The sequence below is a fragment of the Heliconius melpomene genome, chromosome 15, assembly GCF_056956725.1.
Source record: "Heliconius melpomene rosina isolate 202511_hmr_F chromosome 15, ASM5695672v1, whole genome shotgun sequence".
Lineage (NCBI taxonomy): Eukaryota > Metazoa > Arthropoda > Insecta > Lepidoptera > Nymphalidae > Heliconius > Heliconius melpomene.
Window position 1 is genome coordinate 2,434,236 of NC_140403.1, and position 104,399 is coordinate 2,538,634.

Here is a 104,399-nt window from a genome sequence, read left to right on the forward strand (position 1 = left end):
CTGGGAATCGAACCCACAGTCTGTTTACACGCTTGTGCCACTGCGCCACGACTGGCCTCTAGTTTATATTATTGTGGTTACTTTTAAAAAATAAATATGAGAAACAATCCTAAAATTCTGATATATAAATAAAAATAAGAATTCAAATCATGTAAATTGGGTTGAATAATAACATGAGTTATGCAAACTCAGACATAAATAAAAAACACATTCACAAAATACAAGGAGATACGCGAATTCTACGAAATTCTAACTCCTGGAAACCTTTTAAAACTGTTTACTGTAAACAGTAGATCCACAGTAATATTTAAAATATCTTCGTAATGTATAATATTTTATAGCAGCGCAACGCGACGGTTGTGAGTTCGATCCCCACTCGAGGAAGTGAAATATTAATTTACGTTTATATTTCCATTTCTTCGCTCTGGTGTCGAGGCAAGCGCGGCGTTGAGTTCTCCCACTCAACACGCAATGCGTCCAGAATTCGGCAGAAAGCGGGGAACGGAGTGTCTTAACACTGGGTTCCCTCTGCCTATCCTGCTGTGTGCTGCATTTTTCCTCATTGATTCATATATTATACGGATAAATGAGGGAGAAATCAACGGACAAACGGACAACATATAAAAAAAATATATAGTTGACAAATATAGAATGGGGAGGTTTTGAAAAAAGGAAGTCAGTAAAAAACCTCCTTAAAAGACCTACAACTTGACATTAAATAGTGTATTTATCATTGTTTTAAAATATATTTGTTAGGGTTCCTTATTGAAAGGGTAAAACGGGACCCTATTACTAAGACACCTCTGTCTGTCTGTTCGTCTATCACCAGGCTGTTTCTCAAGAATCGTAATAGTCAGACAGTTGAAATTTTCACAGATGATGTATTTCTTTTGCCATTATAAAAAATAATCGAAAAATAGAATTTAATAAATATTTAGGGCTTCCTTACAAGAAACGTGGTTTTGTTGCCGTTATCAATTATCGTACGAAACCCTTCGTGCGCGAGTCCAACTCGCACTCGGCCGATTTTTTTGTCATATAAAAAATGCTACATATGTCGGCTTCGGTTGAACAAAATATTTTAGATACGCGTTGTAATGTTAAAGTACGGACTGACAGCTGGCCCTAAGATAATGCAATTTAATATATATAATTATAGCTATTGGGGGCAGGTTGCAGGAAAAGCGTTAACCAGTACGTAGAAATGATACGAGGCAGTCGTGGCGTAAGAGCACAAAGTGTGACTATAAGCATGACGGTTCTGGGATCGATTCCCACTCGGGGGAATTAATTATAATTTATTAATATTTTCATTTTTTCGCTCTGGTGTGGTGTAGAGGCAAGACGCGGCGTTAAGTTCTGCTATTTTACACGCAATGCATCCAGAATTAAGAAATATTATTATAATTTTAACTGAATTCTCAAACGAACAGAAATAATCAATACTATGTATAAACAAAAACGGTTTTAGGAGTTAACAAAAAAAAAATCAGCTTCAAATTTAAAATTTAGAAATCTTAATTTCATCTGAAAGTTATTATGGTAGTTAACTATATCCATTCCTCCATACCTATATTATAAATTCGAAAGTAACTCTGTCTGTCTGTTTGTCTTTGTCAAACCGCTAATTTAATTGTGATAAAATTCTCATATAGAGATACTTAAGGGTCTCGGGATGAACATAGGATACTTTTTTTTCTCATATTTGTAATATTTTCGATATATATCAATATATTAAAATACTTATTAATTTGACATGGAATTTATTCCGCCATGTGTATAACAACCGCCGTCGCTAAGCAACGATTTGCAAAGTTTGTTGTTAGAAAACGTCACCCAAAATGAGCTTGCTTAACGCATCTCTCTGTTGAAAACTGTTAATAATTTCATAAATATATTTAATTAATATTCGTATAGTTCAAGCGGGCGTAGCCGCGGTCGGGTCCACTAGTACTAAAATATAGATACAACTAAGTAAGTCTTACATATATTAATAACAAAGATATTATCATTTATTTACATAACAAAATAAAAATGGAAAGTGCTTTGGTGAGTTTTTAGTTTTATTTAAATGCTACAGGCATCCTAGATTTTTGATGAAGATAAGATTATATTTTTATTCAATTAAAGAATTCTTTTTTAATGCTAAATAAACGTGTTTCTAAGAAGTGCAGGTTTATTTTATTAAGCAAGAACCAGATGTCAATCTATGAAAATTAAATTATAATTCATTTAGCGGTAGACCTTATATAAACGTGTTTGTGTAATTATAGCGACATTAAAAAAATTCTAAGTAAATTATAATTGGAAAACGCTACCTAACGTCGATTCATTATAAATGATAATTAATTATCTATTGCGTAATATATCTCAATGTTCGTTTTATTTGATGGATTTCTGTTACGCAGTAGTGCCTTGCCTTGCCTAGTCTTCTTCTTCCTGGCATTAATCCCGGCTATTGCCAGGGTCTGCCTTCCTACTCAACCTACTCTACTTTGCACGGTCTTTTACGTCCTCGGTGGTTAGACCATTGGCTCTCATGTCCTGATTCATGACATCCAACCAGCCCTTCTTTGGGCGTCCGGGAGGTCGCGCTCCAGGTATAAATGTTATAACAAGGCATTTGCATTCGACATAGTTCTTAGGCCGGCGCGTAACGTGGCCAAACCATCTCAGGCGACGCTCTTGGAGCTTATCCGCTACGTCACGGACCATAAGACTGCCTCGAATTTCCGTGACGTGCCTTGCCTAGTGTAGATTCAAATTCCATTGTTCTTCTTCTTTGGGTGGCCCCTTCAATCCTGAAAGTTAGCCGCTAGCTTCCCAAACTGTCTGTCCAGTGCTAGATAAAATAGTTGGTCAACGGTTTTGATGGCGGTCCATTATCTAAGGCTACTCATCATCACCACCACCATCATAATGAACTGAAGCATATCGTCTATTCCATTGTTACTGATTATTAATACATATGATATTAAATAGCGGAAATTCAATATATTTTTTTAAGATAAACGCTTTTCCCTAAATATAGTAAAGAATTAAAAATGGCGCGTCTGTACATTGAATATATGTCGTAATAAAATATTAAAATAAAATAAATAAATAAATAATAAATATATTTACAAAATAATAAGCGAAGGGGGTTTAGGAACAGTAATACCCAAAGACCCCAATATAAAATAAATCAATTGAAAATACTATTAGTTTTAGTATATAAAAAAATATTTGAAATCAGAAAATTTACAGCTTTATTTCAGTTCTTATCACCAAAGCTTATCGAAATAAACAATTATTGAATATCGAAATTCATAAATCGACTCATTATAGAAAAAATAATTACACGAGGCATTGTGGCGCCGAGGGCCGAGGGGCACAAGTGTGTGACTGTAACACGATCGTTGTGGGTTCGATGCCCATTTGGAGGAATAAATTATTATCTATTAATATTTTCATTTCTGTGCTCTAGTACCATAGAAAAAGCTCGACGTTAAGTTCCGCAACCCAACACGCAATGCCTCCAGAATTCGGCGGAAAGTGGAGAATGGATTATCATAACACTAGGTTCCCTCTGCCTTCCCTGCCACATGCGGGATACAGCGTGAAACTAAAAAAAAGTCATATAACAATACCTAAATGCCGACACGTGTATTCTAACACAGCCGGTAGCAAAGTGTTGAAGCAATTTGGGTCAAGAGCATATCATGTAATCCTAAAGGGATTGGATTCGTGTTCAGTGGGTATTTTCAATTAAGGAGAATGTATTAAGCGCACGATCACGTGTTTTTAGGGTTCCGCACCTTAAAAGAAAAGGGGAACCCTCATAGGATCGCTTTGTTGTCCTTCTATCTTTTATTTGTCCGTCTTTTGGGGTCGTGACTCCAGAAATTCAAACTCTCGAAACAATTTTGCGTAATGAAAACCTATAAAGTATTTTCCATGGACGAATTATGAAATTTGGCATGAAATGAAAACTTGCAACACCAGTAAAAGAAGAAAATAAGTTAAAAATATAGACTGACACAAACATGCGACTGTAAACGTGACGGTGGGCTCGATTCCCCCAAATGGGGAGTTTAATTATTTAATATTTTCATTTGGGTTCGGTTTGGTAATAAGGCAAATGAGAGGCGGTCCGACTTTTACTTATAATATAATTAGATAAAATTTGAAAAAAAAACTAAAGAAAATATTTAACATTTCTAATATTTTCATTATCTACACGCAAATTCTATATATATATCAGACAGAGAGAAGAGTTAATATAAACAACTTTAATCATTATTTCTTTAATATTAAAGGTAAAATTAACATTTTGATACTATAGATAAAAAGACAAATGTGATAAAAAAATATTTCTTTGGAAAACTTCTATAAAGATTCTAAAACACGAATCTTTTTTATAAAAAAAACTAAAAGTAAGTAAATAACTAAAAGAAATTGCTGCGAAAACTAAAAGTAGAATGAAGTCGCAAATTCAAAGAAACAGTTTGAAAGCCATCCATTGCTGCAATACTAGATAATTTATTATAACAGTATACTATTCTGCGAAACACACTCGTCTAATTTTCATGTCGGAATTTATAAGTTTTATCAAATAGGTATTAATAACGCTATTTCTAATGAAATATTTTTTTTATTTTAATCAGTGTGAAGGGAATTTCTGAAACGTGTTCCGCATGTAGCTGGGTACGCAAAGGGAGATTAGTGTTGAGACTCTCCTTTCCCCACGTTCCGCCGAATTCTGTCAACATTGTATGTAATATAGGACGTCCTCCAGCTAGATAGGGTGACGATATTCACAAAGTGGCTGGCAACGACTGGATGTGAAGAGCGGAAGATCGAGCTCAGTGGCGTGCCATTGGAGAGGCTTATGTCCAACAGTAGACGAGGACAAGCTGATGATAATGATGTGTGTTAAATGGAAAAACTCAACACCGCGCTTTACCTCATTACCAGAGTAAGGAAACGGTGGAACTGGTGGAAACGGTTGGAAACTTTCGCATTAAAATGATTTAAATAAAATTTTAAAAAAATACTTTAAAAAAAATATTGAAAGCTAATCGTTACACTAAAACATCAAAATAACTGTAAATTATACAAATATTTCACAATAAATAACGTTTAAATTCCCATAGAAAGAAACAGGGCAAACAAACAACGATGGGTTTTTCTCCTAAACTATAACGCAACTCAAACATTCAATTGGGCACTTGTAAACAAATGTTACTTTTCTCCGAAGAATCCGATTTATCTTTAGACTTTCGCGCGTCGGACGAATTCCTCTCAGGAACTGCGAAACGTTGATCTCGTAATTAATGTTCTTGTAAAACGTACAAAGCTTCTTTTAATTTATTATCGGACTTTTAAAGAAATAAAGAGCAGTTATTTAATAGTTTTCCACATTTAGCAAAGATAAATATTTATTTAGGCAACGTATAAAATTTGGACGTAGCGGGATTTGAACCCGCTTCTTGGACGGTCTTGGATGGTTTCAAGGCGCGGGTTCTAATCCCGCTATGTGAAACTTTTTATACGTTTCATAAATGAGTAAAAGCTTATTTAAGTTTCACCGATTATTAATAGTTGTTTAATTACAGGTTAAACCGGATATGTTGTTTGTTGAATATTTTATATTAGAAATTAATTTTAAACAAGCTGGATATATTTTGTTGTAATTTTTTTCTTCACTTTATATATTATTTTAATTGTAGATATATGTATATTATGTTATGTCTAGTGTTAGAACATTTCTTCCCCATTAAGACACTTCCGTTGCCCACTTTCTACCGAATTCTGAAGGCAATGTGTGTTGAGTGGCAGAAATAAACGTATTCTTTTTAATATAGCTATATATAAATTTTGATATTTCCATTTTATTTTTCTTTACTTAAATGCACTCAGTTTATTTTTGAACTATACGTCCTTTTTTTATTCGAACTAGCAACACAAAACAGTTACCTACAACTGTATTATAATTAGTAAATCATGGATTTATTTCAAATAAAAACAAACTACAAAAACCAATTTTCTAAAACACGTGCCGATGTCCACCAGGCACATGGACGATGTCACGAACAGAAACTAGCTAATTGAAAAAATAAATAATTCAAGGAAACTATAGTAATATCATGTAACATTTCTAGTAAACCGATTGTGAGCCGTACCTGGAAATTTATAGAAACAATAGTAATTTTCCGAGCGCAATACAATGTGATTCAGCGTGTCAAGCTCTCTTCATGTGTGTATTTATGTTTTTTTTAGTTAATTTTTAAATAACGTTTTGTTTTATTATCTGTATAATTAAACTGTAAGTCATTGGTTGTCTGTACGTGGAAGGTGTATGAAAAAAACTTTTATTAGATACTAAATGCCCCAATGTTTTTGTTTTTATTTCAGAAACGGCTGACTTATTTTAGAATTAGCTAATTTTAGAAATAGCTTTGCCGATTTAAACGCAATTTTCATTGCTTCTCAACTCTTATTAGTTTGTTTCTTTGTTGGAGGTTTTGTTTTTTTTGTTGTGTATGGAGATTGTCTTTAAAATGATAATATCATACATACACCAAAGTAATTGAGATGAGAAAATAAATCGTTGTTATAGTACATGCGGGCGAAACCGCAAATTAATTTTAAAATGGACACCTAAATAAACTTTTTCATGATATTTTTTATTGTAATATAATACGTTTAATCATGTCGAAAATGTAATCAGTAATATTATGAATTATTTTATTACGTAATCACCCTTAAATGTAGCAAAAATATAATAAAAAAAATCAGATTTTTTTTATCAATAATAGACATAAAACACATAAACTTTATACACATAAGTCTTTGCTTTATTTTTTTTTTATAAGTGAAAGGAACTAAAATTATGTAATATGGCGCCAAATACTCGAGTGTTAAGTAACCACAACACAGCTCTCTATTTTACGGCTGTCGAAATATGGCGGCCGTACACGTGGAGGCCAGCTGCCGTTGCGGATCATTGGTGTCAAAAGTGATTGCGGGAAAGTAAAAGTTAGTGTTAGTCCCCTCTTTTTAGTGTTAAATAATATAAATTTAAAGTTAAACGTTATTAATAAAAAGAAATCGGTCTCGTGCTTTGTGGATTTTATTATAATAAGATGTTGCATTTTTTTATCGTTATTTTTACTATGGTGGGATTTTTGGAAATCCATTATAGCTTTTTAAGACTGCTTTTTGAACTTGTATTGGTGGATTTAATTAAATTCAATTGTTGTTACAGGTTGTTTTGGATGAAATCCGTCTAAAAGTTTTAATGAAAACACGTTTTGAGGTGAATTGAATCAAAAAAATATATGTTGTTAGTTCACTCGACGAACCAAAAGTAATAGATCGATAGAATCCTGAAATATTGGTCTGAAAATATAACGAGCATTTTTATGAAATTCTCTTTTTTATTCTGTACTCGTATTTCATATATTTTATGTTGTATTTGGTTTTTTCATTGTTTTTTATAGTTGCAGCTTATAAAAAGAGAAGTGAATTGATTAGACTAATGATGATGAATTGGTTGGACCTTTTCGTGTTTCGGATAAATATATAAGTATAGATATAATATACATTGGCAATATTGATATAATTTAAATTAGTCCTTCTAAGAACAACAGACCTTTATCATCATTATTCTTCTACCATTTTTTTTGTTACAACTTGTATATCGATTATAGCACGTTAGACTGAAGGAACTTAATATTAAAAAACACCTTCCAAGTTTTCGAGATATTTTGTATTGACTGGCAGAATGCAAAACCACGCTTTTACCAGAAGGAGGGAATGATAATAACTCATTAAGCCCAATAAGAGTCGAACCTACCACCGAGTATGCCACGATGGCCTCAAGATAGAAATTGGAAAATAAAAATTGATTTTAAAAAACTTTCATCGAAATATCGATACCTAAAGCGGCTACGTATATATAGGTTAACAGCCAAGGACAAAGGAATACCTCACTAGATTCTCTTTTATACACATACACTACTCACATATGTAGTGTATAAAAAAAATCTTTTTTTTTAAGAAAGCATTGAAAGCTTTGCTGAAGTGCTACAAAGGAATTCTGAATATTTTTATGTTTTGTACTTTTCTGCTCATCCGTACACAGATATAAAGAAACTCGGGCCGGCGCGGCGCGGTGGCGCACGTCACACGCGTCGTTCGCGGAATATCATTCTACTTTTATTGTCCTTATATAATTATTACATTTAATAAATTAACTATTATATATAGAAAATCAAGCATTTATGGTAAAAAGTAATTAAAAAAATTAAACAAAATAGAATATGTTTAAAAATGTTTTTCATTTAATTTCACTCTGTATGCCACACATACCTGCTATGTATAATATGTGTGTAGGCAGACGGAACCTGGGAAACTAGTGTTAACACACTTCCATCCGCCATTTTCCGCCGAATTCTGGAGGAGTGTCAGAACTCAACTCCGCGCTTTGCCTCAACACCAGAGCGAAGAAATGAAAATATTAAATATTTAATTTCTACGAGTGGGAATCGAATCCACAACCAGATGCGTTTGTAATCATACGATTGTCACGTCACGATTGCCCTCTATTAATAGTTTATTACTTTTTTATTAAATAATATATACGTACAATTGAAAGTACCTATTCATTTATATTGTAGAAATATAACATTTTATATTTTATAATATTTTCACATTTCCCAGAAAAACTGTTAATGTGCAAGGATATATGTTCATTTTATTTTTTTATTTTATTCTTTAAAAATTATCGTTCAATATTGATAAATATTGAAGATTAAATTGAGGTAGTTGTAGCGAAGTGAGAAGCGTTCAATTAAAATGTTCGAGTTTCATTCAGGAGAAGGATTATATTAATTTATTTTCATTTGCAAGCTCTGGTAGATGAAGCTGCTTCAATGAGTTCTCTCACTCAACGCGCAATGCCTCGAAAAATTTGCGGGTTGTGGGCAACAGTGTTTTAACACTAAGTTTACTTTGCCTACTCTACTATATGTCGGATACAACGTGCAGCTGAAAAAAAGACATTTAATTAAATATATTTATTTATAGCTACTTAAGACCGCTGGCATCTATACAGGGTGGAATTGTCAGCGCCACTTTAAATGAAACCACAGTTTTAACTACTCTATAAAAGCCTAATATAATTCGGAAAAAAAAAATCTCAAAAATGAAAAAGTTTTTTTTTCAAACAAAATAAATAATAAAATTATCGTTTTAAAATAAAACGCCATTTGTAAAGTATAACATAGGCACGCACACACTTACCTGTCAAAGCGGCAACGTCGCATACGTATGTGTACGTGACACGAAATACAGGTATGGATAAAAATCGTGAAATGAAAAAAAAATCCTACGTCCAAACCATTGAGGTACCTTGATTATTTTTTTTAATTCTGGGTTTGAAATATTTTACCCTATATGCAGTTTCAGTAAAAGAAGCGCTGCCTCTTCCACCCTGTATAGCTTTAAACGGTAAAAAAACTATAGTATTAGTTCAACGGTTACAATCGTTTATCAACGAACACCGTGTTCAAATAAAAGTGTTTTTTTTAATCTTTGACATACTTCAATGGAATTTAGGGGGAACAAGGTAACAGCTCAATTGGCAGATGTTCGGAAGTGTGGACTCGAGGGGTGGATAGTTTTTTCTACTTTCATATTATTATTTCCTGTCGTTACTAGATAAACTATTGAAGGGTACAATACGCGTTGCCATAGCAACGTGTGTGTCTCTATACAAAAGTGGATATTTTCAAATATGGTAGTGAGTGCTGTATTTATTTTATTAATTTAATACATTATTTAAAATTTCTTGCTTCCTTCACTATACATACAAACTATCCTACTAATATCATAAATTACTGAACGAGTTTAGATGAAACTTCACAATAATATAGTACATACATTAGAATAACAGATAGGCTATTATATATATAGTACTATAAATATATAAGCGGGTAAAGCCGCGTTTGGGACGCTAGCTAGCTATAATTTGTTTAAATTTTATATTCCTAAAGACAGACAAATTTTTGATTCACATTTTAATCTTTACATGCATATATATATAGTATTCCTACGTACGAGTATATTCCAGTGATGCAGTCTCGTGATATAACAAGTAAACAACACAGACGGCAGCTGATTTTTTGAGTATGTTTGGATTATGAAATCTATAATATTTGTCAGGCCAGTCGTGGCGCAGGGGCACAAAGTGTGGCTGTAAACGTGAGTGGTTGTGGGTTCGATCCCGATCGAGGAAATTAATGAATATTTCCATTTTCATCGCTCTGTTGTCGAGATAAAGTGCGGTGAGTTTTTAAAAATTTAACGGAAAGGGGAGGACGAAGTGTCTTACAATTAGGTTCCTTCTGCCTATATGCCAGCTATAATATGCGTGATATAGCGTGAAGCTGATAAGAAAAACGTTACTGATTATTAAACTTTATTAATATTTTTTTTCTTTATGAATGCATGTAGGTATATAATTTCCAAATCCTTAATTATCGTACTTTGTGGTGCATTTAACAAAACGGTATAGTACGTAATGCACATAGTAAATAAAAATACCACCAAGCAATCGTGCTACTAAAGTACCAGACGAAAACTCGTTAAAATAACTTTCTCTATATATCTAACAAAAGGGCGCCTCGGTGAGCTTAATCCATTAACGTGTCTGTACTCTGTAGTTGTGTAGGTATAGTAGGGTCGGCAAGTCGTGGCCACCTTGAATTTAACTATAGAAAGGATACGTAGATTTCATTTTAGACCTTTTAGTACTTTTTATTATTTTCTTACCAATTGTACAATGAGCAAAAGTTCAAAAATCTAATTTTCAACGGCCACAACTCGTCAACTGTACTGTAGGTACCTACTAAGTTGTGGGCGATCTACGCTGGGCGCATCAGTACAAAATAGACCACGAAGTGAATGAACCCCCGTTTATGGCGGCAGGTCGGATAGAAATAGGGACCGAAATGATTGATAGCCCCAAATGAGAGTTAACTAACTAATCTGGATCTCTGTGTGTGACTGTGGATAGCGTAAGCCGCAAGCCGCTGATAGCTGGCTGTAAAGAATATATTTTATATAAATTAACGACAATGCCTTGAGTTACTTCTCAGAAGCACCAAGGTTGGCTGTTCTGGGAAGTGCGGGCGAGTGTCGAGCGAGCGTTGAGCGGTGAGCGTGAAGCGGAGCGGGCCTCGCTACCTCAGCCGCTCGCCAGCGCCACCAGTCGACTATCACCCACGACGGAGGCACTACGGCTCTCCGGCCCTCTCGAACTTTCACCTCCCGCGATATCTCCCTCTGTGATAAACATCAAGTGAAATTGAATGTGCGTTCCTAGAAGAGGTTTCTGCGACGGCACGCGGACCGGCCGCCGGCGAAGTCGATTTCTGCAAATTAATTTCTCCCGTGCATTCGTATTCGTATTCGCTTCCACGAAACAGCTTGTAAAGAGTTTTACCGAGAAGCGAAGCGATAAAGTGGATTTGATGATTTAATAGTAATTATAAGTGAACTGTGTTTCCGTGTTCAGTTGTTATTTAAGGCGTTTACATTGGATCCCAACCAGATAGCACCTCCAATGGTGGTTAAACTACCAGGTAAGAACTAAGAATAATAAATAAATAATATATGTGGGGAAAAAAGGTTCCCTCTGCCTACCCTGCTGTGAGCGGAATACTATTTATAAATAAATAAATATTTTAAATTGTGTCATATAAAAGTCATCTTGTTTAAATAAGAACGCGAATACTGTATCCACTTAAATGTGGCGCCAAATGATATCGGAAAGGTCTTTAGGTCATCTACATTATGCCTCGTTTGTTGGTTTTACAGACGGACAGTTCAATCATTATTATTATATGATTTTACCATACGCAAAAATACAATATTTTCAATTTTTTTTAATCATGCTGTATCCCGAATACAGGCATTGCGTGTTGAGTGGCGGAATTCAACGCCGCCCTTTGCTTCGACACCAGAGCGAAAATGGAAATATAAATTTAAATAAATATTACTGGCCTCAAAGTAAACTTTCATTTAGAAATTCTCATTTTTAGTATCTGAGATATCTTAAAAAGGTTAACGACTGGCTCACCTTGGCGCGAATCTTTTTAAAAAGTAGGCAAGCAACATGTTTTTCTTGTTTACAGAAATTATTAATAATAACATATGGAGGTACTTGAGTATGTATTATAATAATAATAGCCGTTTAAAACAAATTATGCACGTTTCTATGGAATTATAATAATTATTATCAGATAATAACGATAATTACGAGTATTTTTACAGAATAAACAAATTTTATTTTTACATTCATTTTTATTATTTAGTTCTTAAGTTTTTTATGTTTTCTAACAAGAATAAATATAAATGCGTACGAATAAATTTAACTACCTATCTAATTTTAAATAATAATAGTAGGCATAAGTTCGATTCCCATTCGGAGGAATAAATCATTACTTTTTCATATTTTCATTTTTTTCCTCTCGTATTAAAACAAAGTACGACATTACGTTCCACCACTCAACAATGGAGAACGGAGTGTCTCAACTCTCAACATTAAATTCCCTCTGCCTACCCTGTTATATGCGAAATGCAACGTAAACTTAAAAAGAAACTAGACATATCATATCTACATTTAAAAAAAAAAAGTAGAGGAAATATATTTAAAACACTATTTTTTATACAAATTGCCTCCATTAATATGAGTTGGGCGTAAGTACGAGTAACTTACAGTTATTTCACTTAATCGCTTCTTAGTATTATAGAGGCGGAAGTATTATTATCTTTTCCTAGTAGTTACTGTGCTATCCGTTGCAAATGGCTACCAACCTGTGTTTTCCTATTAAAGTTACACTATAATTTTATATAAGTATTTGATATCAGTTGAGGCCACGTGGCGTAGAGCCACAAGTGTCTGAGACTGGTTGTAGGTTCGATATCCACTTGAGGAAATAATATATTTATTTAAATTTTCAACTCAGGTGTAGAGGCAACGCGCGGCGTTAAGTTGCGCCACTCAACACGCAATACGACGAATTCCGGGGAAAGTAGGATACGGAGTGTCTTAACACTAAATTTCCTTCTGCCTAACCTGCTCCGCTCGAAATGCAGCGTGAAGCTGAATTCATTTATTTAATATCACAATGTATATTTTTTCTTTGTATTGATAAGGAATTAATATAAGAGATGGGTGATAAGGTATGTTATCGCAAATACTGACGTCATTTATGCTGTGCTAATTCAAAAGCAAATAAATTAAATTCTGTAAACGTTGGTATTTGCAGAAGAAAGTATAACGACACAAGGCTGATAAGCAATGAACGTAAACACGCAATGTTATTTTTAGTTCCATTATTATTATTATTTCTCATTTATTATTATTATTATTTCTCCGTTTCACGCTGTGTCCCATCTCTATTATTTTTACAGAAGTTGTGTCGGCATAGTCTAGAGCTAAACAAAACTTATATAATGTTTTGATTAGTTTTAGTTTGAATAGGACTTAAATATATTATAGTGTTTATCTTTCGTGTTTAGATGAAAATCAATAAGTAGACCACGTTTTCAAAATAGATAAAGATAGGCATTATTGCACAAAAAATGAAAAATATGTAATTTAAAAAAAGAGTATAGAAAAGGCGGCCATTGCCAATAGCGATCTCTTACAGACAACCGTTGAGAAATTTAGTCTTAACAGATACGGCTTACTGCAAAGAACATTTAAAGATTAAAATATATATATACCTAATAAGTTGATCTTGTTTAGAAATGTTATCTACTGGAAACTCAAACGCGGCTTCGCTCGCTTACACTTATTTTTTATATTACAACCAAAGAATAATAATCATTAAAAAAAAGGTTTTTTTTATAAACAACATATTCGATGTCATTTTTAATACTTCTTAAAACATGTGTACAAAGTTTCATGATAATTAGCTAAGCAGTTTTGGCGTGAAAGCGTAACAGACAAACTTACATTCACATTTCTAAAGTAACATAATATTAAAGTATCAACTTTGGCGTACTGTAAAACGATATTATATTGCATTTGTAGGCACCTCCGTATCCAGACAGCTTGTTTTGCCAACTTTGTCTGTCTGTCGTACACAAATCGATATGTTATCGACAATAATTTTATATCTGCAAATATTTTATTGAACTTGAAGCTAGCTTCTAAGAATTTTATAGTATATTGAACATGTGAATGAAATAAATTTGTCAATGTTGCTATTTATATTGTATTATAAATAAATAATGTTATTTCTGATACAAATATTTCGTCTACCTGTGTCTATGAAATAGTAGCGATCAGCTCTACTTCTTGCTGAAGATATATTGGAGTAATAAAAAATGAAGATCAACGGAGTGTAGATTCTCTTTGCATATCCTGTTATGTGCAGGAGAGTCGAATGTTCGAGACATTGCGTGTTGAATGGCGGAACTGAACGCCGCCTTTTGTCTATCACAGCGAAGAAATAAAAATAAATAAAAATTGCCGTTACTAGGGATCGAACCTACTACCGTCGAGTTTACAGTTAGCTGTCAAAAATGTCACGGCGGCCTCAAGGAGAAAGTGTAAAGCTATAAAAAGCTACTTGAGATAATTAAACAAATAAAAAATATTCAATGCTTTTAATAAAATTTATATTTAAATTTTCTTTTACTTTATTTAAATTTTCTCACGGTTACTCGCAAGTGGAGAGAAAAAAGAGTGTTTGATACACTTTCACTATAATTTTAAAAAATGACATCAACCTTCATAATATTTATTTAATTATACGTAGAAGGTAAACTGTTACGTAAATTGTTTTATGAAGCAATATTTAACTTTATTTATTCTTTTATCTGTCTGCATTCTTATTGATTGCCAATAATTATGAATGTACAATAGCTGTTGTTTTTCTTTTGCGAAATTGAATAATACAAACATAAACATGTTTTAGTTATTATGTAATGCAGTTGATTAATTTCCTTAAAAACCTGATATGGATTCCCTTTAGGAAAATATATCTACGAGTATATTAAATTTTTATTTGTTTCTGCTCTGTCAATGATTGATTTTTTTTTCTATTGCATACATGGCAGGGTAAGCAGAGGGTCTAATGGTAAGACACTATTGACAATATAAAATAATATGCTATATCTACGTAAGTATAACTACGTTTTCTGGTTTTAATATACAAATAAATAGTTTCCTCATTGAAAATCCTATATTTAACTATTCTGTTCATATTCGATTATAATTAGAATAGCAATTCAATACAATAGCACTTGATTAACATACAAACAAACGTTTACATTCCTCTATATATTAAACATTTGATAGCCTTTGTTTTGATCGAGTATTTGTTTAATGCATATCATATATCTAATTAAATTAACTTAAATAAATACTAATAACCTAATTTTACTTTTTATTGTTCGCGAATAAGCACTTTTTATTATCATATTTATTATATGTGTATAGTTTCACGTTCCGCATTCAGCAAAGAAGACAGAGAGAACCTATTGTTAATACATTTTTTTCTTTTCGTTGTTTTTTGAATCAATGTTGAAATAAACATCCACCTCGTCTACCAGAACCAAGAAATAAAAAAACAATTCCCTCGAGTGGAGATCGAACCTCAAACCACTGCTAGATAATTGCGAAAATACGTCGTATTTCTGATAAGCTGCGCCAAATTATAATATTAACTGACGGACTACCGATCTTTATATTAAGCAGATTACTTATAATTTCTATATATTTTTTCAATCTGGGTTATAATAAACAAAGATAATATAATTTATTGACAAAATACTCGTATTATTCTTTCACGTTGTATAAAGAGAAGAGCTTTAACCAAAAATATTTTGTTAAAGCTGATAGGAAAATTGAAAAGGGAAGCGTGAACCGATCGTTATATTATCCAGGCCAATTGAGGCCAACCGTGGCACGCAGGGACACAAGCGTGCAACTGTAAACACGACAGTTTGTGGGTTCGATTCTAACCCAAGAAAATGAAATGTTTAATATTTTCAAATTAATTTTCCTCGCTTTGGTAGCGACGCAAAGCGCTTCCAGAACTTGGAAAATGGAAAACGGTAGTATAATAACGTAACTAACTAACACTAGGTTTCCAAGTACCCTCAGCCAAGCCTATAATATGCTAGATATAACGTATAGCTAAAAAAATATATAATACAATTAGAAAATTATCCTTGTAAATTTTGGACATTCTCTAATCGATTTATTCCATGACAAGAATTGGAACTGGCTTCACTAGCTGTCGATATTCAAATCGGCGACCACCGCCCCACCCGACCGGCCTCGAACAATCGCACATTGTTCTTTACCGGGAACAGGTAAACCGAATACCGGGAACCATGCATTTATATCATCAGAGACAATGGCGTTTTTTACCAGCTATTTTTAAGCGTCTAAGTGCCTCTCGATCCATTCTATTGTTAGGCATCGTTATTCTACGTCTTGTTTATTGTAGTCGCTTCATAGAAAATCTGACAATTTTAATCTTATGATTGTGTCAAGGAAGTTGATTCGCGTTGGTTGTGTTCCAGGTGGCACAGGTGTGTATGTAAACACGATAGGTTGTGGGTTCGATTGCTGTTTGAGGAAATAAAATATTTAAAATTTTAATGTTTTGGTTCTGCTGCTGCCAAAATGCTGAGTTGAGTTCTCCCACTTAAGACACATTACGAAAAGAACAAGAAACGAATAGAAAATTATTAACAGATTGTCTTGGCACTATGTTCCTCTCTACCCAGTTATATGCGGAATACAGAGGAAAGCTGAAAAAAATAAATTAAAAGTCATATTATGTGGAAAATCCATTCAGATAAATAACTCGATTTCCGTAAAAGATAATTTCATTTATTCCAAAAACTTTATGAGTAAATGTCATTGTCACTTTATCAAAATGACGTTGTTTTTTTTTTTTAAATTAAAACGCGGTTATAAAAAGCAAAAATAATTGCAGCAATAAACACGATAAGACAGACTGTAATATATTCTGTGTGATATATTAATGGATTCTACGTATCTACGTTATTTGAGGCCAGTGACTGTAAATGCGATAGATGGTGGGTTCGATCCCCACTCTTGCAAATGAAATATTTATTAAAATTTATACCTATTTCAATTTCTTTCTCTGGTGTCGCCATTCAACACGAATGCCTCCAGATTTCAACGGAAAGTAAAGAACGGAGTGATTTAACACTACTTTCCCTCTGCCTACCCTGCTGTGAGCGGGATACAGTGTGATGTAGATTGTATATTTATTTATTTTTCGCATTAAATATAAATACGATAAGACAGACTGTAATATATTCTGTGTGATATATTAATGGATTCTACGTATCTACGTTATTTGAGGCCAGTGACTGTAAATGCGACAGATGGTGGGTTCGATCCCCACTCGAGCAAATGAAATATTTATTAAAATTTATACCTATTTCAATTTCTTTCTCTGGTGTCGCCATTCAACACGAATGCCTCCAGATTTCAACGGAAAGTAAAGAACGGAGTGATTTAACACTACTTTCCCTCTGCCTACCCTGCTGTGAGCGGGATACAGTGTGATGTATATTGTATATTTATTTATTTTTCGCATTAAATATAAATACGATAAGACATACTGTAATAATATATCCTTTGATATATTTTAATGAATTCTACGTATCGCACGATTACGAGACACGTTTAAATAGCTCAATGGGTGACTTTATTGCAAAACTTTTGTGACTTCCGCCCATTTGGACTGCATTTATTTATTATCTGTGCTCGTGATATGTATGTAAACATGTAATTATTATTATTGCGTAAATTAAAAATATATTTTTGAAGGTTCACGTTAGTCTAGTGTTAAGACACTCTGTTCTTCATTCTCCGCTTGTACAAAAATTATTTCGTCGAATGTAAATATATACTTTACTATAGATTTGGTTACCCAAAATGCTGGTTCTAAATAAGCAGAAAGTTAAGTTCCGTTTTTAACTTTTAAGGTACAGAACCCTAAAAATAGTATTTAAATGAGGGTTTCAATGAAAACCTTGTATTTTTGGTTTAAGTTCCTATAATATATTTTAAAATACGCCGCCTTGAATGTTGTCCACAGCTGCAAAGGACACCTTGACATTATAAATTGATCTGTAGAAAGCTGTTTAATCGCCAGAAAAATGGATGGGTTTATTCTTAAATATTAACAACAAGAGCATAGAAGGCGGTTGGTGGTTCGATTCCCACTCGGAGAAATGAATTATGATTTATTAATATATTTATTTCTTCACTCTGGCACTAATGCAAAAGCGCGGATTTAAGTTTTGCCACTTAACAGAAGAGAAACGGAGTGTCTTAACTCTAGGCTCCCTCTGCCTTTTACATGCAGGATACAGCGTGAAGCTGAAAACAAAAAGAAAACATAGAGAGGATAAAGATGTCGGTAAATATAAAAAGATAAAAATACATACATTTACGGGCTTAAATTCTAATAAAAAACGTATTTATCCTTCATAACTCCACGCCGCCATGCTTTTATAGCAAGAGCGCTTGCATAATGTAGGTATATTCCTAGAAGCTGTTATCGGCATTGTGCCTAGCTATGCTATGCTAAGTTTATCTCGTACTTGCTTTACTGCGAATAGCTTGCAATTATTTTAATTGTAAGGTTTTTTCGAAATATTTATGAGGCAATGCCTCCAGAAGTCGGCGGAAATGGGAGAACGGAGTGTTTTAACATTATGTTCCTTCTGCCTAACCTGCTGTGTGCGGGATTCAGTGTGAAGCTAGAAAAAAAACGGGCGAAGCCGTGAGCGGGTCGCCAGTAAAAACCAATATTACACAATATTACCAACATTACAAATACAAATATTAGAGTACCCACCCCATATGTAAAGAATTCCAAAGTCTAAGATAACAAATACTGGTCGAGGCAAGATTGATACGTTCCATCGTCAGCTCTTTGAAGTCTGAGGCAAGAGGACTAATGAGGGCAAAATATTACCACAATTTCCTCTTACTGAGTCTCTGGCTCAGTGAAGTGTTTGGAAGTTGTCTTAGCAACTAGCTGAATAGAATGCTTAATCCAAGATATGCTAAGCTAAAAAATGTAGAAAATGCCTTTATAAGATATGTAAAAAATATAAATGAGTAGATCAAGAGCTAGTATAAAATATATATATATATATTTAATTTCTCTTTCATCCTGCATATAGCATGGAACCTAGTGTTTAAACCCTCCGTTCGTCACTTTCTGCCGAGTTTTTGAGTTTGCGTGTTGAGTAACAGTACTCGACACCGCGCTTTATCTGCACGAATAAATGAAAATATTAATAAATAATAATTAATTCTCCCGAGTGTGGATCTAACCCTCAGTTGAACTGAATAAAATTTGCTGTGTGTGACTAACAATAATTAAAATTAGCTTTTTATAACATAATCTAAGAAATATTAATAATAATTATCTCTACATTCTAGACCTATAAATTTTAATGACTATATAATTTAAGTTATAATTAAATTATATATAAAAAAATAAATATAAAAACATAAATTTCTTTCACGTTTAACGAGTCAGCTATCAAAACATTTTTTGTGACTTCTATTTCTATCAAATCGATTGAAGTTTTGGTTGGTTGATTGATATGGCTTACAGAGCTTGGGGGTCAGGTCGGTCAATACTTAAAATAGAATAAAATATCCTTAACGTAACGGACACCTCATCGATTTAACGTTATGGTACTGATATGACATCTAATGGAATATATAAATATATCTAAGTTACAATATATCGGATATTTTCCTACCGATTCCGCAAATTTCGCAAAAAAACCATTCAAATTATCATTAGGTACTTTTGTAAGCTATTAAAGTATTTCCACAACAAATAATAATATATATTAAACATTCGCAGAAATCATATGTAATTATGTCAACACAACCTACATTCCAGTAAATTGCTATTTTGTTACGCAAAATTAATTGACTGTCAGTCAAACACAGATAACTACTAAACTACTACATAAAATAATAAAAGCAATGAAATTAATATTCAATCTCGTTTGCCTGAGAGATAATCGAAATGGTTAATTAGTTTTAATATAGTTTTTTAGATTTACTATATAGCAGGGAAGGTAGAGGGAACCCAAGGAACCTTTTAATGTACAATGGTGCAATATATTGTGCACGTTTCGAAATAAAAGCTTTATTGCGTAATTGGACGAGGTTTGCAATCAACTATAAAGATTATTCACAAAGGCTTAACTTTGTAAGAAAATAGAAAATTTACTTTGTAAGAATAGAATACTTATAAACTATAGATTCTTTTAGTTCTATATTTTAACCTTTTGGCTCTGTTATTTTCAGTTTTAATTGAAGGTGATCCAGTAATAAAATTAATTCATTGAGATCTAGTATGGCTTAAACATTCTATCTACGTTTTTGAAATAAAAATAAATTAAATATATAGTTTTTTTCTGAGGCCATTGGCACAGTATCAATGAATGACTGTAATGGTTGTGTGTTCATACTCACATCGTCCAATGGATTATTTTGATTTCTCGAGTCAAGAATTCGGAAAAAAATGGAGAACAGCCTCGATACAAATTTTCCATTGCATACTTGCGATATGCGAGAGTAAGCTGAAAATAATACTAGGTGTAACTTACCTTCCTTTATATAATAAGTTTAAATTTTCCTTTTTGACAAATTATAATTTATTTTCTATTGTATTTGTAAAAATCCACTAAAAACACGATTTATATTTCTATTTACTGATATGGTTGCTGTAAGGGATATTGTTGCGTGACCGCTGACTTACTGGGTCAATGAACCAGGCGAGGCAAGTTGCAAGATGCGTGGGAAACTTATTTTAATATATAATTTATAATTTCCTGTGTTGTTTTTGGCATTTTCAAGTAATTCTTTATGTGCAGTAAATGGTTTAAATATTTTTAAAAAATATGATGTTTACAAAACACTCATAAATTCATAATATAATCTTTTTTATGCCGCCTTTTGAATGGTTGAATTGTTATAATATTTTGTTTTTTTTTCTTAATTTATTATTGACATAGACACCCGAATTACCTGTCAAATATATTTTTTATATTATTTGACAGATTTTTTTTTAAATTACAAATCGTATGACTATTATGTCAAATATTAGCCATAAAAAACGAATATAAATTAAATGACATTTATTTATCTGATATTTTAAATGAAATTTATTTATCTCATATTTTATTCCTTAATTATTTTTTATTTAAAAAAAAGAATTAAACACGACATAAAACCGTATTATACTTTATTTTGTTCAATCATAATAGAAATCAAAACGCTATACCAGGAAAATGGTGGATCGAGCTGCAAACCGGGATGGGCGTGCGCAGGTACACCCGTTCCCGGAACGACGTTTTTGCTCCTTTTTCGATACAAGCTTACCAAGAACAGCCCGGCCCGGTGGCGGGTCTACCGGGAACCCGTAATTAATCCTCGGAAGCCTTCACAACCCTGTGAATGTTATGGGAAATCGTATTCTTACCCCCTTTTTGATATTCAGAATGAAATTTTTACTTTGAATCGTGATATGGCGTGATGCAAAACAATGTGTGATTCATTAAATATTGTATATTGTTAAAGGTTTTATCAAGTTAATTTGGTTTATAGTTTATGGAATGAAAGCAGTATTTACATTTTTCTAGCATCACGTTGCCTCTTACAGATAGCAGGGTAGAGGGAACCTGGGCACCTAGTGATCTGTCGCATTTACACACCTACGCCACTACTGGCCATAGGTCTGCATGCATTTAGTATATGCTAATAACAATTCTTATAGTTTATATCTCACATATGTTGTGGCCACATAAAGGATAGGTGAATAGCGATCTACTTGACTGTTACGTTACGTTTCAAATGACTAAGCTTCGTATGTGGTCTTAAATTAATACAAAAAAACTGCATGTGTATGTGTATTTTAATCAAATTTGCTATGAAGTCAATAGAAAAGATTGGGGCCAGTCGTGGCGCAGGGCACAACTGTAGAAACGTAAATATCTGTTATGAGTTCGATTCTCAGTCGAGAAGATGAAATATTTATGATTTTCATATCTGTGTCTTAATGGAATCGGAGTGTCGGCTATGGACAGCGTAAAACTAGAAAAATAATAAGAAAATGTTGTAAACAACTATGAAGTTCTTTGTTTCGTTATTTTGCTTATAACAACGCAAGTCATAAAACAAGCAATATATAATAATAATTAATAGTAAAGTAAGTAAATATTGAAGGATTTATTTTGTAGGTATCTAATAATTTTAATTTCAAGTAGGATATCTTTTCAATTTTTTTATGTTTACCTCTACTTGTGATGTATTTATATTCAACATATATCAGGGTAGGCAGAGGGAATCCGGGAACCTAGTGATATGACACTCCGTCCTCATTAATAGATTTCCATTTCTGGCTTTCTGCCGAAATCTGGAGGCATTTCGTGTTGAGTGACGGAACTCAAAGGCGCGCTTCGTTACCGTTGATTATATTTTAGAAATAGGCAGAAAATAATATAAGTTAAATAATAAGTACACTAGTAAAGCTTGAGCACGAGAGAGAGAAAAAATTGAAAATAGAAAGTTGTTAAATAAACAACTATTAGTTAAATAAATAACCGACATTGAAACGACAATAGTCTACAAAGTCTAACATAATCTGCGATACAATTGCATAAGAAACCATACAAATATGACTTTACTCTATTAACTGAAACATAAGTCGGTCTCGAGTTAAGTGGAAGTTCTAATCCTGTTACGTATAAACAATTTATATGGGGAAATGTATCAACGCTCTAAATAAAGACTTTAGATTATAAATTTTTATTTTTAAAAGGAAAAACAGAAGAGCCATACCACGATAATTTAAATAATTAAAAAATCTATATTTTTCAATTACATTTAAAATTAAGAAATTTCAAAACTAATTAGACCGTCATATCGCAGAACATCGGGAACAAGCGTGAGATTGCAAACGTATTGTGGGATCTATTCTCATTCGGAGGAATGAACTATTCAATATTTTCATTTCTTAATTCTGCCTCGAAAAAGCAGTGGCGCCAGTCTCGGTGGAAAGTGTTGAATTGAAATGTTGTAATGAGAACATAGTGTTCCTACACAAGGTTCCCAAGTTCCTAACTAACTCGCTGCGTGTGGGAATTAAAAAAAATAAATGAATCTACCTATCATTAGAAACACTTAATCAGTTTTGCATCATTTCGTCACGGCACGCGTATACCTCCAGTCGGCAGCCATTACAAAATTATCTCCAATTCTATGAACAGCTACGCAGCATGCAAATTCATTTGACTCAAACAGCATTGTGTAGGCGTTTTTGTCTCGCTTTTTTTCTCTCGCCGGTGTAGAGAATAGAAAAAATATAGAAAAAGTAATTCTATCTAAACGTAAACTGGCCGATTATCTCCGCAGTTGGACGCTACAAATATCATTGGCCTAGGCCGGGAGCGGAAAGCAAAAAGATATCTCGTTTCCCAGAAACCAGACTAGTTTAAATTTCAATGGCGGCGTACTGCGAAGTCGGTCGGCGGTTTCGCCTAATGAACTGATTGAAATACTGCTTTGATGTGGTTTTATTTGCAAATAAGACTCTGTTTTGGGGTAATAAGGTTCAGTTTTGGTTGTTTGTGTACAGATTTTCCTCCCCGAACTCGTTCGCCTGTCTGATATTTCAAAACTAGGTATAATCCTTTCGCTATATTAAATGTAAACTATAGTTGTCGTTCTGTTGAATAAGAACTTCGTGGGTGGATCTTATTTGGTTGTGTTTTTATTATACCTCATATACATAAATATAAATAATAATGGTAAATGTTCATATAAATATACATATAAAGTGAAGATGAAAAAAAATTTAGGAAGGTTGGCAGAGGGGGCCTAGCGTTATGACACTTTCTTTCGAAAGTTTCTGAAAGCATTGCGTGTTGAGAGGCGGAATTCTTTACGGCCATTTTGCCTCAACACCAGAGCAGAAATTAAAATATTAAATATTCATTTCGAATGGGAACCGAACCCACAACCTATCGAGTACAGTTACAGTCGGTTGTTCCCCTGAGCCACGACTGGTCACCTTATATAAAGATTATTATATAAGATTTACTAGCAAAACTGTAATAGCGAAATTATAATTAATTATATGGTTGTTTGATATTAAAATTACCGTACAGATATATTAACACGCGACGAAGGCCATTAGATCACCTATACCAGCCAATCCGTCTGCATATTTCGTACTCGACGGTGACGTCACCACTACGTAGACGGTGTAATCATACGTGCCGTATATTGACTGATAAAATAACACAAGTAAATGCCATCGCAACTAAATCGCTTACGTACAACGATAACAAATATTTAACAAGAAGAAAAAAAAACGTAAATGGATCAAATTTGTACTGCAATAACCTGTATAACCAGTTTTAGTAGGAAACCCCTTTCCCTCGGAAGCTGGAGCGGGATAAAAATAGTCATTCTCATTTACAGATTGCGATATCTAATTGACCAATAAATCGAACCTGTAACCAGTAAAAGTGTAACGGGGTGTTTTATTTAAAACCGAATGGGTATCGGGACGGGGTTCTCGGAAACTCGGCGCAACGTTCAACGCCAACCGGTCGGCAGTTCTTGGAACACGCGAAGGTTGCTCGGCTTAGCTCTTACATTTGAACAGAATGTGTATTGCCGAAGTCTTTATGCACTGTACTGGTACTGCACTGTACTGGAATTGCACTATACTGGTACTATACTATACTGGTACTACACTGTAATGTGTTTATTGCCAAATAGTGGGTTGTAAGACAGGTAGGGGGAGATCGCGATTGACTTTCGAAAATACAGTATCAAATATACTGGAGGAAGGTCATGTAAAAGCATTAGGACCCCCCGGAGAGCATGTATGAAGAAGTTGATGACAGTGAAGAGGTGAAAGAGGTATAAAGAGACCGTAGCTTGTTTCGCTCCGTTCTCTCTGACTACTCCGCTAGGAATACAGCGTGATGCTAAGTTAAGCTAAGCTAGTGATTTGTGGATTCAGGTCAGTCTTTATTTCAACACACATTCGCTTCTTCTTAGTCGGTTAATTAACCTGATATAAAAAATGAGATAGCAATTAAATATGATCGAAAACGGTAACATCGAACACGTATTGCGTGGCAAAAAATGTTAAGAAAATTACTTCGGTGTTTTGTACACTTGTATGTTTATACAAGTACCTACTTCAGTTTTGAGATACATTTCTGCGAAAATTATTAAACGGCGGTCGTTATATTAGCAATTAGGTAGCTTGGATGTCTGAAACATGTTTGTGTTATATTATTCTTTTTTAACTTCACCCTGTATCCAGTTTATAGCAGGGTAGGCAGAGTGAACCTAGTGTTAAAACACTCCGTTTCCATAAGGACACTTCCGATCGCTATTTTCCATCGAATTGTAAATACATTGCAGTACGAAAAAATTAAAATATGAAATATTTCATTTCTTTGAATGGGAATCGAACCCATAACGTGTCGGGTTTGCAATCACATTATCATTTATATTAATAATGTTGATATTCTCGAATATAAGTCATATTTGAAAATGTATAAGTATATCATAATATAAATACCGACCTACAATCTAGGTACCTAAGGTAACTTTATAGCAAAGAGATTCACAAAGATCTAAAGTTTTGTAATGGAATCTTTAGCCGCGTTAGTGGTGTCAAAGGCCATGGAGGAATGATGCCAAATGAGATTCTATGTAATATAATACATTAAACAGTTATAAGCCTTATATCACATAAAATAAGGACTATATTCTTATTATAGAGGCCAGTGGCCACTCGAGGAAAATAAATATTTATTTAAATTTAAATTTTCATTTCTTCGCTCTGGTGTCGAGGCAAAGCGAGTTCAGGCACTCAACACGCAATGTCTCCAGAATTCGGCGGAAAATGGAAAACGGAGTATCTTAACACTAAATATCCTCTGCCTGCTGTATGCGGATAAAACGTGAAGCATATATTCTGTATATTCAACTTTGAATTAAGTCGAGGAACCTTATAGGGGTTTCGTACTCCATTATGTTGGAAAGCCAAGGATTTCCGTACCTTGTGCGTAGGCTTAGTGAATAATTTCTTAGAAACTTCATCTTAAGCAATATAATTTTAAATTCAATGAAATTAGCTGTATATATCAATTAATATATCCTGTTTTATTTCTTAAAATTACTTTTAATTAATAAATGTTTCTCAGAAAGCGCTACGAACTATTTTCTTATTAGATAAAATGTCAAACCTATTAAGTTATTTAATTATACTTGTAGTTGTATTAAACTGGTATCTGTGGAAATAAATAACGATATTGTAATATAAAAACTAAAAAAAACTTAAATATATTTTTGATATGTAATGCTTTTGAATTTTCATATAATAAGTATCTATAATGTTTTTTTTATAAATTAATATCAATAAATTAAATTATATGGACGCTAATTCACAATTTCAATTAGTTTCAACAAATAATCAGATTATGTAAGAAAAGTGAAAGTCATAACACAGTGGCAACAGCGTGTGACGGTAAACGCGATGGTTGTAGGTTCGATTCGCATTCGGGGGAATAAATTATTATTTATTAGTATTTTCATTGCTTCATTGAGTTTCGCCACTTAACACGCAATTCTTCAAATATTCGGCAGAAAACGGGGGCTGGAGCGTGTTAACAGGTTCCTAGTTTCCCTCTGCCCATAGCGTGAAGCTAAAAAAAAATCGGGAGTAATCACTGGCCAATGTCACGCTGACGTTTGTTTGTACGAGCGGCCAACACCCACTATATAGGGTGTTTCTAAAATTAGATACTATTATTGTTGCTTTCCATTAACGTTATTTAATTAGTCATCTCTATAAATTCGTGCGTCATTTTCCGTGGTTCACAGGAAGGAGAAATGTGAGAATTAAATAATATTTTTGACGTCAAATTTTAAAGTATCACGTTTACTAAATTTTACAAGTATTTTACTAAATTTTGCCTTAATATATTATGTAGGATTTGATATCAGAATAATTGCCTTTAGTTATTTATATCATAACTACGTCACTACATCGTCGATGATCAGCCCAAACTTTATTGTTTAGGAAGATTTTTTTGTTAGTTTCATGCACATATTATTACATATTGCGTTAGCTGAGTACGCTGAGGAGTTACCTGGGAACCTAGAGTTAAGTCACTCCGTTCTCCACTTTGCTTCAGTTTCGCACAGAATTTTGAGAGCATTGGGTATTACATAGTGGGATTTAAAGCGAGCTAGGGAATGAAATTATCAAATGTAACATTTCCTCAAGTAATCGAACACAATCTGTCGCTTTAACAATTATGTATTATCATTTTCTTTTCTTTAAAGTATATAATTATATGTTTTCATAGTATAAAATAGATATAAGATTATAAACATTAAAATGAAAGTTGTTATTTAGAAAACATACAACTTTCTACGAGAAGCAATCTAACTTTAAATATTACTGAGTCCGAACTCTCATTCGTTTTAGAGTGGTGAATGTATATGTTGGTAACAGCAATTACGACGTTTCTAGGAAACTTCGGCCTGTTAATGTATAGTGTTTTCAATGAATGTATTTCATTATTCCTTTTATGCTTAATTAATATTTATATATTTATTTATTTCACAGTTTATGGTAGATATTGTGACCGTTAAATTACCTGTAATTATTGGAATATTCAGTCTCACATTCTTTAGGATTTCGTTAGAATTAGGTTGTTAAGCTTAGATTATTATAATAAATTAGATTATTATAGTAGGTTTAGATTATTTTAAAAAAAAATCTATAATAGGATTTCGTTAAGATTAGCTAGTTAAGCTTAGATTATATTAATAATTTGTGGCGCAAGGTTACAAGCGTGTGGCTTTCAACGTAACAGATCGTGGGTTCGATTCCCACTCGAGGAAATTACATATTTAATACATTTTTTGTACCGCGGTGTTGAGATCCGCCGTATAGTGCGATATGCCTCCAGAATTCGGCATTACGAAAAATTGACATGACAACTGACGACGATTGTTTCTAATATCATGTTGTTTCAAATATTTTTTTATTTTGTCTTTAACCTAACATTTATAGACAAAGAGGTTATCGCGCAGAGATATTAATAAACTTGTAATACATTAGTACGAAAATTATTCCGCCATGAAAATTCAATTTATCTGTTCCAAGAAAATTAAATGTTCATACAATTTACAAATTGGTACTGAATAAACGATTTTGCATATACGAGCAACAGCTCTACAATTTTTTTTATGTAAAAATAGTAATTAAACGAAGTGTAATATTTTAGATGAGGAGGATGGGAAGTTTATATTATGCTTTTGTATTTTTCTACATATTTCCTAAAATTAAAATTACAAAATTGACCTTTATTTTAAATCATATAGCAGAGATTACAAATCAAATTTGGAAATTGTAAAAACCTCTGATGATACAAATATATTATAAAAAACACTACGTATAGTAGTGTTTTTTAATGTTTTTTCTCTCTTAATAATATGTTTAATAATCTGTGAGCAGATTTACACTCTAAGCCGAAAAATGGACGTAAAATGGTTTTGATATTTATTCGAATAAAACTTGAATCGGCAATCATCGAATCACATATCGATTTTCAAAACAACTAGAGAAAAGTCAGGTTTACGAATATGTATGGTATGATAACAATAAAATACGTAGGTATATATTATACTTAATGTTTTTCTTATAAAAGCGACGATCAACCTTGCGACGTCTTAAGGTCAGCTAGTACTATTTTGTCAGAATATTGACATTAATTTATATAACTGGTAGGAATATTTTTATCGATGACCAAACAAAACAAGAACTCAAAACTACAAAAGATATTAATGGAAAACATGTGGAATGTGTCTGGTGGAACGTAGTCACAACTTCAAATTAAAAATATTATACCATTTTATACTATAGACGTTTCATCTGGGTACCGTAATCTGCCTCAAATCGTCTTTAAAAGAACAGAGTAGGTATGGTTAATATGTATATGGAGGAAATGCAATATTTATTTAAATTTATATTTTCGTTTCTTCGCTCTGGTGTCGAGACAAAACGCGGCGTTGAGTTTCGCTTCCCAACACGCAATGCCTCCAGATTTCAACGGAAAGTGGGTAAGGTAGTGTCTTAGCACTAGGTTCCCTTTGTCTACGATGCCGTGTGCGGGATTCAGCGTGAAACTTATTTAATTTGATTTATTTTTTTAATTTATACATGCTTTATAACACTACCATTCCATTTTTATTCCCCGTGGCAAAACGGCATCCATTTCTCATATTACTTCCGGCAAGAGTATTTTTGTCGCTTTGTCATGTTTATCTGTGAAAATGTTTTGCTTTGTATAGTATTATACGAGTAAATACAACGTTTTAAATTTTATTTTTACTTGCTATTCTAAGAATTCTGTAATATGGAGAAGAATGTCTGAAATTAATAATAAAAACAAAATTATCAAGGATCGCTTATTGTGGCTCCATAGAAGAGATTTTAACTGTGGAAGCAATGGTTGTGGGTTCTATTCTTAAAGAAGACAATAATTAAAGAAAAAAATAATTTAAAGATCCATTTTCTATTTTTTTCCTCCTTAGAATATCATCAAAATGTACGAACGAGTACGTTACGACAAAAACTGATCTAGCAGGTTTACACTAATGTAAGCTGACGATATGACAATTTTAATTTCCTAAAGAAAATTACATACCTAATTCTATTGTTAAAACACTAATAAATAACAACCAAACTTTATACTTTGAAATATCTCTGTAATTGGCGTGAACACGACAGTTCCGCTTCCTTAGTTGGTTCAATTTGTCATAAAATCCAGCTCTTAATTACTTTTTGGTTAATAAATGCAAACGGGTTTTAATATTACTTAAAATGTATCTGTTTTTATTTTATTAGCTTCACGCTGTTTCCTGGGCGAAGGGAACCTAGTGTTAAGACATTCTGTTCCCCATTTTCTGCCAAATTCAAGAAGCTTTCCTTATTACCAGAGCGTAGAAAATAATAATAAATAATAATTAATTCCCTTGACTGAGAATCGAACCCTCAACCGTCGCGTTTACACTGCCACTGCGCCACGACGGCCTCATTATTTAAAATTATCATTAATCAATCTAAATTATAAGTAAAATACACTTCAAGCATGTTCAACTCGGTGATTGCAAACATGGCGACTTCAAATTATATCGGCCACGGCCTTGCGCATATTGCATATATATATATATATATATATATATATATATGCAATTATTATGCAAATTATTGAAATAATCAGTAATTTTTGTATTCATTTTTGTAGATACTTGGATTAAATTCATAATGTAATAGGTATATCGTTAGTTTTATTCCTTGTTCATTAACAAAAAAATTTATATGATTTTTATTATTTTTATTTTTTACTTCATTATAGAATAGAAAAAAAAGGAACAAAAAATATTTTCTACATCAAAATTATAATACAATTAACATGTACTTCTTAAGAAAATTATTTATTACTTTATACATTTTCTTGGTATTTGCACCAGCGCAAAAACAATAGACCATGTTTTTTTTAGGTTTTCAATATACAAGAGTAATCTTTCTTTCGAGAATTTTGTTCGAGTAAACATAAAAATAAAATTTTGATATAATATATAAATTATATATGTAGTAGGTACTAAAACGAAACATGCAAGTCTCGCGTGCACTTAGGAGGTACCTACTTTTAGAGTCAATCAACTTCGAAAGTAGAGTCCTAAGAACTTTAAAAATAATATATTTTAAAACAACAATACAATAAAAAGCTATTTGGCAATATTATCTACTAGCGACCCCCTTGCGGCTTCGCCCGCTTTTACTACTGGATTATTCATATAATGTATGTTTGCAAAGCACTTAAGATAATGTGAAAATTAATTAAACCCTAATGCAACCCGCATTTTCGTAGTTTCATTAAGGTTTTTCCAATTGTTTTACACAGAAAGGATTTTTTAGTAGGTACCGTAATTTTAAATCTGTGCTACTAATCTTTTCAAGTACTTATTAAAATATATTTAAATGACTATTTTTAAACGGAAGAAATTATAAACAAAAGCCTACCTACTAATAACTACTACAAAAAATATATCGCGCTGAAATAATACATTCTACTCTAATTATCCAATACGTGCAAACGCATCTAAATCTTCGTTGCTATAAAGGCAGGCGGGTTTTTTTTTTGCTTGTGGTTAATGCTGAAGAGGGTATTCTGTCCCTGATGAAAAGCAAGCACTACGTGGCTGCCTGTGAGGAAAATTAAATAGAATGCATCGGCCGGGAATCAAACACGGGCCGCCCGCGTGGCAGGCGAGCATTCTACCACTGAACCACCGATGCGTGTAAGGCAGGCGGGCGCGGCGGACGCATGGCGAGTGGCGAGCCGTTTCGCAGCAAGGATTTTTTGATATTGTAACAACTTCTAAAGTACTTATTAAAATGAAAAACAGTAAAGACAGTTTTGATCTACATTAAATGGCCAACGTAACTAATATACTTATTTATATGCTGAGAGTAAGGGATAAGTAAAACTTGAGTCGATACTGCTGAAGTGTCAACGACGTGATGTGTCAACAATTAAATGCGTTTTTCTCTTAAACTATTCGCAATTTCGAAATTGTGTAAAAAGCAAATTTTATCTTCGTTTAACGTAGAAAATTAATAAAGTATTTTAAAGGATAAGGATTAATACCATTATGGAAAAATATCCCTCACAATAAAAAATATATTGAAATTATTATTTTTAGACAGAAATATGATCACTACACGTTATCCTTAAAAGATAAAAATATGCTCTCGCGGACTTTTTTGTAGATCTCATTGAGAGGAACAATACTCCAGTACATTTTTTTCATGTAGTACTTACCATTAAAGCAGCGCATGCGCGAAAGTGTCTCAGCGGGTAGGACTTTATTCATATTTTTCGTATTTATGTTAATTTACATAAGAATGTACAAATAATAAACTATATATAAACCTTCTACGAAAAATACTCGACCTAATGGTGAAAACCGCAATAAAATCCGTTGGGTGGTTTAGAAGAAGAAGAGTTAGAAACAACAGACAGACACGAAAAGCGACTTTGTTTTATAAGATATAGGATATATATAAAAGGACTTGTCCTCACTGACTGAGGTAAGACGCACGCACAGCCGTAACCGCTGTGCGTAGAAACGTTAAATTTGGACAGATGTTTACTTTCGTAATCTGGACATCCACTAAGAAGGTATTTTGAAAAATTTTAACCCTAAAGGGGTGAAATAAGGGTTGAAAGTTTGTATGAGAAAAAAATTAAATCGGCACCGATTTTTACAAATTTTGAAATTTAAATTTTTAAAAGTATTTAATTGAACACGTGTTTCATCGTTTTCTAGAATTCTCCCCCTAAGGGTGCAAATAAGGGGTTGAAAGTTTGTATAGGTTTTTTTTAAATCGTCACCAATTTTTATAAAATTTGAAATTCAGACCGTCCCATGATAGACAGTCCCATGGTTTTTTAGAATTCACCCCCTAAGGGCGCAAATAAGGGGTTGAAACTTTGTATGGGAAAATTCTTAAATCGCCACCGATTTTTATAAAATTTGATATTTAGACTCTTAAAAATATTTAATTGAACATATGTTTCATGGTTTTCTAGAATTTACCCCCTAAGGGTGCAAAAAAGGGATTGAAAGTTTGTATGGAAAAATCTTTAAATCGCCACCGATTTTTATAAAATTTGAAATTTAGACTCTTAAAAATATTTCATTGAACACATGTTTTATGGGTTATTAGAATTCACCCTTAAATACGCAAGCGAAGCTGCGCGCGTCCGCTAGTTATTATATATTTCTCGTTTTATTGAAATTGGAAACATAAAATTTTATTTTTATTAAAAATTTTCCTGTTTTTGTATTAAAACTGTAAACTTTCAAAGCATATAAAATTTACATTAAAGTATTTTATTGTTGTACGAGTAAATAAAAGAACTAAAATCGATATCGATTTAAAATATTACATAATTACAATTTTCATCTTATTCCCAAGAGGCTAACAAATAACAGCAATTATAATAATATAGTCTAATAATAACAACGAAAACCGAAATAATTACATCAAATATGTCGATGGTTTCCGATAACTAATTACAATTTTATTAAAAGATGATCAAATTTTTATTAGGCGTCCTTCCACGAAATCCTTTCGCAGCGGTCATAAAAACGTTGATTTTTTATAGCCCCAACGTAGCTTTTATATCGACATGATTATTCGCGGAACATCTGAATTTACTTCTACGAACGATCGATTGGCAACCTTAGTTTCTCAAAAGAAACTTGTTTATATTTATAGTAATCCTTATTCAATGTGTGGTTGAGATGTCGTGAGGTACAAGCGTGTTAGTGTAACGGTTGTGGGTTCGATTCTCACTCGGGGGATGAATTATTATTTTATTTATATTTTCATTTCTTTGCTCTGCTACCAAGGGAAAGCGTTGACTTCTGCCACTCAGCTCACAATGTCTCGATAATACGGAGGAAGGTGGCGAACAGAGTGTTTTAGCACTAGGTTCCCTTTATCTACCCTGCTATATGCGGGATACAGCGTGAATCTGAAAAAAAATGTAGTTTGCTTTGTATTTGCTTTGGATTTACGTATGCCTAGCTATTATTTCATTATAATTGAAAGAAAAGAAATATAATATTGTTAATTATTATTCATTAATACGAATAATTTATATTAACAAGCTATTCTACAGCGTTAATTTGCCTTAAAATTGTTATATGATGGTAAAAAGTTATCATTTAAATTTTTTCATCCGCCTTAATTACTTGTAAACTAAAGTAATTAATGGAATCAACTAGCCTGGCGTTATTTAAATTTTATACTACGAACTGAGTATGAATTAACCTAGTATCTAGATAATTAACGAATTTAAAACGGTAACCCGACAGAAAAACTAATACTTAAACTTGATTGTCGTTTTCTCTAAAAATGTATAATTTACTTTACAAATTCAAATATTATTATAGCTAATTTTTATTTTTATCCCATATCCATGTGTCTAGGTCGTTTAAAAAACCAGATGTTTATCTATAGCGATTATTTATCTGTGGACGATTTGGGAAGACATTAGGTTTGTTCTTATTAAATTTAAATAATAAAAAAATCGATTTTATAAATGGCAATTTTAATTAAAATGTTTATTTGCGTATTCTATCAACACTATAAATGGCAAAAGCATTTAAATATTCTATCATAAAACAGCTGTGTGTAAAGTAAATTCTTTTTCACGCTCTGGCTGTTTAATACTTATACCGCAGGGTCGTCTTCTTAGAAATATAAATGGAATATAGACCGACTTTGTACCCTTTAAGTAAAGAATTTTATACTTTAAATATAAAATGAAAAATTATTTTTACTTTCATGGTGTGTACACATTTTTTAAATAATGTTTAGTTTTCGTTTTCCCTAGTGAAAAATTATATAACAAGAAACCAAATTTAGGCCCATATTTATCAATTGCAGTCCATATCAATCTATCTTGAGATGCTGTTGTATTAAACTACTGAGTAAGAACGACATCTCAAGATCGGTCTTAAAGTGCCAGAGACAGGATAAACATCTCCACATATATCATTTATTCACAAAAAAAACACAATATCCAATTTTTTCTCGAAATTACCTGAAATAAACCTAAAAATGTTCACAGTTAACCTTCCTTTCATATGTGAAAGTATTTGTGTTAACTGATAATCGTATAAAACCACCATAAGCTGGCGCCGTCGACTGGCTATCGAAGAAACGATAAAATAATTAATTAAGATCAAATAAGATATAATCACGTTAGCGATAAACTTTTTTTTGTGTAGATTACAGAGAAATGGAAGTGTATAAATTGAAAACAGGGTTGCCAGGTTTTGGGGAAAAGTTAGATTTTTAAACTTTTTAAATAAAGTGGGATTCTTTCGTCAAAAGCGTTACATCAAAAAAATACAATTAACAGTAATAACAATTTCAATAATATAATTTACAAATTCAAAATAACACACTTTTTTTCTACGTATCACTAAATTTAGAAAACTAATTTAACTTTTAAAACTAATTTATAACTCGCGATCACCGCACTAGTATACGGTACAGGTAGACAGACCGATTGACATAAACAGTTTCATATCATCGCAATCGTAATTTTATATTGAAAGTGACTTAAGTATTTTTAAACGTAAGTTGTTGTCGCTGTTATTAGAAATGCTAATAATAAATTGAACAAAGGCGACCTTAGCCCTACAATGTGACTCAGATACACATATAGGCACTCTACGAGAGTCGTGCTCGTGCTGCATGAGCATGACGCGAGCGTTCCTGGTACTGCGGCCCGTTTGTTGCATTTCTTTTCAATTCAATATACTTCGCAACTAGAATATATTTTAATATTTAATTTTTACTGTGTTATAATTGCTGCTCTTTTAATACTTATTATATATTTATTTTTGTTGAAGTAATCCTTTCCAATTTTATTTGAATGAATGTTAAAACTAAAACTTTTTAGACAAAAATATAATAACAATTATTATTATATATACATTATTATTTATTTAACATATCAATTGCTATCTGAATATCGATACAAATCAAAAATACTAGGAAAGTCACGTAAACAGCATAACGACGATCCCTTCCATACAACTCTTGTTACTAAAAGATCAAAGAACGCATGACTTTATTACATACAACTAATATTTAAAAAAAAACAACTTCCAAAAAAAACAACAATTAAAATTGCTTACAACTGTAATCATAAAAAAATATTTAATTGATTAAGCAACTCTTATTTTTAAGGCTGCGTTCGGCGAAATGAGCTGAAGATCTTTTCCTGACTTGACATTATTTTTTAGTAGTAGTAGTAGGCAGAGGGAATCTAGTGTTAAAACAATCAGTTCTCCATTTTCCGCCGAATTCTAAAAACATTACACGTGGAGCTCGATATCAGGGCGAAGAAATGAAAATATTAAAAATACATTTCCTCAAGTGGAAATTGAACCCACAACCTGTCGCGATTACAGTCACGGATTCGTGCCCTCCCACGATTGAGTCTCCCCTTTTACTTGAGATATTTATAATTATTACATAAATATAATTATTAAATACATATACTATATGTATAAAAATAATGATAATATATTCTAGTAACAACATTACTATACGGCAGTTGATGCATATAAATCACGATTAGGATATATGCATATGTATGTTACTGTGATGAAATCACCTCGCCTCGTGACCGTCTAGTTTTGTTTTTTATTATTCTTATTGGAATGCAAAAGTTATTGTTGGTTATCTAATACTATTTTTTATAATTATTGCCCTGGTTCTTACATAAGTCAAGTAGCTAATTTAGGTCATTATTGTTTTTTTTTATATCTTTATTTTTCCCATTTTTACTATTAATAGTATGTGTTATAACACCACTTATATATTAATTAGACTTTTTTGTAATTACCAATAAGCACTTACTTATTTACTTTACTTGAGCTTCATTAAGCTCTGTCGCTCTACGCAATGTCTCGAATTCGAGTGAAAAGTGAAGAACGGAGTGTTTTAACACTAAGACATTACAAACTATGCGAAATAAAGCGTTAAGCTGAAAAAAAAAACAGCTCATTCGTGATACGAATTCCCACTGATTGCCTATATAAGGCAACTATAAACGTCTCTATGCTGGAATAGAGTTAAATGTAAATTTAATTATAACTCCATAGCCGTGTTATCGCTTGAGTCTAGAGAAATTAATCATAACTGAAACGTAAACACTCGCCATCGTCATAAGATTAATCGAATTGACACTGTGGTCAGCGTAATGTGATACGTACATTGTTTACTTTACTTCCCTTTTAGTCTGATGTAAGGCTAGCAAATAACAAGAGTATATACATTTTCAGTATAAAATAACTTGTATGGGTTTTGTGGTTGGGTTTTTGAATAGCAATTTAAAGTTTAAATTTATCGGAAAACTGAACAAATTATAATAAAAAAAAATTTCGTGTTTATTTAATTGAATTCTGGCAAACGTATTTTTATTTGAAAAAGACAGTATTAAGTTGCTTTACACTCTACTTTTACTACGATCTACATTAGATATTAAATAAAAATATTTATTTAAATTACGTAAAATAGATTCAAATCTAGCACTCAGAGATATGTCTGTCTAAATATTGAGCAAATCTGTGGACGTCTAAATACAAAAATAAAATCGTAATATACTTATATAAAAGTATTTCCCCACATCAAATACAATTGATAAAAAAATAATGTTTTATTAAGCTTACCACAAATACCTACACTTAACGTCATTTGGTGACTAATTAAAAGTCAGTTATGAAATTTCATAGAATTATTTTAATATATATAAAGGCACTCGCGACACTTAAGTCGTTCTTATCGATTCCTGGTGCCATTTGTCATAGCCGAAGTTCATTATTAATCATTTTTCCGAGTACTAAAATTAACACCTTTATTTTAGCCATTTTTAAAACAGAAAATAGCAACAAAAGTTATTCTTAGAAAGATACCGTCATTCGAGAGAGAATTTCAAGAAAACGTCTTAGTAACAATACAAAGAGACGGACAGTGTGGGCGTATCCTTTTATATGCGTGTAAAATGTGGCCTTTGTTGTGACGTTTTATATTTTTTTTCTTCTTATTGTACAGATTATACTGATGTGTTAATAGAACGCTTCTAAGCAAAAAAATAATTTATTCAGCCTTTACAATGTTTTATAAGCTATATCATAAAAAAAAGTTATGCAAGAATTGATAGTGACGTAAAAAGCTACTTACTACGATTCTTTATCATGGAACAGATAATTAAAAGAGATTATTTTAAATGTTCTCTACGTTGTAAGTAACCATTAAATATTTAAATATAGGCTTATCAATACGGCGAATTTTAATAATTGTGATATTTTTTAGATCTATTTGTAGTATGTTATATTTTATTTTTTAATTTTAAGAAGGTATCTACCACAACATACACATATATTTATTTCCATAACTTAATGAACGATCAACATATAATTTCGGATGAAAATGACTCTAAGCACTAGTCAATATAATAATCCAAAGTCTCAGTCTATAAGAAATACAATTCGACTAGCGTTTATAACGTTAATTTATTTTGCAAAATATTTTAAATGAAATAAACAATGTCGTCGTGTAGTATAGTATCTATACGTTAAATTTACATAAATAAATAGGTTTAGATGTATATTTAATGTGTGAAATAATAGTTTGATACGCCACGCCATTCAATAATATCTAAGAATGAGTATTACGTAGGTCAAAATTTCGACGACGACGCGACGCCGAATACCTGCTTTTTATAGATCATAAACGCTATTGGTATTTAGAAATAAAATATAATGTATTAAACACAAATATATCATGTTTATTTGTATTTTCCAACCGGTTCAACCACCTTGTCTTGTTTACGGCATGAACACAAGGTTCTTAGAAGTACTCATTATGGCATGAAACCATCGTGACTATGGACACAGACGGGCATACTCAAGTGCTTATTGAATCAACATCTATTGTGTTATGCCATAATATATATAATTTTGTAACTTTAATTAAATTAGTCACCGCCATACATGGTTCCATTTGTGTACTATAATTAATGCGTGGTTTCAGAATTGACGTATGACACGAAATTTGGCGGGAAATCGTTTTCTGACATGGTATTAATTATAAATTTTATATTTATAATGATATTTCTTAATTAATGGATAGTATTACCAATTTGAAGAGTTCTAGACAATTCTAGAAAATCCAGAAGCACCTTGCCCTATACGTTCAGTCAAATCATCGAGGCCCTGTAAGGAAATGTCTTTGAAACAATACTCGGTACACCAGTTCCGTCTCAAAGCGGACTTAGAAACCATTATCGGAATGAGTTCTGACTTCTGAGAATGTATACTCATCGCCAGTTCTTCAGTTAAATAAAGGTACCGAGAACAACGGTATGCTCTGAGAAATCGGTGCGGAGTGCGGACTTCTGTGAACTGTACTGACCTCCTAAATTTCAAAACCTGTGTCTTGTACCGAGAAAATGGAGAAATTTTGTTAACTAAATAAAGCAATTTGTCGTGTTTGACAACGGTAATTAACCAAAGGTACACATTTAAAGCCTTGTTAGTAGTTAGCATTGTAAAATATTCTCCATACGTGATTACTTTCACAGTAAAAAGCTTTTAGATTAGATAAGTATATTAAAGTAAGCCTTTAATTATTTCTACGTATACTGATTCTAACTATTTGAAATATAATAAAAATAATTGGTAATTATATAACTTTAGATTGTTGTTATATATACCTATAAAAAATCTTTATCATCCTATAAAATACTTTAAAACTTTCTTGTTAGTGATGTACCCGATAAGGCCGATAATATAATCAAACTTCTAAGATCGATTTAATACGTGTTATTTAAAATTAATCCATGATAGTAAAATTATCTTAATTATCCAGATAGCATTAAAAACACGCATGACCTCATCGTGGCTACATGCGAAATTCTATACGTAGAAATAATAAAACCAGTGGGCGCAATTACAAATAACATCTGCTTTTCATACTTACTTTCGAGGGGAATTTTTCAATGCAATACTTATACATACATTGTGATTGAGTTTTAGAATAAATCTATATAAAAGATTGGGCAGCTGGATCAAATGTGTGCAACTCTACAAGCGGCAGATGGCTCATGCTTGTGAAAGCTCCGCAGGTAGGGGTTTCTGAGAACGCCAAATATAATCGCTACGGGGAACTCGCTCTCTATGGCATGTTCGAATGCGAATTGAACACCTGCGTATTTGTTCAATCGTTACAATAAATCAAAAGAATCGAATTGGTATAATTAAACATGTTGTTTACAAACACTTTATTATTTGTGAATCAAAATAAATTTATGAAGTAGCCATCATTAATGAATTTCATATGTTGCTATTCAAAATAGTCTATTTTGTTATATAAAAGATAAATAGCATTATTTAAGTATACTTAATATTCAGTATCAATACATGAACATGTGTAGTGTGTACCTTATATTAGAAATCATAAAAGCCTTGGTTCAAGGAAATATTCGTGACTATAGACGGTGCACGCACAGTTACTGTGGAGTGAATCTACTCTGGTAACCGGGTCACGCGTTACTTAACGTATTTCGGTCGAAGCCGCTCTTTTTTGTCGGCCTCTACTGTCACTTTTGGTCATTTTGTTTTTATATCCTTTTTTCCCAAACTTTTCTGCGTACTTATATAAGACATTATCATAAAAATATATAGAATGACATTGTCTCATTGCAACATATATAAAAATTGATTTTCAAAATGTTCCTGCTTAATTTTATGAAAAACCTATAATTCATTGCAATTACCTTTTTTACATATAATAATTATTCATTATTAACCAGAATGAAAACAGTAGAATAGACATGAATGTAAGATTACGCAGAATCGTGCGCTACGTACAAATAATACAATACAATGAAGATAGCAAACGACTAGATAACTGGATAATTGTTGTTGGTTGGTGAATGAATTCTCGGAAGTAGTGAACGTTCGAGTTTCGTATCACTCGGGTGCCGCGCTCGACGGTCGCTCTCGTCAGATCCCCACTTTACATTCACGAGGGCGCTCGTGTAATTTATCATACCGTTGCAGTGCGTTGTTGCGTTAACACTTCTACTTATTTTAGAGCGAAAAATATTTTAAAATAAAATAAATTAATATTCGGAATAAATTATTCAGTGCGATTTTGTTGTCTATGGCAACGCGGACATCACTATTATTGAGGAATTTTTGGCAGTTGTGAACTGTGGAATGTTTGTGACGCTCTGTGAATTGTGAAGACTGATTTTAGTTTTTACTATTTTTGTATTTTCTACTAAATTAGAAATACAACAGTGCTCTAATAGTGTTTTCAACAACGTATAATTATATTACATTACTTCGTTATTAAAATAAAGTGCAAAAAAAAAAGGATAAGAAATTTTGTGTTGTGTAGAGTTTTAAGAAATTAACCAAATCGTGGCCTCTGGAGACGAGGCAAGTGGGACAAGTAATAGTCCACCGACAAGTGAACGCCAAATGTGCTTGGTCGAAAGACGAGAAACAAAGCTGAGTCCTTTAAACATGACGATAGCAACGAGGTTACCGACGCAAAGTAAGTTGTGACAGAATTACGCCAAACTTTATAATTATATTCAACAAATAGTTTCTACGAATTATGCGTATATGTCTTTCTTAGCAAATTATTGCAGAATTGTTATCACATTCAATATTGACTTCACTCTATTAATAACACGTTATCAACAGCTAAAGCTAAAAATATGTAACTAGTATGATTATTATAAACATTCTTTAAGCTGTAAATTGTGTAGTAGCCTCTATATATTAATTAACTAATAATCGTTAAAATTTATATGACTAAGTTGCATAGAATTTTAAATTTAAAAAATATACAATTTTATACTACTGGCCTTTTAAGCCATGCAGTATGTTATGGTTTTATTAACTTCTCCTACTCTATTGAAGGATAAACATTCTTTGCACAACTTTTATTATGCATATTACCAATTTAATTTCTAATTTATTACAAGCTGGTTTACTATTTTGCAGTTTAATGGATGTCTTTAACTGATATGTATACATCTGTCAGTATATAAGTAATAAATAAATAAATTCCTGTGAAGTATTATCAGCATTTCTTAGCTTCATTCTGTATGCTGCATACAGCAGGGTAGGCAAAGGGAACCTAGTGTTAAGACATACCTATGCCCACTTTCTGCCTGATCTTGGAGAGATTGAGCTGTAAAACTAAATACCATGCAAAGTCTTCTCACAAGAGCAAGAAAATGTAATCAATTTATTCCCCTGAGTGGACATCAAACAGACAGTCAGATGTTGTCTTGACATAATAATTACAACTAAAATTTCTATTACAGACGCATGCCTTGAAGTGGGGGTTCCACTCAACAGTTGGTCAGCGGGAGTTGCTTGCTGTCCAAACTGCAGGCATGAGCTCCGGGTGTCCCTGGCATGTCCCAAGAACCATCATGTTCCTGTGACACCACTCACACCTACTTTTACAGTTCAGCCAACATACTTGCCACAGATCCCTTTATATAATACACCTTCATCACAATTTATTACATCTCCTTTAAATGATGAGTTGAAACGGTTAGCTGAAACTCTTAGAGCATTAAGGTTATCTGGCTGGTACTATGGAAATTTAGATTGGCAGGTCAGTATTTTTGAATATAAACAATTGAAAATGTTTAAAAATTAAGTAGTTACTTTAAATTGCCAATAATTTAAAGAGGTCAACAAAAGTTAAATTAAACTCATTGTAATGGTATAAATTTTAAATTTTAAAGAGAATTTTAAATTCTAATTTCATGTAAAAATAATAAGTGCAATAAAGTCTGCTTGAAAGTACAACAATTGTGGATTCAATTCCTACTCGGCAAATTGAATTATTTGTATTTCTCAACTCTGCTGATAAAAAAATTAAATGCAATATTAAGTCTCTCACTACATAGCATGCAATGTCTCAAAAAATTGAGCATATTATGAAGTAATATAAGTTATTCTGTTTATCTGATGTACTAACTGACCTTTAACTTTTTTTAGGGTGCTCGGAATCTATTGAAAGATGCAAGTGTTGGTGCGTTTGTGATCAGAGATTCAGGAGATAGAAACTTCATATTTTCCCTCTCAGTACAAACGGAGAGGGGACCAACTTCTGTGAGATTGCATTATGAACAAGGCTGCTTTAGGTAAGCATTAATTGATATTTCATATAGTTGTTTCAGTTAGATTAAGATTTTTATTTTGAGGCTAAGAACAGATTTTTTAATTTACCTGCTCTGGTACAACAAATGATTGCTTTTAGTTCCACTACTTAACAGACAGTGTCTCAAATTTGGACAGAAATCAGAGAATGGAGTATCTAAGAATGTCATTATTCTCTGCCACCCATTTAATGTGACATAAAGAGTGAAGCTATTTTTTTTGTTAAAAAGTGAATAGTTAATGCTTATAGCACATATATTTATGTGCTAACTGTCTATCCTATTAACATTATATCTTTATTGAGGCTAGTTATGGCACAGAGGTAGACAGGTTGTGGGTCCATTGCTACTCAAAGAAATGAAATATTTCATATTTTATTGAGTGATGATAGTAGAATTTTTAAATTTTCAAAGTCACAATGACAAAAATACTTCCTGTTATCATATCTTTGCACTTATGTTTTTTTATGGTATGTATTGATAGTGTCCTTACTCATTATTTCTTTGTATTAATAAATTGCTATATATACCATAAAAATGTAATCTCTAAAATAATTTGTTTTGAGAAATCATTTATAGAACACATACATTGTAATTTTACAATTTATCACTTTTTTTTATTATTTCAACTTTTATTTTGCCAATTAGTTATTTAAAGCAAAATAAGCATTGACCTAAATTTATATGTTTAAACTTTCTCAACTTTTGAGTGATCAAGATTTAAAGGCAAGGCATATAACAAACTGTCATTATGTAGGTACAGTACGGTCAACGAGCCGTGGACGCCATGGAGTTAGGCACCCTGAACTGTCGCGCATTGTTCTTTCGAAAAAATATTCAAATGTAATCCTAAAATAAAATTTGCGCTTCATCTGCTACCCACAGCTAACTTCACGGCGGCCACGATTCGATAACCGCACAATACAACGTATTATAAAATATGTATGATGAACTTGAGTCCTATCTTATCGCCTTTAATAATGTAACGCTATCTTAGCGCCCCGCTGTTATTTTTGCTACTTGCGCGACCTCATATGGTTTATGCGCGTCCATTAATTAAATTGATTTCTTTATAATAAAAGGAAATAATACACAATGCGACTGTAATGGTTATGGGTTCGATTCCCCCTCCAAGAAATTAAATAATGGTTGAGTTCCGCCACTCAACATATAATGTCTTCAGAATATGGTGGTAAGTGGGGAGCGTAAAATGTCTTAACACTAGATTCCCAGGTTCCCTAAGTCTACACCGCTATATGCGGGATACAGCGTGAAAATTAAACAGAAGTTTCGTAGTTTTTTTAGTTACTTTTATATATTCTGGAAAAAATAAATTGGGACGTTTATTGTATAATCCCATTTTCAGCCATTTTTATTTCCTCATATATTCCTTGTTAAAAAATATTAACTTTTTTCTATATAAATGATGTTATAACCGCTGTAGGTATTCGGTATGTATTTTAGTAGGAAATCAATAAATTGATTTCCGCTAAATGCTTACACAATAAATGAATCACTGTATAACGAAATTGGAGGTAAATAAATACTTGTTGGTTTACCATTTATTATAACCGCTTACGAAATTAATGAAATAATACACAAACATCACGATGTATCCCGCATACAGCATAGGCGGAGAAAACCTAGTGTTAAGACACTCCTTTCCCAACTTTCCACCGAATTCTGAAGTATTGCGTGTTGAATGGCGAAACTCAACGCCGCACTTTGCCTCTACACCGGAGCGAAGAATTGAAAATATTAATTCTAAATAAATATTTCATTTTCTCGAGCATCGAACCCACAACCAGTCGTGTTTACACTTTGTGCCGTTATTATTTATATTGATTCGTGTATTTTCGTCTATTCAATGAGAAAGGAAAACGTGTCATAATATATTTGTACTTTCTGGGTTTATGTTAGTTGACCTCGCAGTAAGCGTCATCTTGTTTTACACTGACGTAACTATCTAAATGTGAACGTTGAAAATTTTAATGCGATATCACTCGTTTTGCTTTTCAATATTTAAATTTGAAATATAGAGGAAGATAGAGTTTATTTGTTATCTCAAAAATATACCAGTTTAATTTGTTAGATGTTTCAGTATACACTGTCTACGTATAGCAAAGGAATTAGGGGGAGATTTGGTGTTAACGATACTCCCCCAATTTCTGATGAATTTCCGAGGTATTTCGTGTTAAGTGGAGGAACTCAATGCTCCGCTTCGTCTTGTTACCAGAAAGAGGAAAAAGAAATATTAGTAAATTCGTTTCCCAGAGCAGGAATCGAATTTATAAATCTCGCGCTTACAGTCACTGCTACTGCGCCATAATGGTCTCTTTTTTTTAAATATAATAAGTTTTTTAGGTAAAGTAAAACATTTTTGTAGTAACCATTAAAAAACTAAACCTATGGATGATTTAGTCTAACCAAATATTTTCTTCTTTCCAGGTTAGATTGCGATAGACCACTTGCAAGGTACATGCCTCGGTTTCGCTGCGTAGTGGAGTTAGTACAACACTACACACGAGTAGGGCAAAGAGGGCCAGCCGGGACGGTCTGGGTGGACCGAGAGGGATGCCCTCATTCCCCTGTCCTCCTCAAATCACCCCTCAAGAAATCCCCCCCAACGCTCTTACACTCCGCTCGCCTAGCCATCCATAAGTCCATAGATTCGAATCCCCTTACCCCAAAACTCTGGACTGCCCCTAAACACAGGCTCCTGCCCCTACCGTCAACTTTAATAGACTATCTCGGGGAATACCCCTACTCGATCTAATATTACGAATCTGTACTTTAGTTATAGTCAAATCGCGTCTAACGATGCCTAGTGAAGATATTAGGTTACTAGAAAAATATATGAACATACTAAATTATATAATTTATGACTATAATATAATTATATTATAGTCTTGGTGTACAAATGTGTGTGCATATTATTATAGCACAGAATGCTAGATAAAAGAGGCGGGCTCCTTTTTATTATTAATAATAATTATTTTATTTTATTATTAGATAAATTGTAATATCTGTATTATTTTTAAGTATTTAATATTATGGGACTCAACTATTTGTATTTAGTGGAATCTTACTGTTTGTATATAAAGTTTTGAATTTTGATGCAAGACTGAATTTCTTAATCATTAACAAAACATCATCAACACTTTACAAAACCTTAGACATGGCTAGGTCTTTACTTGTAATTTTTTTGGTAGATTTTATTTTCTCTTGATGATATTTATATCATACTTATGATATTTATATCATACTTATATCAGTTTATTAAATGTTTTAAAACAATCGAAAAGAAACAACCGAAAAGATTTCTATAGAAATGATGCAAAAAACTAAAACGACAGATATTCTTAATGCCCATCTTGTCCATTATATTTTTAAGAAATCATCACACTATATAATCTAGAATATATCTTTTATTTATTTATTTCTCAACTAATAAAATAGGTTAAACGCTGAAACTTACACAATTTTTATTTTGTTCCTATCTTATGTAACCTTAAATGTTAGAATAAAAATAAGGGATATATTGAATCTAGAAGCTTCAGTTTCGAAAAAGTAATTTATTAAAAACATGTATATTTAAGCTATGTAATTATTTATTTGCTGATAAAAATATTTGTTTGTATGATTCATCACTTAGAAATAAGATGTGCCATCGGACTGTAAAAAATATGGATACCCGCAATTACATTTAAATACATGCATATCAAATTTATTTTCGAGAATATCACGAGGCCGCCGAGGGGCAGTGGGTTCGGTTGCCATTCGGGGGAACGAATTAGTTTAATTTCTTCGCTCTGGCAGCTAGACAAAGAGTGGCGTTAAGTTCCGTCGCTCGACACGCAATGTCTATCATGTTTCTCATATAAAGGAAATCATTTGTATTGAAAAGTTTGAATGACAAACTTTGAAAGTTTGAATATTACAATTTCACATATATTTGATATAGCATGTTATTTAATGTACACAAAATGTCTTGAGGCTGAGTATGTATATAGTTATTGTTGTGTTTTCTTATTTATTATTAATTATAATTAGAAAATATGGAAAATCTTAATATTTCAAGTTCTTATGCCATGTAATGGTAGTTTAGTATAGTATAGTGCATCTAGGGATTTGGCTAGTGATGTTCACTAATTTAGAATAAAATATGTACCTAAATAATCTCGATTATATTAATTGTAGGCTTCACAAATATTAGTTAAATTACTTGAAAAAAAATTGGTGTCTGAATATGTATTTCTTTTTTAACTTAACACATAAAATAAAATTTATTTTTATATAAAATCTGTAAGATAAGACACCAATTACGTAAGTGACATAATATAGATGTGTTTCTAGTTTAATGTATGAAAAGAACTGCAAATAATTTATATACAAAAAATATACATTCAGCCTATAATCTGTTGTTTTATTACCATTATCTTTTTAATCTGGTACTAACAAAGGTACGGAGCACAAGCGTGCGACTGTACATGCGAAACGTTGTAGGTTCGATGCCCACTCGAGGAAATCATTTCCTCGAGTAGACGTTTAATAAAAATCATTAAATATGAGGCAAAGCTAGACATAAATTTTTGATACTCAACACGTAATGCCTCCAGAATTCAGCGGAAACTCACAAACTATGTGCGGGATATAGCGTGAAGCTGGAAAAAACATTTTAATTTATCAGTTATAAAATTTAATGTTAGGATCTTATATCATTAATTAAAATATTTTGCTATACAAATACACAGTGCCATGTGCAAACAGACAGTGGTAAAATGTAACCAGAATAACTTTGACCGTACATAGCTTTTCTTGATGAATGGACTATCTAACACATTCATTTTTCAAACCAATTTAGTAAATACTTGAGATTAGCATGTGTAACGAAACATACCCTTCAATAGATAATTTATAGATATTAAATCATGAGCAGCAAAAAAAAGGATATATTTATATCAATTACAATGTTTCATATTGCAATTCCCAAGTATAACTTTAAAATATAATGAAAGTATATAGCGTTGTATTAATGAACACTTTGATATAATATTAATATATTGTTGTTGCTCTTTATTTATGGCGTTCCGAGCGTGCCAATTCAGCACTAATCACTTCGCCAGTGTCACGTTGAATGGAAAACACACAAAGGAGAATGTACGGTAAAACAGATAATATAACGCAATAGGAGAATGCACGTTAAAAAGAGATCCAGCTAATATACTGCCTTCACCTATAAGTAAAAAGAATAGATATTATATATATACAAATATAACAATATATACATAATAAAGGGTTAGTACTAAGTAATATTTTACAAAATTGTTAGCTTATACTTTAATATTATTATATTTAATATATTTACATAAAAACTTACACAAAGGAGAAAATACAAACATTAACAAACATTGAACATTAAGGGGGCGGGGAACTATAAAAGGAAGGACATCATACAAGGGACGAATTAACTTGGGACATGTGAAAAGGATGTGGGAAGGGGAACCTTCATCCAGGCCACACTCACACAGTGAGTGGTCCCTGACCCTGATCTTAGCTAGGTGCACAGGTGTACTTGCATGCCCAAGGCGCAGTCGACAAATAGTTGATATAATCCTCCGTTTAGCAAATTTTTGAGAAAAGAACCAAGGTCGCCTTGGGATATTGGGTTGGATAGTAGCATAAAATTTACCTTTCTGAGATTTTGATAATTCCCAGAACTCAGACCAAGACACATCCAAATGAGTTAATGCAAGTGACAACAGATCCTGGGCCGAAATAAAAAAGTTATCTAAATTTCCACACTGGATGGCTAATTTTGCGCAAGAGTCTGCAGATTCGTTCCCACTGATTCCAGAATGCCCTGGAATCCATGCCAAAGTAACATCCAATCCCTTTAGATAACATGAGATATTAATATATACTTAGGAGACTTCTGTGCTACAAATGTCAACTGTCAAATATAGTACTGCAATATGTCAAAGTCACTGTCAATATCAAAATGCCCGCTCTTTTCATTTGTTATTAAGTTACTAATTTAAGCGGGAAGACATATTTGGCCCTCATATACTTGAGGTTACACGTGTTGTAGTCGATGTGATTTGTTACTAGGTTGTTAATAGCTCATTATTAGCAAGTTATAAAGTAATTTAAATGTTTTAATTAATAAATATTGTGAATTGGTTAAAAGAGCTGCTATAATTAACACTGAGTAAATACCTATATGTGTTTTCGAATGTTGTTGGTGTTTTATATAGGTTTCTAGTTATTTAAACTTCAGTTTATAGTTATTTTGATTTTTAATAAATAAGAATGTATTTGTAACAATAGTGTTGTATTTGTATAGTTTTCTTTTGATATTTCACTTCTAAAACCTAATTATATGCTATCTATGCGACATATGATATGATTTATTTTTAATCTATATTTTAAACGTCAACCGGCGTAACTTGTTATTGATTTTATTTATATCTCGATGTATTTTTGAATAATTTTCTTTAAAGCAAGAAATGTAAGGCGCACATTTAAATAAGCTAGTAACTACTAAGCCATGTCATCTAATGGTAACGGCGGCAACTATGCACCTCTGAAGCAAGCATTGACCGACTCCGAATCAGAGGACGATCAGAAACTAGAAAATGCTGTCCACATTAAGGCTTCCGATAGCTGCAACAATTTGGACTACAATAGTGGATTACAATCTTCAAAGAATTACAGCATGAGTGACATGGATGATTATAATACCAATGAAAAAACTGTAGAAAGCACAATGGATAATGTAAGCTTTTTGCAGTCCGATATCTCTAATAAGATGTCGTTTCCACGTCGATGTGCGTTAATTGCGTCAATATTTGTTTGTATTTTTACTGTAAGTATATTTTTATGGGGAATACCTTGCTCGGATGTTGGTAGCTGCGCCAACAATGAGTGGCAAGATAAAACAACCAGTTGGGAGATCCCATATGATGAAATTGAACTGTCTGGTGCAGTTCAAGTAGTAGATGGTGCTATACCCAATACGAAGAATCTTATATTTATATATCGTGGCAATCATATGAAGGAGGAAAAAAATAATAATGATAATGTGAATGGAGTTTTGTTAATTGTTGGCAACACAGGAAAAGTTGGCTGGTATACAAGGGAAGCCAGAATACCCACAGAAATTAACTGCCATCTCATTGATGTGAATAGAGATAGGCAAAAAGATTGTATAGTGTCTGGTTCTGAAGGCTTACTTGCAGCTCTGAACCCCTTATCAGGAACTTACTACTGGTATATTCTCAAGCAAGGAAAAATCTTTAGTGATATTGCAGCAATTGATTTTCCAATAGTTATAAGAGATGTCGATAAGGATAATGTGAATGACCTGATGACCGTGGCAACTATGTATCATAATTCTAATCATAATTCATTGCTTATAATATCTGGAGCTACTGGAAATATTATTGGTGATCCAATGACTATAGATGATTGTCCAATAGTCAAATTGTTGACTGAGTCTGACCCCATTACTTACATCTGCAAAAATGATACCTATGAAGCTTTTAGGGAGATTAAATATAATGTATTATATAGAAAATTACTTAAACTAGATCAATCAGTAAATCATTCTGTATCGATATCGTCTGTTTCTAAAAGAGTGAACCTAAGCTTGAAGAAGACAACAAGCAGCACAAATAACTGGGAAATATATACAAATGGTCCAGGAAAACTTATTGTTGAGAACTCTGGTGAATGTCCAAATTCATGTAGAGTGAATTTAAAATTATTGTTAGCGAAAAATGGCACTACCAATGTTAGCTGGGAATATTCTGCGAATCATGTATATGCAATGAAGCCTAGTAAATTTGCTTTTGCAAACTCTATTAGAGGGTTTGTATTAAAATTATGACAGTGGAACAGTGCACACCTGGCAAAGGGTGCACTTAAAATTGATGAAGTTCGATATAATGTACAGAACCAGAGTCCAAAGAACACAAATGACATCTTCTATTATAGACCAACTATAAATGTCGCGTCTATATCATCATTCATTAAATACGCAAATTTCACAGCTCATGATATTTCTGAGAGAATTGTTTTGGTGTCATTTGATAATTTACAAACATATGTACATGTTAATGTGAGCCAAACAGATATAGTGCAAATATGTGTTAGAGGATCCATTGATGCTGGTGTTCCTGTACCAACTTGCCAACCAGATCTTGAATATCAAGAGAACTCCTTAGTAATTGCCGATTTGGATGGCGATCAATCTCATGAACTAATCTCTTACTATAGTACATTCTTGCCCCCTGAATCATATTCTCCGAAGAAAACAAATCCCTATGATAATTGGAGGTTGACTTCAATTGTGAGAGTAATTAGACTGGAATCTGAGTTACCAAAGTTATTTGTATCTGATAATTAATATTAATAATCTATGTTAAAGTATAATGCTTTAAAAAATAATTTTGCAAGTGTTGCCATGCTTGTTGTTTGGCTTAAAATTTTATTATCTAGTCATCCAAATTAATTACAAACATTTTAATCACAATATGTGTAAATAGTTTTATAAATTCACTTATCTCATGTATTAACGAATATATAACATTGTAATAGTATTGTTAACTTAAAAAAATTCAAATCTTTGTATCATAATTGTTTCTATATTTCATAAAAGTAATATTTAGCACATTAATAAACTTTTGATGAACTTTATAAATTATATTGGATATTTTATAAAAAATATAATTAAATCAATAATAATCACTATTTATTATAAAAAATATTTTAATCCTAGTTCTGCTGTTGTTTTATCATTAACTTGTAGTTGTTGCTATCTGTCATTCTAAAACATCTGTGTTCAATCTTGATATCATGAAAAATTAATCATATTATTGTTATAATTGAATTTGTATCTTATATTAACTGTTAGAACATTTGTATTTCCGCTATATAAATTGTGGTTTTCATGATTTGTTATTTCCAATACAGATAATATTTATGGAGTAATAAATAGTCGAAATTTTGATGATATTTTTATTTGAAAATTATCAATTGTCATATCCTTGAATTTGTAACCATTGTGTTTACAGTCAAAAACTGTTCCACTGAGCCACAGTGATTTTTAAGTAATTAAAATTGTTACTTATGTAAACATTTCTATATATTTTATTGTAAATATAGATTATAGCAAGTTGTGGCAAAGGGGTACAAAAATTACTGTAAAATCAACTAGTTGTAGGTTCAATTTCCTCTCTAGGTGATGAAATATTTATTTATTCTTCAATCCATTTCTTCGCTCTGGTGTCGAGGCAAAGCGCGGTGTTGTTCCCCCACTCAACACACAATGCCTCCAGAGTCCGGCGGAAACTGAGAAACGGCGCGTCTTAACATTAGGTTCCCTCTGCCTACCCTACAGAAAGCGTGAAACTGATTTGGTTTGATTGGGTAAATAAAATTAAAGATTACAAAACAAAGCATTTTTTTATTTGTTTGCTGGTAACGGTACAATAAATTTAAAAGCAATTGAGTAAAGTATTTTAAACTTCAGAATTGCTGACTATTTTACAACAACCTTATGAAACTAAAAACCGGTTCATATTTTTAATTTACTGATTATAACAAGAAAAGAAAAAACAATAATCTTATACCTAATCTATATTTAACTTAACAAATTATATTACCTAAAAAAAAAGAAAAAAAATATTAAATATCAATAGTATTAAAGAGCAATTGAAATCTAAATGAAGTAATTTTACATACAACATACAACTTTATGGATATGAGTTAACTTTTAAATTCAATAATTTAAAGCAATTGTTTAATTTATGATCAAATAGAACTAAAAGCTTTTCTTAAATATTATAAATTTCCATATAAAAAAAAATATGGAGGTTTTTATTTAATTGTTTAAAATTATTATTTTTAACACAATAATAAATCTTAAAAGGAACATAATAGATATGTTTTTTAAATTATTTGATACTAAAGCCGATCTATTCTGTAATTATTGAGAATTACTAAATTAAAACTAAGGATTCCTTTAAAGCAATCATAGTCACAAAATATGTAATTTTACATGTAAGGACGGATTTTTAAAAATTGAGCTTAACGCTTCTGGCAGGCAGGAAAAGTTGATGAAATGTAGTGACAAGACACTCCATTCCCGAGGAAATGAAAATACTAAATACTTCAATCATCCAAGTGGAAATCAAACCCAGGATTGTGTCATTGGGAATGGAAAAGAAATGTCCCTCTGCATTCCCTGCTATGTGCGGGATACAGCGTGAAGCTATCAGCTATAAGTATTATACATTAGATTTTTTAGAATACTCTTTAAAGAGTTGGGACGTCACAAACTATAAGCACCAATATATATATACACAATATATTATAGACAAGAATGTGCGTTTTCCTTAAAAAAACTTTAACATTCAGTTCGTTTAACTATAAATATAATAATAAATCTTATTCTTTTAACATTTTTATTTTAATAATAGTTAGACTTACTAACAGCGTTACTTACATATTATTACAATGATTACCATAGTAATCTTTATTACAACAGTAATATTTATAATAAACACTTTTATCACTGTATTACCCATGTAGCGTGAGTTGGGGCGAGAGTAATCTATATATATAAAAGGTATTATATAAAGGAACGAAAATTTTTTGTTACAAAAAACTTTGAGAATTATAATTCTTTCTCCCTCTTCATTACTTTCTTAACGAATTAACTAAACAAAATTTAACGTCACGGCCACAACTCGTCAACCGTGCTATACACATACATTAAATATAATAGTACTTAGGGTACAACAATCTTTATATTACCACTTTTCTCTTGAACAGAGGAATATGGCGCGAGTGTAATATAATCTCCGGCTGCCAATTGTTCAGATATGCTGTACTCACTGTCGTCGGACAGTTCTACTACAACTTCGTCGTACTCCTGGTATCTGTAATAATTATAATTGCCAACTAGTATTAGTGTGAAGCAATGTTCTTCTTCACATTTTTTCCGTTTTCATATCGATATAATATAACTTCGTATCGGATATGTAAACGGTACAGTTAAAAAACGACCTGCTAAATTTAAATTAACAATTCTATTAAACCTATATAATATTTTCATTTCTTCGCACTGGTGTCAAGAAAAGGCGTTGAATTCCGTCACACAAAAGCCAATGCCTCCAGAATTCGGCACAACGGGGGGAGCAGAGTGTTTTAACACTGCGTAAAGCTAAAAAAATAACAATTCTCTACATCACTTACATAACATGCATATTCAAGGTCTGTTCATGTATGAGACGTGTGAGCGCCATTTTAGCCTCGGCCCACTGTTTCATGTCCTGGGTCCTGGGTTCGACTCCCGCGAGGACACACCGTATGGCTTGGGCTTCGAGGACGCAGAAACGAGGTTCCAATTCGGCTATGGCGTCTTCTCTCACCCAAAACACTTGGCCGTAATCTATGTACATGACCTGTAAGAATTATACTAGGTCTTACTTCCGGTTTTCTTTTTTTTTAGTAGTATTTAAATCTGCAATCAGTCGCAAGATAATAAGCAGATAGCCTGAGTGTAAATGGCGTTTAGGCGACGAGGCCAGCGCGAAACATTCTAAATAACAAAAAATAAGAAGAGTGGCAATCTTTTTGTTTACCAGACTAAAAAACTTTTCAAAGCTTCTTTTACTATGTTTATATATTAATAAAATTTATATAAAATGTTATATTTTCATTTACATACTATTTATTTATTTTCCTATTCACAGCTTCACGCTTGTTTCCGCATAGTAGTTTCTCCACTTTCCGAGCGAAGCGGGAATCAACAGCGCTACCCTGAGTGGGAATCGAATTCAAAACTATCGGCATTTACAGTCAGACGCCATCTCACTTTGCCATAACGACTACAATTATACTATTTATTGTTTAAAATAATACCTCAACGTTCTGATCAGCGCGCGTAGAAGATATGACCCTGGCCCGGTACCAGTTCTCGTCGGAGTACAACGCCGCCACCAGTTCACCTGGGGCCGGCACCAACTGGAAAAATACACAAAGCAATATTTTATTTGTATTATACTGTTATTATTTCTAGAATGGCGTTTTTGACACAGTGAAAATGATAGTTACCAAGCCGCTGCGGCTGTAGGTTCGATATCCAATCGAGGGAATTAATTACTTTCACTTCCCCATTTTCGTTAAGTCAAAGTGCGGCTTTGAATACTTGCATTCAATATGTAATGTCTCGAATTCACACGGACAGAAGACAGCGTAGTGTCTTGCATCTTATAGTCCTGATCTATGCGGGTTAGTTTCCCGCTGTATCCCGTAAATAGCAGGGTAGGCAGAGTTGACATGGAAGCCTGTGTTAGGACACTCTATTTCTATTAAGATCCGTTCCTCACTTTCGGCCAAATTCTGGAGGCGTTGCATTTTAAGTTCATTTTAACTCTGTATCCTCTGGAAATACAAGCATGCAGTTTACTTTTGCGAGTTCAACGAAATCCTTAATGGGTCCGCTTAACGGGCGGTTTCAGTCGGATATAACAACAATACAATATTAATTGTTATAAATTAATAACAAAATAATGAACTAAAAGTAGAGACAAAGTAAAATTTAGGAACTGTGTGCGTGTGGATCATTATTTGACATTTCTTCTTTGTCGTGTGTGTTCATGGTTGGAAGTTATGTCTATTCACTAAGTCCTGGCAAAAGAAAGAAGAAAATGAAAGAGGAGGTTTTTCAATATATTTGTTTCTATAATACAAGAACATTACCTGTAGACGTTTGTAAGCTGCTCGCGTCGCCTCTGAGTTCATATCCAGTATGAGGGCGTCGAGCGTCGTCGGGGGCAGTACCACACCAAATTTTGGTATTGTTTCCTCTATTGTAAATCGAAATATTACATTAATTCCATATATTATAAATTGAGAAAAGTCAAAGAAAAAAAGGCGAATATATGAACTTTTTTACTCAATTGCGTGAAGCAAAGAATGGTATGGTGTTTATTAATTTATGTATGTAAGTTATTTCCTATATGCCAAACGGGTTGATTTTGATGATTCTTAAATCAATCGATTTATCTTAATTCATTTAGAATTTTATTTACAATTATGTACTATTGTAATTGTTCTTTAATAGATAATCTTTAATAAATCATATTTTTTTTGCAAAAAGGATTTTTTAAATTCTCCCTTTAGAATTTTATTTTTATCTGGACTTTTAAGTACTATGTTTAAAATTGCAATAATTGTGATAAAATACATATTATTTATGCAAGTGACGATGGCATTTATTAATTACCACAATGAAACCAAAAGAAATGTATCTTCGGACCCTAGTATCACCATACAACAATTCATCCATTTCTGTCTGGTAGTTTTTGCGTGATTGGCGAACAAACAGATAGACAGATAAAAAATCTGCTAAGTGTTTTTCAGCTTCTATAATCGATATGTTAAACGAGATAATTTTTATTTTCTTTATATCTGTCATATACAGAATCGACTTTTCTATCCTTTTATTATATATAGAGATAAGTAATTCTAATCAGAGAGATTTTTAACAGTTTCCAAAAGGCGTGGGTTCCAGTCCAGCTACTGATACTCACCTTTTTTGTCGTCCACGAGGTGCACGTAGAACCTGTCGAAGTGTACCACGTAGGTGACGTGCACGCGAAGCCACGTGCCCGGCGCGGGCAGGGGACGCGCGCGGCACTTCACGGTCACTGGTACGCGGTCCAACGTCCAACCGTCTGGGTTTCAATGCAAAAAGAGCTTTATTAGACAAATATCTTTTGATGATTTCATATAGCATCACTTTGTTTTGAATCTGTCTATGTGTCTGTCCGTCAGTCTATACCATTTATTTCAAGATTTTGTTGAGGTGTGAAAGTATGGAATTTGGCAAAAATTAAGAAACTTACAATATAAGCATATCATAGAAAAAAAATCTTTACAAACTTATATTCAGAGTTAACTTCATATAAATTAAGGGCATACGAATAGGATATAACATATAGGATAGAAAATATAGATATGATAAAGATATGTAAAAAAAGGAAATCAAATACATCACCTGGGTATTTTCTAACATGTCTCTTGGTACATCGAGAACCTTTGAAACATGTTTTATTTGGTCCACCTTTATAATGTTTGCATATGTCAATCTCGTCTCGGTATCGGTAACCCTGGGAAAAGGGAAATATATAATTGTTTCTCAACTTCACGCCGTATCCCGCATATAATAGAATAGGCTAAGGGAACCTAGTGTTAAAATACTTTCCGTTTCCCACGCACCATCAGTAACTTTTTTAATTTGATTGAGAGATCTTTTTATATTTTAATATATTTGAAGATAATATTTATATTTTAACATCTTTTAAGTGTTCTTCACACGCTAAGGGAGGGAAAGAGGAACCAGCACGGGTTATCCAGGTCTTGGAATAACCTCTGATCAAAAGACGTTGGTTATCTCTCTCTATAATCTCGCTACATAAAAAAAATCTAATTAAATAACATTTATGTATACTTTAAAAAAACTTTTACTAATTGAAAAAGAGAAAACAGATTGCCGATCATATTTTCTTAAATGATTGCAAAGAAATTTCAAACAAAATTTTATAAAAATCGGTTTATTCATTTGGGAACTATGATGCCACAGACATAAATATATACACATAAACACACACGTTAAACTTCTAACACCCCTCTGCTCGCGACATGTCGATTTTTTTTTTTTTTTTTTTTTTTTTTTTTTTTCGGACTTGACTTTAATGCTGTTAGCCTTACTGGCCTTTACAGCGACACCGGGTGGGTAGGGAAGAGGGTACTCTGTCCCTGAAAATATGCAGGCACTGTGTGGCTGCCTGTGGGGAGTGCCGACGACGCAAGGGCGCCCCCTGCGGGGCTCGAACCTCGGCTTGCGGTCGTCGAGCGGACTGGGAGTTTCCCTATTCTAAGCAAAGCCGGCCGCGACACAGAAGCCGCGACCGGGGGATAAGATTAGACTAATCTAAGGGAGCTAACGGTCCCTAACCGCTGGACCCGACGGCGCCGAGGCGCCGCCGGGCCGTGAGATAAGCTTGACTACGTCGTCGGTTCCGGCGACGACGGTGTGTGTGTCGTGCGTGTGTAGTGTGTTTCCTACCTACGTACGGGCCGTTTGCTACGGTAATGGCGTCATCGGGGTCTAAGAGGACGCTACGCGGGCGTTTACGAATCGCGTGAGGCGTGTAATTACACGCCTCGGCGACGAGGGGGTTCGCGTGCGAGCCTGCGCGCTCAAAGTAGCGCTTCGCTAAGCGTTTGCAGTGCTCGTGAATCGATTCCAGTTCAAAATCTCTATGTAGGTCGACATTACGCACGTACCAGGGGGAACCTGATGCGATACGCAGGAATTTATTTTGCACTTTTTGCAAGGGAGCAAGCTTGGTGTGCGCGAACGCAACGCAAGCGTAAGTAAGGACAGGTCTAATACAAGCTTTGTATAGTGTCAGCTTATTTCTAAGTGACATTTTACTTTTCTTGTTTATGAGATAATATAATCTATTGAGAATGTACTTTGCTTTATTGCAGACTTTTGTAATGTGGGGTTTGAAAGTTAATCTAGAGTCTAGAGTGACACCTAGATATTTGACCTGTTTTTCCCAGGGAATGGGTTTGTCTAAGAGATGGATGGTAGAGACTCTAATATTTTTATTGAGAGGGAAGAGTATTGCTTTACTCTTCTCGGGATTGACTTCGATTCTCCATTGGCGGAACCACTCACCGAGTGCGCGGGCCGCTTTCTGGAGTCGATCTTTTAATAAGATAGTACAACGCGAGGTTGTGAAGAGGGCTGTGTCGTCGGCGTACATAGCCAGGTGAACACCCGGAGTGAGCGGGATATCACTGGAGTACAACGAGTACAGGATAGGTCGACATGTCGAGACTTAAAAAGAATAGTAAAAAAAATATACCGTAACAGCTTCCACGGCGTCGTCGTATTCTGGATTTTCTGTTATATTTAGATTTTCTTCGTTTAACTCCGGAAGTCCTTTAACAGTTTCCGACTGTTCAGGAGCTAAAATAAGATTAAAAAAACACATATTTACTGGATTTATCAAACCCACAACCGTCGTTACAATCAGACGAATCAGCTATACCGCTGCACCATAATTATATATCAAATCCATTTCAGTGGATCCAAGACAAGATGGCTCTCACGCGCTCGTACATGAGCAGACCTTGAATATACATATTACATAAGTGAAGTATGGAATTGTTTTTTTCCTGCTGTACCCCCATTGAACAGGGTAGGCCGAAGGAGCCTAGTGGTAAGGCACTCCGCTACACAATTTCCGCCAAATTCTGAAAGCATTGTGTATTGTTACAGTACTCAACGGCGCGCTTTGCCTTGACACCAGAGTGAAATTAAAAATATAAAATTATATAAATATTAATATTATTTTCTCGAGTGGGAATGGAACCCAAAACCTGTCACGTTTACAATCAACGCTTGTGCCTCTGCGCCACGACTCTCTTCTACTATACCATAACCTTGGTATGACTTTTATTCTTAAGTATTTAAAGAAATATATACCTGATAATGGCATGTATGAAGAGGTTGATGACAGTGGACGAGGCGAAAGAGGTATGTAGAGACCGTAGCGTTTGGCTCTCCGTCCTCTCTGACTATCCTGCTAGGGATTAAGCGTGAAGCTGTATATATGTATGTATACCTGATATTGATTGTTCTTTTTGAACCAAGAATTCGTTGAGCACTTCTCCAGAGGAATATGTCAAATACACGTCGAGGGATTCAGATGAGCTGGAAATATTATGAAAATACGATAAGAAAACTAACTTAATGACTAAGAAATAGAATATTAATTATTCGTGTCCTTTATTTATTGAAGTGAAATTTTCTTTAATTGCGTTGAGCAGTATTCTGATGGGTGAAATTTTGTTATTTTGTCTCACTGACACACTGTATCCTGCATATATCAGGATAGGTAGAGGGAGCCTAGTCTTAGCCTAGCCTAGTCTTAGGTCTAGGTAGCCTAGACTTAAGACACTCCGTTCCCCACGCACGCTTGTGACCTTGCATTACTAAGGCCTCATCTAATTTAAGCCTATATATTTAAAAATATTAATAAATGTAACTTTTTTAATTAATATAGTGTTTTAATCTTTTTTATTATACTAACTATACATCATCTAATATCCTTACATGCTTTTATCTTTTTTATTTGATTGTAAGGGTTGCTGGGATGAGATCATCTGTGGTGATAAGTTCGACTTTACACCATATTTTTCTTTTATTTATTATATATTAAGTATTAAATAAACAAAAAGATAATTCAAAATTTACAACATTATTTTAATTCAGCCTCCATTATACAATCGCGGTGACAGGTGTTAGAATGTAAAAGGTTAATTTAACCATAAAAGTTAAGTTAACAATAAGAAGGTAGTCAGTTCAAATTCAAAAATATGCAAATATTTATATTCAATATACAAATGCTTATCATCATCAGCTACTTACTTATCATCAATCTTGATGTGACACGGGTCACCAATTAACCCTTTTAGGAGGGTCTCTTGCTCTTCAATTAAATCCTTGTTCAGGGGATCCAGAACATCTATCTGTAATAAATATCATAATAAGAAAACCATATTTAAGATAAGAAAATGAGATTTTTGTAAGAATTGAACAATACATAATAAATAAAGTACTATTTGTTTTATGTTATAATAGATATATAAGGCTCGAGGTGATCACCTGTAAGCGTATGCATAAAAAATGTTAAATATGAACTCTTTTCACGTTTACAAAATACATATTTTTTTGTGGTTTCTTTTGAAAATAAAGTATATTTTTGTATGAAATCATGAAAATTTAAAATACAAGATTTTTAATAATTTTGACATTTACCCCAGCAAGATGACAGCATCGCGCGTACGGCGGTTTCTTACAGAATCTAGGATACAACGGTTGCAGGTTCGACGGCGAGGTTTGCCTCGTTTCCCCTGTGTCCACTAGAAACACTTCTGCTTGGCTCATGTCCTTGAAAACAATTAAAAAATAATAATAGTGATTTATTATATGATAAATTGTATACAAATTACTCTAAAGTTATAGGTCCATCACTAGTTTAGTTTAGTTTATACTTTATTGCACACAAATAAAAGAAAAAGAATAAAACAAATAGAACAGAACAGACATAAAAAAAACAAATATGCAAAGGCGGCACTATTAAGCTGGATGAAAATATACACACTTATAACAACTTCGATATAATAAGAATGTATACCATAGTGGTTACAGCGATTAGATGTTTTCCAAGCGCTGACGAGGTTCCAAGGTTTCCAAGCGATGAGCGGACACGAGGATTTAAGTCCCGCTACGTTCAAATTTATATATATATATATATATATATATATATATATATATATATATATATATATATATATATATATATATATATATATATATATATATTATTAACTAGCGGCCTGCCCGCGGCTTCGCCTGCGTAAACTACGTTATTATTAATTTCTGTCTCAACGAGTACCTACGTCCTATAAGTGACGTCCATGAAAAATTTGAGATTTCGTGATGAGTGAGTGACCTTTTGATTTTATATATATATATATATATATATATAAAATAAATATATATATATATATATATATATATATATATATAGATAAGACTTAGAAACTACAATTAACGTTAATCTGACATATGTATGTGAAAATTAATTCTAAAAACGTTTTTCTTTTCTTTTACTTTTAACATAAAGTATCTAAATCATTAGAAATTGACAGGAATTTTACGATCTTATCCATTTATTTTTAAATAATGATCTAAGAATACGTAAGAGATGAGCATTGTCATCATATATTATGAGATAGTCTCTGAAATTTGTTCTGAGAAGTATGAGTCAAAATAAGCAAGCGACAATCATACAATATATCTGATAAATTTATAGATCTGTATATAAGTAATAATAGTTCTCGTGATTATTTAGTTCAAGAAGTACTTTTTTAACGCAATACGTCCTAAAGGTAAGCTATTTAAGAAATATGGTAATTTTTATTTACTATAAATTAGTTCTGGTAATTTATATATATACAAGACCAAACATTTTTTTAATTGAGGATATAAGAGAATTAATATTTACTTACAAAAAGGTTATAATTTCAAGGTCAAAGAAAAAAGGGCAGTTGTTTTTTTTAACTTTAGACCCTAAATATATTAGTCATAATTTTATATCTATGTCGATTTTTTAGTGTTTAAAAAACTCAAAACAAATATTTTGAAAAAGATTTTTTTTGTTTTATTTCAGATGAAGTTGTTTATCTCTCTCTTGACGTTAGCTGTTTTGGCAACAGTATGTAATTCAGCTTCCCTGCAAAAGTCCAGCAGGGCTAACCTGAGTTTCGGTTGGATACGACCGGGAGACGTATTGTTACGGAGGTAAGAATATCTTATTTTTAGTATATTTAAAGTGTTATTCCATACTTAGGAAAGACATACTTATTTAGAAAAAGTATAAAAAATTGAACGTAGCGTAGGATTTGAACCCACGCCTCTTGAAAGCCGTTCAACTTGATATTTTTATACGTTTTCTAAATAAGTGAGACTATTTAACATTATGTTCCCTCTGCCTATCCTGCTGTGTGCGGGATACAGCGTGAAGCTGGCTTTTTTTTATCTATAAAAAATATTTATTATTTTATTTCAGGGCAATCGTTTCGCAACAAGCTATACCAAATAGTATCCAATACCAAGACTACGTGTACCGTGGCTACTACGGCACCTATATTTCAGCAGTAAGTGCATACGAGAATGGCTGGACTCAATACGGGAGAGCCTACGTCATAGGCGGTGGCATCGGACAAAACAACATTACTTTAAGACTACAGTCCACTAGAGGATTCGGATTTAACTATACTATCGATATTTATGGACGATAATTATTATTTAGTAAAAAAATATTTTGAAGTACTAATAAGTATCGAATAATAAGTGTTGCCAGTTCTATCTAGTTATTTAACTACAATATTTTTATTTTGTTGATAATGACTATATATGTAATCCTTCCTATACCTTTTAGTTTCTTATACCTTCTATTTTACATTATTTTTGTACAATATATGTAAAATTATGCAATTATAAATAATAAATAATTAACTTTTTTTATTAATTTCAAAATATATAAATATTATAATTTTTAATTTAAATACTAAGATAAAAAAATACATTAATAATTTTAATTCAAAACTTTCGCTTTTATCAGTAAAGAAAGAGAAAGTAATTTTGTCTTAGGCATTTAGAAACTTCAATAATTAATTTAATATAACTCAGTTTAATATCATAATTATTTACATAACATGTATATAATATATAAAAATGTTAATATTATAAAACTTGACAGTTTATTTGTTAAATACATACGTAGCTTCACGCTGTATCCCGCATATATCAGGGTAGGCAGAGAGAACCCAGTGTTAAGACATTCCATTCCCCCCTAACCACCAAACTACCTCATAGGTATTGCGTGTTGAGTGGCGGAACTCAACGCCGCAAGTTGTTTGTTAGTTTGAACACAATAATCTTAGAAATTGCTGATCGAATTGTAAAATTCTTTTTATTTTGCATAGTTTTAATGTAATTCTCCATTCCAATATATAGATTATGCATACCTTAAGATTTACTAAGAATCCTCTGTAAAAGCAGTTAGTGTTGTCGTCATACACTGCACAGTAGGTGAGCGTTTTCAATTCTTCCTCACTCATTTCTACTATATTCTCTTTATAGTAGCTTGTCATTGATGTCATAAAGCTGAAATAAATGTTTATTTAAATAATATAATTTTAATTTGTCAGACAATATTTGGAAAAAAATTAATTATGCCCATAATTATGGGGTTGTAGCACAATGGCCGTTTACATACATACAATAATGTTAAGAAAACACGTATTAAAACCACAATGAGGAATGTTTCAAATAAATCTATACTGAAATCATAAAACCTAAATGTTTATTTGGATGACAAAAAAAACTTTCTGTTGGATTGTAGCATTAGACGAATGTGTAATATTGGTGTACAAAATATGATAGTGTTAATCTCTTGCATTTGTTTTTACGTGTTTAGAGTGATAAGTCATTATGTTCTACACTCTGTTCACTGTCATTTTTCCAAAAAAAAAATTAGATGGAAGCGCGACGATGAGTTCTGCAATTCAACACACAATGTTTCAAAAATTTTGCGATAACTGGGAAACATAGTGCTAGTTAACACTTCCATCGACCTACTGTAAAGCGTGAATCTCAAAAAAAAACAAAATATGATTAACTATATAAAAAAAGAGAAATTGAACCAACTCACTTTAATACTTCAGACACATCCTCAGTAATAACCCAAAATGATATTCCATCCGTATTCATAATTGTTGCTGTGTAGATATGGTCAATTTCCAATATTGTTTGTGCGGGCAATTTACATTCCTCTAATGTATGGGAATCTATAAGAATTAATAATTATAATTTATTTATAGCAATTTTTTTAAAATCTGAATGTAGTGGGACTCCAGTCATGAACACTTTCAAATTGTTTGTTGTTTATGGAAATGTGGAACAATACTTTAATTTTGTTAAAAATAAATAATGAATATATCACGGTTAGCTTCCCGGGTTCGATTTTTGTGTAAAGTTGGGGCAGGAGCCTGAGTAGGAACTCGCTATTATCATTCTCTGTCATTTGGTTTGGTGCTATTTTATAAAGAACACTCAGGGAAAAAGCTTAATACCATATCCTGTATAAAGCTAGAATTCTATGCTGCATTTTGCCTTGACACCAAAACGAATGACTGAAAATAATAAATTTTCCCAATTGAGAATTGAACCCAGAACCATCACGCACACAGACATTGTGCTGCATCAGAAAGGCCTTAATGTTTAACCATAGCGGATTAATTTTCGCAAAATAAATACTGCATTGTCTGCAGCTTCAGGCGAGGAAGGCTTACATACACTGCTCAATTTTTGTGATATTGCATGTTGAGTGGTGGAACTCTACTCTTTTATCTCCCAAAATAGGTAACTGAAAAAAATTTAAATGCTAACATTTAACATAAGTAAGGATCCCAACTGTCATGTTTACAGACAGAATCTACTCTGGCATGCCAGAACAGCCTCTACAAGATACTATTTTATATATATTTTATATATAATAAAAGTTAATTTTAAAATATAATTTCATAGACTTACCGTCTAAAGTCAGGTCTTTCAGTTCCTTCATTATTTGACATTGCACTTCTTTTTCACTTCTAGTTGTAGGAACACTTTCAGACGAACAAGAAGTACTAGAAAATTCTATCAACAATTGGTTGTCTTTAGGAATTTTCCGTTTTTTAGGAATAGATTTTTCTTGACATTTGGAATGTTCTTTAGAGGTTGATGGAATGGGTTCACTAAGTGTGTCTATCAAGTTAGTATAAGTGTCCCATTGAGATTGTATAGGAACACTGGATGTGTCTTGAACGGGAGTATATTCAATACTGGTAGTTGAATCTAAAATAAAAGAATTCCATATTTTTTGTCTTAACATAATTAAAAATTCTGAGAAAAATTCTCATAATTTCACTTGATTTTGCACTACATGTTTTTTGATTCAATTGAATGTAAGTCAGGTCATTGGTATAATGACCTAACTTATATTTCTTTAAAATTAGGAAATATAATTTAGGTGATTATTTTGCTTCACACTTTATTCCACATATGTTAGTGTGGGCCTCTGCCCAAGTTGCTCCACTCAAATTGCCCCTCTGAGCAAGTGTTGAAATACTATGGCCTCTGCTGTCTGCCCAAATTCTCAACATCCACTATTGAATAGCAGAGCTCACCATTGCATCTTTCTCCACTAGGATGGGAATCAACAACTGTGCCATGATGGCCAGTAAAGTCATGGGTGGTGAGGCATTAGGTGATAGAAATTTACACTTTAGCGGGTAGCTAAAGCTAACCAGTGAAATGAAAATACTATAAATATAAACATTCCACTAAATTATGTTCACTTAATATTTGAATCATCCATGAATAAATCACAATTCAATATAAACAGAAATATTAACTTGTAATTATACTTACCAAACTTGCTCATAGCAAGGTTGAAATCTGTTATAAAATATGTAAATTCATCCAACTGTTTCAGACTGCTGAGAAATCTTTCTTTAAGTTCAGATTCAGAAGACACACTACAATTAAAATTGTCTGTAAAGTCTTGTGCCTGAAAAGATAAATGACATAGAATTTTCAAATTTGACAAATATTTTCAATTTATGAGTATTTTGTACTAGTTGTTGCGCGCAACTTTGTTTGCGTGTACAGTAAAACGTAAAATCCTCTCTGTTATATCTATTTTATGCGTTGTCTGTTATATTTTTTATATCCAAAAATAAGAAACGAACTTTTTAGGTACCTACCCGCATTTTCAATTTAGTTATATTACGATTGGCTTGGTCGCACTTTTCTATGAACGCGCTAACCCTAGCAGCAATTTCATTACGGCGATAACAGGCTAAACTAGCGAGGTCTACAAAACTCCTGAAATATAACACCGACAAATTAAACTAAAACATAAGTAATAAATAAGTTAGGTATTGAGAAAGTTGCGTTGTATACATTTTGTTTGATTCTGTTTATTGAACAGTCTTTAACTTTGTGTGACGTAAAAAATAAACAAAATAAAAGTCTATAATTTAGTACAGCTTAGTATTAAATACAAATATTAAATGATTTTATAAGTTCTAACTTCAGTTTGAACCTTTCCAACACAGATTACAGAATGACTGATTTGACAGATTAAAACATTAGAGCACGTTTAGTAGTGTTGCCAGAGGCAAATAGTAAAATATCACCAGATAGCTTTCGCTTGCTTTCGATTTTTTAAGATATACTTTTATTTTATTTTGGGTGTCATCAACGTTTGTTTTTTAAAACTTATTTAGCTTGTGAATATTTTATGATTTTGTTGTAATAAAAATTGGCATTTATATTTTTTTTACAATAGTAAATATATATTAAATCTCGTATACAGCATCTACCGGCAAGTAGTTAAAATGTACACTAGTGTCACAATTTTGTAATAAATTGGTTTTGCTTTTCAGCAATAGATGGCGATACATGAGTTCATATGGCTGGAAAGCTTAAAGCTTAAAATATTTTATGGTCTTACAAACAATACAATTAAATTCTATTCTAAGTATGTGACAATTACTATAACGAGTGATATATTATTATAGTCAGATATATTTTCGTTCGGTTAAGTAAAAAAATGCTAGTAGGCGATTTTATAAGAAAACAAAACCAAAGAGATACAACGCAGGTTTTTCTTTATTTTTAAAAATGCGAGGACTATTTTTTTTCAACTTATATATGAAACTTTTGTTTAGATTTATTATTAACATATTTTATTTATAATAATATAACATCTTTACCATTGCTTTGTTCATTGAATTCATTGGAATATTTAATATTTCTTTTCATAAAATAACATTATAATCTATATATATAAAAGGACTTGTCCTCACTGACTGAGGTAAGACGCACGCAGAGCCGTAACCGCTGTGCGTAGAAACGTGGAATTTAGACAGATGTTTACTTTTGTAATCTGGACATCCACTAAGAAGGGATTTTGAAAAAATTTAACCCTAAAGGGGTGATATAGGGGTTGAAAGTTTGTATGGAAAAAAAATTAAATCGGCACTGATTCTTATAAAATTCGAAATTTAGATTTTTAAAAGTTTTTAATTGAATACGTGTTTCATCGTTTTCAAGAATTCTCCCTCTAAGGGTGCAAATCGGGAGTTGAAAGTTTGTATGGAAAAAAAAATAAATCGGCACCGATTCTTATAAAATTTGAAATTCAGACTCTTAAAAGTATTTAATTGAACACATGTTTCATGGTTTTCTAGAATTCTTCCCATAAGGGTGCAAATAAGGGGATGAAAGTATGTATAGATTTTTTTTAAATCGGGACCAATTTTTATAAAATTTGAAATTCAGACTATTAAAAGTATTTAATTGAACACATGTTTCATAGTATATTAGAATTCACCCCTAAATACGCAAGCGAAGCTGCGCGCGCCCGCTAGTAATTTATAAATTACTGAAATAAGCACAGTAACAAGACAACAGATAACATAGAAAATAGCTGAACTAACCAAACTTTACATCTCTCAATCCATATTAAGTACATCTTAATAGAATCCACCACTAAAAAGTTAATTAAAACAATCTCATAAACACGATAGTAATATACGAAGGTGATCATTAGTGAGACAGCCAAGTTACGCACACGTTTCAATTAATGTGGCCAGCAACCTAAACAAGAGCTGCATAATAAATTCAGGAAGGCCTGTTTCGCGCGATTCTAATTGGATTCAGGGGCCCGAGCAACCAATTAGTGGGGGAGATGCATGTATGTATGTACGGCAACCGGTAACTAGTGAACCTCCATTTTAGTAATAAATGTTTGAATGTAATGTGTATTTCCTTTTAATAAGTTTCCCATGTTGCTGAATGTTTGACGCCTTCAAGACGATGTGATTATATCGCGGCGGTTGTGGATTCGATTCCCGTTGGAGGGAATTTATGATTATTTATTAGTATTTCCGTTTCTTCTTAAAAAGTTAAGTAAATGATTTTCCAACTTTATTTATTTAATGTTTTTTTAAAGACTTTATTCCTTAAAACTTAAAAAAAATTGAAAATGCTATTAAGTTAAAAACAGATCATGAAAGAGACATATCTTTAATATAGGTAACTTGTTGGACACGAAAATCTCAAGACATAAGGTTTACGTGAGAATAGAATAAAGATTCACATATTTTTAAAGAAATTAGAAAGGACATGGGATACATATATTTTTGTTAAAAATATTGTAAAATTAATATTTTTTGGCTATGAAATTAAGTTTAAGCGTGCGAAGCCGCGTTTGTTTCTAGTATTATTATAACAATACCGAAGCCCCATTACACCAACAATTTTCTAGTCCTTAGTATTAGAAATGGAGGCAAATTTATTACTCTAATGAGAGAGAGAGAGAGTACACTCACGCTATGATATATACTTTATACTTTTTATACTTTATTGGAATACACAAGAAAATTTACACAAGAAACAATTTGTACGATAATAACCGCATTAGTGATACACTGTGTTGCGGCTATTAACGCCCACCTCCCTAGCGTTGCTTAGTAACTATTGTAATTATATGAAACAGCAAAAAATTACCATGAAATACAAAAAAAATAAAATAAAAAAAAAATAAAAAAAACTCTTAAAGTAAAATAATATAAAAGTAAGTGGGTTTGTGTGAGTGTGTGTGTGTGTATGTGTGTGTGTATTTGTGTGTGTCTGTGTGTATGTGTGCGTGTGTACATGTGCGCGTATGTGTCTGTGTGTGTGGTGCGTGCTTATGTTTGCATCTGAAATTTAATAAGATTTTCGGTGTCTCTATAATTTAGTGTTAGAAGCCAATTAAACAATACAATTCTACACCTTCGTAGCGTTAGGCTGTAGATTTTAAGGTATTCATTGACTTTATTGTACAGTGTTGGGCTCAAATAAACGTAATGTTTGTTTGAGGAGGCCAAGCGTCTTTTTTCAGTCGGACATACTCTATTATTTCTGCGTTTCAAATTTTCACTATTCTGGTTGTAAGATATTTCTGTGTGTTTTCGTAAAATAGCGTGCAAGATAAACAATTGTCGAACAGTCAGAACATTACAAATTTTATATAAATCTGCAGTTGAAAAGCGCCTAGGTTTGTGTGTGATGACTTTTAAAACACATCTTTGGGCTCTCTCCAGTCGAAGCATCGTGCATTTCGATGCTCCACCCCATGCCGGAATGCAGTAATTCAAAATAGACTGCACAAGAGAAAAATAAACCATTTTTAAGATTTCCTGGGTTGCGCTAGATCTAAGATTTCTAAAAATGTATATGAGTTTCCTTAATCGGGATACCAAAGCATTTATATGTTCAGTCCACGTGAGATTTTCATCTAGGGTTACCCCGAGGTATTTTAGTGTACGTGAACGACTAAGAGGGCAGCAATCGCAAAAGTGCCCCTGGTCTGGGCATTTGTGTGCAATGATCGTAAAGGTATCAAATGGAATTTGGGATTTATGGCCAAAAGTAATGAATTTAGTTTTTTGAGTATTTAGCGTTAATATGTTGCATGATAACCAATTGATTATAGTAGCCAGAGCATTTTCACTATGCTTACGAACATCAGACCATGTACTACCATTAACTATCAGAGCCGTATCATCAGCGTAAGTAATAATTTTACAATTTGGAATTTGTAGCTTGCACAGGTCGTTAATATATATAAGAAACAGGATAGGTCCCAGCACACTACCTTGTGGCACTCCGAAGGATATATTTTGATCGCTACTTATAATATTGTTTATAGAAACACACTGGGTTCTCTCACTCAGGTAGCTTTTAAAAAGGTCATACGCCGTTCCACGTATACCATTTTTTTCTAATTTGGAAAGAAGGAGAGGGATAGAAACGGTGTCGAAGGCTTTTGATAAGTCCAGAAAAATACCCACAGTTTTCATTTTTTTATCAATATGTTGAGTGGCGGTATTTACTAAATTCATGAGTGCGTCCTCAGTAGACCTATTGACCCTAAAGCCATACTGATTATCTTCAAGCAGTTTATACTTATCCAAGTAGGAAATAAGTCGCTTATAAATTACTTTTTCTAGGATTTTGGACAAAGAACTCAATATGGAGATAGGTCTATAATTGTTGACAGATTCATTATCACCGTTCTTATAGATTGGATGAATAATAGCTTTTTTAAAAACCCTAGGGAATATGCCCTTCGATAAACACAAATTGAACAGTACAGTTATTGGAGGAGTCAAGAAATCCGCAGCTGCTTTTAGTATCGATGTCGAAATCCCATCCCAACCCACAGCGCAGTTGTCCTTAAGTTGGCAGATGATGTACCTGATTTCAGACTCATCGGTGTTATTAATTACCATCGAAGAGGACATAGATTGACTATTTGGAAAGTTGATGTATTTCTTATACTTAGCGGTAGGTTGAATGAGTTTAGACGCTATCTCCCTCCCTATATTGGCAAAAAAGATGTTAACACTATTGACTGCTTCGTGTGCATCATTTACTGATTTTAAGAGGTGGCTTGACACATTCGCTTTTTTGTTAGGTAGATTGCCAAACTGTTTAATTAGGTCCCAAGTCTTTTTTGAATCTTTCTTAGCTTTAATGAATTCGTTACTTTCATAATTTATTTTAATTTTCTTTAATAAATTATTGCAAAAATTCTTATATCGGGTAAACGATGATTTTAAATCTATATTATTAGGATCTTTTTTTACTTTCCTATAGAGTTTATCACGGTTTCGTATGCATCGCAATAATCCTGGGGTTATCCAAGGTTTTAATATTCGTCTTTTACTAGAAACCGATACTTCACGGGTATGTTTTTTTATAGCAGCAGATAAGATTGATACTAATCTGTTTGCAGAGTGTTCAGGATCAGTGGAAGTTACAACATCAGAAAAATCTGTCTCCTTAATGTCAGCAATAATAGCAGATTTATCAATGAGAAAAGATGTTCGTATTTTTGTTACCTGTTTTATATGTAGATCGCAACAAACAATTATGGGACTATGGTCGGTAAATACAGTATCTAAAACGAAAGATTTAGCGGTTGTATCAGTTTTAAGTAGTATATGATCGATGCAATTTTTATTTCTGGTAGGAAATAGGTGCCCTGGCAATAAACCGTGTAAAGCACAAAGGTTTAGGTATTCGTCTGCTCGTACATCATCAGACAAGTTGCCAATATTAATATTTACGTCCCCTATTATAATTTTTGTTCTAAAATTAACTATTGAATTTAATGCATTATCTAGGCTATTAATGAAAGATGCGATATTCTTGTTGGATGGGGATCGATATAGAGCAATGAGAGCAATATTGTTGGAGAATTTAATTAGTAAACAATTGGCTTCATCAAAAACAGGCTCCACTACTTCACAAATTAGATGGTCTCTAATATAAACTATAACACCATCATTTTGGTTACTATGACTTGACTTGAAGAAACCGAAATTGGGAATGTTGGGTATGATTGTGACTTTGCTCAACCAACATTCTGACAACACTATCACATCGATATTATAAGTTAATCTTTTCAACAAAACCAAAAGAGAATCGAAATTACAAGTAATGCTTCGGATGTTAACATGAAGGACTTTTAGACCTTCATCAAATTCGAGATATTCATTATATTGTTCGGGAGTACATATTTGGGAGTCTGACACTGATATATTTTCAATATTTTCTATAATCGATTTGTCAATCAACATTTTTATTAATATTTATAACGTGGGTGCATATTATTATAATTACCATTTTTGGGGTTACTTTTAATGGGCTTAGTTTAGAAAGACCCGCATAAAAATTATGTTTAATTACTTTAGAGACTTTGTAGTTACGATTATTAATATTTGAGTTGTAAATTGATTTGTGTATGTTGTATATGTTTTTTATGTTGTGTAGTTTTGACAAATTAGTAAAAATGATGCTCATAAAAAAATTATACATAATAAATAGTACATGATTACAAAAAGCGTATATTTCATAGGTTAAAATAATAATTAAATCTAGTTTAAATAAAAAAACGATAACATAAATAGACATAAAAACGGCTAGTCATTTCATGGATCTTAAGCCAGACAGATCATTCTCATCTTTTATAATCTTGAAACGTTCTCCTTCCTTCTTCCTTAAGAGTATTTTTCCATTTGATATCCAACAGTGAGCGTATTCATTTGTCTTAGCAAAATCACGAGAAAGATAAAATAGCCTCTTCATCTTGGGCGATAAACTTTCAGATATGTAAATTGGTTTCGACGGACCATTAAATCCCAGCTTGTTTGTGGTCAATCCATTATTTTCTCCATTAATTTTCCTATACATACGAATAATTCTCTCCTTCATCATGACTCCTGTAAAATCTACAACAATGGACCGAGCTGCAGAGTCACGCGAATTGATGCGAAATACATCCTTTATCTCATACGGTTGTATTGATACATTGAGGTGTTTCCCGATCGAGGTGACAGTGTTAAGTAAGTTATCCTTGGTTTCTGCGTGAGCTGGCGGAATATTTTTAATTTCAACACAAGTTGCTCTGGACAGTCGTTCGTAGTTTTCAATTTTACTCTGTAAAAGTTGTATCTGTTGTTGATCTTTATGACGTTCTAATTCAAGTTTTTCAATTTGGCAAACTATCGAATCGTATTTTTGTGACAAGAACTCAACCGATGACTGAATTTCATTGTTTTGTCTTTTTATTTCAGTTACGGCTACAGAGAGCTCTTCAAGTTTGTGATTTTGTTCTAATTTAAAAATACTCAAAATATCTTTTATCTCTGTCATAAAAGAAGCCAATCTCTCTCCGATATCTACTGAAGGAGAGCGTCTTCGTTTAGAACGAGAAGTAACATTCATTGTACCAACATCGGGAACTACACCTTTGCTCATGCTGTCTTTGATCAAACTTGGCTCCGATAGACAATGTTGCAATGGAGAAGATGACGATGTAGAGGGGGGAGTTCGTTTCAATGGCATTGTGGGAATAATTTTTGTTGAGAAGAAAAAAAATAAACAATATAATAAAAAAAAAAAATAAAAAATAAATAAATAAATAAATATAATTTAATAAAGTAAGTGACGACGAGCTGTGGTTTGAACTCTAATCCAAACAGCGAGTAGTACTGCTCCGTATGTAACTAGTCCAACGCACCATCAACGTAAAAAGACTAATTTGTAGTATAAGTTCATTGTGGACGTATACTCGATATGAGCTTAATGAGTCCAAAGATCAGTCCTTTGTCGTGTCACTGATACACTCGCACTATGTTAAACTGCCTTATTTAAACTTTTAAAACACATTATTTCTTCAAGTTTTCTTTATTCACTTATTAACAACGTATATGGAGAGCTTTTGGACATAAATTTATTACTTAATAAGCACTGTAAATATTATAAAACCAATTCAATATGAGGAGCAACTTTTAACGCGTGCAATCCATTTGAACGCGCGGAGGGGGGGGGGAAATATCTATATTAAACGTGAGTGTTCGTAACGAAGAGAGATCTACAAGACCGCGGGATGTATGGCTGGCGTTAAGTTATTATTATGTCCAACAGTTTACACGAACTGATGATGAAGTGGACATTTAAAAAGATTTCATTATCTTTCCATGGTGGTAACATTATTTTTTATTGAAGCTATTGATATCTTTGTCTCTAACATATGGTGATAAAAAAATATGTTTCTATAGTCGATATTTTTTGCAAGTAATTTGTACTTAATTCATTAAATTTGCGAAGATATTTAATATTTAACTAATTAAACTTGTGTTTTAGACTGCCCATACTTACCCTCCTCTAGGCAACCCTCTTGGGCTTAAACAAGGTATCAACTGGAATATTCTCTATGACTAGATTTATTACTTCTACTTATATTATACTTTAACAAATATTCAATTATGTTTTATATGCTTCATTTAAACAAAATTATACATGTGTTCACATTATCCACGAAAAATCCATACAAAAATACAGACAGCGGAGAGCAGAATAAGCCAAAAGAAAATAGTATAAAAATAAAAGCTAAAACGGAAGCACGATATGAATATTCGTTTCAAGCGCCACACACCAGCGAGCTAAGAACGCGTATCGGTGATTATTTCTGATGGGCGTTTAGCGACTACCAGCCATTTCTATCATTCCACTCGAACCCGCGCTCGAGGCGGCGCTCCGCTATCATTACCACTGTGCCGGCACGTTTAACTTAATTTGAAGTAATAGCCTAGGACAGATAGTTATGTTGATCGATGCTAATGGCGTTTATTGATATATCCTAGATGTTATAGTTTACTGGTGGTGGTTGTTAGGGCTCGTAAATTGCACTAATATCTTCATTTCACGCTCTCGTGAGATCTTCAAATTGCTAGTTGTTGTTCATTTTGAGTTAGGTGTCTGGTAAATCGCGGGCATTTACAAAGAGGATGGATGTCATACGCTCGGTAATGATATGGTTTTGTATGGAACGGAATGATTTGGTGCTATGGTTACATTTATTTTGTATGATAAGTAGGTATGCTATTAATTCGAATCGTGTTCGAGCCGCCATGTTTAGAGTGTGATTCTTTATTGCTCGATTTTTTATGTGTTTTTATATAAAGATGTTATGTTTAATTTTAATAAGTGTAAGCTTAATATTTTCATTAATATACTTTGTTTATTTAACATTACAAATTTAAGAAAATCGCTCGCCAGTCGCCCTTAGGACACTTTTCACAATTTAGAGTCTACTTAAACTTATTATTATATATCGCACCTTTAAAATTATAGAGACCTTTTAAAAATATAAAATTTTGGGAAACGTCAAATAAAGATGTGTACAATTACGTTTTTGTATAAAAATCGGGCTTACAAAATCATACAATAGTAAATGCGTATTAAATATATAGCTTATCTATTTTTTTTCTCAAAATCAAGCTGTTTTTTATTAGATCACTATAATTCTAAAGGTGCGATATATATTATTTGTTCTGACGGCGTAAAACATACATATTCTGTACAATTAAAATTAATGATATAAATGTAATTCCAAATTACGAACTCTTAGCATTTTACTATATTGGAGATTCCAAGTAGGCAAGGTTTTTAATTGCTTCACTTGTATTTATTATATACGATTATATGTATAATTAAATAGATCATTACTGGAGTCTAATTTCGTGGCTAATTACGGTTACAACAGCTAGGAGTCATAAGCGTTAGCGGGTCGAAGGCGTCAATCCGCCCCGAGGTGCGTTCGATACTGGTGAGAGACTCGCCTTAATTTATTAATAATATATTACTTATTAATAAATGATTTATTGTTTAATTGTTTATTTATATTGATAATATCAGATCTAAAATGCTAAAAATTTGTACTAGTGCAAAGAATGTTTTTTAAATGTCTAAATACCGATTGAAATGCTTAAAAATAATAATTAGTGCAATATTTGTATATTTTTTGCTGCCAGAGTCGATCTGGTTTACTTTTCAAGTAGAGATTCAAAATGGGCATAAAGAGGACTTATAACTTATTTCTTTTTAACTACACAAGAACATATCTTGATTGACTATACACAAAAATATTCACAATAATCTATTCATATATGGGCATCTTTAGCATCCATTCGACCAAGTTCCATAATGACATCTTACAAAAATACATATAAAAAACATATTGTCATTCGAAACAAAAAAAAGATCATTTTAATTTATTTTCTTATACATGAAGCAAGTAGAACGCAACACAGTCGGCTCTTAGCCTATAATTATTACCAGTATCCAGCTGTTTCGCCCGTGGCCCGTAATTAAAACATAGTTAGAGCAACGGACGCCTCAGATTAATGTCTTAATAGAAATGTAACATTTGATTACATTAATAAAGAACAACGTATTATCGCGTTTTTAAAACGCCCCGCTTAATGGGTACCATCTTTCATCTACAGGCATAGCCAGGCATCTCAGTAATAAGTGGTAAGCGAAATAATAATATGAAAAAGAAAACCAACATATGAGGCCAGCGTGGTGCAGGTTCGACCTCCCCTCGAAGGTTGAGGTGCCTTCAGAAATCAGCGAAAAGTCGGAAGCAGAGTGTCTTAACACTAAGCTCACTCTGCTTACCTAGCTACACAAGGCCAAAACAATTGACAACATGTTGACTTACTTATTTAATTAATGTTGTATTTTCATGTTTGATATTGAAATCAAGGAAAGTTTCATTTATATTGATATTCATATGAAATTACAATAAATCCATGTACACTCGCAGTCAGATCATTACAACCATAGGTTTGCCATCAGGGATTCAATTTAAAATTATTGAAAAAGAAAAATGGTACAGTACTTTATCGAAAAAAACGAGAATACATATTCTTCCAGCTAATTAATATAATTTTCATTCACAATCGTACAAAAATCCATAGCTTTTATAATAAATAATAAAATTTCCATTCCACAATAAATAAAAATCCACATCCACCATAGACAAGAAGTGCGAAGGGAACAAAGAGGCTTCGCAGGAGCGCGGACCGGTTGTAGCTCGTGTCATGTTTATGCTTGCCAATGACATGTTAATAAACGCGCACCGCCACGCCCCGTCTGCGCTCGTACTTTATGTCCTTATATGGTAAAGATTGTGAAGTTTAGGGAGTTTTGGAATAATAGAGTTGTTTTGTTTTTTTTTTGTGTAGCTCGTGTGATTTATGGTGGAGAGTTTAGTGATAAATCTCTCCGTTTTTCAGTTTTTTTTAGTAGATATTTGACATGACCGTAAATAAAAAATACTTAAGGTAAAGCAATCTTGCAAATATGATGAATATAATATAATGAATCTACAACTATTTATTAAGACTCGTACAACCAGAGTTAATATAGCTACAGTATAAGACAAAAGTGTAACAAGGGAAGAAGAAGAAGGGACAATTTTCTCCACAATAAGAAAACAGAGACAGGAGACTTCTTGAGAATATAGTTATATATTAAATATCAATATCACCCTATCATGGAGTGTTCACGATATATACATTTTCGTAATAGCGTCTCTATTTCGGCGTCCATTGTGCTGGAAACAGTGACAAACAAATTGTACGCCATTACCGAGTGTCAGAGGTGTCACACTAAATTAATATGGGAACTTGGCCGATCGACATTCGGAAGAATAGTGTAGGGAAACCATGATGGAATTGAGATTTTCTTTTTAAATCGTTTTTGTCAATAATTTAATGAAATTGTCGTGGCGTGGTACAAGAGTGTGACGGTAAACGTGATTGGGTTCGATCGCTATTTGGGGGAATTAATTATTTATTTATTAATAAATATTAATCATTTCTTGTCTCTGGAACGAAGGCACAATGATACGTCTTCTAAGTAATTATCTTTGGGTAGAGATGCTAACAACATTACAGAATTTCGAAGTAGCTCGATGAGGACGTATGACGTAGTCGGTCTGATCGCTTGGACGGCTAAAGAGGCACGGGTTCAAATCCCGCTTCATTCAATTTTTTTATACGTTTTCTTAATAAGTAAGTTACAAAACGTTTAATTCGTAAATCCAAGTTAAGATTAGTTTTAATTACCGCAGTTGTTACTTACATGTAAATTGCCACAGTAGCTATTATTAGTATTGGACTACATTTTATAGGTCACTTTACGCAAATCGCTCTAGCCATAAATTATATATTTACGTTGTCACACTTGCAAGGCGCCGTTAATTTAATATTATAGTATAGTTTTTTTTAATATGACGTAATATGACTAGAGCAATAAAATGGTTTTTTTTCAGCTTCACGCTGTATCCCGCGTGTAGCAGGGTAGGTAGGAACAGTGGTGTTGAGTTCCCGTTCACGTTTTCCACTTACCGCTGGATTCTGGAGGCATGGCGTGATGAGTGACGTGCCTCGAACTCACGACCTTTCACGCTTGCAGAATTACGCTTGTGTCCCTGCGCCAGGACTGGCCCTTACTTGTGGCGTTAATGTTTGAAATGAAGAAAAATCTCCCCCTTTGACTTTCGGATAGTGTGTATTTAAATAAGCTAGGACAAAATCTGTACGTATAATAAAATGAAACTTGTCGGGCGAAATAAAATTTGTATCACAGTGACTGTATTTTTACGATGTTGAGCTTTTGCTGCACCGCCGTCGGTAGAACAGAAAATGGAAAAACTAAAAGTAACAAAAAACAAAACAGAAACGTTTTTATTAGTTTTTATTATGAAAATATTGTTATTTTTATTGTCAAAAGTTACTTTAGATTAGTTATGGAGTCGATTCCTACGTTCATTCCTATTTTAAAACGAAGTATTTTCATTTTAGCGGCCTGATAAGATAAAACATCTTCGCATTTTAATAGGTTTCGTCATACAGAAACCTATTCTCAAAAATACATGGAAAACTGAAGGAACTGTCTTAATGCTATTTGTCCAGACATTTACCTACTTACTTATTTATGCTGACATACATATCTGGTCACAATGTTTATATTCTCTTATTAAAATCCTGTTAAAATGTCTCCTAAAACAAGGAAAATATCCTTAAACGTTAGTAATTTTGCATACCCTAACCATTATTGTGAGTGAACGAACGAATGAGCGAATATTCTCACGAACGGCTCATCTTTGATTAGAGTATAATAACTCGTTCGCGTGAATGAAATTGATTCGACGGCTGTTTTGACTCTTTAGTATAAACTGCGCTATACGAGACACTGATGACATCTTTTATAGTATAATTGGTATATGAAAATACGTTATGAGATCTTTAAGGCTGTATTTTATAAAGAAATATGCTAATAGTAGTGTTTATTGTGACTTAATAATGATATTAAGAATTTACTTTCTAAATTTGTTTTTTTTTTAATTTAAAAAAGTATTTATGAGAGCTGTGAAAGATATACTCGTGCTGGAATTAGGGAGACAATTAAAAGGTTTTGTATTATACATTAGAATTATTTTTTTAGCTTCCAACAGAGAGAAGCTGAAAATTTTGTGATTAGACTCCGTTACCATTAAGACACTTCTGTTTTCCACGTTGATACGGAACCCAACACCGCGCATTGCCTCGACGACAAAGCGAAGACATGAGAATATTAAACATTTCTTTAGGATTTGTTATTGTAATATATACCTGTAATTGTTTTAAGTATATTAAATTTCACATTGACACCATAAGATTTCTCTGTCAATCTCTCACGTAGAAATAAAAAAATAAATATAACTTTAAGTACAGTACGTCGTTACATATAAAAGTGTCATCTACTTTAAATTATATCCCCTTTTTCATAAAAAAAACTTATCCGTTGGTCATAAAATGAAGTAATTAAGAAATGGTATCATTAGAGTTTTGTGAGGAAATGGCTCAATCTTCACGCAGGTGAGCGCTGGTGTGTAATTACTTGCGGCGTCAAGTGGTTAAAAATGCATTAGTAGGACTCTGAGGTGCTGAGAATTGTTTTCCTTTTGCTCTCACCCAATATAGTTTCAAAAAGGCCTGACTGTGGTTTGGTTTTAAGAAAATGTAGAAAAAAATAGCTTAAAAGGTGAACGGGACGAGGGAACCTAGTGTTAAGGCAATCCATTCTCACTTTCCGAAGTATTATCGAGGCATTGTGTGTGGAATGGCGGAATTTCATCGAGAATCAGGAAATGGAAATGGATTTTTTTTATCTCCCGAATGAGAATTTGCAATCATCTAGTTTACTGTTAAAGCATTTAACAGTAAAGCCGCCGCGCCATTAAATAAAGAATTGTTTCTTGTTTTCTTGAGGCCGTTCAAGAACACACTTTAATTCTTTAAAATTCAATTTACGTTCTTTTCATCCTAATACCTACCACCGGCGGGTAGTCATTTCACTTTAATAATAGTAATATATTATATAAAGAGTATTATATATTCGCACAAAACTAAAAACAACAACACAAAACGTAACACATTCGAATTCACAATTCGTAATAATATTTAATTCTTTCAATTCCATTTCCTTTCACAAATACAATTCCAAACAATTGGATAATAAAATTAGAATAAAGCCATTGATTCGAATGCTAGCTCTAAATTTTCAGGAGCGGCCGCGGCCATCTTCCAAATTGCCGCCATAAACGCGATAATTGGTTAATCTCATTGGCTAGTAGCTAACTGAAACCGATTTTACTATTCATTTTAAATTGTTATATTCTTTTTATTTATTATCTGTACAGATTATAAAGTTGTAAATTTAATTTAACAATTTAACGGTTATATAAGTATGGTGTAGATTGTAAGAATATGTTTTAGTTTCACTTCTAAATTTGTGTTTATTATTGGACTATTGTGTATGGAGTTTGTGATAACTTTATTAATATCTTAATTTATTTAGTTTTCACTATGATTTTGTTTTTATTTTTTTTATTTAATTTTTACTTATGCTACAGACTTATGGTCCGTACCTTTTGTCATCTTATACATTTCTTTTAATATTTTTTTTTCGTTAAATATTACCTAGACCTAGACTTATGTTATTATTTATATACATATATTTCTGTATTGATACAATATCTTTTTAAGAGAGTCCAGTATGTTCTTATTTTAAGCACATCATTTTTAGCTATGGTTCGGTATTTATTTTCATTGTTTTGTTTGAAATACGAGTATACTATTTAATAAGTCAATTATAAGCAGGTGTTAAAATAACAAATTATTTATTTTAAATAATCATTACTTTAGGCCATCGTGGCGCAGTGGCAAGTGGCAGTGGCAAGTGTGTGACTGTAACGTGACGGTTGAGGGTTCGACCTCACACGGGGGAACGAACTATTATTTATTATCATGCAATCAACACGCTATGCCTCCAGAATATTGAGGAAGGGAGTGTCTTAACACTTGGTTAACACCCTCCTGCATATCCTGCTGTATGTGGGATACAAGGTGAAGCTGTTTTTTAATTAGTCAATTATAAATAAACAGGTGTTCTAATACCAAAAAAAATATATATTAAAATAATTACTATTTAAACACAACACTTCAAATCATACTTAATAATAATACTGTTAGAGAAAACGTTAACAAAGCCAAGTCCCATATTTATAAACACGGCAAACACGCCAAACACGCCTCATTCTATTCTACGGGTTAATTGAGCTATATAATTTGACACCTCGCCAGTGAATAGCCAATTATTAATATGGGCCCTTGATTAATTGTGATATCAGCATTTAATTTTCGTGTTAACACTCGCCGGCCGCCATTGTCCGCGCCGCTTTTGTGCGCCGTGACGTTTCAATTTTGAATAAATTAAATTTCGAACGCTTCATTTTTTTCTGAACCTTTCCGCTTTATATTGGTTGGAATGAGTCTCTCCTGCCAGTGTTAATTTATTACCGTTGTAACTGAGAATAGATTTTTTGTTTTTTTTATTATTTTTTATTTTCATTATTCACCTTGAGGTTTGGAGATTAATAAAACTTAAATAAATATTGCAATAACGTTTAGTTGAATTGTTATTTTTTTTCGTTTAATAATTTTTGTTAATAACTATAATTATTAATAACTATTATCTTAAATAATCCAAGGTTGTTTAATTAAAATATTTTAATCTAATAATGTATCAAGTTAAATACTTATTTTTATAGATAATTGAATAATTTAAATGGTCAAGGCTAATAATAAATAATTCGTAGAGTAGAAAAATAAATAAGTTTGCTAGCCATATTTAATATATAAAACTAAAATGAGGCGTGGCGCAGAGGCTCAAGTGTATGATTGTTAATGTGTCTGGTTGTGGGTTCGATCCTCACTCGGGAAAATGAAATATTTAATAGTTTAATTTCTTCGCTCTGGTATCAAGGCAAAAGCACGGCGTTGGGTTTCGCCACTCAACACACAATGAGACGAAAATTCCGCAGGGAAGCGTAGTGTCTTAACACTAAGTTTTCTCTGCCTGCCCTGCTTAGTGCGAGATACAGAGTGGAGCTAGAAAAAGAAATTAATAAGCTCTCTTAAAGTGAAATCGTTATAACACAAAAACTAAATTAAGAAAATCAAAGTGTTTTGCTCTCGTATTACTATTTTTAATAGTACAAAGACAACTTTACAACCAGTATTAAAATTTAAATTGAAAAAGGCGTGAGGAAAGAATTTAACGTTGATAGAGACATAAAAACGTTTAAATGTTAACGCGAGAAAGTGTTGGCCGAACAAGAAAAAGAAGTAAATTTTAATAACAACTAATACTTTATTAAGCATACGTATTTTAATCTACACAAATGTCTTTAATTCAGTTGATGTTTTTAATTTTATTTGTTGATTAGTGATGTCATTTTTATATTTAATTTTGTATGGGTTATTATCGATAATATTTGTAAATGTATTGATAATTTGTGTTTTTATAGTGTTAAATATTGGCTTTCTAAGCACAACATATTCTAAAATTTTATCTTTCAGAAAAGAAAATCAATTAAGAAAAATAGAATAAGAATTTGGCAACTAAAAAGCTCAAAATCAATACGACCTTAATTAATTAAAGCTCGTAGCTCTAATAAAATTAAATGTAAAAAATGTTTGCCTCTCTACATACCTTTAACGTTTTTTTCAGCTTCGCGCTTTATCCCGCATGTAGCAGGGTAGACAGAAAGAGTGTTATGATACTTCGCTCTCCACTTTTCGCTACATTCTGGAGGCATTGCATGCAGAGTGACGGAACTCAACGCCACACCCCGACACCAAAGCGACTGGCCTAAAATGTATAAAAAATAAAATATCGATACTAAAACCGTTGATACCATCACTAAGTTCACTCGCATCGTTTGGACAGTCCGGCAATACAAGTGATTATTTATGGCCGATATATTTTTGGGATTAGTGTGGAAATTATTTCACTTCGGTAACGAATTAAGGCGAGGTGAGTCTGACAGGGTATTAATTTTATTTCTTTAACAATAAAAGCTACCGTTTTCGGCATCGCGCTCTAAAATCTTGATCTTGGTATGTCTCATAAAAAAAGCTTCCATTAAAAACTTATTATTGAATTAAGTTCGTTATACAAATTAAGTTTAATTGAAAATCATTGCGAAAAAAAAAAAATCGATAATATTTTTACAATCCAGAGAACGTTACTTTTTGACATTTACAAATATGTATACGTATACGTTCTTTTACCAGTTTTGTATAAATACTCATTTGTGATTTTTAATATAATTTAATGCATAATTTATTCTGTTAACTCGCTAACGAGATAATAAGGTCATTTATTAAATATTTATTGATTAATATTTTAAATGACTATAAATTTTAACGTCGGATAGTTTTCATGGCAGTTTTGCGTGTTAACGTATCGTTTATTTTGGTTACGAAAATTAACTTTTTGCTCAGATTGTGAAATCACAAATTAACAGCAAATTGATATAATCAAACTGTTTTTGTGTTTTAAGGGGAAGATTTATTTATAAAAAAATATTTATAATTTATAAATATTTATAATTAAAAAAGTAAGTAAATGTTTTTCTATTTTAGTTTTATTTAAATTAGATATGGAAGCAATTTCTGGAGTTTTTTTTTGTATTTTTAATGTATGTGACATTATAAGGTAATGACACAATTGAAAATAATTATAACATAATTTCATAGAATTTTCATAAATGTAGCTTTTATAGTAATTGAATAACTATAGAGCTTCTCCTTAAACAGAGCATCATTTGATATTATTTAAATTTTTCAATTAAGTCATAGAATTTTAATTGATTTGTAAATATACGTGTGTGAACCGGCGAATAGTTTACACGTTTTTAAGATTTATATTCATGTTTAGGTTTAATCGTGCATTTAAATGAGAAAATTACAATTAATTCATTTAATACCAGTCTAGTCGAAGCCACTCGTGGCGCAGAGATTAACGTGAGACTGTAAGCGCGTTGTGGGTTCGATTCCCGTTCGTAGAAATAAAATATTTAATTTCTTTTTCATTTCCTCGCTGTGGTAAACAGGCGAAACGCCGCATAGAGTATAGGAGATTACAAGAAGATTAAAATTAAAATAATATTGGATTTAGATATAAGTATGTACCTAATAAAAACGCAAAGGTATGATTCGGTACGCATTTAGAGTTTTATTATCTCTGGCTACTACGAGTATATTAGAGCGTGAATTAAAAAAAATATAGTAATAATATTTACGGTATGCATTACACTTAAAAACTGTTTCTTGTATTAGCTAGAATTTGAAATTTGGAAAATTAAATATTACCTAGGTAAGCTTACAAATTTATTTCTTGACCTGTAAAGTTTAAGTGAAAATGATAATTTGTGTGTAATTATTATTTTTATTATATTTATTTTGCGTTTATAAATTATATTTTAAAGTATGTAGTGTTTTAGATTTTTCAGCCTATGGCCGCCTCATCGTTGGTAGGCCTTTCTCATAGAGCGTTTCACTATTGCGTAATTCACATCCATCCGCCGCTAGTTATTTATTTTCATACTTTTCAAAAATTTTAATTTAATTATTATTAATCAAATATAATGAATATAAAATATTTAGATATATATAGTCAAAATTCCAAGCTTTCTCCTCATTTTTGAAATGCTACGATATCATACATTAAGAAATAAAATAAATTTCAAGAATAGCATATTTATATGACAGACGTATTTTAACATATATTTAAAATAGAATATAAAGAAAATTAGAATTAAATTATTATGTTCATAACTGAGGTCTTATTTATTCATAATCTTTTTCTCAATTTGTCTAACTGTCGTAGTGTCACGACAATATTTATTTATTCATAAGTTGAGGGCCGTTATAGTCTAAGATCTAGCTGTGATTTATGGAATCAAGTAAATATTGTAAGAGATATTAAAAGTATTGAAAAAAGAGTTGATTTATTTTAGCTAACTGGAAAATGAAAAGAAAAATTATAACATTGAATAATCAAACACATAATATGTATTCATAATGATACGGGCTGACATAATATAATATTATAAAAATATTGGAATAAAATGCGTCGAAAATTGGGCGGAAAGTGAAGAAAAGAAAAAAGAAGAAGAAAGTTTCTTAAAAGTAAGGCTTTGCCTAACCTAAATAAATTTTCAAAATATCTGACTTCCAATATAAACAATTCTCATAATAAACGCAATGGATTTAATATTGGCGCTTGTTTTTTTATGCTAATTGACGATTAAAATTAATAAGACCGATGATTCCTGAAGTGACATCTCTGAATAGATAGAGAAGATGAAAGTACACATGTGCTCTCGTCAAATAAGCAAATTGTACAAATTAAACATTAATAAAAAATTGAATTAAATATTAAAATGAATTTAACTAGCAGCCAGACCTCTGTCTATTCTCAAATCAACTAAAAACTACAACGATCTGTCGAAAAGGGTATTAATTAATCGATTTCATCGATATAATGTCGTTACGAATTTTAACACGTTCAGTAATGAGATTTAACGTCCGTCGATATGTCTTCGTTAGCGCAGAACCACGCTTGGAAAATTAAAATATTCTTTACCTTTGGGCTTGATTAAGCAATATAAAATCATAATAATATGTTACTTCTAAACGACTTTAGAGACACATCGAGATTTGGGCAAAATATTGTGTAATAAAAATATTTTTGTAGTTCTTTTATTCCTTTAAAAAAAAGAATATATTAACAATATAAAAAGCTTTTAATATAATATGGATACAAATTATATGGATTGGACTGAGAAAGGTTTTCCCTTTTTTATTAAATCAACTTCCCATTGTAACCATCACATAGCAGAATCCTAGTGTTAAATCACTAAGTTCCGCATTTTCCATCGAATTCTGGAGGCTTTGCTTGTTGAGTGGCGGAATACAACGCCGTACAACCTATATTTAAAAATTAAACTAAACTAAAATTGAAGTCGACATTCGAAGTCGATTTATATAAAGAGGTATAATTTATACGATTCGCAATAACTAAATACAAAGTAGTGATTGTTTTTAATCGTATGAAGCAAGGTGCAGTGGAAGCATAAATTATATTAAATATCATTTAAATTGAACATATAGCTATGATTTATCACCCGACTTGGGCCGCAATTACTTCCACAATCACTTTGTACGCTGCATTTATATTGGGAATGATATATTAATAAGACATAGCCCTGATTGTTATTTATTTAAATTTGAAGGTGTTCGAGGTTCGAGCTGTTAATATGGGTGTAAAATATGTTGATTTCGATTAGCTTTCGTATGTTATATAGAATTTCTTATTACTCTTGCTCTGGAGAGGTAGTATTCATTATATAGAATTTCATATTATTTTTGCTTTAGAGACTACTATGCACTACCTAGGGTATATTGTTTAGTATAAATAAATATCTTATGTTACTTTGGTATATTTTTATATATAAATATAATAATATAAATAGATAATAAATATTTGGACCTAGCCCATGAGATTACCGCCATGTGGGATGTCAATGCGACTATCATTGTGCCGATAGTGGTTTTTGTTAACGGTTTAATAGCGAAAAGCCTCGACCAACACCTTAAGAGGCTATCGCTTAGCTGTTGGATCAAGAACCGGATACAGAAGGCAGTATTACTTGAGACGGTGCGTATTTTGCGGAGGTTCCTCTCTCTGGAGCCCTAGCCACCGATGGCTTGGACCCTTGTCCCGCCCTCGGAACAGTGGTTTTTTATATTTTTAAATGTATCTTTTTTATAATAATTTATATTTAAAAATGTAAAATTGATTCACTAATTTAATAAAAGTATATTCTGTAAATAGATAATAAATAAATAGTTTTTCATTTTATTGCGTATATATTATATTGATGTTGTTTTTATTAGTTATACACTAAGTTACAAAAAAAAGCTAACCCACGTCCACGAGGGATTCTATTATAAAAAATTAGGTTGTCACACTTCTAATTATAGTGTAATAAATTATAGTATTAAGTGTCGTAAATAATAATTCTTAGAATGTTAATTTAATTTAATATTCATGGCCACATATTAATAAATTAAAACAACAAACAAAGTAAGAGGCCAGTCGTAGAGTAGAGGCACAAGAATAACTGACAACACAAATCGTGGGTTCGATCCCCACTCTGAAAAATGAAATATTTATTTAAATGCCGTGTGCGTGATACAGCGTGAAGCTGAAGTGAAGTTTTAGAATCCAAAGGACTAATCGCTAAAAGTGTTTATTGGATTATTTGTATAAGTAGGTACGTGATAAATTGTTCTTGTAAAGGCATAGATAGATTCGTATTATCAATTCGGTGTCAGACAACCGTCCACTTATACCTCATAAATCTTTCCTTCTGTCCTCTAATCTTTATATGAATAGCTTAAAAATTAACATTCGTCAATATTATATAAATTAATATGTGGGATTAATTCTATTCCTACATTATTTTGCAACTTTTACTTGAAAAATGCGGACATTAGCACCGAAAATGTTTCGTTTTTATTAGAAAACAATTTAATACTATATGTGGCGCACTAGTAGGACTATAAGCCCGACAGGTTATGGGTTCGATGCCTATTCGAGGAAAAGAATAAATTTTATTTTCTTTCTTCGCTCTGGTGTTGAGGCAAAGCGCGATATTGAATGCCGCCACTCAGCACACGATTCCTCCAGAATTCGGTAGAAAATGGGGAACGGGGTATCTTAACACTATGCTTCCCATGCATAGTCTGCTCTATGCGGGATACAGCGTGATACAAAAAAAAAAGAAACAATAATATTTATGAATGCCACGTAAATCCTGAACCAGGCACCAATAATTGCTTTCAGATATAACAGACGTCGAGTTATACGAGATCGGAGGAACGCGGCCTCTTTGCGGCGCGGTGGACGTTATTTACGGCCATTTTCACACAAATCGCATTGCAATGAGTTTACTTCTTTCCTTTCTTCTTTATTTTTCTTTGTTATTTATAAAGCTGTCAATTTGAAAGGCTTTTCGGGTTAAAGTGGAAAGGAGCGCAGATGTGGATCGTAACTTAGGGTAAAAACGTACCCGACTGGTTCCGACGCTCGGGCATTAAATTATTATGATTTATGTGTTTTAGTGAAGCGGACGAGTTCACCTCCTTAATTATATATGGGGTTTAACGGACAATACCTGATGGCCGGGCTGTCTTCGTCTAGACTGGCGTAACTACTGTGACTTTTATACTGTCGATTGTCTTTTGTTCTATACAATTTTTTTTTAAATCTAAAATAATATCATAAGAATAATTAATATAGATTTTTTTTCAGGTTCACGCTTTATCCCGCAAATAGTAGAGCAGGCAGAGGGAACGTAGTGTTAAGACACTAAGCTACCCACTTTCCGTCGAATTCTGGAGTCGTTGTGTATTAAGTAGCGGAACACAACGCCGCGTTTTGCCTCAACACGAATTTATAGCTTAAAATATAACAATATGATAAATATAATACGTCGAATCTATTTTAAAGTAAAACATCGCGATGAAGACATCAAATTGAAAATCATCAACGAGTTACCGCTCCATAATAAGTTGGCTTTTATTACTTTGATATATTGCCTGTACAAATCGTGATTGCGCTAGTGAAAATGTCGTTTCAACAAAACACTGTATTAAAAAAAATGAATAATGACTTCTTTGCCGACATCGTCATTATAGCGCGCGGTCGAAGCCTTGTACGGGCAGATTCCTATCTTACTTCACTTTAAACTGAACATGCTATTTACAATCTTATTTCTATATAGCTGTAATGGCCATTTTTCGACAGATATAATCGTATGGGATACGTTAGAAATTGAATTTTAATATCTCATATATAGGTTTTATTTTCAAATGTGTAGTTTTTAACGTAAAAGGTGGATTCTATTCGAAGTTTCCACGTGATTCTGGTGTAGCGAATCGGATTGACAGCTAAGAAGGTTATTATTATCACATTTTACTTAGAGTGCGTGTATATGTATGTTTGTATGTATGTACGTACGTACATTTACATAAATGATGAGATGTAATTTCTAAAGGAAATTAGAATATCAGTTATATGTATATGATTAACTATAAAATTCAGAGAAGAAATTACTTTTTCGAAAACATAAATGTAGCTCGATGAGAACCTTAGCTTAGTTGGTCAGAGGATGGTTTACAAGAGGCGCGGGTTCAAATCCCGCTTCAGTCTAATTTTCATATGTTTTCTAAAGAAAGTATTTTCTTTGTAAATAGTAAAAAAATGAAAAATAATAAGAAACTACTTGTCATACGTGCTCGGGCAGCCATTTTATTAAACGGTTTTATTAAGAATTCATTTCCTCAAAAGAAACCACTTGACAAGTGCCACAGGTACAAAAAAGAACTTTCCTTTCAAGCTAGAGTGTTTAAGCTTTCAACAAATAATATTTAAAATGATAAAACTGCAATAAATATTGTCCATATCTGTAACATAACGATGTAGTCATTAATGTCAATTATGCTGATGTTTCCTGAATGATTGACTTTCGTCGCCTTTTTAACGATCGCAAAAAGCACTGTAATGAGGTAAAATTTAATACAGAAACCTCGACAGGATGTTTCAGAGAAAATTGCAATAAAGTGGATTAAGCTGTTGACTAAGCACTCGATATATTAATTTCTATTATCTATATTACATATATAGGACATGGTAAACGCGATAGGTTGTGGGTTCGATTATAATTCAAGGAATTTTAATATTTGCATTTTTTTTCGCCCTGGTGTCGAGGCAAAACACGGTGTCGAGTTTCGCCGCTCAACAGGCAATGGCAACAAAATTCGGCGGAAAATAGAAAAGCATCTTAACACTAGGTTCCCTTTACCATACTGTATACGGGATACAGCGGGAACCTAAAAAAAATCAAACTTAATTTCAACTTTCTCACTCACCACATCTATTCTAGATCTATATACTAAAAGACTGAGATCCCAGGGCCCCCAGCCTAGTAAACTATCAAGCTTTCATTTTAAATATATTATTTACGGACTATAACGAGACCCCTCATTAGCACCCAGACCAATCCGACGGCTCATCACGGCATCATCTTCCCAGACAGAGATATACCGTTCTTTGGCGCTACCTCTGAAAGGGCCCCACTTTCAAGTTTATGAGTAGGCATACTGTCTTAACTATATATTAGATTAATCCTCAAAATTTCAGCTTTGCTAAAATAACGTAGGTCTGGCGGCTCTGGGATCTTGGGCTATAATAGAACTAAGCGAATGTTAAATTACAATGATATAATAACCAATGCTTTGGTTACTTCAATAACTCTCCAAGATGCTATTCTACATAAAAACTAAAAGCCTTTAACCTACATTGTATTCGAACCGCAACAAATAATAAGTTCCGACGGAACCTGAGTTATGACGTTTCGAGAATACCACTTCGAAATAACGTTTAAAATATTAATATTTACTGCAAAATGAACCCTATGACTGATGGCATAGAGATATATGTTTTTTCATATATGTTTTCTATAATAATAATAAGAATATGGTGTGTAGAAGCCCATCACTAGTGATGGCTCAATCAATGGGGTTTGTCGATGGTGTCGTCGGGAAAACAATTTACTTTACAATGTACTGTGAGTTCTGTTCTCATGCCTTTCATAGTTTATTACTTGTATGGTTTGTGGAAACATTAAAGTTTTAGTAGGTAGGTGCAGGTTGCTTTTTAATTTTATTGTTTAAGACATTGATGTTATCGATTGTTATTTCTTGGAATTATATTTAATTAAATAGATATAAGTAGGATTTAATAAAAATTTAAGGAGTCGTGGCGCAGCGGCACTGCTGTAAACGCGATCGTTATGGGTTCGATTCCCACTCGAGGCAATTAATTAAGTTGCATTTCGCCGCACTAGGAACAAGATTAAGTTGAGTTATAATATACAATATTTCACATAACATCGTTAAAATTGAACGGAAAAAGGGAGTCTAAGTGTTTTAACACTAGGTTCCCTCTGCATATTGTGCCATATGTGGGATACAGCGTGGACAATGGACAATGGTCGATATTCCGATATGAATGATGATTGTGGATTCGAACGCCAGTCGACTCTTTTATTTACCCTGATTTATTTATACAGCTTTTACAACGGGCAGAAAGTGAAAACAGTAAGAACGGAGTGATCTATCACTAGGAGGATACATACTCTATGAGAAGTCAGGTAACTATATATTATAATATGTTGCTTGAGTTAACAGCCTAGTTTCATATTGATAATAATTAAAAAGGACCGGAAGCCACCGTTGTAATAAAATTGTTAACTGCTACAAACAGAAATAAAATTAATTAAAATATATCATATTTGATATTTTATTATAAATTTTATAATTAATTAAACTTGTGACTGTAAACGCGACGTGTGGGTTGGTGTAAGTGGGTTTTATTTTCATTTCTTCGCTCTGGTACCAAAGCGCGTTGAGTTCCACTCAACTCTCAACGCCTCCAGAATTCGGAGGACAATGGGGAACGGATAGGTTCCCTCTGCCTATCCTGTCCTGTCCTATTTACGTGAAGAAGAAAAACCGAATATTGATGATAACTTCCACCATACATAGATATATATTCGAAAAATCATAATTAATATGTTAAAAAATATCTAAAATCAGTGTATAATATCATCAATGGTATCTTTCACGGCATTCCCGTCGCAGCGGGGCGCGCGCGCAGCGGGACGCCTCGTTATTAGCACCTCGCGTCTCAAAGCGCCGCCGTCCTGCCTTCCCCCCTCTTTTCCCTTTTCTCCCCCCCTTCCACACGCAATCTGTCAGTCTGTCAGGTTGAATTAGGTAAGTGAAATTATTTTAATTATGATCAAAGATCGGGATGTCTTGATGCTCTCACGGTGTTACGTGGGTTTAGTTTAAGCATTGATCGTAGTGCTTGATGTGAATGTAGTGGGTTCTAAACGCGGCGTTGGGCTCTGGCATCAACACGCAATGCCTCCAGAATACGGCGGAAAGTAGGAAGCGGAGTTTTTAACACTAGGCTCTCTCTGGCTATTCTGTTACAAGCAGAATACGACATCAAGCTCATAGTGAGAACACAACGCGAATTTCTCATTAGCATTGTTTTTCTAGTTCCAGGTCCCTAATAAAAATGATATATTATAAACCTATAATGCTCGTTGTTATTTTTGTAAAGGAGATTAACTTAAACCCAAACATAGAAAAAAACAACATAGAATAAAGATGATAAAATTATCTGCCCTCTCGAGGTAACCCTTATCTCACTTTTCTCAAAAAACAAAACAAAACGCAAAAATAAAAAACAAAAAAATATTAGATTTTGGCGATTGTACACAAGAAAATCTGTATATCACTAATCCTTTGATCTCGTTCATCCATTTCTAATCTTATATTATAACCATAATGTCTCTAGCCGAGCTCTGATTGGCTGGCGGTGCCCGCCCCTGGGGGAGGCGTGCGTGTGCGCAGCCAAAACAATGAGCAGACTTCATTTCACGCAATTAAACAACTAATGGAAGATTCGTGATAGTAATTGTGCTTATAATGAAAGTATTTGTGTTATGGAAGCTAAAAATTAACACCTATTTTAAGCTCACAAATTATGAACATACGTTTGCTGTTAATTTCATTTCAATACTTATTTAATATTCATGAGATACAAATATTTTTCTTTTACTCTAACGCTGTATCCTGCTCGCAGCGGGGTAGGCAGAGGGAACCTAGTGTTAAGAACCACCATTCCCCATTATCCGCCGGATTGTGATTTCTTCCAGAATGGGATCGAACCCACAACCTGTCGCGTTTATAGTCATTCTATTGTCTCCTTGCGGTACGACTGGCCTTAACAAAATATATTAATTAGAAATTTAATGTTCGTTATATTTAAACGTCAATAGTAATTAAACTTAAATATTTTACTTATATTCATAGATGATATACATAAAAATATATGTGAAAGTTTGAAATTGTATTTTTTTATTTTTTCATAGAAACATTGTATGTACAGTAATAATTGCTATAATCTATTATTCTTTAGTAGGTAAAATATTTATGGTATTATGAATATTATAACGTAGAAGATGACACATGCCCAGGCGCAGGTGCACGTTTGTTATAAATTGCAAATAATTTTAATAATACCATATTTAAAAACTCATCTTGAATTTTTCATTTGAAAAATTAATATTTTATATATAAATTATGAATATTTGTAGCTATGTTCCATATTTTTTGCTTAATTTATGACATTTTGGCTTAACCAAAAGATATTGAACTTTGTCAATTAGATATTTATATATTTGAATATACAGGATGTCCCAGAAGTCAACGATAAAACGGAACCAGGTGATAGACCAAGTTTATACATAGTAGAAAATTTTAGTGCCTATAGCAGGACACGAACCCGCGCCTTGTGTTCAAGCGCTTTGACCACGAAGCCATATGTTAAAAACGTACTACCTAGAAAGAATTATATAGCTTGTTACAACTAATTTATGTTCATAACATCTCAGAGGGGAGATTTTTACAACTTTCCGTTCCGCTGCACATTCATATTACCTACTTGGCAGGAGAGAATATTTGAAATCTATATTTTTTTACGGTGGAATCCACACTAAGTAAAAAAAATAATTTATTAATTTTACTATTTATATTAAAATAATAAATAAAAACGATTACTTAAAAACATTTTGACAGTCATCAAATAATCTACCCACAAATTAAACACCAATACCATCATTAACAACAATAATACAAGAACTATTCCAACAAACAACAAACAAAAAAACAACAGGTGAATATATAACATATATAATTGTCTGGTTTATATGTTTCCAATATAATTTAGCCGGCTAATAATGGAGTCATCACTCGTGACAGTTTCACACCTCGAGACGGAGGTTATTACGGGTTCTCTTTTATTTTTATTTTCATCTTCGCTCGCGATGTGGCTTTGTCGGCCGCGGGACGCGTAAAGGCATAATGGCTTTGAGAATTATATTTCAACTTTATATTTTTTTATTGTAAATATTACGATATACTTGTTTGTATTTGTTGTATGTTTGTAATAATTATACTGCTATATTAGGTCTACTATATTAGGCTTTTTCGACAATATATTTTAATACACGTATATATACAATAAATAGGTTTTTAGCGTCACGCTGTATCCTGAGCATTGTAGGGTAGGTAGAGAGCAATGGCAGCCTAGTGTTAAGACACTCTGTTCCCCATGATCCACCGAATTCTGAAGGCATTACGTGCTGAGTAGCAGAACACAGCGCCCTGCTTAGTATCGACACCAGAGAGAAGAAAATGGAAATTTTAAACAATTGATTCTCTCGAGTTGAGAATCGAACTCACAACCGTCGTGATTAATAATTATATATTTATTTATTATTATTTAAGATTGTAGTCTGCCAATGTACTTGACCGCCTGCCGCGCCCGAACGTCGTGAGGTGTTAACCAGACGCGAGATAACGTACACTCGCGCTTAATAAATTGAACTCGAACGTTATTAAGATATTATCGCTGTGTAAAACGCCTGGAACTGACTAATTATTGAATTGGCATTGTGCTTTGAGACATTTTGCGTAATTTAATTTTGTTTGCCAGTCGTGGCGTAGAGCACGAGGTGTGACTATAAGCACAATCGGTTGTAGGTACCATTCCAGCAAAAGAAAATGTAATATTTATTTAAATTTACATTTCCACTCAACACGGAATGCCCTCAGAATTCGGTGGAAAATGGGGTAGTGTCTTAACACTAGGTTCCCTCTGCCTACCCTTCTGCGTGCGGGATACAGCGTGAAGCTGATTTAATTCCCAATATAATTATGAAGAGCTCGTAGTGTCGCTTCTTACTCGTAGTGTCCTTCGTAGTGGCGCAGTCGCTCTCAACAATGGGAAAGGATTATATTAAATTAATTAATTTATTTTTCGCTCTGGTAGATCCAGTGAGGGGTTAGTTTCGACGCTCAAACGCAATGTCTCGATAGAACAGCGGCAGAACAATGTCTTAGCACCTGGTTCTACTCTTTGGGTACCAGTTTTTTTCTTTCATATAATATATTTGCCCTTTTCTTGTAAATAAAAATGTAATCTACTTATTGTATTTTTAAAAGTACATACACAAAGCTACTATAATAATGGATACGTAATTATCCTACCAAATAAGGTAAATATCGATTTTCGTAGAGGATTGTGGTGTGAAAAGAGATCAGATAGTTATTTATTTATTTAATTAAATATACAATATAGAGTCAGTCATTAAAAAGTATAGATATTATTTTCTTATTAACTTTTATGGAATATTTATTAAACATTCCTTTTTAGGAAAGTTAATTTTGGTGTCATATACTAAGTAATTTATTTACTCATTTTTTTTATTATAATTTTGTTTATAATAATTAGTATCTATGCACTATAAGATGTTTAAAATTGTTAAAAGTTCTATTACATGATATGGCTCCTCCAATCACTGTTATTATGTTGTTTGTATTGTATTCAATATGTCCTGGGGTCTTGACTCCACCGCCAATGGAACTGTCGTGGTGCAGTGAGATGTAGACTGTGAATGATGGTTGTGGGTTCTATTACTCGGGTAAACATTTTATTTAAATTTATTTTTATTCCCATTTTGGTATATCAAGCGTGGCTTTGAGCTTAAATATTAACACTTAACAACATACAAGTGACGAACGGAGTGTGTTAACATTAGCTCTCCTTTTTGCGGGAAATAACCGCTAAAATCGTCCACTGAGTGGTTTTAGCATATGTTACCATTGCATTTAGACAAAGATGAACCACCTGCACCATGATGACTTCAAAATATCCTCGTGAAAGAGTTACAAGTAAATTACAAAAAAAATTACAAAAAAAAAAAAGAATCAAATTGTATTATATCCCACTTAACAAAGATTTACAGATTGTATTTTAAAAAGAGAGAGAGAGAGAGAGAGACGGCTAATCGATATGATTGTTAAATCAATAAAAGTGATGACCGGGGCTCACGAGTCACTATCACACTATTGTGTTGTCGACAAACGACCGCTTTGTTAGCTCGTGGTAAAAAGTCAGAGCTGCCAGTGTAGATTTTTTTTTTATTATATTCTGTTATAAATATGGAATATTTACTAGTAAAATGCTGCATTTGCTGAAATGGGTATCACATCCAAAAACGTTACATTTCAATAATCTTCTTATAAAGTTTGGCGTTGAGCCTGAAAATTGGAAGGAAAGGAGGAAACATAGGTTCCCTGTCCTGCTGTCATCCAGCAGCTGTTACCCAGTACCACCAGCGTGAGAATAAATATCAAACTGCTTTTCCTATTTCACTTTTCATATTAAAACAAAATGTTAACACTATAAACTGCTAAAAATTTTATTAATTAGAAAATATAATATTATTTAGATACATATTTTTAGCAAAATGGTTCGAATGAAGAAATGATTTATGTTGTGTATGTATTTATCAATAAAAAAGAATAGAACCAGACGCGTGTGTAAAAGACATCAACGCGTTATACAGGTATCAGACATCTTAATGCAAAGTTTTTTAAAATATAACATTAGTCACACCAAAGGGGACAGAAGTATCTTAATAAGAAACACAGTATTTTACCACTAGGATCCAAGGTTCCCTCTGCCTCACAGGGTAGGCAGGATAAAATTTAAAAAAAAAGCATCTACATGGAAAATACAAGTTGCTTTACATTCAATAAAGGATACCTTAAAGGATTAAATACGAAAATAAAATACATACAGAAGTGGCTGTTTGTAAAACAAGTTCTATATCATAATGTTATCTTAACATACGTTCTTAAGTCTGGAGTATAATCCAACTGCCCATAACGTTACCACATATAATACGCAAAGCTTTAAAAATGTACAGGCGTGCCCGTAAATACGTAGTCTTTTATAATATCACTAGCTTTGTGCTTTTGGTTTTGCCTGTGTGGTTTTAGGTTTTCCTATTTGTTTCGTTCCGTACTTTCAAAGGATAAACGGAACCTTTGTATCATAATTTTTTCGTCCGTCTCTCAAGACAAATTATTTCAAATATCAAGATCGCTTGGAGGTCTGAAAATATTTAAGATACGAATTTAGTTTATTGAGGTACAGAAAAAAATTAAGCTTCAAAGTCAATAAAATTAAATGAATTGCGCATTACTATGAAATATGCCAGCTATAGGGTACTTTCAATGGACCTACAGTTATGACATTAGGTACGAACTGAGAAATTAATTTATTATAGCTTCGCACTGTATCTTACACGCATTAGGGAAGAGGGAACCTAGTGTAAGGACACTCCATTGTGCATCCATCGCCGACACCAGAAAGAGAAGAAAAAATAAATTAATATTTAATTTCGTCGAATGAGACTCGAACCCACAATTCCCCTACGCCACCTCTGGCCTCATATTTCTATATGACTGTACCTATGTCAAAAATCCAAGTTATTAGCAATAAATAAAATATTCAATTACTAGTTCAAGTTAATTAAGTTGTCGGTTGTTGTAAAGCTAATTTAATTATAATATCTGTCAGTCGCTTGGGCGCGACTTGCTCGACTGCTTGCGGGAGATATGAATAAGAGTTTAAATTGCAAATACCGTCTTATTTACACATTTTCATATTAAAATACTTATTAAAAGTGGATAAGGGCGAGTCGGGTTTAATGGGGGCAAATTTAAAGGGTCATATCTTTTTTGAAGTAAATGTAGAAATATATTTTTTTCAGGAAATCGAGCGACACTAGATCTAAGTATATGGTTTGAAGTTCAACTCAATATCTCCAAGCGTTCCTGAGAAAAAGCCTCTAACCAGACAGACAAACACACAGACGGACGGACGGACAATAAAGTGATCTTATTAGGGTTCTCTTTTTCCTTAAAAGGCACGTAACCTTATAAATGAATATTTTTTAGCGTCACGCGCACATAACACGGTAGACAGAGGGAAACTAGTGTTAAGTCACTCCATTCCTCATTTCCCGCCGAATTCTTGATGCTGAAAATGAATAATTACAGCTGAAATTGTAATGTTATATTAATTTAATCAGTGATGCATCTTCAAAACAGTGTATTTATTCATACTCATCTAATTAACTATATAAACACTACCATTAATAACTGACTGACAGACAGACAATGTACTCGTACATTCGAAACTACGCAGCGTAAAAAGGTGAAATTTTGTATGTAGATATCTCGGGTGTGCTAAGAGTGAATTTACCATAATTTAAACAAAAAACACTGCGTTCCTATTAAGACACTTCCGTTCGCCACTTTTCGCTTATTTCTGGAGATATTGCGTAATGAGTGGCGGAAATCAACGACGCGTTTTGCGTAATTACTACAACGAGAAAAACAAAATATATAAATCATTTCCTCGAGTGGAAATCTACGGAAAGTGGGCATCGGAGTGTCTTAACACTACGTTCCCTTTGCCTACCTTGCTACAAACGGGATACTGTACGAAGCTGATAACATATATTACAACTTCACAAAACAGGAAAGCATATATTTTTTTCAATATCGTAATAAACATTAACCTTACAAGAGAAAGTTAAGAAGCCATAAGAGCCGCAATCACGCACGGATCGACGCAGAGATGCCGAATGATAATTACTACCCATTTCTGGCACTCGAACCTGCGAATTGAGAAATATTTCACTATAAATGATTTAACAATTACAGGCCGTTGCCATATGCCAATCTTTATTACTGACGTAATACTGGGATTGTATCTGCGACCACGCCTCGCCAGTCTCTTTAAGATTTGTACTTCGTGCTTAACGTCGTCCATTCTTTATGTGAAATTGTTGTGGAAATTATATGTTTATATGTTTTATATGGCAAATAACTTCTTAATTTTCTGTTATGTTTCAAAATTATTACGAATTTTGGTCTTGCGGTGTTGTCAAATTCAAATTTCACTGAGATAATTGATGAGTTTTTATTTTTGTAAAAGCTATGTAGGTTTTCGATTTTTTTGATTGATAGGAAATTTTGCGTTAAGACACTCCGTTCCCCACGCATCACTCAATTTTCGGGACATTGAGCTTTGAGTTTATCTACTGGAGAGTGAAAATGCAAAAAAAAAACAATATAACACTTCCCGCAAATGGGGATCGAACCCATAACTATCGCACTTATAGTCAGATACTTTCCCACTGCGCTACCATGGCCTCCAAGACGTAGCATTTATTTAATTTCATTCTATTGCAAGTGAAACTATGTTTTACTTTCAATGTTAATAACTTTTTGCAATATAATATGATAATTCTCATTGGATAGATTATTCTCCTCTTTCTATTGATTTTATATTAATTATTTGCAATAACTAAATAGCTCTACACTAACTTTCAACTACTCTTTTAACCAATTTAATCGATGTCAGCATTATAAAGTTCCATTATAATTAGCATAACCACAAAAATCTTTTTTCTTTCCAAATAATAACAAAAACTATATGTAATTATATATTAACATTATTAAATAGAACGTTGTTTCATAATATAATATAAACGCATACATTTTAATTGTATACTTAAAACCGTCCAGTCACTGATCGATATCGTGCGCTGTTTTTGTGAAGAACGTTTACACAATATAAAGACAGATATTGTTACAAAACGGTACTTTAAACAATTAAATCAGCTTCACGCTTTATCCCGCATACAGCAGGGTAGGTAGAGAGAACCTAGTGTTCATACACTCCGTTCTCCACTTTCCGCCAATTGCATGGTGAGTGGCTGAACTCAACACAGGGCTTTTGCATTGGTGCTAGAGCGAAAAAATTAAAATATTAAGAAATATTATTAATAATAATGGGGATTGAATCCGCAATCAGTTGTGTTTATAGTGCTTATGCCCCAGCGCAACGAAAGACATCATGATAATAAAAAAAAGATTTTGTTACAAAACGGTATTTCTTACCTATTTAAAAAAAGGCTTTTCCGAACAATCGGAAGGTATATCAAAATAATAAGGCGTTAAGAAGATACCTTTAATAGTTTGTTAAGCGCCGTAACGTCGGTATAATAAGCGCTGCCCGCAATAACAATAACATGAAAAATAATAACCCGACAGACACCGCGATAGGGTCGCGCGCACCACTTAGCCGAGATTTCTTACGGTTTTATTAAATGTTAAGTAATTTTTTTTTAATTCACTAACATCTTTGTTTATTGTTTTTGTTTGTTGAGGAAATATATTTTGGAGAAAGGAGAGATGAAAAATATTGTTACTATGTCAAATCTTACACGATTCATACAAGTAATGTTCATATTGAATACATATTTAAGTCATATATATTATATATTATATATATTTATTAGAGTTGTTTTCCGATGAATAATCGAAAATCATCAAGACATCAATAAAATAAGATAACACCAAAAAAAATATTGTTATACATAAATAATAATTTCTATTTAAAATTATCGCACACTCAATTAAAAAAAAATTTCAAATAACTCTCATTACTCATCAAAAATCTCGAAAACGACAAACCACACCACGTCGAAACCTAGTGATAAGACACTCCGTTCTCCTTTATCAACCTAAATTTGTTAGTGCAAATAATAAAAAAAAATAAAAACAAAATCATTTAAGCGCAAACATAATACAGTATACAATCCTTAATATAAATGGCTGGGTGTGGCGAGCGTGCAAGAGATGCCCGATAGCCAGCGCGGGAGTGTTAACCGAGACTTAAATGTATTACAAGCTATTCATAATGTGAATTATAATTCACTAGATATATTATTGGGATCGTTTTATATTGGAGAAATGTTCGGTTTTGTGTTGTTTGTGTGTGTGTTTTTTTTTAAATTTTTGTGGGGAAATTGTGTTTTATTAATACATATATTATATACCTATGTGTATATAAAACTTCGACTGGATGCGGAAGGCGAAGGATCGGGAGCTTTGGGGCACCCTGGGAGAGGCCTATGTCCAGCAGTGGACCCGAAAAGGCTAATTTGATTGATTTGATTAATATAAGTGTTAATTGAGGTCGTCTAGGCGCAGGGGCTTAAGAGTGTGTGTGTTAACGCGACGCTTGTGAGATCGATTCCCATTCGGGAGAATGTGCCATTGTTTATTAATATTCTCAAAAATTCGTTGGAAGGTGGGGAACGGAGTGTTGTAACATAGGGAAGTCTGATTACCCTGCTGTATGCGGGATACATCGTGAAGCTGTAAAAAAAGTATGTTCTAATTAACATATTATGATATTATATTGTATTTGCATATTATGATATTTCAAATTCAATAGGCAGAGAAAACTTAGTGTTCAAACACTCTCTCCATTTTGCAACTATTTTCCGATTTCTCTGTGTTGGTTTGCGGAACTTAACGCCGTGATTTACGATTTTGTATATTATTATCTTTTTATTATATCTAAATATCACACACGAATATTATGTAAGCAAATAATATAAATTTGGTATGAATAGAGTCAATAGAACCATAGGGAATTTATACGTGCTTGATAAAAATTTATACAACTCTCTAACAATCCATCCATACCTATATTATAAATTCGAAAGTAACTCTGTCTGTCTGTCTGTCTGTCTTTTACGCAATCAGGGCCAAACAGCTAATTCAATTGTGATAAAATACACATATAGAGATACTTGAGAGTCTCGGGATGCACATAGGATACTTTTTTTTCTCATATTTGTAATATTTTCGACGTATATCAATATATTAAAATACTTATTAATTTGACATGCAATTTATTCCGCCATCTTTATAACAACCGCCGTTGCTAAGCAACGATTTGTAAAGTTTGTGGTTAGAAAAAGTCATCCAAAATGAGCTTGCTTAACGCATCTCTCTATTGAAAACTGAAAAAACTTTTCGTAAATATATTTAATAAATATTCGTATAGTTCAAGCGGACGTAGCCGCGTACGGGTCCACTAGTATATAATATGGAAGTAACCGATTTTGATTTAGGTCTAACTTTATTAAATTTTTATCCATACAAATATTGAAAAATAATAAAAAAGATTAGAAATATTTCTTCTATCTCCTCTTTTTTTTATACGACACAAATGCGGCGTTAAACACTATACCTTTTTTAAATTAAATACATAAATGCATGCTTTTAGATAATATTTTCTTGAGATCAAAATGTTCAATGAATAAACAAATCTGTTTAAAAATTAAACAAATTAATTATTAAAAAAATAGAATAGGTTGTGCTTCGTTATTTATTTTTCATTGGGTTCAAATTTGCTGAGACCTTTATTGGTTTTTGATTTATTATCTTTCAGTGATCGTAATATTTTTATTATAAAGAATTTGGCAGAGAGTAGGGAACGGAAGTGTCTTAATGAGAACGGAATATCTTAACACTAGATTCCCAGATTTCCTCTCCTGAAGCTGAAAAAAACGTTATAAAACATAATTATTTTTTTATTTAATTTTAAAACGAACGATATGTCAGTCTCAGGATGTTTGAAAGCGTATAATATTGTTTATGTTTATTTCTGACACCTGAATGACATGCTATCATTTAATTTCAAGCCTCACTAGAACAGATGGTCAAATTAAAGGACTTTTTTCATGTTATATTTAAAAAAAGTTAAATTTATTAATATTAAAAACTAATAAAATGAAATCGATTAAATTTTATTATAATCGGACAACTGGCGCAAGTTTGCTAAAATAAAAATTAAGACGGAATTTTTTTTGTAGCAGGTAAATTTAACAAAAAAACTATATTATTAACATATAGTACAAATTGTATTTTTTTTACAAAAAAATTGATACACATTAAAAATACTATAAAGTAAAAGATTTTTATTTGTCAGGACACTAATCCTTATTCAGAACTCCCACCATTAAAGGCTCTCGTTGTCATGTTGTTCATTGCTGAAGGTTGCCTAGTAAGGACGTAGGTACTCCCGTCAGTTCAGGTAGAGAAGCTGGCGAGCTGTTCACATAGCATCTTGTTTTTAGCTTGCCTACATACATCGAAAGAAATACATCGAAAAGGTAAAAATATAAAAAATATATTTTAAAATACTTAAGTATATTAAAACTTATAATTAAGCACCATCTTAAATAATATCTTCAATTAAAAAAACGCTTTCCAGAAGCCGAAAATTCAGAATTCGGAATGATTCAATTACAATCCGAATCAATTTGCGTCGTCTGGGAACCTAAAACGGAATTTAATTAACCAAACCGAAAACAAATGTCAAAAAGACGTCAAGAAAAAAGAAACTAAGGCCATTACAAGAATCCTCCTACGAGCATACCTGCCAGGCCCCGCACCTTGTGCCAAATTGAAAAGGACGCGCTTGCTCTCCAAGCTAATAATAAATTCTCAAATAATAATAATTCATATATAATAATCGTGTTGGGGCCAAAATAAAAATATCGAAATAATGAAGGATTCGGCTCAGGTGGTTCACATTAGGTGAGTTTTAGTAGAATGGTGTTATAATTTTAGTTAGCTGATATAAGTTTGTTTATATATAGTAAAAAGTTATTCTTGTTAGTAACGTTATGTAGATATAATTATGTTATATATAGTAACTGTTACTAGAACAATACTGTTAAAAAATATATTATTATTTACACACTGTATTCCGCAAGTAGTGTTAAGACACTCCACGGAGATTCTAGAGGCACTGCGTATTGATTGCTGGTCACTAGAGCTAAGAAATAAAAACATTAAAATTATTTCCTCGAGTTGAAATAGAATCTAGAACCTCGCATTTACAATCTCACGCTTCTGCCTTTGCGCCAGGCTTGGCATCAACAAGAAGACATCACAAGCAATATAATATCCAAAAC

The 104,399-nt window shown here is 32.6% G+C and overlaps 6 protein-coding genes and 1 long non-coding RNA gene across 8 annotated transcripts; 4 read left to right on the plus strand and 3 right to left on the minus strand.

The window, feature by feature from the left end:
- Positions 1–10,925: 10,925 nt before the first annotated feature.
- Positions 10,926–47,401, plus strand: LOC146531285 (suppressor of cytokine signaling 2-like). Of its 2 annotated transcripts, none has more exons than XM_085198226.1 (4): positions 10,926–11,630; positions 42,136–42,434; positions 42,824–42,969; positions 45,433–47,401. In XM_085198226.1, the coding sequence occupies exons 1-4, from the start codon at positions 11,612–11,614 to the stop codon at positions 45,758–45,760; spliced, it is 792 nt and encodes a 263-aa protein (XP_085054352.1). In that variant the 5' UTR covers positions 10,926–11,611; the 3' UTR covers positions 45,761–47,401. The 2 variants fall into 2 exon arrangements, with proteins under 2 accessions (XP_085054352.1, XP_085054351.1); XM_085198225.1 differs by lacking the exon at positions 10,926–11,630 and adding an exon at positions 40,744–41,354.
- Positions 47,402–48,045: 644 nt separating this feature from the next.
- LOC146531286 (uncharacterized) lies at positions 48,046–48,888 on the minus strand. Its single transcript, XR_014878792.1, has 2 exons — positions 48,365–48,888; positions 48,046–48,220 (listed from the first exon to the last, which is right to left on the minus strand). It is a non-coding gene; the product is annotated as an uncharacterized LOC146531286 (long non-coding RNA).
- A 508-nt stretch (positions 48,889–49,396) lies between these two features.
- LOC146531287 (uncharacterized) lies at positions 49,397–51,995 on the plus strand. Its single transcript, XM_085198228.1, has one exon. It carries the CDS (start codon positions 49,535–49,537, stop codon positions 50,873–50,875), a length of 1,341 nt encoding a protein of 446 aa, XP_085054354.1. The 5' UTR covers positions 49,397–49,534; the 3' UTR covers positions 50,876–51,995.
- LOC146531288 (uncharacterized) lies at positions 50,876–51,394 on the plus strand (the record flags this gene model as incomplete). The annotated part of the gene is made up of 1 exon (XM_085198555.1): positions 50,876–51,394. A coding segment is annotated over one exon (519 nt), but the record flags the coding sequence as incomplete, so codon positions are not given.
- Positions 51,996–52,433: 438 nt separating the features above from the next.
- LOC146531289 (protein tudor-like) lies at positions 52,434–66,793 on the minus strand. Its single transcript, XM_085198227.1, has 16 exons — positions 66,653–66,793; positions 66,454–66,574; positions 66,119–66,257; positions 65,240–65,542; positions 64,359–64,494; positions 63,673–63,811; positions 60,896–61,027; positions 60,506–60,606; positions 59,700–59,788; positions 58,938–59,041; positions 57,056–57,167; positions 56,589–56,732; positions 55,756–55,862; positions 54,916–55,017; positions 54,247–54,455; positions 52,434–53,930 (listed from the first exon to the last, which is right to left on the minus strand). Coding segments are annotated over exons 1-16 (2,091 nt in total). The 5' UTR covers positions 66,655–66,793; the 3' UTR covers positions 52,434–53,779.
- On the plus strand, positions 61,901–63,160 carry LOC146531290 (putative salivary secreted peptide). Its single transcript, XM_085198229.1, has 3 exons — positions 61,901–62,031; positions 62,313–62,443; positions 62,712–63,160. Exons 2-3 carry the CDS (start codon positions 62,313–62,315, stop codon positions 62,941–62,943), a joined length of 363 nt encoding a protein of 120 aa, XP_085054355.1. The 5' UTR covers positions 61,901–62,031; the 3' UTR covers positions 62,944–63,160.
- Positions 66,794–72,733: 5,940 nt separating the features above from the next.
- LOC146531291 (uncharacterized) lies at positions 72,734–73,654 on the minus strand. The gene has a single exon (XM_085198556.1). It carries the CDS (start codon positions 73,652–73,654, stop codon positions 72,734–72,736), a length of 921 nt encoding a protein of 306 aa, XP_085054682.1.
- Positions 73,655–104,399: the final 30,745 nt, after the last annotated feature.

What these genes read in the sequence shown, in the direction of transcription:
- LOC146531285 (XM_085198225.1), top strand. Translation starts at nt 41,279, where the DNA reads ATGTGCTTGGTCGAAAGACGAGAAACAAAGCTGAGTCCTTTAAACATG. An exon ending in ATGGAAATTTAGATTGGCAG is followed by an intron (nt 42,435 to 42,823) that starts GTCAGTATTTTT and finishes AACTTTTTTTAG; the next exon opens with GGTGCTCGGAATCTATTGAA. An exon ending in TATGAACAAGGCTGCTTTAG is followed by an intron (nt 42,970 to 45,432) that starts GTAAGCATTAAT and finishes TCTTCTTTCCAG; the next exon opens with GTTAGATTGCGATAGACCAC.
- LOC146531291 (XM_085198556.1), bottom strand. Translation starts at nt 73,654, where the DNA reads ATGCCATTGAAACGAACTCCCCCCTCTACATCGTCATCTTCTCCATTG.
- LOC146531290 (XM_085198229.1), top strand. Translation starts at nt 62,313, where the DNA reads ATGAAGTTGTTTATCTCTCTCTTGACGTTAGCTGTTTTGGCAACAGTA. An exon ending in GGAGACGTATTGTTACGGAG is followed by an intron (nt 62,444 to 62,711) that starts GTAAGAATATCT and finishes ATTTTATTTCAG; the next exon opens with GGCAATCGTTTCGCAACAAG.
- LOC146531289 (XM_085198227.1), bottom strand. An exon ending in GATTCTTAGTAAATCTTAAG is followed by an intron (nt 61,028 to 63,672) that starts GTATGCATAATC and finishes ATTGTTTTCAAG; the next exon opens with GACATGAGCCAAGCAGAAGT. An exon ending in CCTCGTGGACGACAAAAAAG is followed by an intron (nt 55,863 to 56,588) that starts GTGAGTATCAGT and finishes GATTTACAATAG; the next exon opens with AGGAAACAATACCAAAATTT.
- LOC146531287 (XM_085198228.1), top strand. Translation starts at nt 49,535, where the DNA reads ATGTCATCTAATGGTAACGGCGGCAACTATGCACCTCTGAAGCAAGCA.